General features: G+C 36.4%; 8 protein-coding genes across 10 annotated transcripts; 3 read left to right on the top strand and 5 right to left on the bottom strand.

The window, feature by feature from the left end:
- Nucleotides 1–28,796: 28,796 nt before the first annotated feature.
- Nucleotides 28,797–32,800, top strand: LOC112733712 (mitochondrial adenine nucleotide transporter ADNT1). Of its 2 annotated transcripts, none has more exons than XM_025782758.2 (8): nt 28,797–29,190; nt 29,942–29,990; nt 30,102–30,265; nt 30,556–30,593; nt 31,085–31,197; nt 31,390–31,503; nt 31,932–32,276; nt 32,367–32,800. In XM_025782758.2, exons 1-8 carry the CDS (start codon nt 29,018–29,020, stop codon nt 32,448–32,450), a joined length of 1,080 nt encoding a protein of 359 aa, XP_025638543.1. In that variant the 5' UTR covers nt 28,797–29,017; the 3' UTR covers nt 32,451–32,800. The 2 variants fall into 2 exon arrangements, with proteins under 2 accessions (XP_025638543.1, XP_072069581.1); XM_072213480.1 differs by having other exon boundaries at nt 28,863–29,194.
- A 26,594-nt stretch (nt 32,801–59,394) lies between these two features.
- LOC112733703 (putative disease resistance protein RGA1) lies at nt 59,395–63,045 on the bottom strand. Its single transcript, XM_025782748.3, has 2 exons — nt 60,047–63,045; nt 59,395–59,803 (listed from the first exon to the last, which is right to left on the bottom strand). The coding sequence occupies exon 1, from the start codon at nt 62,810–62,812 to the stop codon at nt 60,755–60,757; it is 2,058 nt and encodes a 685-aa protein (XP_025638533.1). The 5' UTR covers nt 62,813–63,045; the 3' UTR covers nt 59,395–59,803; nt 60,047–60,754.
- Nucleotides 60,048–60,524, bottom strand: LOC112720654 (probable disease resistance protein At1g59620). Its single transcript, XM_025771684.1, has one exon. The coding sequence runs from the start codon at nt 60,522–60,524 to the stop codon at nt 60,048–60,050; it is 477 nt and encodes a 158-aa protein (XP_025627469.1).
- A 13,329-nt stretch (nt 63,046–76,374) lies between the features above and the next one.
- On the top strand, nt 76,375–77,531 carry LOC112720648 (uncharacterized). Its single transcript, XM_072207866.1, has 2 exons — nt 76,375–77,308; nt 77,416–77,531. Exons 1-2 carry the CDS (start codon nt 76,375–76,377, stop codon nt 77,529–77,531), a joined length of 1,050 nt encoding a protein of 349 aa, XP_072063967.1.
- A 2,387-nt stretch (nt 77,532–79,918) lies between these two features.
- LOC112733695 (putative disease resistance RPP13-like protein 1) lies at nt 79,919–84,917 on the bottom strand. Of its 2 annotated transcripts, none has more exons than XM_072213410.1 (4): nt 81,095–84,917; nt 80,732–80,847; nt 80,533–80,648; nt 79,919–80,397 (listed from the first exon to the last, which is right to left on the bottom strand). In XM_072213410.1, the coding sequence occupies exon 1, from the start codon at nt 84,755–84,757 to the stop codon at nt 83,027–83,029; it is 1,731 nt and encodes a 576-aa protein (XP_072069511.1). In that variant the 5' UTR covers nt 84,758–84,917; the 3' UTR covers nt 79,919–80,397; nt 80,533–80,648; nt 80,732–80,847; nt 81,095–83,026. The 2 variants fall into 2 exon arrangements, with proteins under 2 accessions (XP_072069511.1, XP_025638526.1); XM_025782741.3 differs by having other exon boundaries at nt 81,095–83,276.
- Nucleotides 84,918–107,503: 22,586 nt separating this feature from the next.
- LOC112720633 (uncharacterized) lies at nt 107,504–109,804 on the bottom strand. Its single transcript, XM_025771649.1, has 3 exons — nt 109,675–109,804; nt 108,164–109,367; nt 107,504–107,759 (listed from the first exon to the last, which is right to left on the bottom strand). Exons 1-3 carry the CDS (start codon nt 109,802–109,804, stop codon nt 107,504–107,506), a joined length of 1,590 nt encoding a protein of 529 aa, XP_025627434.1.
- Nucleotides 109,805–131,810: 22,006 nt separating this feature from the next.
- On the bottom strand, nt 131,811–133,615 carry LOC112762596 (mitochondrial adenine nucleotide transporter ADNT1-like). The gene is made up of 4 exons (XM_072213479.1): nt 133,456–133,615; nt 133,184–133,296; nt 132,268–132,612; nt 131,811–132,175 (listed from the first exon to the last, which is right to left on the bottom strand). Exons 2-4 carry the CDS (start codon nt 133,232–133,234, stop codon nt 132,092–132,094), a joined length of 480 nt encoding a protein of 159 aa, XP_072069580.1. The 5' UTR covers nt 133,235–133,296; nt 133,456–133,615; the 3' UTR covers nt 131,811–132,091.
- A 1,322-nt stretch (nt 133,616–134,937) lies between these two features.
- On the top strand, nt 134,938–139,609 carry LOC112733685 (protein HEAT STRESS TOLERANT DWD 1). The gene is made up of 13 exons (XM_025782729.3): nt 134,938–135,278; nt 135,501–135,586; nt 135,714–135,874; nt 136,136–136,214; nt 136,452–136,622; nt 136,709–136,807; nt 137,541–137,706; nt 137,817–137,923; nt 138,060–138,199; nt 138,290–138,362; nt 138,708–138,823; nt 138,966–139,083; nt 139,200–139,609. The coding sequence occupies exons 2-13, from the start codon at nt 135,539–135,541 to the stop codon at nt 139,329–139,331; spliced, it is 1,410 nt and encodes a 469-aa protein (XP_025638514.1). The 5' UTR covers nt 134,938–135,278; nt 135,501–135,538; the 3' UTR covers nt 139,332–139,609.
- Nucleotides 139,610–144,179: the final 4,570 nt, after the last annotated feature.

Here is a 144,179-nt window from a genome sequence, read left to right as displayed (position 1 = left end):
TAAACGAGAAAACATATCTCATTTACATGGTAAATGAAATATACACATATCACGTCCACGTGTTTTATCTTATATACAGTGTAAACAGAGAAAAATATTTATTTTGGTAATTATTATAATTAATTTATTTATTAAAAATAAAAAGTCCCAAATTTCATACCAAGGCTTTAACAATTTAATTTTTTTTTTCTTTTTGGTCGGAGCAAATATTCTCTAAGTTGGAATCAATTTAAATTTTTATGATAATATGGGTCCATGGGCCATATATAAGTGTGAACACATAACCGCCGCAATTAAAAGTGAGTGTTTTTGGTTAGCCATGTCCCCCGCAGCCTGTGCCATACCATTAATCACAAAATAGTCAAATACCCTAATGAATTGAATCCATCATCATGTGATGAACATTGAAGATTGAACAACCATAACCTATTTTGTATTGATGTGATCGAATAATAAAGGATAATCTTCTATACAAAAAATGCTACCATTATTTATATTCAAAGTTCAAATTAAACGAAGATGCACTATCGTATATATCCCTACAATATAATCGACCACTTTTAATTGTTTAGTTTGAAGCATCTTTCATCATTCTTCAATCGATTGCTCACAATGCAATCACCGGCCAATAATGTGGCAAAAAGTTTAAATTAAAAGTTATATATGCATAATAATTTTGTGCCCTTAAGATTCAAGGGATATATCAAACAATAATATGCTTTAATCAACGAACCATTCATAACTCACCGTCCAAAACCACAAATCTAATAAGCTTCTTCATTTTGTATTCGATTCTCATAATCTATCTAAAAATTCCATAGACAATGAAATGAATAATACAACAAAGATTTAGTTTACATAAATGTAATATAAATGTATGTAATGTGGACGGAAAAGCTTTTTTTTATTCTATTCTTGTTTATTTTCTCTCTTAAAATAGGTACGCAGTTAAGATAGAAGAATAAAATTTTGAACCTTTTATATATATTTTTGTAGTTTTTATTGGGGGAGTATGTTTAAAGATCACTTGTGTACTTCGAATCCTGCTTTATGCATATAATTTTTCATTGACTAACGATAAATTTTTAAATGAAATTCCGATTTGCGACGAATTAATTCTTTATCTACTAAATTAGAAAATACCGTAGCCCAGTCCAACCTACTTGTTTATGGAAATTATTGCTTTGACATTTGGAGTCTCACAAGTTTTATTTGTGACAGAAGGACAAAAATCATTTAACTCATAAAACTGCATCCACGAAGAAAATAAAAATTTCTTATTTTAATGAAGCATGTTTCGTTCTCTTCTCTAACCGATATGAAAATTTATAATTTGACCGGTAAGATATTTTTTAATAAAGTTTTATTGTTTGTTTAGGTGTCATTAAATTAATAATTTTTTTAATAAAAAATATCTTTTTTATTTTTTAGTGTATTTAACAAATTTTTAATAGTAAAAATAAAAATACTAAAAAAATAAATTTTTTTTGAGAAGTTATAATTTATATTTTTTTAAAATATATTTAAAAAAAATATTTTTTACATAATAAATTAACAAAAAAATACTTTATCTTATTTTATCCAAACATAATTGATAAATAAAAATATCTTTTTACATAAAATATTAAAACATAAAATCACTTTTACTTTTAAAAAAAATCTTTAAAAAAAATATTAAATTTTTTTTTAAAATGGCGTCCAACAAACCCTTAATGTAATTACTAATTAGATATATATTTATAAGACTTAAACTCAAGACATTTGATTAAGTTGATACAATGTTACCAGTTGAGGTAATGCGATTCTTCGATTCGATTCCATTGCAAATATATGATAATAATTTCTTAACATTTTGAAAACAAATATTCAAAATTATTATTATTATTATTATTATTATTATTATTATTATTATTATTATTATTATTATTATTATTATTATTATTATTATTATTATTATTATTATTATGTAATGGAATTTTCTTTTTTATAAACAAACTTGTATATTAGAATATGCTTACAATACTAATAAACATTTCCCCTTCTCCCGTCCATCTTCAACTGAAAATCCCCTGAACTTTCTACAAGAATTCCAATCAAAATAATGATATGACGGAAAAGTTAGAGATAGAGAGAATAAATGCATCATTGAAGAAAGAATATTTTTTCCCTTTATATAATTACAAATAGCCGATATTTCTTTATGAAAATCAATTTAACTATATTTTAACATAATTATTGGGAGTATATATATGTAGGTTTGAGAACATGAAAAATCAATGCCAAATATCATTTTGTCTTCATAATTTTATTTTAAAGTTACCAATATGTTTTTTTATAAGTTACACATATTAGGTAATTATTAATATGTGTAACTTAGAAAAAAAATATTGTGGCAATAATAGTTAATTCAAAATGAGAATAGAAGAATGAAGAGAAAGAATAAGGGGATATACTAGAGTGCACCTATAATTAAAATACACTTATTCTTTATCAAAAGGAATATAGTAGAAAATGGTAGAAATGAATTCTCTCTAATTTTTTTAATACTTGAGAGAATAAAGTGTGATCTCTTACCTTTAATTTTATAAATGGGATAAAAAATAAATAAAAAATAGAGAATAATAAAAAATGAAATTAAACACTTGACACCATCCAATTTTTTTTTTCACTGAAAAAGATCTACTCTCAAAAATGACTAACATTAAACATGAAAAATCCTATATACTACTATATCTAAGTAGCTTATAATATATAACTTATTTGATAACATTATAGCATTTTTGAAAAAGAATATTATTAAAATTTTAGTCTCAAGTTCCAGAAATTTCAGTTCTATTTGTTTGTATTTTTTAGAAGTACTAAAATGAAAGAACTAAAATTTTATAGTTTATAATTGAAATTTTAGTTTCAATCAAACATAATATTAAATGTCAATTCCACTCTCTACAAATAAACTGTATGTTGGAGCTAGCTGGCTCTATAGCTTTATATAAAATTACTATAAGCGTTCTATTGTTCAATTTATGTTCTCCTTTAATTTAATATTAATTATTTATTTCAATAAATTAAAATTCTTGCATTGAACATATTCAAATGCTCATCACATCACATTTTGTCATGTTTTATGTGTGCGTGAAAAATGCATTTGAAATGGGATTATTATAACCAATTAATTATACATGCATTTTCTTAAAATTGTAATTTAATTTATTTGAACATACAGAAGCCTATATATCTAAGGGGCTAGGGCTTGGTTTTAGATAACAAAATATTACAATCAAAATTTAAGTAGTTGGTGGGCTTAATCATATAAAACGACTTTGAAATAAATTATTAATATGTTTATAAAAAACAAACTGAATTAGAAACAAAAATTAAATAAACATTTACCAATTAAGACGAATATTAATGTATTTCGAGAAAAGAAACTCGTACAGCGTTTTTTAGAAAATAATCTGCTATATTAGAGATAATAAATAAATTAATAATTTTAGACCTTGTTTTTTTTTCTCAAAAATAGTAGATTATATTTCATTAATTATTAAAAAATGAAATATAAAGATGTCCAAAAATAGAACAGTATAATAAAAGATGGGAATTTCTCAAAAACACTACATTGAAGGTATTCATTCAACGGTGTGTGGTAAAAAAACGAAGAATAATCTTAAAGAAAAAAGAATGATAAATCAAATTGAATGCAACTAAGAGCTTGCCTCATGGAGATGACGACCTAAACTAGGAGTTTTTTGGATTTCACGGAGCAACTTGACAGAACTTGCTAGAATGGCAGACGGCATAGAAGTAGAACCTTCAAAAATCAACTGGTTGCGAGCTTTCCAACAGTTCCAGCAAATGATGGCAAGCGATTGAGGATTACGGTCAGCATTCTTCAATGGGTTAAGTATCTCTGTTGATGCAGTCCACCATGTCCAAAAATCGTTAGAACTCTGAGGGGGAAGACAATCACGAAGATAACTCTGAGACCATACGTCTTTAATTCTAGAGCAATCGATCAAACAATAAGTGACTGTTTCCGTTGCTTCATGACAGCAGGGGCATATTGGTGATATAGATGGGATGTGGTGATGAATTTGAGCATGCACCGAAAGTCGGCCATGGAGAGCTTTCCAGATAAATAGCTTAATTTTGTGAGACAAGTTCAACTTCCATAGATCAATCCACGACTTTTTCTGCTGCATATAATTAGGGCAAAGCTCTAGAGGCGGATGATAAAATAAATAGCCAATTCTGTAACCTGAAGCTATATCATATTGCTTGAATTTGTTCAAATCCTATTGCAATTTGTCCTTACTCTGCTGAATTTTAACTGACAAAGTCTTGTCTGCAACGTCTTGGAGAAATAATTCTTGAATTAGATTCTGATTCCAATTCCTATCTTCAGTAATTAGATCTTTAACTCTTGGAACAAACTCAGAAATAGCCTGTCTATTTGGCATGTCAGAAATTATTAGATGATACAGAGGAGGCAGCCAAGGATCCTCAAAGGTTCGGATATTCTCACCAGTACCCACAGCCCAATTAAGACCTTTTTCAACAATCTTTCGGCCTTCCAGTATGCTCCTCCATTCCCAAGAAGGCAAGACTCCAATTTCTGCCGTTATAGCATTACCATTGCTAAAGTATTTACCTCTTAGGATTTTGGATAATAAGGAAGTAGGCTGTGTTACATGTCGCCAAAACTGTTTGCCTAAAAGCGCCAGATTTTGGATTCTGAGATCTTTAAATCCAAGGCCTCATTCTTTTCGTGGGCGAGTCATAGTGTCCCAGCTAATCTAAGCCATCCGCCTTTCAGAACCTTTTTGTCCCCACCAGAACTGAGAAAGTAAAGAGTGAATTTTCGAAATTACACTATCAGGCAACTTGAAGAAAGACAATGTATAAATAGGAATAGCTTCTCCCACTGCCTTAAGCAATACATGTCTACCACCTGACGAAAGAAGATTGCGCTTCCACCATTAGATTCTTTTCTGAACCTTTTCTTTGATCATACTAAAATAAGCCTTTTTCGATTTAGAGACTGTAGAAGGCAAAATAAGGTATTTATCCTGAGCCCCAATATGATTAATATTCATAGAGTTAGCCAGTAGTGTACGAGTAGTGGAGGAAGTGTTGTGGCTAAAGAATACATCAGATTTATTAAGATTTACCCTCTGGCCACTGATGCTTTCATAAGAATTCAATAAATGCAGGATATTTGAACATGCTTCAGGATTAGCCTTACAGAATAAGATGGAATCATCAGCAAACAGGAGGTGGTTGACCTTGGGACATCGCCTATGTATCTGAAGACCTTGAATTAGTCTGTTTTGTTCTGCCTTGTGTAGCAAGAAGGAGAGACCTTCTGCATAGAAAAGAAAAAGATAGGGGGATAGAGGATCTCCTTGTCGAATACCTCTATTTGGTTTGAAGAAACCATAAGGTTGTCTTTCCACAATAACAGAATAAGAAACAATTATCACTAATTCTCGAATCCACATGATCCACCGGGAGTCAAAACCAAACTTCTCCAATATAAACCAAAGAAAGTGTCATTCCACCCTATCATATGCCTTACTCATATCTAATTTTAGCGCCATTTCATTTTCGAGTCCCCTTTTTTTATTTTTCAAGTAATGCATACACTCATGAACAATTAGGATATTATCAGAGATTAATCTGCCTTTAATAAAAGCACTCTACGTATGGCTAATTAGTCTATTCATCATACCCTGAAGCCTATATATAAATACTTTAGAGATAATCTTGTAAAAGATTGAAGATAGGCTTATTGGTCTTACCTGAGTCATATCTTTAGCATCAGAAATCTTGAAAATAAGACAGATTTATGGTTAAAACCCTTCAAGATTCTGCCCCTTGAAAAGAAGCTCTTAACTGCTCGAAACACATCACCACCAAGTATGTTCCAGAAGCTTTGAAAAAATTTTACTGTCATACCATCATCTCCTAGAGCACTTTGAGGATGAATGCTAAAAGTTGCGCGTTTCACTTTCTCCATAGTCACTGGTCTTTGAAGCCTACGGTCCATGTGAGCTATAACCTTAGGTTCAAAATCAGTAAACAGAGGTTCATGGTTCTCATGACAAGTGGAGGAAAAGATGTCCTTGAAATAAGATTCAGCCACAGAAGCAATACCAGCATTTGAAGTAGCCACTTCACCATCACTGCCAGTTAGTTGCCAAATTCTATTCCTTCGGGTTTGATTTCTAAATTTCTGATGGAAGAAAGTTGTATTCTGATCACCAGATTTGAGCCATTTGACTCTAGACTTATCTTTCCAATAAGATTCCTCATTTTGTAATGTTTTTTCAAGTTTGTCCTCTATTTCTGAAATGATGTCGCCTTAATGAATTCCTGCTAAACGAAGTTCCTCTAATTCCGACTGTAGTAAATCAATCTCCACCTTCGAATTAGATCTGTATTCTTGCTGCCATCTGACAATCTTATGCCAACAACGCTTTATTTTTTGAGCTAGGATATACATGGCTGAACCATCAATTTGTTCATGCCAAACCTCTCTCACAATCTGTCTTATTTCATCATTGGAACACCATCTTTCTTGGAATTTGAATCAGTGTTTAGATCTCTCAGTTCTCGGATTAGAGTCTAAGAGAAGAGGGGCGTGATCTGAGCCTGATTCTGATAGTCTAAGAACCATTGTATTGGGATAGAGTTGCTGCCAATCAACTCCTACCAGGAATCGATCCAGTCTTTCCTGTATCAACTCATCACCCCTCCGTCTATTTGACCAAGTGAATGATCTTCCGACCATACCAATATCAATTAGGGAATTATCATCAATAAAACTGTTAAAGGTTTCAATAGAAGAAGGAGATTTAGCACACCCACCTTCTTTCTCCAATTGATTAGAAATGGCATTAAAATTCCCCATTAACACAACCTTACCATCGAACTGTTGGGTGACTGAAGTTAATTCAGCAAATTGAGCCATTCTATGTTGATCATTTGAACTGAGATAAACACCTAGAATACCATAGGGATCATTAGAACCAGCTATCAGAACTGATGCCGCAATGAAGAATCTACCATGCTGTAAAATCTGAACAGTACAACCATCCCTCCAGGTCATTGCCAAACCCCCTGATAATCCATCCGGATCTACAATAAACCATTTCTTGAAACCACAAGATCTTAGTTTTCCTTCAACTTGTCGAGATTGATTTTTTGTTTCACAGATAAAACCAACTTCGACGGAGTAGGATTTGCAAATCCCTTTAAGATTGTGGATTGTCAGGGGTCTCCCCAAACCCCGACAATTCCATGAGAGCAGTTTCATATTTCTTTGGAGCCACTTGAAGGCTGGTACCCTCCACCGTCATAGCAATTATATGAGGGTTTTGAGCCTTTGATTTGTTGCTCATGGTGTTGAGAAAATCAGAATTGGTATTTGATGGTTTCAGTGGCTAAGAGAAGGGGGGAGGTTGAATCTTAGCCCATTTTTCACTTCATAACACTTGCTGATTTTTGAAACAATTTTTGGAGATTTTTTTATTTTTGTCTCGTCCCTAGCCACGAGACTTTTTCTTTTTGTCTCGTCACTTAGGACGAGATATTTTGCGGTTTTATCTCCTGTGCAGCTGAAACAGAAAATGGAGTAGAAGAGAAAGAAAATTACAATCAAATTGGGCTTGCAACAATTTTTCTTTTCCATTCGGCCCAAACAGAAAAAAACCTGCACAGCAAAAATTATTTTAATTAACATATATGAATCAAAATTGAATTAATAATTTTGCTGTTAATAATGTTTGATCATCATCAATTTAAAATAGAGTTTTCCAAACTCATCAATCTCCCCCTTGATGACAAACATTATTAAAAATTAAAATAGAAAGAGATTAGAGTATTGAGTACTCCCTTTGAAGATTAGTATTTCTCCCTATTTCCAATTATCACAAGGCTCCCCTTAATGTATGCTATTTTACCAAAGGAGACTTTATACATGTAACAATTTTTATCAAGCCTAAGGCAACAATGTTATTCAACATATTCATTATGTGATGTTGAATGGCTTAATTTATGAGCAGAATTGGATGATAATCAAAATTCATTTGTTATCAATAATTTGATTTTCTCCTCAAACTCATACAAAACAATTTGATGCAAACAAAAATTGATGTTTCCTGAAGTTGCTTTTCAAGCTATTTTAAAATATTTTTTAATTAATAAATCAGAGCAAATTAATCATAGCAAGAAAAATATTTCTAACCAAGCATGATTATCTCAAACCATAGCAACTATCAAACTTCATATATCACAACTTAAAAGAACTGCCAAAAAAATATTCCTTAATCCAAAACAGCAACATTTTACCAAGAAAACACAAATAGATCAGATGCATCACAAACACAGCAAATATTTTTCCAAGGTAAATCAACTAAATCACAAACATCAATCAGCAGCAATCATGTTTACCAAGATAGAACAAATGCATAATCAATCATATCATCACAACAAGATAAAAAACAAGGGAGATCATGAATCCTTAAAAGGATTTCATCCTTGTTTTGTTAATTTCAATTTTCCAGCACCATTTCTCTCTCCCTTTTGGCATCAAGGGGCACCTGCAAAAAAATGACATAGAAAACAAAATATCCAATATACCCAAAGTGATAAAAGTGTATCACCAAGTCATAGGTCCAACAGTATCCAACAAATAAAATAGAGTATCAAATTGAGCCTAAACATGCCAATATCAAATAAAAAAAACTGATTAATCATCAGACAGGTGGAATTCAGATTCATCATCCTCCTCTGTACTATCAGCACCCATTTCTTCCTCAAGATTCTGCAGCATCAGGCTCACCCTCTCTTGACATTTCCCCCATGCCCTTTCATTTTCAAACGCTTATTTTTGGGCAGCCTTGTATGAATCCACCATTAATTTAGACATATTAGAAAACTCAGTAAGGATGTCTCTCATGGATTCGGCTGTCTTGGAGTGCTCAGGCCGACTCTCAAAGTCACTATCCGAAGCTGCATATTTTTTTCCCTTGGTTCCCTTCACAGCTCCACCTCATTTGATCATAGATACCTTATTTTCTACAGCCTTATTTAGGAGATCAATTTTAAAATATTTAAAAATACTTGTTAAAAATATGCCATAAGGCAGATTCACCTTTTTTGTGCTCTTAACTGATTCCCACATGTGTCTGATCATAAGGTAACCAAATGATATAGGAGTAGAGGTAACAAGAGCAAAAAGTATGAGAGAGTCAGAGAAGGTTACTCTGTTATAAGAATCACTTTGATGGGTCAGGATGTAAGTAATGATCCTGTGGAGCAGAGAGTTTGTAGGGCCGAGGGCTTTATGGGTCGGAGTTGTGCCATCCAAGCCGGATACATTTTCACAAATGTGTTGCAGAACAATCTTGAATGTGACTCTAACCTGGGAATCCCACTTCTCAGCCATATACGCTTTTGGCCCATCCTCTTTATAGCCTAGGGCCATCCCAATAGTCTCAGTGTTCAGAGTTATGTGAACCATCTTGACATAGGAGTGGATGGTGCCATCGATCAATCGCATGTTTGCATAGAATTCACGTACTAAACCGGGGTAGACCGGTTTCTGAATGTGGAGCAGTAGTGTCCATTGAAGAAGCTCAAACAGATAAGCAATGTTGATCCCTTTGTTGGTGAGTGAGTCGAGATTGACTAAATAGGTGGCATTTTTCCAAGACCTCCTTATGGAACTCATTGGATGCGCATGAGTTGAACCTGGCCGAATCAAAGTGGGAGTGTGATTTGTTGTACTTGTTTTTGAAATCCAATGACTCTAAGTTTGTTGGCTCCCTGGTGTTATTTAAGGCAAACCCTTTGGTCTTCTGAGTACTACGTCCGGGTGTGGCCTTCTTTGGTGGTGAAGGTGGCGGTGATGGTATAGGTGAATTGTGGGATTCTTCTTCCTCTTCGATTGGTTCCTTCCTTCTTTCAGATTTTCTTCTTCCAGAGGATTTATGAGCAATTACTTTTTGCCTCATGGATTCGGTTTGCTTGGTAGAAGGTGAGGGAGATGATGAAAAGGTGGAATGAATGTGTATGTGAGTGTGAGTTTGAGGTGTGGAAGGTTTTTGAGAGAAGAGTATTCTTTAACTTTTTCTAGGGGCGGTTCTCTTTTTCATGATAAAGAAAATGAAGAAGTGGAAGAGGGAGAGTTGAAGAGAACCGAATTGAGTGAGGGAGAGAAGAGGTTAGGGACGCATTAAATGTGGAGTGGAGAGAGAATTGGAGGGAGTTTAATGACCATTAATGGCTGGTTATTAACCAAGGGAGTTTCTCTTTTATTTGAAATAAACTGAAAAGTGGTTTCCTAGAATCAAGGAATTAGATGAAAGAGAAAGATTTGATTTGACAATAATCACTTCCAACAAGATTTGATGAGACAACAAAAAGAGATTGTGATTTACACAAAGAGAAACTAACAAAACGGTCAGGGTGGGGTCAGAGAAATTTGGTGGGGCCCATAATAATTTATTTCTACGTAGTTGCCCCCTTGATCACAGCCCTCTCAACACACTCTGATTTTTATCTCCTCCATTCCTATGAGATAAAACTGAGTAGAATCAGAAATTTCACAAGTTATCAATAGAACTTAAATCAATCATTCCCAAGCTTTTCTTAAAGAGCAGAATCTGTCTTCACAGAGGGGTTTTGTAAAAATGTCAGCAAGTTGGTCTTCAGATTTTACAAATTGAATATCAATAGTACCCTTTTGCACATGTTCTCCAATGAAATGATATTTAATTTCAATGTGCTTGGTTCTTGAGTGCAGAACAGAATTTTTTGAAATGTTTATAGCACTCATATTATCACAAAATAAGGGTATACTATTGATCTTTAATTTGTAATCTTCCAACTGCGTTTTTAACCAAATTAATTTAGAACAACATGCAGATGCAGAAATATATTCAGCTTCAGCTGTGGATAGGGCCACGTTTGCTTGTTTTTTGCTTGACCACATGTTGAGTGATCTCCCAAGGAAGCAACACATGCCAGATCTATCCCCCGCATAATCTGCATCACAAAACCCTACTGCACAAAAATCACCTGATTTTGGATACCACAAGCCATAATCACTAGTTCCCTTAATGTATCTAATGATGCGCTTAATGGCTGAAAGATGGGATTCTTTTGGGTGAGATTGAAACCTTGAGCATACAGCCACACTTTGAACAATATCCGGTCTAGAGGAGGTTAGATACATGAGTGAACCAATCATTCCTTTATACCTTGTTTCATCCACATCTTTTCCATTATCATCCTTTTCAAGTTTAGTGTTAGGATGCATTGGTGTTTCCATAGGTTTAGAATTTTCTAGGCCAAATTTCTTGATTAGTTCTAGTGCATACTTTTCTTGGTGAATAAATGTACCACTAGGAGTTTGTTTAATTTGGAGGCCAAAAAAGAAAGTTAGCTCTCCCATTAAACTCATCTCAAACTCACTAGTCATGAGTTTTCGAAACTCTTCACACAAGGACTCATTGGCCGATCCAAACACAATGTCATCCACATAAACTTGAACTAGGAGAATATCATCATTAAATTCTTTAATAAACAAAGTAGTGTCGGTGGTACCCCTTTGAAATTGATTTTCTAACAAGAAGGCACTAAGCCTTTCATACCAAGCTCTTGGAGCTTGTCTAAGCCCATAAAGAGCCTTTGAGAGTTTAAAAACATGGTTTGGAAATTCTTTATCTTCAAAGCTGGGGATTGTGCCACAAACACTTATCTATCAATAAAGCCTTTAAGAAAAGCTTATTTTACATCAATTTGAAACATTTTAAAACCCTTATGGGCAACATAGGCAAGAAGCAACCTAATTGCTTCCATTCTAGCTACCGGAGCAAAAGACTCATCGAAATCTATACCCTCTTCTTGATCGTAACCTTGGGCCACTAATCTAGTCTTGTTACGAGCAACTTGTCCATCCTCACCAAGTTTATTTTTAAAAACTCACTTAGTACCCGTTACCTTCTTACCATCTGGATGAAGTACTAGTGTCCGAACCTCATTCTTGTCGAATTGAGCAAGCTCTTCTTGCATGGCTTTGACCCATGACGGAACTTTAAGAGCTTGTTTCACATTGTTGGGCTCCATTTGTGACAAGAGTGCAAAATTGCTTGGTTCGGATTACCTTTTGGTTGAGGATCTTGTTGTCACACCTTGAGAGGGATCACCAATGATAAAGTCATGAGGATAACCTCTCATGGACTTCCATTCTCTAGGCTTCCGGAGTGGTGTTTAGCTTTAATGAGCTTTTGTGGGTCTCACTGTTTTAATTTCTCTTGCTGGCTCAGGAGACAAAACGAAAATATCTCCTCTAATTTGACGAGACAAAATTGGACTGGCAGATTCTTCACTTTGAGCAGACTTGGGATTTCTTCACTGGTTTTTTTATTGACAACATCCTCACAATCTACATCATCTTCAATCACAGCACTGGGAATTGAGATAGAGTCACAAAAAGAGACATGTATGGATTCCTCTGTGGTCCTATGTTCTTTGAGATAAATCCTATAAGCCTTGCTAGTGGTGGAATATCCAACAAACATTCCCTCATATGATTTTGGATCAAATTTACCAATATTTTCTTTATTGTTAAGCACAAAACATTTGCATCCAAAAACATGAATGTACTTAAGATTTGGAGGGGTTCCTTTCCATAGCTCATAAGGAGTTTTCTTTAACCCTTTTCTAATAATGGTCCTATTCAATGTGTAACATGCTGTATTTACAGCTTCAGCCCATAGGAATTTTGGAACCTCATTTTCACATAACATAGCCCTAGTCATCTCTTGAAGGCTTCTATTCCTTCTTTCAACAACCCCATTTTGTTGAGGTGATCTAGGGCATGAAAAATTATGAGCAATTCCAAAGTCATCACAGAATTTTTCAAAGTCTTGGTTTTTAAATTTTTTTTTCGTGATCACTTCTCAAATGGGCCACTTTTAAATCTTTCTCATTTTGAATTTTCTTGCAAAGGGTTGAGAAAGCATGAAAAGCATCATTTTTATGAGCAAGAAAAAGTACCCAACCAAATCTAGAGTAATCATCTACCACCACAAGACCATAGTATTTTTCTCCTAAACTTCGAGTTCTTGTTGGACCAAAAAGATCAATGTGTAACATCTCTAATGGCCTTTTGGTTGAGATTCCATCTTTTGGTTTAAAAGAGAATTTTACTTGTTTGCCCAATTGGCAAGCATCACAAGTAAGATCCTTGTCAAATTTGATATTTGGAATTCCTCTAACCAAATTTTTCTTGACTAGCTTAGAAATTTGGTACATGCTAGCATGACCCAATTTTCTATGCCATAGCCTTTTTTCAGATTCAAGAGAAGTAAAACATGTTACATTTTGTTCTTTCAAGTCCTCAAGAGTCAAACCATACACATTGTTGCATCTTTTAGCCTCAAATAAAATATCCCCAATTTTTTCACAAACAACCAAACATACAAACTTTCTAAAAACAAATTCAAATCCTAGATCACACAATTGCCTTACACTAAGTAAATTATGTTTCAAACCATTTACAAGAAGAACATCATTTATACAAGATGAAAAGCTTTTACCAACTTTTCCAACGGCCACTATCTTTCGTTTTCCATCATCACCGAAAGTGACAAATCCTCCATCATACTCATCAACCTTTATGAAGAAGGTTGTCTTTCCGGTCATGTGCCTAGAACATTCACTGTCCATGTATCACATATTCTCCTTCCGTTTGGATGCTACGCACACCTACAAAACAAGCTCAAGTGACATTAGGTATCCAAATCTTCTTGGATCCTTTCATGTTAAACCATCTCTTATGTCCTAGTCCATTATAATCAACAACAACTTTGTAAACTTTATCACCAATCATCCTTTCACCAAAAAAATATTGAATGGGAAAGTGTCCATTTCGGTTGCATAGTCTACAAAACCTTGGAGTTGCTGTTTTGTTAAAGTAGATTGGGTTTTGAAACCTTGTGTCATTAGAAGATGAAGCTACATTTTCAGAGAAAGGTTTCTCAACAGTTTTGAAATTTTTGTAAAATTCCAAGCCAGCTTTATCAAAAAGTGGTTTTTGACTAGCCAAAATTTGATTTAAGTTTTCAAAACTTTGTGTGAACTTGGCTAAGTCATTTTCAAGGTTTTTGACCCTTTTCAGCAACTCTTCATTCTCTTTAAAATAGTTTACATATGCAACAACAGAATGGTCACTTTCACAGCTTCTAAGTTGGGCTTTTAACTGCTTATTTTCTTCAATAAGTTCACAAGCAGTTTCGACCTCCCTTAGTTTTTCTTTGAGAAAACTGTTTTCAGCTTTAAGGATGGTGATTTGTTGTTCAAGATCTTGGTTATCAAGCAAAAAATATCTTATTTTTTCAGAAAGGTGGTCTATCATAAGATGAAGATCTTCAGTGTTTGGATTATGAAAAACTACCTGTTCAATGTTATCTGCCATGAGACATGGTTGTGACTTGGTCTCAGACTCTTCATCACTATCTGAGTCATTTTCCAAGTCCTCCCATGATGCCATTAGCCCCTTTTTCTTTCCTCTTTTTGGCTTCTCTTCTTTCTTCAACTTAGGACAATCTGACTTAAAATGTCCGGTTTCTTTACAGTTGTAGCATGTAACCTTGTTAAGATCTTTTCTTTGTTTCCTAAAGCTGCTTCCTTTGCCTCTCTCCTTGGACTTCATCATTTTTCTGAATTTCTTGGCAAATAACACAAACTCATTTTCAGAAGAATTATCACTGGATTAATTATCCAGGGGGTTAGTCATAGATATAAAAGCAATTTCTTTCTTTTTTGAATCTTTTTTCAAATAAGTATTTTCAAAAGCAAGTAAGTTTCCTCTCAAATCATCATATGTCATAGAATCTAAACTACTGCTCTCAGAAATGATTAAAACTTTTGTTTCTCATTCTTTTGTAAGACATCTTAGAACTCTCCTCACAAGCACAGAATCAGAATGCGTTATTTCCATAGCATCCAAGCCAACAATGATGATGTTGAAACGTTCGAACATTTCATTAATAGATTATCCTTCCTTCATTGCAAACATTTCATACTCTCTGTTCAATATATCTATCCGGGTCTTCTTCACTATTGTGGTTCCTTCATGGGTGATTTAAAGTTTGTCCCAGATTTTCTTTGCTGTTGTGCATCGTGATATCCGTCGGTATTCCTCGAAACTGATAGCACAGTTGAGTAAGTTGACAGCCTTGGCATTGAGTTTCACCTTCTTTCTATCTTCTTCGGTCCAGCTTGCTTCGAGTTTGAGAGAGACTACTCCTTCAGCACTTGTGGTGGTTGGGAATTGAGGACCTTCCAGGATAATCTTCTATAGTCTGTAATCTATTGCTTGCACAAAGATCTTCATTCTCTCCTTCTAATAGGTATAGTTTTTTCCATTGAAAAGAGAAGGTCTGTTACTTGACTGTCCTTCTGTAAGGTTGTAGGACACCAGATTTGAGCCACTACTTTCTACCATCTGGATCTTTTCTCCAAGCTTCAAAGCTTGATCTCTTTGAGATCAAGCTCTGATACCAATTGATGGTTTCAGTGGCTAAGAGAAGGGGAGTTGAATCTTAGCCCCCTTTTCACTTCAGAACACTTGCTGGTCTTTGAAATAATTTCTGAAGATTTTTTATTTTTGTCTCGTCCTTAGCCACGAGACTTTTTCTTTTTGTCTCGTCACTTGGCACGAGATATTTTGCGATTTTATCTTCTGTGCAATAGAAACAGAAAATTGAATAGAAGAGAAAGAAAATTACAATCAAATTGGGCTTGCAACAATTTTTCTTTTCCGTTCGGCCCAAACAGAAATAAAACCTGCACAGCAAAAATTATTTTAATTAACATATATGAATCAAAATTGAATTAATAATTTTGCTGTTAATAATGTTTGATCATCATCAATTTAAAATAGAGTTTTCCAAACTCATTAGTATTTAATGATTCCAAAGAGAAATAAGATATATAGAATGAGTGAATTAGAAAACGAAATGAATTAAAAGAGGAATGAATTGGGAGAGAAAACGAAAATTAGGGAGCTAAGTGGAAAAGAAATTAAGAAAAGAAAGTAGAAGAAGATGGAAAAGAGTTTGACGAAGAAAAGACAAAAAAAAAATATAACCATGGAGGCGGCGCAGTGAAACCTTAGCAGAGCGTCGGGCGCTAGATGAAGAGTACATACTCCCACTAAAAATTCTAAGCTTAACTGTTAATTTTAGATCTTATTTTTATAATTTTATAAAAAGAAAAAAGTGATTAATCTAACGAGTAGGTTATTTTTTTAATTCAAACCGTTGTTATAAAATATAACAAATAAAAAGTTAAATTTATTTAGTTAAATTTATTAGTAAAGAATGTTTAAAAATGAGTTGTAAATTAATTAGCAGTAACTAGTTAAAACTTAGAAGAAGAAATATTACCGCTTCTTATGGAGAAAAAATGTTGGACCAATTTTATGATGATTTATCGTCCTAAAATACCAAATCAATAATGAAAATATTTCACAAGGGAATGATGTGCCATTGGACCTTTTTTCACGTATAGTGCCAAAATTATATTCCAAATATTCGATGCATGAACCCTTGTTTTATTCTTTTTAGCAGTTAACATCATGACCAAGCATCAATTTTAATTATTAGTAATAATAGTATTGACATAGCCTTCCATACTATAATTATGTTTTCAACCGTACGGAAATAGAGGAAATAATTAAATTAATTCCTAAAATTATATTCACATTTTAATCTAATTTTTAAATTTTTTATTTATTTAATATAATTTTTTAATTTAGTATTTATTATGACTTTTAATTTTGTTTCGATACATAATTATTAACAGTGAACTGAGATGGATTTATGATTACCATGCTAAATTTTTTAATAAATATTTGATACGACAATTAAAATTTTTTTATTTTAATTTTTTTAACAAAATCTTTAAAATTTTAATTCTAATTTCACTTAAGGATTTTAAAGATTTTTTATTAATAAATTGAGATAAAAAATTTGAATTATTACATTAAATAGTCGATAAGATTTAAGTATAACAATTCTCAGTCTATATATCTCAATGTATCATTAATAATTCTGTGACAAAAACAATAATATAGACTAATATGAATCACGAATGCTATATTAAGAACCAAATTTAGTAAATAAAAATTTTGGAAACTAGATTAAGACGCGAAAATAATTTCAAGAACTAATTTGAGTACTAACTTTATAGATATATCTAAATAATTAAGCGCATGAATGTTGTGAAATTTAAGTTTTTTATTTTTCTTTGGTTAATGATAAGTGTTGTTAGAATAAAGAAATTTGATAAGAAGCCAAAAAAATTTCATGATTCTTTAGTAGAAAATGTATAAATAATTACAATATATGACATTCAACTAACATATATTTTAAGTGTCAACAAGATTTTAGGCATGGTTTGAATATTTTGGTTTTATTTATATGAATTTGGGTGTCATGCTTTTTTCCTTCGAGCTTCATAGTTTATTTATCAAAAATAAGAAACTAATATTAAAATTTAGAAAAAAAAATGATGGCATTTTGTATAGCTAGCGTTGGGCAGATAATGCAAATAAGAAAATGTTCTAAACATTGAACTATAGTTTCTTTTTGTTACAATATATCATGTTGTCCAACATAACACAGCTATGAATACAATAATACATGTACTTTACTTCACCAACACAATGATCGAAGTGTTGAATTTTTTTTTTTTTTTTTGGTTTAGCTAACTGCTCTAAATATACACGATAAATTTATTATTAATAAAAAATTTAATATTTAATAGATATAAAATAAATACAGTAAAAATTTAATTTTTTTATATTTTTAATAAAAACTGTTTTAAATTCTTAATAATTAATATATATTTTTAGGAGACAAAATAGATTTTTTTTATGTTGCCAAGCATTTATAGCTAATTACACTGTAATCGGACATTAATTTGGGTATGCCAGAATCCATCATAATTGATGAGGAATGGATACTGACATGAACACGAGACACGTTAATACGTGAATTTTAATATTTTATAAGTCACGGGAACATGTATACTATACGGTTAGTCGTGTACCGGACGGTTCGTGTAGTGGTTGGAGTTGGTGGGGTGTGTCTGGTTCTGTGACGATGCTGGAGGTGGTCCAACCGAGCAGCTGAGGTCTCGTTGTGGAGAGATGGGGGGTGTCACCTGCAAAGACACTCCGACGCTCTAGTCAGTCAGTGCGCAGGCGAAAAGTGGGTAGGTGGTATCTGTGACGTACCTTGGGGGAGGGGTAGGACCCTCCCCATTTATACCGTGTCAGGCGTGGGCCACCCAAGGGTAGAGCCCATTATGATGGAAGCTTCCTACCACAGCTGTCCAGGACGCGTGTCCGGGTTGACAGCTGGATGCTTTCTACCCGACCGTTCGGGTGGGGTGGTTACCGGGTTGGTTCGGCCCGTGATCCCTTTTGGGCCAGGCTGTAACAGTGCCCCCAACGCGCCGGCAATAACCGTGAGGGTTGGTGGTGTGCTATCTCTTCTTTCAGATGTTGTCGTCAGGTCGGCCGTCTGTGGAGAGAACGTGCCTCTCGCGCACGTGTCCGTTCGTTACTGAGGTGACTTTTCGTCGCCTCGTTCTTCGCGTAGAACATTAAATGATCATAATGGGCTAAAAAACCCTGCGTGCAAAAACTAATTTACCCCCAGTCTTTTCGCACTCCTTTGGGTGGTAGTTTTAAAACTGTTCTGCGTTTTGCTTTGGCATTCATCCTCACGCCTTCGTTCTAGTCATCTCCATTTTCTCCTTCTTCAGAAGATCCCAGGGTGTCATTCTCACCTTCCTTTTCAAATCTCCGTAATTAATCCAGGTAAAACATGCGTTTCTTTACTCTCTTTTTGGTGTTCTTTTTACTTTTGCCACTGTTTCTTCTTCATGCATGTTGTTTGCTTGATTTCGCGTAATGGCTGGTTTTTGGCGTCAAGTAGGTGCGTTAGGGGGGTTACCATTCCAGGGCAGGCCTTGTTTAGACTTTGCTTTTAGCCATGCTTAGTTTTAGTTGCAGAATAGGTTAAGTGTAGTCTCTAAGTTCGTTCCAAGCACCCGACCTCTTAGACTAACTGGGTGGTGCCCCCATGTAGGTATGGCTCGCATCGTCTCACGAGCTTCCCCTTCTCTCGCGGCATACGATCCCTACGCCTGGGTGGTTTCCGATCTGAGGGACTCCCCCAACCAAATGGGCGAGGAGGAGCTCACCGAGTTCTGGCAAAATGAGTACTTATGTGTAGGAACTGACGAGGAGTCTAATTATGATGTTTTCGTCCCGGCCCCCAACAAGCGATTATATGAGATCAACTTCAATTCTCCCCGAGTTCCCGACTGGATTTGGTTTTATAAGTCCATGTTTACTCAAGTGGGGGTTCACATTCCTTTTTTCGCCTTCCAAATGGCACTTCTCAGTCGAATTTTCGTAGCGCCGTCGCAGCTGCATCCGAACAGTTGGGCTTCGATCCGCTGTTTCGAGATGGTTTGTGAATATCTCGAGTTGCTAGTGTCCGTGGATGTTTTCCTTTTTTTAACCTTACAAACCCTTCGAAGGAAGGGAAAGCGAAAAAGGGGTTCATGTCCTTCCGATCTGCCCAAGGTCGAAGGATTTTTTGTTTGTTTGAGGACTCCTACCATGGGTTTAAAGATAAGTACTTCAAGGTACGCCCCGTTAAAGGTTGTTATCCTTCTGGTTGTCGCTAGAGGGGGTACGCCTCATCCCGACGTACTGGAGTTTCGGGGCAGGGTCTAATACCTTTATCAAGGTAACTTACAAGGGTATGTCCGCTGTGGACAAGAAGATTGCCGACGTGTTGTTGGCGGTCTTCGGGAAGAATCATGTGAACCCTCATCTCCTTATGGGTGATCGGGAGGTCGGTCGGAACTATATTTGTGAGTGGTTTTAACTTGAGCTTTCTTCTTTATTTCTTGCTTTACCTTATATTCCATTGCGACTAAACGATTTCTTTTTTCTGTTATAGTGGGGATGTCTGCTGAGGTAACAGGTCTCCCTGATTTGTTCTAGACCTTTCTGTATGCAAGTGATGACGAGGCGACCAACGAGAAGTCGACTACTACCCCAGAGGATAAAAGCAAGGCTTCTTCCGTGCAGGGGGCCGGGGGTCATAAGGTCGGTACGCCAGTTCAGGGTACCTCGGCTCATGAGACCGAAGGGGCACGTATTTCCCCTTTTCACGAAGTGGTTGGTACTGGGGGTTCGACTTCCTATCCAGTGACCGACGACAACGTGGAAGAGGTGCCCATTCTAAAGAAGAGGAAGACTTCTAGCAGTTCTGAAGGGGTTCTCACCGTGATGGAGAAAAACTTTGATGCCGGAAACTTCATAGATGCCCAGTTGATTCCTGGCACCGAAGAGCACTTCCATGAATCCTCTCTTGCCGGGCAGGCGAGGTGGATGTACCGTACCCTCCTGCGCGGCGCTGTGATAGCTCGAAAGGCCGAGTTTGAGCTGTCCGGGATGGAGTCTCTGCGCAGGAGGCTGGAATCTGCTAGGAAAGCCAATAATGATTTTAAGCGCGAAGTTGAAACTCTTTGGGAGCAACTTGCCCAGTCTACTGAGAAGCTCCAGACTGCCGAGGATAAGGCCTCCGTTGCTGAGCAAAAGCTACAGGACTCTGATGCCACTGTTTCGCGACTCGTCGAGCGAGAAATGACTTTAGAAAGTCAAGTCAGCGCTGCTCAAGGGCCGGTGGCCGCTCTAGAGAAAGAGCGCGATGAGGCCGTTTCATCGAAGGAGGCTGCTCAGGCTGAACTCGCAGAATGGAAGGCCAAGTATAAAGAAGTCGTGAAGCAGGGAAGAGGTGCGATACTGGTGACTGAGGAGGCTCTTAAGGCTCAGGTCAAAATCGTTGCTCCTGACTTCGACGCGTCGGCAGTTGGTGTCTTCAAGATGATTAAAGATGGCAACATTGTTGACATGCCTAGGAAATGACCTCTTTGTGTTTTTTGAATGTCGCGTGGCTTTGTAGAAATTTGTGAAACTGTTTTATGATTCGTTTTGTAGAAATTTGCAAAAATGACCTCTTGGGCCGTCTGCTCGGCTAGCGTAGTTAATATTTTTTGTTCATTAGGTTGTGTTCTTGACTTGATTTGACATCGTTTCACCGTTATTGGTTTGTCGCTTGCGTCTGTTTACCGTGTTGTTGGTATTTTTGTTAAGCCGAGTTGTGGCTTTTGATGTAGCCGTTTGCTATGGCATTAGCTTAGGGGGCCCCAGGGTGATCAATCCCGAGGCCGCGTATCGTTGTCTTGTTCGCGCGATGAGTTGACCAAGGAAAAGCAAGCAAGAGAAAACCATGACAAGTATAATTTAATCGGCAATTAAACAAAGGTCTAAAGTCATGATGAAGGTACAATCTCAAACTAAAATTAACTACTTAGCTCGGTTGGTCGCCGAGTCGGCCTGTGGGCTAGGAGTAAAACCTCCTCAAGTTGCTCGCGTTCCATGTTCTCGGTATCTCTGTATCGTCGAGCTTTTCCAACTTGTAGGCGCCTTTACCAATCGCCTCTTTGACTCTGTAGGGACCTTCCCAGTTCGCCGCCAGTTTGCCTTCTCCTGGGGTCGGTAGACCAATTTCGTTGTGCCTTAGGACGAGGTCATTTTGTTCAAATTTTCTTTTGAGCACTTTGGTGTTGTAGCGCAGGGCCATTCTTTGCTTCAGTGCTGTTTCTGATAAGTGGGCCATTTCTCTGGCCTCATCCACTAAGTCCTTTTCGACGGCTTCCTCAACTCCCTTTAGGAGCAGTCGTGGGCTCGGTTCGTCGATTTCCACAGGTATTACCGCGTCTAGCCCGTACGTTAGGTGGAAGGGGGTTTCCCCCGTGGAGGACTGCTCGGTTGTTCAGTAGGACCAGAGGACTGAGACGAGTTCGTCAGCCCAAGCACCTTTTTTATTATCAAGCCGCTTCTTGAGTCCTAGCAGGATGACCTTGTTTGCCGACTCGACCTGGCTGTTTGTCTGGGGATGCTCCATCGAAGAGAATTTTTGTTTTATGCCCAGGTCGGCGAGGAACTCTGTGAACTTCTTGTCAGTAAACTGCGTCCCGTTGTCCGAGATGACAGCTTCTGGGATGTCGAACCAGGTTATTACCTGTCTCCACATTAACTTCCTGCAATTGGATGAGGATATGTTGGCCAGTGGCTCGGCCTCTATCCATTTGGTGTAGTAGTCGATTGTGACTATGAGATACTTAACTTGCCCTGGACCAATCGGGAAGGGTCCTAAGAGGTCGATTCCCCATTGCGAGAAAGGTAAGGAGGACGTTAACAGGCTTAGTTCGGAAGCTGGCGCTTTGTGGAAGTTGGCGTTTTCTTGACACTTGACGCATTTTCTTACAAATTCTTTAGAATCTGCCATCATTGATGGCCAGTATATCCTGCTCGGATTAGTTTTCTAGCTAAGGCTTTGCCTCCTATATGGTGGCCGCAACATCCTTCGTGGACTTCTCTGAGTACGTAGTCCGTTTGGTCGGGATGTTGGCACTTCAACAGAGGTTGGCTAAGCCCCTTTTTGAACAGTTGTCCCTGAATGATCGCGTATTTGGCCGCCTCCCTTCTCAACTTTTTAGCATCCTTTTCGTCGTCGGGGGGTTTTCCGCTTTCCAGGAAGCTAGTGATGGGGTCCATCCATGAGGGGCTCAGCCTTGACAGGCACAGGGTAACCGTTGGCTCCTTCAACATGCCTTGAATGAGTGATCGGTTGCTTTCTCCCGGTTTCGTGCTGACCAACTTGGATAGGAGGTCTGCCCCATGTGTTCCTTTCCCTTGGAACGTGTTGGATCGTGACCTCCTCGAATGGCTTGCTCAATTCTCTGACCTTTTCAATGTAATTTTGTAGCAGCGAGTCCCTGGCTTGTTAGCTCCCGTTTACTTGCGAGGTGACGACTTGTGAATCGCTGCATATTTCCAACCTCGTTGCTCCGACTTCTTTTGCCAGGGCTAAGCCTCATAGGAGGGCTTTATATTCTGCATGGTTGTTCGAAACGGGGAACTCGAACTTGATCGACTGCTCGTATACGACCCCAGCTGGGCTTTCTAAGATGATTCCAGCACCCCCGGATGTTTGGTTGGAGGCTTCGTCAACGTGGAGCCTCCACCGCGTGCCCGTCTCTTCGGTTGGATCCCCGATTACTTCTACCAGGAAGTCTGCCATTGCTTGCGCCTTGATCGCATGCCGGGGTTCGTACCGTATGTCGTATTGGGAGAGCTCAATGGACCAAGTCATCATCCTTCCCGCTAAATCAGGTTTTTGAAGCACTTGTCGGACCTCTTGGTCCGTTCTAACGACAATTTGGTGGCCTTGAAAGTATTGTTTTAATCTCCAAGAAGAGATCAGGAGCGCCAGAGCTAGTTTCTCCAGTTTGCTGTATCTCGGTTCCGCCCCTTGTAGGGCTCTGCTTACGAAGTAGACTGGTTGTTGAGCCTTTCCCTCTTCTCGTACTAGAACTGTTGTGAGGGCTTCCCCCGTTATGGCTAGGTATAGGTATAGTGGCTCTCCGGTTTTGGGCTTCCCGAGCACAAGGGGTGTTGCTAGGATTTCCTTGAAGTGTCTAAACGCTTCCTCGCATGCAGGGGTCCATTCAAATGCTATTCCTTTTCTCATCAAATTAAATAAGGGTAGGGCCTTTGCTGCCGAAGCCCCGAGGAAGCGGGATAACGAGGTAAGGCGGTCTGCCAGCCTCTGGACGTCCTTGACACAGCCCGGGCTTTTCATTTGGAGTATTGCTTGGCATTTCTCGGGATTGGCTTCTACTCCCCTTTGGGTTATCATGAATCCTAGGAACTTTCCAGCTTCCATGGCAAAAGCACATTTGAGAGGGTTGAGCCTCATGCCATGTTGTCGGAGAGATGCGAATACACTTCCCAGGTCGCTCAAGGGGTCGTCAGGCTGTGTAGTCTTTGCGAGGATGTCATCTACGTAGACTTCCACTGTCTTGCCTATGAGGTTGCCAAATATTTTGTTCATCAGCCTTTGATATGTTGCCCCTGCATTTTTCAGGCCGAATGGCATAACCTTGTAGCAATAGGTTCTCCCAGGTGTTATAAATGCTGTTTTGTCTTCGTTGGGTCGGTGCATCGGTATTTGGTTGTAGCCAGAATAGACATCCATGAAGCTCAGATACCGGTACCCTGCCGCCGCGTCAACGAGTGCATCTATGTTGGGAAGCGAAAAACAGTCCTTGGGGCACGCCTTGTTGAGGTCAGAATAGTCTACGCACATTCTCCATTTCCATTGTGCTTTTTTACCAGAACTACATTTAACAGCCAAGTCGAGTTGTCTAGTTCTCGTATAAAACCTGCTTCTAGGAGGCTGGCCGTTTGCCTGGCCACCTCCTCAGCTCTCTCTTGCGACATCTTCCTTCTCCTTTGGGCCATTGGACGGGTGTCCGGCTTGACGGCCAGGTGATGGGACATGACCTGGGGGTCTATTCCCGGCATATCGGCTGGTGTCATTTCTAGTAGAGGTTCTTTCAGTTCATGTGGGAGGTTCTATTAATAAACTTGAACTTTTCCTCCGTGTCACCGACCCTGAACTTTTCCAGGTCTCCCTCTGGTTCTGGTCCGGGCTTGTCGTCAACTCTGACATCTAAGTCAGCAAGGAACACTCCGGATGCTTCTTTAGATTTCTTTCTCAAGGAGAGGCTGGCGTTGTCGCAAGCGACTGCCGTTTCCAGATCTCCTCTTATGGATCCTACAGATCCGTCATCTACAACGAACTTCATAACCAACAACTTCGTGTTGATTACCGCTTCAACATCATTAATCGTTTTCCTCCCCATGATGATGTTGTAGGCAGTGGAGTCCCGTAGAACCACGAATTCGGCCATTAATGATCTCCGTCCTTGTCCTTGTCCCACGGAAGTCGGGAGGGATATTATCCCGTCCGGCTTGATGAAGTGGTCACCCAAGCCTATGACACCGTGCTGGTGAGTCATGAGGTCGGCGTCCCGTAAGCCCATCGCATCGAACACGTTGCGAAACATAATGTTCGAGTCTGCCCCCGTGTCCATAAGGATTCGCTTGACGAGGCCGGTTCCCACCCTAGCCGTAATAACCATGGGTGGGTTCTCAGGGACCTCGTTGAAACAATGATCCTCTGGCCCAAAGGGTATAGTTGGAGACCTCTTGGAGCTTTGCGCCGGCGAGGAGGAAATTGCCAGGACTTTGGCGTCTTTCTTGTGTGCAGACCTCGACTTTGGCGTTGTGTTTTTGGCAGTCACCATGTTTATTATGGTGAGGCCGTGATCGTTGTTTTCTGGTTCTTGCCGCCGTTTCGTCGATCGGGTCTTACCATCTTCATCGTGGTCGCGATGTCGTCTCCTTGGTTCCCTGATAAGGTGGGAGAATTCGACCAGTTTACCGTCCCTGATGGCTTGTTCTAGCGTATCTTTCAGGTCAAAGCAGTCCTGTGTTTGGTGCCTATAGTCTTTATGGTAATCACAGTAGAGGTTCTTGTTCCCCCCTGTACGGTCTTTCAGAGGTCGGGGTTTCGTCAATATTCCCTTTTCGGCGATTTGCTGGTACACTTCCACGATAGGGAGAGTGAGCGGGGTGTAGTTGGTGAATTTTCCTACCTGGGGAAACAGTTTGGGTGCCTTGCTCGGACCCCCGTCTCTGGCCTTCTCCTTCTGCCTTTCTCCGTTACCATGTTGCCTGGGTTGATTGTAGGAGGGCTGCCGTTTGTTGGCAGCCACGACTCGGCTGACTTCTTCATCATTTATGTATTCTTTGGCTACGGTCTGGATCTCATGCATCGTCCAAACCGATTTGGTGGTGAGATGTTTTCGGAAATCCTCATTAAGAAGGCCATTCGTCAGACAAAGGCTGGCCACAGAGTCGGTTAGTCCTTTGATTTCCAGGTATTCGTCGTTGAACCGATCTAGATACTTCCTGGTCGTCTCTCCGGTGCGTTGGGTCACGCCGAGGAGATTGATTTGGTGCTTTGCCTTTGCGATTTTAGTAGTGAATTGCGCCAAGAAGGCGCGCCTGATGTCCGAGAAGCCGGCTACAGAACCCTGCGGGAGGCTATTGAACCACCGTATCGCCGGGCCTGCCAAGGTGACCGGGAAAGCGCGGCACCTTACCTCGTCTCCCACTCCTTCGAGGTTCATTCGGGCCTCGAAGGCCGTTAGGTGCTCTTGCGGGTCCTGTGTCCCGTCATACCTCATGTCCGTTGGTTTGTCGAAGTGTCTTGGCAACCAGACCTCGAGGATGGAACGGTGGAATGGGGTGGCGCCTCTGATGACGGGTTGTCGTGTTCTCTCGGGCCTTCCTGCTCCGTTTTCGCGATCCTGTCGCATGACGCACGCCCGTTTGCCCCGGGCGTAGATGATTGTGTCGTTTCGCCTCCTGGGGCGTTCCCGCTCCTCCCGACTACTTTCCGATTCTGATCTCGGTATAGAGGTGTGCCGGGAGCGACTGCTTCGGCTGGAGGTTCTTCCCCGACTCTTGGGGGACTGAGAGTAGTCAGGGTCGGAGGTCTGCTGACGATGCTCCTGATCTGCTAGTTGGCGCTCCAGGTTCTGCACCCTGTGGCGCAGCTCTTGCATTATTCGGGCACTGTCACTGCCCGTCCCCCCGAAGGGGCGCCTCTCTTGAGCTCTCGACTGTAACCCGGTTTGTCGGGGAGGGGATCTTAATCTCTCACGAGGCAAGGCGACGGAGGCCGCCCCCTCGGGGGCTGCTGCGCGCCCGTGGTCCCCTGGACCTGGCACGATTTCCATTTAGCTTCGGTCATTTCCCACAGATGGCGCCAATGTACGGTTAGTCGTGTACCAGATGGTTCGTGTAGTGGTTGGAGTTGGTGGGGTGTGCCTAGTTCTGTGACGATGCTGGAGGTGGTCCAACCGAGCAGTCAAGGTCTCGTTGTGGAGAGATGGAGGGTGTCACCTGCAAAGACACTCCGACGCTCTAGTCAGTCAGTGCGTAGGCGAAAAGTAGGTAGGTGGTATCTGTGACATACCTTGGGGGAGGGGTAGGACCCTCCCCATTTATACCGTGTCAGGCGTGGGCCCCCAAGGGTAGAGCCCATTATGATGGAAGCTTCCTACCACAGCTGTCCAGGACGCGTGTCCGGGTTGACAGCTGGATGCTTTCTACCCGACCATTCGGGTCAGGTGGTTACCGGGTCGGTTCGGCCCGTGACCCATTTTGGGCCGGGCTGTAACATATACATATAAAATAAAAGTATTTTTTAGATAAATCATAATGATATTTTAATATTTTATTGATATTAAAATATAAGTTAATTTTTTAATTATTTCAATATCTTATTTTAATTATATCAAGCATTTAAAATATTTTTTATTTTAATAAATAATAATATATACTGTATATAAATTTATTTTAAGAAAATACGTTAAAAATAAAATTAGACATACTAACACGTGATGATATGTAGATGTGTCTACACATATCTGATTTTTTTTATTTTTTATTAAAATACGATTAGACACAATAAACATACATATTAAATGAATATTAATAAATATCATATTTAAAATGTGTTTTGACACATCGACCAATAACTTAGCAAAATATCCGAAATTCATAGATGATAACCTTCCTTCCCAAAGTGCTAAGCCGTTTGGCAACAAAGAAATTATTCTTACCAATTACAAGTAGAGATAGCAAATGGGTTACAAGTAGAGATACCAAATGGGTTGTAGTATGCTGGATTGGTCTCTTAATTCGCCAAAAATATTGGATTACACTAAAGTTTTGAGATCATAAAAAAAAAAAGTTCCTTTAATCCGCATTGCTTGACCGCGAGCTTTGGACAATAAGGAGAGCAAATCTAGCGAGAGGCCAATTATTTTCTATTTGAGATAATACTCAATTTGGTCCCTGAATTTACACGCAAGTCTTAATTTAGTCCTTAAAGTTTCAATTGCCTCTATTTGGTCCCTAAACTTTGTGAACATAACTCATGTTAGTCCTTGAAACAATTTTCAACGTACAAACGTTAATGGAACACTGTCGTGACAGCCGGATACCACACTAAACTTTGTAAAATAATGTCGTTTTGGTTTTGGTACTCAAATAACCCAAAAATAACATCCTAAATGGTGTTTATTAAAATTTTACCTAACAAAATAAGTAATACGAAGTCGTTTTTGAGCTATTTAAATATCAAAACCAAAATTACATCATTTTACAAGTTTTAACGTGACATGTGATAGCCTATAACAGCGCTCTATTAACGTTTTTATACTAAAAATGGTCTCAGGGACTAATATGAGGCACGTTTATAAACTTCGGAGACTAAATAGAGGCAATTGAAACCTCAGGGACTAAATTGAGACTCGCATGTAAGTTCAGGGACCAAATTGAGTATTATCTCTTTCTATTTTCTTTCTTTATAGACAGCCTAATCGGTTAATCCAATGAAATAATTAAGTTTTTAAAAATATCACTATAAGATGATGAGTTAATTATTTTTTAAAATAACATAAAATCAATCTATTTAATATATAAATTTTTGAAGAATAAAAATTATAATAAATTTCGAAAACAAAATCATACTTTACCCATTAAAGTATAATAGACTTATTATTCTTTAACAATAATCAATCATTAGATTATATAATTACTAGTAAAATTTTTAAGTATATAGAATAAATATTTTATAAATAAAAAATTAACTATTAAATTAAATATTATTTATGTATGTATATTTGTTAAGACTCCACTTTCTTTCAACAAAATAATTAATCAAAGAAATAATAAAATTAAAATTAAAAAAAAAGAGGATGATGACGTGGCAGTGAAGAGTGTAAGAGTAGGAATTGTTGTGAGCTCACTCTTTCTTTCTCTGACTTTATCGTTCGGCTACCAACCTTCGACGCCGCCGATCCATCACAACCATCGGAGACTCAGAGAGACACAGAGAGAGAGAGAGAGAATCGATCCCTTCTGTGTATGGCTTCGGAAGATGTGAAGAGCGGTGAATCTGCAGTCACAAAGATCGTTACTCTGGCTGAGGAAGCTAAGCTCGCTAGTCGTGAAGGCGTCGTCACCGCCGCCGCCGCTCCTTCCTACGCCTTCACCACCATCTGCAAGTCCCTTATCGCCGGTGGAGTCGCCGGAGGAGTGTCAGTTCCGTTTCTCACCTCTTTATTTATTTTTTTATGCTAAAATTGATTGAATATAATTAATTAATGATAATAGTTTGATTGGATTTTGGAAGTATTGTTGTTTTTTTGTTTGAATTTTGATGCTTTGTTGTTTTTAGGTTTCTCAAAGGAACGATTTTGATGTTTCATTGTTTCATTTGTCTGGGAACAATGAAGCATCTGGCTTCTGTGATACCAAATTATTTATTTTTAAAATTTCATAGACCGATAATTAGGGGAAATTATTGTTTTTTTTTAAATTGTATTTAACGGGATCTTGTGAGTAATATGATGTGTTGAATTGATATGACCGATGCTGTTCATTTGGGAAGTAGTACTGACTGTGCTCTTGGTTATATATCACTGTCCCTTTTATTAGGTTTGGATTGGATCATGATTGAAGAACTACTACAAATTTTGTGAATTTGCAATAAAATATTCATTGTTTTTGGAGATTCTCATGGGAACTATATGTCTTGCTAATAATTCCTTAATTTTCAGTTGATATTCGGATCTTATTACTAAGAATTTTAGTTTAGGGAACCTTAGTTGCCTCTTCCTACATGGTGTTTTTGTTGTTGTTGCATCTTTAGATCTCATACGTGATCACTAGAAAGGGAATGAATTTGCTTAACCACTCAACCAACTTCGTGTTGGTTCCTGGATCCTATTTGATAATAGTTTTAATAACTTTTATATAAATTGAAGCTTCTTTCGATTATCAATGCAGATCACGAACAGCAGTTGCCCCACTAGAACGGTTGAAGATTTTGCTACAGGTTAGTTTAACCATTTTGCTACAGCAGTATCCGAAGTTCATTGGATACCAACTAATCTGGCCGGGGTGTATTCTAATTCGTTTGATTTTGCTGGGCCTTGCTGATATGCAGGTCCAGAATCCTCATAACATTAAATACAATGGAACAGTCCAAGGCCTGAAATATATATGGAGAACTGAAGGTTTTCGTGGACTGTTCAAAGGGAATGGTACTAATTGTGCTCGGATTGTCCCTAACTCTGCAGTGAAGTTCTTCAGTTATGAGCAAGCTTCTAAGTAAGTTTTATTTTAGAAGCAAAGGAATGGTTGGCTGATTGTTCTTTTATTCGGCATTATTTTTGTTGGCATACTATTCAAAGTGGAGCATTTTGCGAATCAACTTTAAATGATAGTAGAAAGGGCGCCTTGTGGTAATGGTTGAATTGTCTTCGTGTGACCTCAAGGGCACGGGTTCATTTAAATAGGTTCACTGCTGCCAGCAGCGGCTAACATTGTTGAATTATTTAAGTGCATTCACTTCAAATATTTTAACTCTGTTTTCTGATTGTTTCTTCCTGTTTTGACAGGGGTATACTCTATATGTATAGGCAGCAAACTGGAAATGGTACATTCATTTTTTACCATTTTTTCTTATGAATAACTTGTTAGCTTAAAATTTTTTAGTCTTATTTTTTGTAGTAGAAAGTTTGTGAAATGGTTTAGATTATGAATCTCTTTTTAAAATCTGGTCTTATTTTACGCCAGCTGAGACTAATGGCTTGTTTAATTACTCAATTCTGTACGGGAAGTGAATAATTTTAGCACAAGTGTTTTAATGGCTCTTTTGATGCAAAAGTAGTTTTTCTTTTCTGTAATACATTCTTCAGTAACCCTCTTCCTTTTCAAGATCCTCATTTATTCCATTCAGTAGCAATAGTTTCCTTTTATACTGCATTCAGCAATTGAGTGAACATCATTTTGAAAAATAATCTTGTACTTATGACAGCACTAGCGGAAATGAGCTTCATCATCTATTCATCTTTGGCAATTGTTTAAAAATTTGGTGGTTTTAAAAGCCATATAGTCACTCAGCAATTTTCATTATACTTTCTGCAGAGGATGCTCAGCTGACTCCTGTTTTACGACTTGGAGCTGGAGCATGTGCTGGAATAATTGCCATGTCTGCAACTTATCCAATGGATATGGTTCGAGGCAGGATAACTGTACAGGTAAACTTTTTCCATTCTTTTTTATTTTTTACCAAACACGTTTTACTTTTGAGCTAAATTGTTAGTCGAAAATCCATGAAGGTAATACCTCCTATAATTGCTGTATGATTAATTGGAGAGTCGAATTGTGTTAAGTTTACCCTTGCCCTTTGCGGTTTATTTGACATCATGTTGTTGGTATTCTGCTTGCAGACTGAGAAATCCCCTTATCAGTATAGAGGAATGTTCCATGCTCTGTCTACCGTACTTAGGGAAGAAGGTCCACGTGCTTTATACAAGGGTTGGCTACCTTCAGTAATTGGAGTTGTGAGTAATTTAAGAATATGTATTCTCTTTTTATAGTTGATGAGTGTGACCATGATCATATACATGGAAGAGAACTTCATCCCATGTTCTTTTTTCAAAGATGATATCATTATGAATTAATAAACTTATGTTACATAGATGTTTCTACCTCGACCTCTTTGTTTTTGACAATTTCATGCTTGGATCTGTTAGCTTTTCTTTTAAATTTAAATTAATTTAAGATCCTTAACTAAGCTCTTGATAAATTATATTAGTGGGGTGAGCCTTTTCTCAATTTATTTTAAAAGCTCTTTATGTAAACTTCTAAAAGTATTTGCTGATATTTTTTTGGCCTTGCTTATTTGTGGATGTTAGACTACTATGCCACAATTTCTCGAACACGTTTCTCACATGTAGTTGACTTGATATTCTTGCTCTTATTTTTCCAGATTCCTTATGTGGGTCTCAACTTTGCTGTCTACGAGTCTTTAAAAGATTGGTTAATCAAATCCAAACCGTTTGGTCTAGCTCAAGATTCTGAGTTGAGTGTGACAACACGTCTGGCTTGTGGTGCTGTTGCTGGAACTTTTGGACAAACTGTTGCTTATCCTCTCGACGTCATTCGTCGAAGAATGCAGATGGTGGGCTGGAACCATGCTGCTTCTGTTGTAGCTGGGGATGGAAGAGGCAAGGTCCCGCTCGAATACACTGGAATGATAGATGCATTTAGGAAAACTGTTCGGTACGAGGGATTTGGTGCATTATACAAGGGTCTGGTGCCGAATTCTGTAAAGGTCAGTCTCATCTAATATACTCGAGGTACAATCCTTTTAGTGGCCTTACTTTTGTTGCATTGTAACATTCTTCAACTTGCTGTTTTGCAGGTGGTGCCGTCCATAGCAATCGCATTTGTAACTTACGAGGTGGTGAAGGACATTCTAGGAGTCGAGTTCCGAATATCAGACTGAAGTTTGATATCAGTATGATATCCATTTAACCGTTTGGTTTTCGTTTTTGTAGGCAAGGGGATGCAGAGATGATAGATCATAGTTGTTATTTTTCTTTCTTTTTAGAAACTCTTAGATTTAGTGTCCATAAATTTATTCCCTTGTTTTTTTTCCTTGTGAACATTCTGTAGCTTTCACAGCTGCTTATTCATCTTCTATGTCAATAAGTTGTGGAAAAAACAATGCAACTACATAGCTACCTTGCTCTTTGCACGAGTCAAGAAAGCGTTTTTCCTCCTAGTGGAATTTGCAGTGAAAGATTATTGAGATTTTAGATCCCTATTCAAAGCAAATTGAAGGTTTGGAACTAATGTGTTATATCATTTTTTTATGTGCATGTTTCTAAGGAACCTGGTTAATGCAATGTTTGTTTTATCTACTACCATGCTTTTGAAAGTTTTATATATGTGAAAAATTGAGGCTATGCACATATTATAGGTTCAGTTCAATTGATTGGATAATGTTTCTATAGCGTTAGTATCCTCACAAAATATAACCTTAATTAGTGATGGTGAACCTGAAAATGACGTTTTTTTTTTTATCAAAGACAGGGAGACTCGAACCCACAACCTCTTAATTGAGTATGGGGAGATTATGCTATTTGAGTTATAATTTATTGGCTGAAAATGACATATGTTGATGTATTACAAAATTCAGGTAAGAATTAATTGATTGTATCTATTTAAGTAATTATATTATTAGGAAAAGTTTGAAAGAAATGCCCGGAAAAATGAGCAAATTAAAACACTGGGATTTTAAGATCCTTTGTCGTGGGCAAGCGCAAAGACAATGGAATCCAAGAAGTAGGAGGATATTGTTGATCTGAAAGAAGCAAAGAGCGCAAAGAATGGTGTTCAGTTGATGATATGGTTCCATACACAAACAGAAAGAGATATACAGTTTGCAACGGCACAATGGTCTGTCTGAAGGAGTTGAAAATCAAGGGATACAAGGGTACAATATTTTCAAATTGGGTTGGACATTGTTCCTACTTCCTACTGAAACATGACACGTGTATCTCTGAAGTATTGCAACAATTGCTGCATGCTACCTCAGTTGCCTCAACAAAGTTGCAAGCAGAAGCATGAACAAATTTGGCCTAAATTTTCCCACACCCCCACTAATAACGTCAAAGAGGACATATTTTTCTTAGTAGATATTTCTGAGCAGGTAATTCTCAGATCTTCATGTTTCCCATGTTACCGCAATTAAAAGTCACTGCTAAAAGTAGTTGTAGATAGACTTGTAGCTAAAAGTCACTGCTATGTGTGATACTTATCTTCCATATTTTTCAATAAATCGAATTTGAAGAGGAACATACGAATTACCATGAACTAAAAATTGAAATACAGGAATCAAATTTTCTGTTTTTACCATCTTCTGCAGGTAGCTTCAGGATTTCAAGAGAATATGGCAGGAGAAAAGCTGTCTTCCTCTCTATCACTACTTCAAATTCAAGAATGTCCTTTGCTCGGAGAACGCTGCAAGAAGAGTTGCTGCTGAACTCTCTGTAAAGGTAACTATAAACTTGATGACTCTATAGTTATTGATATTTGAAATTGCTCCATATGAATCTAGTACCAACTCAAATAGACTTTCTAGGGGCCTGAAGAGATAGATAACTACTATGGTCAAGATAAGGATCTGATTTCATTATGGATTCAACCATTAGAATGTGCATTAGGACAGCTTCTGTGGCAGTTGCAACTTGGTGAGCATGTAAGTACTTTTCTAAATCAAGCTGAGTTTATCCCTTTCAGTTCTGTTTTCAAAGCTAAAAAGGATGGCAACAATGTTGAAAACATCATTGTGTATTTTTTTTTTTTTTTGTTTCTCACAGAGTCACGTATCCCTCAACCCAGCAGGCCAGTCGTGGATCGGAGCTCAATTTAAGGGTTTGCCGCTAGTTAATGGGTTGCTGCATGCACAAGGCAGTATTGAACTCTCGACACTTGTTTAAGTGGACAAGTGAGCTAATCACTATACCACCCTAACTTTATTCATAATTGTGTATTTATCAGAGCAGGTTCTGGTCATTTCCCTATGTGTGAGGCCCAAGCAAACACTTTTTTTGAGTCTCTCTCTATATTTCCATTATTAGTGTATCAGCCTGATCAAGTGAATGAGCTGATAATCAAATCTATTCTTGTTTAAGTGGAGATTCAATATTATCAGTCAATTCATTAAGAAGCCATTATTATTAAATGCATCGAATGAGTGCACGCTTGATCACAAGTACAAGAAATCATTATGAATTTTTGCTACAAATGTTTTACTGCTCAACAACATCACACATTAAAATGTTCATCATATCATAATTTTATATAAAATTAACGTTTATTAGGAACAGCTTCTAAGAAAAAAGTTTAAACTTTGCAACAAAATTTCCACAAAGACAATAATTCCATTGGTCACACAAAAGGCTTGAATGATACTCCTCTCATGCGCCTAGTATAAGATGATGCTTGCAAGCTTAATTTGGATATTCCTTTTGAAATTTTGGTAACATAAATGCTAATTATATTACTGGATTGTAACATCTAGCTTTCAACTAAACTCTCTGCGAGGATTAAGCTTGATGATCAATGGGTATTCATATTTCATATCTCTCTATCTCATGGCATTTCTTGTGGATTCCAACTCAAAACAGATTTTCAAGAGGGCCTGAAGATGAAATTCTGAAGTCAAATTTTTTGTTAGTCTACTTTGGGCTGGGCTTTTTTTTTTCAAATTGATACATACATCATTCTACAAAAACATTGATGGAACATTGCTTATGGGATGAATCCTGCTTCCTAGCATGAGTGCTCATTTTATGTTTGATATGGGTAATTATTTATGCAGTAAAAAAAAGTTATGTTTACCATCGTGACATTACGTAATTGAATGCACGTGTAAAACTATTTTATATTGAGAATGCATCGAATTACATTTAATAAGAAATGACATAAAAAGCAAAAAAGATCTAAACAGAGAACATAATTCCAATTGCATGTACTCATGATATTCTAATATTACATTGAACTTGTTAAATATCTTTTTCTTGACAAGCGTATGTTTGTTTTCACTATTACCAACCCGAGTAAATGTTAGGTTCCAAAAAATAATAATAACATCAACTTGAGCTGCTCCTCACTAATATTAGCATCAAGAGTATCCAGATGCTCATTTTAAAAATTGTAGAAGACCGAATTTGCTTCACTTGACAAACAAATTATGGACCATCTTGTTATTAGATAAATAAATGTGATTAAAATGTGCAAGGCCAAAGAAAATGTTGAAGGTTGGTTTATATGTGAAAATATTTATATTCTTTACAAAGTGAAAGGCTTCAGTTAGCCATATTTCAAAGTCTTAAACTAAATTCAAAGGGGCAATTAGTGTAGAACCGGCACAAACATATACACTATATTATAAATTGACCTTTGCAATGTGAAATATCAAATGTCACGATCTTGTTTTTATGGTTTAATAAACTAAAGTTGATTCATCTGACCAATCCCCTAATTTAACTTGGATATGACTTGCATATTCATGCCACAGTTGAAGCCTTCTTCAACTTGCAGTTTTGTTACATCTTAGAGACTTAAAAAGACACAATAAAAGTTCCAAACAAACTATTAAACTAAGACTAAGGCATTAAATTATTAAGTAAGACAATTACCATGCATTCTTGTTATTAATAACTTCATAATAATATAATATGTTACCGGCCATGATATACATACAAAAATCTGGTGCCAAAATGCTCTTAGTTTTATATAGTTTCTACAAAGACTAGTAGTGTCAATTGGTGACACGGAAACAACACCACTTGCAAGAAAGAATTAAAAAATGAGTTATACCAAAAACGTGGCGAAAAAGTAAGCGTAGCAATTGATACCAAAAAACGTGGCTATAGAAAATTGTCCACAGTTGAACAGGCGACCATTTGAAAAGCGTAACCAGTTATAGCCACATTTTTCAGCTTTTCAGTACACTTTAAAACATGGTAAAAGACAAATTTTCTTGTAGTAAAATAACCGGAAAAAAAAAAAAACACTGAAGATGGATTATGTTTTACAAATGTAACCTTAATTATTTTTTGTATTAGAGCATCAATTACAAAAGTAATCTGCAGAATCTAGCAAGTTCTCTAATCTGACTGCTCAAAGAATTGCATTTATTATTGGTTGCATATTTCACTGTCAGTGATTTTTGATATCAATATTAGTGTGGAATATATTTTTCATTTAGATTTTTTGTCATGCAAGTATGTTTGCTACTAACTATCTTATTTTCTTTTACAAAATTTACATATTTGCTTCTTCACACGATAAACATAGCAGTGGATCGTGTCCAATAGTATTTTTTTTTTTAAAATTTAATGTATCTAACAGTAATAAGTGTGTAATAGTTAAAATATAAGTGGTTTACTCCTTGTTTAAGGAGAGTTGGGTTTTAGCTTTATGATTTTTTTATTTTTTGTTATGTATATATAAAAAGGAATTTCAAAAAAAAAAGAAAATTTATATATATACACACAGTTGATCATTGGTATCACCCGCTTAAAATACTAGTATTAGTAAAACAAAAAATTTTGTTTTAATTTGTATAATGGACTAATATTTTAACAACTTTCTTTTATGAAGTTGTATTGTATGATAAATCGTATTTTTTTTTATTAAATTCTCTTTTTCACTTTTTTCCCTCAAGGTATTATATCCACAATTCCATAGTGTTGTTTTCAAACAACAGAAATGTTTAGCAATTAATTGAGAAACTAGCAATACTAAGAGAACATAAAAGAAGGTTTAGATATTTATAAATCTGTGATTCCATCATTTCACTCTTGCCATCGTCATCAAATATTTTGCCATAATAATTAAGTTGCCAAGTTATTATGTCATCAATAAATACGTACATACATATTTTTGCTCTAAAAGATACGCATAGTTTTGTATGAGAAATGTTTTGTGACAATTAGAATTTATTATTTTTTGTCATTATTTAGTCATTAATATAATTTTTTTAATTTAATTTTTTTATTCTAATAATCTAACAACATTCTTTATCCCATACTTTTAAATATTAATGACTAATTGATGACAAAAAATAATAAATTCTAATAGTTTTTTAACATTTTTTATTTTATATTCTGTATGTACACTTTTTAACCCACATTCACAAAAATACACATGATTAGGAGATATAATAACATTGTGAGTTTCAATATTATTTTTCTTATTATGTGTAAATTGGAAGTGCATTACTCGTTTATTGTTGTGTTCATTTAGTAGAAATGACAGCAAAATGCCTCAGAGAAGCAATGGTGTTTGAAGAAGAAGAGCTCGGAACTAAGACAAGTGAATGATGCTGCTAAAGTTGTTTCAGTTGAATCTTCACCATGATTTCATGGCTACATTTGTCAAGTTTCTTAACATTACACTTAAATGTTTCAACTATTATTATCCAATAAAAATCGTAAAAAATGTCGGGGGTATTTACGGGTACGAGTAACTCGATTACCGTACCCCTCCAAAACCGATTTGATTACATTGGGTTCATAATTAGATACAATTGGGTTAGATCTGATCAAATTCGACCTTAATTAGTTCGGGTATTAATTCTGAAATTGTAGAATTCGATTACCTAATTAATTTAATATTAATTAAAAAAAATCTAATAATATATATACAAATAATTCTAAAATCTTTTAAATTAAGATAATTATTTAAATTTTAATATATTTATAGTAGTAGATAATTTTTTTTAAATTTTATTTTTAATTGAGTACCCAATTACTTAAACCGATCAAATCCGAATTTAGTCAGTTCGGATTCACTTATTAAAATTATCAAGCATAAGAAATTAAAAAACGGTACTAGCTATTACCTTGGTTGTGGTAAAAGTTTGAAACCCTCCTCAAATTGCAATCTTAATTTGTCGCATCTCTCCCGGAATCAAAAACACAAAAAATTATCAGTTCCAAAGAAATTACATTGAAGCAATGTTCTGAAAATCGGTTCGAACCGGCCGGTCGGACCGGTCGAACCGTGAACCGGTGGCTGTAGCGGTTCAGACAATAGTAAAAACCGCAGTATTTGAAAACCGAGCTTGAACCGACGAACCGGTCGGTTATCGGTCGGTCGAACCGAACCGGGACCCGGCCGGTTTTTTAACATTGCAGCAAAACGCCGCCGTTTTGTGCTGCTGAGGGAACCCTAATTGAGTTTTCTTTCTCCTTCGCAAGTTCGCAGCCTCCAGCCCTCCACTTCCTCGTTCCTCCAGCCTTCCAAGGAAAGGAACAGAACACCACCCAGTCACCGCACTCACCGCACTCACCGCACTCACCGCCCAGTTGTCAACTCCAGACTCCAGGAGGCCCTCAACGCACTCACCGCCGTCGCACTCACGCCCTCAACTCCAGCCTTCAGCACGGTCACGCCTTCACCGCCGTTGCACTCACGCCCTCACCGCCGTCGCACTCACGCCCTCTGCCACTTCGCATGTCACCTCCGTCGAGCTCTGCCTCTGAGAAAGCAGTAGAGAAGCGTTGAAGTGTTGAAGCGTTGTCCTTCAAGCTCTGAGAGAAAGCAACAGATTTCCTCATTTTCAGGTAATTTTTAATTAGGTTATCAACATGATTTTGTGATGCAATCCGATTATGAAAACTGAAACTGTTATGAGTTCATTGATTCTGAAAACTAAAACTGTTATGAGTTCATTGATTCTGAGTCTCCACTCTATGAAAACTGAAACTGTTATGAGTTCATTTTGTGATTTCATTGATTCTGATGAACTGAACTGATGAACTGAACTCTGGGTCTCTACTATCTGAAACTGTTTTGAATTTATTTTTTGATTTCATTGATTCTGATGAACTGTGCTCTAATGAACTGAACTCTGAGTAAACTGTTATGAATTTATTTTTTGATTTCGTTGATTCTGATGAACTGTGCTTTGATGAACTGAACTCTGAGTAAACTGTTATGAATTTATTTTTTGATTTCATTGATTCTGATGAACTGTGCTCTGATGAACTGAACTCTGATTAAACTGTTATGAATTTATTTTTTGATTTCATTATTTCTGATGAACTGTGCTATGATGAACTGAACTCTGAGTCTCTACTCTCTGAAACTGTTATGAAATAATTTTGGGATTTCATTGATTCTGATGAACTGAACTCTGATGAACTGAATTCTGATTTTGTGAACAAAGAATTTTATTGAACCTGAGATGTTGTACTTGTTTGTATACTCTGATTTTGGATTTTGGATGTTGTTTGTTCATTTATTGTGAAATTGAGAGTTGAGATTATTGGGTTGGATTGCTGGTAATATTTAGGTATGGAAGAAAGTATCAACCAAGACCTATGTTGAGTTTGATTGGTTGTTTGAGGACTTTTGAACTTTGAATTTGTATTTGAATGAGATTATAATATTTGGTTTATGTAGTACTTTTAATTTGAATGATATTTTAAAGTTTAGATTAGACTATAATTATATTTTCATGTGCTTATTTACATTTTAATTATTTTTATTATAAAACGGTTTTTACGGTTCAACCACGGTCAAACCGGTTGAACCTATGAACCAGTGAACCAGTGCCTAGAGCGGTTCGATGACCGGTTCGGTTTTCAGAACCTTGCATTGAAGACAGCTACCACACTCAACACCATTCTTGTTATTAGTTAATAACCTGATGATATGCATTGATATTATAGTTAACTAATTTCAACAAAGACTAGTTACCGTTGTTCACCCTTGTGCTATTTGAATATTGTGTTTCAACCTTCAAAGAAGAATATAAAAATGAAGTAAATAGCAAAGCCAACTATGCACTCTGTTAGTACTAGACAAATGACACAGCAAAATATAAAGATAAAAAATTAGAAATTTGTATAAAATATGAAAACAATTGAATAATTTTTTTTGAGAATTACAACTTCTCTCGTCACAAGGAAACTACAATAACACTCTTTCTTGACAAAAAGAAAACACACTTCTCTCTATATATAGAAGAAAACCACTCAAAGAAATATTATGTTATTCTATTTGGATGACTTGATTGAAATGAAATAAAGAAAAACTCAATTTATAGGTGAGTCTCTTCAATATGAATCATTCATCAATTAGAGGTATATAATTCTTCTCTTTTTCAACCATTAAAATTCTAAGGTTATAAACTAGGATTGTTTATTACCTTTCATTTTATTTAGTTATTATTTATTTATTTTCTAAAATTAGCTTTACTAATTTTCACAATCTCTCATTTAAAGCTAATTTTGATAAATTTTCAAAATTCATGTTGCTCTTATATTCCATAGGCCGTATGAGGATCTACACCATTCAAACTTTTCTGTGTTGATTGGTTTTGTCATGGCATCTGCTAGGTTATCTTTAGTGTGAATCTTCTGCATATTAACACTTCCTTCTTCTACTACTTCCCGAACAAAGTAATATTATACTCCAATGTGTTTTGTTCTTGAATGAAAGGCAGGATTCCTTGCAATGTGCAAAGTACTCTGACTGTCACAATACACAGAAATCTTTGTTGTTTGTGCCTGAGTTCTTCTATCAACCTTTGGATCCAAATAGCTTCCTTCATGCTTGCGTAGCTACCATATATTCAGCTTCTGTAGTAGATAAAGCTACAACAGTCTGTAATTTAGATAGCCAGCTCACAACTCTTCCTGCAAGTGTAAACACATAGCCTGTAGTAGATTTTCGTTTATCAAGATCACCTACAAAGTCTGAGTCGACATATCCATTGACAATGAATTCCAATCCTCCAAAACATAATGCAACATTCGAGGTCCCTTTGATGTATCTCAAGATCCTCTTAACAACATTCCAATGCTCTTTACCTGGATTTGCCATAAATCAACTTACCACCGCAACTGCTTGAGTAATATCTGGCCTTGTACAGATCATGGCATACATAAGGCTTCCTACTACTGATGCATACGACACTCGAGACATTTCCATCCTCTCTGCTTCACTAATCACTACTAGGGCAGATACTTGAGGATAATTTAAAATTCATAGGAAGTGGGATTGAAATTGGCTTACATTCTTGCATGTTGAAGCGTTGCAAGATCTTCTTTAAATGATTCTTTTGCGATAGCCAAATCTTCCTATCTTTTTTGTCTCGGTGAATTTGCATCCCTAAAATCTTGTTTGCTGGTCCCAAATCTTTCATATCAAACTCCCTAGCCAACTGTGCCTTCAATTCTTGGATTTGATCTTTGTTGGGACCTACCACCAACATGTCATTCACATATAACAGCAGAATGATGAAATCATTATCACCAGATCTCTTGTAATAGGTACAATGATCTGAACTAAGTTTGTTATATCCAAGGATAATAATGAAAGAATCAAATCTCTTGTACCAACACCTTGGCGCCTGCTTTAGACCGTACAGAGATTTAGTTAACCTGCAAATCAAGTTTTCTTTTCCTTGTTCTTCAAAACCTTCTGGTTGGAGCATATATATCTCTTCTTCAAGTTTCCCATGAAAAAAAGCAATCTTTACATCTAATTGCTCTAGATGTAAATCAAATGCAGCAGACATAGCCAAAACTACTCTAATAGTAGTTAGTCTCACCACTGGAGAAAATATTTCATTGAAGTCAACACTTTCTTTCTGAGTATATCCCTTGACAATCAATCTTGCACGATATCGTTCCACCTGATCATTATTATCTCGTTTGATCTTGTAAACCCATTTGTTACCAATGGCTTTCCGACCTGTTGGAAGTTGAACAAGTTTCCAGATATGAGATATGGTTCCTATGTAATGCTTCAATTTCTTCTTGCATTGCTGTCATCCACATAGAAGCGTCTGGATTGCGCATTGCCTCCATAAAAAGATGTTAGCTCTCCATCTTCTGTCAAAAGACAATATGCATCATGGTTTGTCAAAACATAATTTGAGTGCCATGATGGTATTCTTTGTCGAGTGGATCGACGAACTTCTATGTCATTGGCCTCTGCTTCTTGTTCTCTGTGTTGTGGTTCTGCTTCAGAAAGATCATTTTCTCTGCATTTTTCATCTATTTGAACAGTGGTTATCTCTTTAACAGTGCTGTCATTTTCTTGTTCTTTTTGCAATTCATCTTCTGCAAATATCACATCTCTACTGACAACGACCTTGCGGGCAGTGGGATCCCACAGACGATACCCCTTAACTCCGTCAGCATAACCCAATAATATACATTTTCTAGACTTTGGGTTCAACTTTGTTCTTTCCTGGGAATTGTACATCATGTACACAGGACAACTAAATATATGCAAAGAAGAATACTTAGGTGGCTTACCTTGCCACATCTCCATTGGTGTCTTCAACCCAATTGCAGTTGATGGTGACTGATTTATCACATAACAGGCAGTTTTAACAGCTTCTACCCAAAAAGACTTGGCTAAACCTGCAGTTTGCAACATAGCTCGTGCTCATTCTAGGAGAGTCCTATTTATTCGCTCTGTTACACTATTTTGCTGAGGCGTATATGCAACAGTGAATTGTCGTTGAATACCTGCTTGCTTGCAAAATGTTAGAAAATCACCATCGACATATTCTCCTCCATTATTTATCCTTAAACACTTGATCTTCCTTCCAGATTCAAGTTCTAACCTTGCTTTGAACTCTTTGAACATCGCAAACACGTCTGACTTCTTCTTGATTGGGTACACCCATGACCTCCTAGAGTTATCATCAATAAACGATACAAGATATTTTGCTCCTCCTAGGGACATCTCTGGTGACTCCCATACATCAGAATGAATCAACTCCAATATGTGTTTGCTCCGAGCAGTTGATCTGCCAAACTTTAATTTATGTTGCTTGCTTGTAACGCGGTGCTTACAAAACGGTAAGTTTACCAATTTGAGCCAGGGAATGAGATTACGTTCTACAAGAATCTTCAAGCCTCGTTCTGACATGTGGCCCAGTTTGCAATGCCATATCGTCGTCATTTCTTCTTGACTTGCTAAAGCAACTGATGCCTCTGCCTCTTGTAAAGTATCTCCCATAAGCATGTATAGATTTGTTGTAACCTTTTCTGCTTTTATTACCACAAGAGTTCCTTTAACAACTTTCAAGATCCCACTTTCAATATAGATCTTGTAACCAAGTTCATCCAATTGCCCAATCGACAACAAATTCTTCTTCAAGCCTTTCACGTGTCTTACCCCTTGAAGTGAACGAATAGAACCATCAAATATTTTTATTTTGACAGTACCCATTTCAACAATTTCTAAGACATGATCGTTTCCTATAAACACCGATCCTTCCAAGACAGGTTCATATGTACAAAACCAATCACGATGAGGATTCATGTGCCAGGTTGCTCCTGAATCAACAATCCAAACATCAGTGAGCTGTTTGCTGCCTTTAGAACCAATTGTTGCTTCGCCATACAGGATTTCTCCATCATCAAAGGTGCTTGCAATACATTCTTGAGAACTTGATCCTTTTAGAACCTTCTCTATACTCTTCTTATTCCAACAATCTTTCTTGAAGTGCCCTCTCTTACCATTATTGTAGCATTTGACCTGCTTCTTACTTTGTGACTTTAGTCTACTTTGACTCCCACTGGAACCACGCTCCATTGATCTCCCTCTTGTCATCAACAAAGCCTCTGCTTGTTTTGAGTTCTCTAATCTATCTTCCTTATTCTTGCGCCTAGATTCTTCTTCAAGAACCCGCAGCAGCCATGTTATCAAAAGAAAGATAATCAGTCAAAACATTATTAGTTAAGTTAATGATAAGCTAATCATATGAATCTGGTAGACTTTGAAGTAAGAGCTCTGCACGTTCATTTTTTGCTATGGTATATTCCAACTATGAGAGTTAGGAAAATAGCGTATTTAGTTTGTTGATGTGATCCGTTGCCGATGTGGACTCACTCATTGGAAGAGTATAAAGTCTTCTCTTCAAGAATATCTTGTTGTGAAGTGACTTGACTTCATATAATTTAGTGAGAGCATCCCAAATTTTCTTTGCTATCTTTTTCTCTGCTACACTTGATAAAATTGAGTCAGCTAGTGCCAAGTATAAGTTTGCAATAGATTTGTTGTCCATCTCTTTCCATTTTTCATCTGTAATTCCAGTAGGTCTACCTTCAATTGCTATCACGCAATTGTCTTTTCTCATAATGGCTTTTATCTTCAATTTCATACAGAAAAATACTCGCACTAAATTTTGGAATTTCATACTTTGCTATCATTTTTTTAGACGGTAACTCGCAGCGAAAAAAAAAAATACATTAATCAGTAACATTTGGCTCTAATACCACTGATAAGTACCATATAAATGACACAGCAAAATATAGAGATGAAAAATTAGAAATTTGTATAAAATATGAAAATAATTGAATAACTTTTTTCGAGAATTACAACTTCTCTCTATCACAAGGAGACTACAATAACACTCTCTCTTAATAAAAAGAGAACACACTTCTCTCTCTATATAGGAGAAAATCACTCAAAAGAAATATTATGTTATTCTATCTGGATTACTTGAATGAAATGAATTAAAGAAAAACTCAAATTATAGGTGAGTCTCTTTAATATGAACCATCCGTCAATTAGAAGTATATAATTCTTCTCTTTTTCAACAATTAAAATTCTAAAATTATAAATTAGGATTGTTTATTACCTTTCATTTTATTTAGTTATTATTTATTTAATTTTTAAAATTAACTTTACTAATTTTCACGCACTCCACGCGATGTCAACGTCTATTTTGCTGAGGAACCTTCGTCATACCTTGCAAGCATTAATTTCTACCACATTTTCACCTTACACCACCATTATTTTTACTTAATTTGACAAACAAATTATGGACCATCTTGTTATTAGATAAGTAAATATTTGTTTCTATGGTTTAATAAACTAAAGTTGATTCATCTGACCAATCACCTAATTAAAGATTGATAACTATTACCTTTGTCGTGATTCATGCCAGAGTTGAAGCCTTCCTCAACTTGCAATTTTGTTGCATCTTAGAGACTTAAAAAAAGACACAATAAAAGTTCCAAACAAACTATTAAACTAAGACTAAGGCATTGAATTATTAAGCAAGCCAGCTACCATGCATTCTTGTTATTAATAACTTCATAATAACATAAACCAAGGAGAAAAATTGTGCATACAAGGAGAATAATCATCGTTTCTACCAACAGCCACATACATTTTTCCAACCAAAAACGTGGTGAAAAAGTAAGCGTAGCAATTGATACCAAAAAACGTGGCTATAGAAAATTGTCCAGAGTTGAACAGATGACTATTTGAAAAGCGTGACCAGTTATAGCCACATTTTTCAGCTTTTCAGTACACTTTTAATTAAAACATGGTAAAAGACAAATTTTCTTGTAGTAATATAACCGAAAAAAAAACTGAATTCAATTTGGTTGTACTCAACTTAAGAATATTGATTAACAATTTGGTTGTCTCTACTAGCTAGGGATCTATCTATTCTTAATATATAAAAGTAGGTACATAGGTTTACCCACATTACTTTTAAGTTATTTTTCTTCTTCTACTTACACCATGTCAGCACTATCGCTTACTTGTCAAAATTTTAAAATCCACCACTCAAATCTTGCCAAATCAACTTTTATTTCAAATAAAAAAAACACAAAAAACAAAACCAACAACTTAACTTTTTCCAAAAAGCTCTGAAAACCAAAGAGCTTATTACTTTTCTCATACTTCTCAAAATCCTCTTCCTCTTGGCACATCTTCCGTACCAAAATCTTATTTTCTCCATCCACTTCCGGTCCCATGAGCCATTGTTTTTTCCTCGAAACAAATTGTCCATCGCAATGTCCATCCCCCGACGGAGCCGCATTGCATAAATTGCAGAAACCAGGGCAAACTCCATTCCTCCTGTTGCAGTTTTTCTGCTGGAGCTCGATTATGGACCAACGTCACCATTCGGCGCGCCAACGTAGGAAATTTGTCCCAGGTATCTTCCTAGAGATTTTCAACTTTTCCGTTTACTCTTCTCATTCTGTTGTTCAATATCATTTTCAATAGTCTTATTTATTTGTTATAAATAATAACATTTTAATTGTGAACTCATTATAAGTAGCACAGGTTTATGTATTCCTCTTTTTTAAACAGTCCTCTCTAACAGTCACAACCAAAATTAATGTGCTTCCACAATTTACATTTATGTGTTCCTCTTTTTCAAATTGTTATTCCACATGTGCAGTTACTTGGAATGGATTATCATTTTTTGACCATGTCTTATTCTCTTTGTTGTAGAAGGATTTGCAGTGGTAATGACAGACGAAAAGAGTTAATACCCAAAATTGCTGGATTAAAGAGGCGGAGAGCAATCCTCTCAAAGAAAGGAAGACAAGAAGATGTGCCTCCAACATATGATTATATCTTCAGTCAAAGAGGAGTGTCAATTTACCTTCCACTTTAGGTTAGTACAAAAGATGAAAATCAACCAATCACTATTTAGTAAAATGTTTTAAAAAAATTAAAACAAAAACCTCTTATTTATTATTATTCAATTGAAACATCAAGTACTAATTAAATACAATAAACATACATTAAAAGTGTCATAATAATAATTATAAAAAATTTCAGTCACAACTATTCAAATTCTACAACTTATACATATTAAGACTCTTATTACTTTTCATTTCTTAATTTCTCATACTAATTGTCAAAAATTTCTTAAATTTAATGTAACATTTTTATATGTTTTTCATTCTCATTCTATTCTTTTAATTATTTACAAACAAAAAAATCGCAGAAAAGACAAAGACTAGCCATTAATGCAAATCGAAAAATGAAAAAAAAAGAAAATACAGTTGTGTATAACTCTAATATAAATAACTTATGTCTTTTTTAAAAATAAATAAATTCAAAACATATTTATAATATGTTCTCTAAAATATTTTTAATATAACATTTATTAAAATATACTATATAATATAAATAATCTACTTCTCCGCGCATTGCGCGGGTCTCACTCTAGTTATTGAAAAAGTAAGCATATAATGGATTATTTTTACAAATAAATGTAACCCTTTTTTATGTGTTAGAGCATCAATTCCATAAGTAATCTGCAGGATTTCTAGCATCATGATCTTAACAAGTTCTCTAATCTGACTGCTCAAAGAATTGCATTTATTATTGGTTTGCATATTTCATTGTCATTGATTTTTGGTATCAATATTAGTGTGAAATATACTTTTCTGGCAACATTTAATTGACTGTGTAACACTTTCAATTGATTGAATTTTGAATTACTAACAAACACGATTTTGACAGAAAAGGAAGGGACAGGAAGAGATACCTGTTGGTGTACCAATCCAATAGACGGCGACGACACGCTGTGTTGTGGCGGCGGAGGAACACGCTTTATGGAATGGAGTTATGAGGCTGAGCTCAATAGATGGGCGAGAGAAGTTGAATGAGTAAGCTTGAAGCTTGAGTAGTGTCCAGTCACCGGAGGAGAGTGGCCACCGTGAAGGTTGGGTGGAGGGGAGCTGGGGAATGAGTGGTACAACTACTGTGTCAAACTGGCAGTGAGTGCGGTGCCCTAATTCCCTAAAACCCCTAACTTGCTTGCTTACGTTCTCTCAACCGGGCTCGGCCCGGCCCATCCGGATAAAACCTGACCTTAGGGCCTATTTGGATAGGTTTATAAGTTTTAACTTTTAACTAATAAAAAGGTATAGTATTAATGTCTGGTACAATTTTCAAAACAAATTATAACTTTTTAAGAAGCTCTCACTGTCCAAAATGAGCCATGACTGGCGCTTAGGAAAATAGTTCCCTAACAAACCTAACAGATTCAAATATAAGATAAATAAGAAGGTTACAAATATTTTTTTGATAAATTAACACTATTTAGAATGAATAATTACCTATTTTAAATAAAAATAAAATAAATAAATATGGATAGATCTTGCCTGTGATATATGAAGCAGATGACGTCTAAGAATTCAATAAAGAATAGATACCCATTGCAGATCATTACTCTTGAATAGAAAGGCTCACATAATCAAATATTTATTCTTGAAAAATATTTTTAGAAAAATGGGATGAGTTTTGCAACTCAGTGACTAGACAATACATCTGTAATCGATATGAGAACATATAAACATTATTATCAAAGTAATTTTAATTAGAAAATAGTAGTTAATAATAACAAGTGAATCAATAAGGGAGTTCTCATACAGAAATCAAATCAAAAGTCCACACTTGAGCGACTCTACCTCTATGGGTAGCCCTTTTCTCTCGTGTGTCCGTGAGGAATAATAGATCCAACGTGTGGCCTACACGTTAGGCTAGCAACGCCATTGCTAGCTGAGGTCTGAGTCAGATGTATCTAAGTTAATGTCATAACGGCCGTTAACTACGATTTTCTAATAGGAGCCTCCTAAAGTAATTCAAAAAATATAATTTCAAATACAAAAAATCTCTGATCTTTCAAATATATAAGGTATCGAATCAAATCGAATCAGATAATACTTTCTCATCAGAAATCTTTTTCAATCATAAGAACATATTTCACAATTTTAAAGTAAGTGAATGCCAACAAATACTTCAATACTTCAAAAGTATATATTCGAGTAAAATCAAATATTCTAAAATAATATAAAACTTTATCAAACATATATATAGTCTCATGTAAAGTTTTTAAGGTACGAGCTTCATAAAAATAATTATTCAACTATAATAAATCAATTATTCTAATCAAATCAAAGTTCTTCAACAATAATTTTATAAATATAATTAAAAACTCAGAATGGCATAAACCAAAAGGTTAACGGTTATAAATGTAAAGCCTACTCACAGCGTAGTCCTAATGGACCAAAGAGACCAAACCCAGAGTGGCAAATTAAAAGGTGAGAAATGTTGGAATAGAACAGAACGAAAGAACGCAGAATTTGGACTGAGCTAGTGGCAGCAACTTCAATTCAAACAACAGCAGCATCGCTACCACTTCTAACCCGTAACAAACAATAGCAAAAGCAAATTAATAAAAAAAGACAGCACGAAAATAGAGCGAGACAGTAAGGTAGATAAAAGCGGAACAGGAATAGAAAGAGATGTCAAGTACAAGCAGAATGGAGTTTGTTTTACCAAGGTAAAGGTATAGTAGTGGTGGTTTTTGGCGGCAACAATTCTGACGACTCCGGTGGCAACATTCATGGCCCTAGAGACTCTAGCAACCAATGAAAAACTAAAAGTAGAAGCAGAACAGAACAATCCCTTCTCTGATGACCTCCTCCACCTGCAAACGAGGCAACCGCAATGACAGTGGACGAGCTCCAGCAAAGCTCCCCTTTCTCTTTCCCATTCGCGCCCTCTTTCTCTGCCTTGTTTGGCGACGATGATGGCCTCAACCGGGATGGCAATGGTCTCAATCAACGGCAGTGGCGGCGACGGGCACAGCGACGACGACAGGACTCCCTCCTTCCTCTTCTCCGTTGCTCGCTTTCCTCTTTCTCCAAGGAAGGTCTGCCATCTCACTCTCATCTCTCTCGTGCGTCTCTTCTTTTCTCTGTGACGGCAACAACGGCACCCATCCCCACCGGTGTCGTCTCTTCCCTCTTCTCCCTTTCTTCTTCCTTTCTTCTTCAATCGCTCCCCCTCTGATTTCTGTTCTCCTCCCTTTTTCTCTTTCTTTCTCCTGTTTGTGGGTGTATGTATTGTAATGAAATTAGGGTAAAATTAGGGATTTTTGGATTAGGGTTAAGGTTGCAAAAAGAGGGGGTAAGGATAGTTTAAAAATTGTAATAAAATTAGAGGGTAGGGTAGTAATAAAAAAAAAGCTTGGGACGTTACATTCTACTCTCGTCAAAAAAACTTTTTCCCTCAAAAATTGATACAGGATGCAAAATGTTACATGATTTTAGCCTTTTACCAAACATGAGAAAGAAGTATAATTGGGTACAAAAGGTTACAAGATAGGTTTGTGTTAAAAAGACGTGGTTAACATTCACACACTCTTGTTCTCTTGATAAGTCAAATACATATGGCGCTTCTTACTATGTTCATCACTTCCAAAGTAGATTCGAAAGTCAAACATCGGGACTAACTTTTTAATTTGTACCAAAATCTTCTTAACTTCCTCCTCAGAATACTCCTACTTCATAATCTTCTTAACGTCGTAAACTTACAAGTTTCACCTCCCGGATCTACAAGCCATGTCCTAAAAACTAATATATCGCTTGCTATATCTAGGGATTACACGTTAACAAATAGAATCTCGAGTTTACTCAAAGGAATATAAAACTTAGGAAGAGAAGAACAAGCATCTCAGATGATGCTCACAAAAATTTGGAAGGATGAGTAAGATTGCAATTAAACAAGGATGTTCAGAAATAACGAAGTGTGCTAGAAAGAGAGTCAAATCACATCTTAATAAAAAATATGAATCAAGGAATTTGAATAGAAACAATAAAAGAAAGATAGAGTATTAGGTTGAAACAAATTCAAGCTGAATAGAAGGAGTACATAGCTCACAAGAGATAGTCACTAAAGTCGATGGCAGTATTCACAAAGGTTTAAGAGAATGATTAAGAACACAATCAGGTAAGATATCCATCAACAATGGATACAACTAAGATAGAATCATTTCACAATCTCAAAGAAAAGATGAGACGAACATTTCAAAAGAAATGATAAAAGCATAAATACTATTACGTCAAACAAATTCAAGTTGAAACAAAAAGATAAAAGGTTTATGAATTGAAGATTAATAGGAGTCACAGGCAAGTATTTTTCCTCAAAAACCCTAGAGGATACTTAAGTGTACAATCAAGTAAAGATATGCATAAACAAAAAGATAAAATCAATAATAGAAAAAACAAAGTAAAGCATAAATTAAAAATACGACAACACATTATAGAATAGGCAACTTAACAATCATAAAAGAAAATCGAAAATAATAACTATCACAAATATCAGTATGCTTCTTTTCCCTTTCTATAGAAACCTTTAACTAAGTACCTTTAAGATTATTATCATGACTTTAGACATTAAATAATTATGTCAATATAAAATTTGATATCTCCTAACTCAAAATAGTAGATAGATTATGTAAAACATGACAAGAAATGTAATTGATCTCTTTGTTGTCTCTTAAGCCAAGATTTACATATACATTTAGGTAGTTAACTCATTATGGTCACTGTTTGTAAAATACAATCATATTATTTTCTATAATCATACAACTAGACTTGGTATAAAGTAACAAATAAATTCACATATAAAATAATGATAATAATAAAACTAAAATTTGAAGTATTGACAATTAACACACTAAGATCGGTTATAATAACTACTTTTTTTTTGCTTTTGACAGAATCCAAGCACATAGCAAAAGAATTTAAAAAAATTGGTATGAGATCATAATTCTTGTAAAGATAAAACACCAAAAAGAGAATCCACCTTCATAAATAGTAAATTGAACTTAAAGCTCATGAACTAAGTACATCGCTACCACTTCTAGCTAGTAACAAACAACAGCAAAAGCAAACTAATCAAGAAGGACAACACGAAAATGGAGCGAGATAGTAAGATAGAAAAAAGTGGAATAGAAATAGAAAGAGATGTCAAGTACTACAAGCAGAATGGGGTTTGTTTTACCAAGGTAAAGGTATAGCAGTGGTGGCTCTTGGCGGCAATAATTCTGACGACTCCGACGGCAACATTTATGGCTCTAGAGACTCCGACAACCAATGGAAAACTAAAAACAGAAACAGAACAGAACAATCCTTTCTCCGGTGACCTCCTTCACTTGCAACGGAGGCAACTGCAATGACAGTGGAAGAACAGAAGGCTGGCTCTGTCTCGCGGTGGTGGAAGGCAGCAGCATCTCGACAACAAGCTCCAGCAGAGCTCCCCTTTCTCTCTCTTCTGTTCGCGCCCTCCTTCTCTGCCTTGTTTGGCAACGACGATGGCATCAACTGGGACGGCGACGGTCTCGATCAAAGGCAGTAGCGGCGACGGGCACAACATCGACGACAGGGCTCCCTCCTTCTTCTTCTCTGTCGCGCGCTTTCCTCTTTCTCCATGGAAGGTCTGCGATCTCACTCTCATCTCTCTCGTGCTTCTCTTCTTTTCTCTGCGACGGCAACAGCGGCGCCCAGCCCCGCTGGCATTGTCTCTTCCCTCTTCTCCCTTTCTTCTTCTTCTTTTCTTCTTCAATCGCTCCCTCTCTGATTTTTGTTCTCTTCCCTTTCTCTCTTTCTTTTTCCTATTTGTGGGTGTATGTGTTGTAATGAAATTAGGGCATAATTAAGGATTTTTGGATTAGGGTTAATGTTAGAAAAACAGGGGTAAGGATAGTTTAGAGATTTTGATAAAATTAAAGGGTAGGGTAGTAATAAAAAAAAAGATTGGGACGTTACAGAATCTATTTAAATACTTATAGAGAAGTTAAAAAAAATTACTTCACTCATTATAAAAAGTTTTTTTATCATATTTTTTTAAAATAAGTACTTTTAGAACTAAAAATAAAAAATAAAATAATTTATTTATAAGTTATTTTAAATATAAGCATTTATTATTTAAACTATTTTTTCAAAAAAAAAATTAATTAAGCTGTTTACATAAACTAAACCTTAATTAGATTGATTAATAGACCACTAGAATTCAAAATTTAGTGTATTACCAAACTAGTAATTCAATTTGCTAATAATATATAAACAATATTTGATATTATGAAGGTGAATTATATGGTAAAGATGTAAGTTTACAGATCTTTCTTTTTATGGGATGAAAGAGAAATTGAAAAAGGTAGGTGGTGCACGAAATTGCAATCACACTTTTGCAATCCCGCACAACTAACCAGCAAGTGCACTGGGTCGTCCAAGTAATACCTTACGTGAGTAAGGGTCGATCCCACGGAGATTGTCGGCTTGAAGCAAGCTATGGTTATCTTGTAAATCTTAGTCAGGATATCAAAGATTATCAGGGTTGATTGTGAAAAGTAAAAGAACATGAAATAAGTACTTGTTTTGCAGTAATGGGGAACAGGCTGAGGTTTTGGAGATGCTCCATCTTCTGAATCTCTGCTTTCCTACTGTCTTCTTCATCAAACACGTAAGGCTCCTTCCATGGCAAGCTGTATGTAGGGTTTCACCGTTGTCAATGGCTACCTCCCATCCTCTCAGTGGAAATGTTCAACGCACCCTGTCATGGCACGGCTATCCATCTGTCGGTTCTCAATCAGGCCGGAATAGAATCCAATGATTCTTTTGCGTCTGTCACTAACGCCCCACCCTCAGGAGTTTGAAGCTTGTCACAATCATTCAATCATTGAATCCTACTCAGAATACCACAGACAAGGTTTAGACCTTCCGGATTCTCTTGAATGCCGCCATCAATTCTAGCTTATACCACGAAGATTCTGATTAAAGAATCCAAGAGATATCTACTCAATCTAAAGTAGAACGGAGGTGGTTGTCAGGCACGCGTTCATAGTTGAGAATATGATGAGTGTCACGGGTCATCACATTCATCCGGGTTAAGAACAAGTGATATCTTAGAACGGAAGCAAGCATGATTGAATAAGAAACAGTAGTAATTGCATTAATCCATCAAGACACAGCAGAGCTCCTCACCCCCAACCATGGGGTTTAGAGACTCATGCTGTAAGAAGTACACAAAGAAACGTGTAAAGTGTCATGAGGTACAGATACAATGTCAAAAGATCCTATTAATAGTGAACTAGTAACCTAGGGTATACAGAAATGAGTAAATGACGTAAAAATCCACTTCTGGGTCCACTTAGTGTGTGCTTGGGCTGAGCATTGAAGCTTTCATGTGTAGAGACCTCTTCTGGAGTTAAACGCCAGCTTTCATGCCAGTTTGGGCGTTTAACTCCAACTAGAATGTGACCCGCGCGATGCGCGGGACGGTAAATTAATAATAGTATATAATAAATATTAAAAATTATTATGTTTTGTAGAATTAAATGAAATATGTATAAACTAAAAATAAATTTAAATGATATTTTATTTAAAAGAAATGGTAGTACAAAGTATTTGGATGTTGGAATTGATTTTTGCATTTGGTTTAATTGATGCAATTGATCTTCTTATGTGACACTCGTCTTCTTTTTTTTATTGGTTGCTGTTAGAGTTGTTGCTTTCTTCTTTCTGTCATAGGTTATTGTGAAGGCATGTTCCTTATGAATTGGTGAGTTGTGTGCACTTTCTTTTGTGTTGTTTGCTCTCTCTTTGCATGTATGGTCTTCTTCCGAAAATGTGTCTTGAATTTGTATCTTTTTTTTCTCCTCAACCTCTTGATAGGTATGTGATCTTCGTATGATGATATTAGTGTTGGCGAAGTTGGTTCCTATAATCAATGAATAATATAAATTAGAAATAAAAATGATGTTTTAAATAAGTGATTTTTTTAGTATTACTTGTTTTATTTGTTGTAATGGGTGTTGCTGTTCAGTGTTTTTAGTTGGAACAAATGTCTTGGTAACGGTGTATTGTTGAGAACCTTCTTTGAGATTAAACTCATTTAGTTTGACTTCAAAAATAAGTGTGAGGTTGCACAAGTTTTTCAATTGGGGTGGTGCTTCAAGATCATTACTTTTCTGGAGTGTGATTAGATTTGAAGCAGTTGTGTCCAACAATTTTTTTGCTTCGCCATCAAATAATACAAAAGTTGCTGTAGCACTTTGATCTGAAACCTTTAATTGAATTCTGAACCTAAAATAAGTATTAGGTTTATAATTGCTAAAATTGTAAAGATCTTTTCCTATTCCAATATTCCATTTATGTTATCATTAGGTATATTGTATTTGAGTAAGAATGAATGTATGATGCATGTTGTGAGATTTTTTTGTCATACCTGATAATCAGATTCCCATTGCATAGCCATTAGATCTTGAATAGTTATTCGATTTCTAATCATTCTACTCTGAAGATTTGTGTTGGCATTGTCTTGGCTTGGTATCTCCATTACTTCTTCATGTTGATCAGTCCTGTTTAGGAATTTTTTTATATTTATTAAATTGAATAATTAAATAAATGAATTAATTTTTGAGAGATTTATTTGTTATGAAATACCCATAAGTCAGCTGTGTGAATTCTTCAATTTCTGGATTGATATAGATTTTTGTACTTGAAGTTGTGCTAACCTAATAATCACCTAATATTATAATATAATAGGTTATATAAAATAAGATTGTGTTGTATTGTGTCAATTAATGTATTATATAAAATATAATTCTTTGAACTAAAAAAAATAATAATAAATTAAATTTTTTTGAAAAAGATCATACCTTTATATTCACTAACCAATGTTGATGTGAGTGCAACAATTTTTTGGCCCTTAATTTGTGTTGTAATTTCTTTATTTATCTGATTTGAGAGATTTCTCCACAACTTGACTTTTAACACGATGTTCCTAAAATTAATAGTATTTTGTTAATAACTATATATCTAAATGAAAAATGAATTGGTTGTATATTTTTTTACTCTTTGAGTATCAATTCCATTTTTCATATTTTTGTGGGTTTTCCTTTAACATCTACTTGTTCTTCTTCTCCTATTGCATGCAGTTTTTCAATGACATCTACAATAAAAAGAACAAAAATGTGTTGATTTTTTTAATAAATTATTTTTAATAAGAATAATTGAAATAATATAAAATAAAATTACCTGTTAAAATTTGTCTTTGACCCACTCTGAGCATGGAGGAAATAGGACCTTGGTACGGAGAGGTGCCAAGAAGAAGAGGGTTTCGAGAAGCATGAGAAGAGTAAGGAGTTTTCAGGCGAGAAGCATGAGAAAAGTAATGAACTCTTTGGTTTTCAGAGGTTTTTTTGGGGTAAATGTTAATTTGTGTTTTTGTTGTTTTTTATTCTGTTTTTTAGTTTTTTTTTGTTAATAACTATATATCTAAATGAAAAATGAATTGGTTGTATATTTTTTTACTCTTTGAGTATCAATTCCATTTTTCGTATTTTTGTGGGTTTTCCTTTAACATCTACTTGTTCTTCTTCTCCTATTGCATGCAGTTTTTCAATGACATCTACAATAAAAAGAACAAAAATGTGTTGATTTTTTTTAATAAATTATTTTTAATAAGAATAATTGAAATAATATAAAATAAAATTACCTGTTAAAATTTGTCTTTGACCCACTCTGTCAGATAATGTTTCAAGTGATGCAAATTTAAAATAGTGTTGGAGAATGTTCAAAACTGGATCTTTGATTTCTTTCACAATAGTTGTTATTAAAAAATTTGTTTTCATAGTACCTTTAATTACTCTATATAAATCATTTGCATCTTCTATTTTCAATTTTTTATAGTATAAACTTTTTCTTCTTCTAACAAATTTTTGAATTTGTTTATCATATTTTTCTTCACAATTACATGATTATATGTGCAATGTCTAAAAAGAAGTATAGAGATTTAATTTTCGGACCAGTTGGAGCATTGTAGAGGTCGACCTTATTCCGAAGCGTGTTATACCTGTAGATACAACCATTTTCACAAAAAATATGTATGAGAAATTTTAGAAGAAAGAAATATAAACATTACTCTAGACGTAAGAAATTGATTACTTATGAAGAAATATATTATCGCAAGTTTTTTCAAAAGAGTTTGATATAAAATTACTCATCGACTCACAATGTGTAAGAGATGACTTACTTTATAGAAGATATATTCTCATGAGTTTGTTGAAATGCCATTGATATGGAATCAAGTACTGCAAGCATAAACGACTGGTAAAGAATAAGTTTATGAATAAAAAAGATAAAAGATAAGTTAAGTATATCTACTTTTAATTTCTTATATAAAATTACCTCAATGTTGTAATCCTTAGAAAAATACTTGGCACGAATTTTCTTCGTTGGACGAATTTTCTTAGTTGGCCTGGTTTCTGCAATTGATGCAATGCGGAGAGGTGCCAAGAAGAAGAGGGTTTCGAGAAGCATGAGAATAGTAAAATTTGATTCGAGGAAAACACAATGGCTCATACCGGAAGAGCATGGAGGAAATAGGACCTTGGTACGGAGAGGTGCCAAGAAGAAGAGGGTTTCGAGAAGCATGAGAAGAGTAAGGAGTTTTCAGGCGAGAAGCATGAGAAAAGTAATGAACTCTTTGGTTTTCAGAGGTTTTTTTGGGGTAAATGTTAATTTGTGTTTTTGTTGTTTTTTATTCTGTTTTTTAGTTTTTTTTTTTAATTTGAAAATAGAAGTTGATTTGGCAAGATTTGAGTGGTTGAAATTTGGCAAGATTTGATTGGTTGTTTCTAAAATTTTGCCATGTAAGCAATATTGCTGACATGGTGTTAGTAGAATAAGAGGAATAACTTAGAAGTAATGTGGTGCATGCTTATGTATCTACTTTTATATATTAAGAATAGATTTTTATGCCAGTTCCAGCGTTAAACGCTGGAAATTCTGAGGCTGATTTGCAACGCCGGTTTGGGCCATCAAATCTCGGGCAAAGTATGGACTATTATACATTGCTGGAAAGCCCAGGATGTCTACTTTCCAACGCCGTTGAGAGCGCGCCAATTGGGCTTTTGTAGCTCCAGAAAATCCACTTCGAGTGCAGGGAGGTCAGAATCCAACAGCATCTGCAGTCCTTTTCAGCCTCTAAATCAGATTTTTGCTCAGGACCCTCAATTTCAGCCAGAAAATACCTGAAATCACAGAAAAACACACAAACTCATAGTAAAGTCCAGAAAAGTGAATTTTAACTAAAAACTAATAAAAATATACTAAAAACTAACTAAATCATACTAAAAACATACTAAAAACAATGCCAAAAAGCGTATAAATTATCCGCTCATCAGTAGGACTCGCACTTTGAATAATAATAAAATAATAAAAAATAACTATAAAAAGAATTTATTTTCTCTCTCTGTACCACTTCAATCTGTACAATAGAGTGTCCCTATTATGAAATGTAATAACATATTCGAATAACCGATCGAAACGAACAGGATCAGAATGAAAAAATTAGCAAAGAATAGGATTCATTTTAAAATTTTGCAAAATTTAAACTCACGGATAGAATTAGAATAAAACTTATAGGAGATTCGAACCTACAATTCCTTAATTTAATATGGAGAGACTATGCCATTTGAACTATTACTCGTTGACATTCTATTTTACACATTATTATCTTTAAATATTCGGATAGTATCAGAAATTGTATAATACTAATATTAATCTTTGGTCGGCTTAATGAATTAGTACAACTAAAATTTTCAAGAAATATTAAATAGATTAGGAAAAGAAAAAGTCAATTTGTATAAGAAAAAATCTTCATAATATTTCTTTGTAAGTTGTAATATTTTGTCATTCCAATATTTTCTTACGTATTATTTGTACATTAAAAAAATAATTTTTAAATTAATTATTATGTATTTATAATTTTATATATAAATATATATATAATTTAATTTATTTTTAATATATATTTTATATTAATAACTAATTTTAATATATACCTAATTAATTTTCTTTATGTGATATTTTGTTATTCCAACGTTTTTTTATGTAATATTTTGGTCCAACATTGATCATCAATATGATTTCAAGACACGGTTATTGTTCAGAACCTAAAAGATATATAAATCAATAAAGGAAAAACATAGGTAGACAATAAAAATACTAAACAATTTGAACAATAGATATATAGGATGTTCATTTCAGTAGATGTGCGGATGGTTACAATGACCATCTTGAACAACATGAACAACCACCAATCAAATAAAAATACACTACACTCTAATTTAATATTATTAATTAAATTTAAGATTAATTTACTCTTTTAACCTTATTAATTCACATTGTTTACACATTATTCAAAAATATTGTTGGTTACCTATACTTTTCCTAAAAATATTTAATAATGTTAACCCTAAAGTTAAAGGATAAAATAGAAATACACAGATATTCATTAAAAGGCTACTAATTATATTCAGAATGATGGTGTTACAAGTTCTCTGAGGTAACACATGGAAAGAGGAAAATTAGAGTGAAATCTCACAGAATATAGAAAGCAAACTCAATAGTCATGCAAGTACATAGCCATAACTTATTACATCATGATCATAGCAGCAAAGCCTAGATGTTTGCCAAACTGAGTTGAAATCACACAACTGTGCTATAATATCTAGATACAATTTATTGAGAAATTGGCCTTTAATTTCGGCACCAGACACCACAGACCTTCAATCTCCAACTTCTTAAGAGCTTTTTTAATATAGAGCGCAGAAAAGTTGAAAACACACATCTGTGCAACATTTTTTGGAGACTCCTCAGTGGTTGCAGATTTTGAACACACTAAACTGGACTTGATTAACTGGGAGGAGAAATAATATCGTTAATAGGTACTGACAAGCATAGTTTTGCAAACAAGTAAGAAGTAACTTTTAATAATTTTAAGAAATTATTGCCGAGTCTATTTAAAGTGTTAACTTAAAATCAGTGTACTTAAATTGCAAAACAAGCAAACTGAAACTATGAAATCACAGTTGTATGCTATGCAGAGTCCACATATTTGACAAAGAAATATTACTATAGGATAGTTTGAAGAATAGCTTACCTTAATCTGCTTTGTTTATTGAATCCATGCTCTTCATCTCTTTTTGCTCCTTTTCTTTTTCTAGTAGCAAAGAACATCCTTCAATAACTGGTTTCAGATTTTCCTTGCTCTTGATGTAGTCAGGAAGTGATTCTAACTTTTCACAGTTTACAACTGACAAAGAAGACAGTAGAGGCATAATATTCTTATCTCCACCATTGACATTGAGTCCAGTCCACTCTTCCCACTTATCCAACTTCATGAAGTGAAGCTTTCTCAATCTGGGAAATGCAATTATTGCATCAGACGAGGAGCCTTTGTTGCCAGCATCCTCATGGTTTAATCCTATTCCTAGAAATTGGAAATCTACCTTCTCCACATTAGGCATATTCTTGATCTCAAGTGATTCAAGGAGTGGGAGTTTCCCTAAAGGCGGCAAAACATTGCATTCACTGCAGTTAACAAGCATTAGATGTTTTAGCACATTCAGTTCAATCATCCAGTTGGGGAATGAACTTCCTCGGTAGTAAAATATTCCAAGGAATTGCAATTGAGGAGGTGCTTCTAAACTATCAAGTAGGACTTGATTGTCGCCCTTCAATCCTACGATAGAAAACCACAGTTCCAAGCCACGCAGATTTTTCTTGTTCTTTAGACCAGCTCTTTTAGCTTCAGAAATTTCAGTTTCACCACCCAATCCATCTATGGTAAGACACCCTTCGATATTCTTTAGATTTTCCAAATCTCCAAGACTGCATGCTTTGCTTCTCTAGCACCACCACTGCTCCCGAAGAATCGATTTAAGGTTCTCAACAAGGTTAAGCTTGCAATCCCTTTTGGTAAGTAGCTAAGGCTTGCTGTCCAGAGAATCTCAAGATGTCGCAACTTGATCAATTTTCCTATACTTTTTGGCAGTTTCTGAAGACTATCACATCCGTTGAGATTTAAAGTTTGCAAATTAAGCAAATTACTTATTGCAGAAGGCAACTTTTTTAGCTCATGATTGAAAGACAAGTTAAGGTACCTTAGATGTAGCAATTCAGCTGCCTTCAACGGAAGCTCCTTTATTGCACAAGATCTCAAATCCAACGCCCTGATCCTCTTCAGAGAATGCAGAAGGCTGGCAAGATTTGTTGGATCTATGTCGGAAGACTCGGACAAAACCATTAGAGTGTGTAGTTTACCTGCATTGTCAATTGAATCTGGGAAAGAGGTTTGAGCTTCAAGACACAGGGTACAGTGACGAAAGCGAGGAGGCTTTGTTAAGGTGTCATTGTCTCCGGACTCTTCCACGGTTGCCCCTTCATCAAGAAACTTTATGCAGTATTCGTTTCGCGCAAGATCTTGGATAAATTCATGCATTCCTTCCTCCAATTTGCAAACGAAGGCGCCCTCGCCATCCGGTTCAAATTCTTGGAAGGCAGAGCAATCTCGCAATTGCTTGACGTATTTCCAGCCTTGTATTTCCATCTTGTCCTCTTCATGGGAGGCAATAAAGCCCTGTGCCATCCACAGTTTGACGAGTTTGTCAACTTGAATGGAGTGATTCTTAGGGAAGATGGAACAATACAGCAAGCATTGTCTCAAAGCAGGAGGCATTCTAGAATACAAGTATTCACTCAACATGGATGCAGATGTCAAGTCGTACCACCACAGCTTTTCACTCATCATTACATGATGCCATTCTTCGTAAGATCTGCCACGCAACATAACACCAAAAGATTTAGCAACAACTGGCTTCCCCTCGCACTTTTCTGCTATTTGTCTTCCAACTTGGCCGAATATCCTTTCCACGGTTGACTCATTCTTCAGATCATCACCAAATGCGTGATGTTTGATAATTGACCAGCAAGCTTCGGGGGAGAGACTTGTCATTAACACGGTGTGTGTGGATTCTTCTACTTCTTTTGCTACTTTTGCCACTTCCTTCTTCCTCGTGGTTATCAAAATTCTACACGAGGAACTACGGAAGACGTTCATTAGATCTGACAAGTGGTTCGAATCGAGCTTGACGACGTCGTCCAGAACAAGAAGGAGTTCCCTGTCCACTATGAACTTATGAAGCTCAAGTTCCAATAATTCAAATTCATCACCAACGTACTCTGGTTTTTCAGGAGCAAATTCCAGCATAGTCTTAACAATTCGCTTCACATTGAATTGTCGAGAGACAGTTACCCATACCATGAAATGAAACTTACTTTTCACTTGAGTACTGTTGTAGACACTTCGGGCTAGTGCAGTCTTTCCTGTTCCAACCTCGTCACCAACAATGCATATGCATCTATGATATCCCTTAGTCAACCTTCTAATTAAGCCTTGAATTTCAGCATCTCGACCAACCAGGAGCTCTTTGCCAATAATATTCGAATGCAGATTTACTGGCTCGAGCTCAGCCTCGGGTACTGGTAGTTCCGAACTCGAACTAAGTTTCAACTCGCGGACCTCTTTAATTAAGGTCTCAAACTCGCGAATGATTCTTGTCACCTTACGTTGTTGTTGAAGGAGTGGAAGGCCTACAAAGCGTAACCTCTTCGCCTGTTGCACTAATTCGAATTCTTCTGAAACATCAATTAACTCATAGCATAGATCTTTAACGCCCTGAAACCATGACTTCACTTCTTGATGCTTCACTTGTTTCTTCTCTGCGTCTTCGATGAAATTCTGGACATTATGGGATATCTCTGATGCCCTCGGCCACAGTCTCCTGTTAACCACCTCATGATGAGATTCCGCGTTCTCCAAAACCTTTGCTCCCGCTATGATCACTGTATCGCGATTATTGCCCATGGTACATCACTTTGTTTTCTGATTGTTTGAGTGTTTGAGAACCCAGGAAGGTACGTAGCGGAACTCCAATATTAATAAATAGAACGCCACTCGCGAATGTATGTATCTGTTTTCTGTTAGTTTGTTTGGTTTGACTTGAGCTCAGGACAAGTCTATTTTAGGGGGCCAGGTCGGAACCATTGGCACGCTCCTTATGCATCATTAGGGCCAACGGGCAAAATTATAGTTACAGGGTATGCAATGGAACGGTGATGCTACCCGACAAGTCTTAACAAAAAATTTTAGTTGAAGCAGAATGAATGAGTAAAAGCATAAAAAAAAAATTAGTTGGACTTTGATAAACCACTATTTTATGATTTATATTGTGTTTAATTGTGTGGTTTTATCATGATCCTTACCCACTTATTCATTAATTTAGCATGCATTTATATTTCCTTCCTAGAATTATTACATGGTTGAAAACTGCTTCCTAGAGACTTTTTATTATGCATTTTAGTTCTCCGTTATCCCATTCGATGCCGTGATCTGTGTGTTAAGTGTTTCAGGCTTTATAGGGCATGGATGAGTTGGAGATTGGGAGGGAAGCTAGTAAAAATGGAAGGAACACAAGAAATTGAAGAGACAACCAGCGAGAAGCGGCGCGGCCGCATGGCTCACGCGTTCGCGTGGCAGAGGAGAAATCGCGGTGACGCGGCCGCATGGCTCACGCGACCGCGCGGAAAGGAACAGCACAAGTGATGCGGAGGCGTGGACGACGCGAACGCGTGGCACGAAAAGAACGCGAATGACGCGTCTGCTTGGACGACGCGATCGCGTGACATGCGCGATCTGCACAATCTGCAGAATTCGCTGGGGGAGATTTCGGGCCCGATTTTGACCCAGTTCTCGGCCCAGAACAGCAGACTAGAGCCAAGGAACATGCAGAAACGAAAAAAACAACATTCATTTCACACAGTTTTGAGTTTTTAGATCTAGTTTTACTCCTCCTTTAGGTTTTCCTTCTCTCTAGACAATTGATACTTTTAGGATTTTATTTTTCTACTACTTTTACATTGGGATATTGAGAAGAGTCATCACCTCATCAAGACTTCGTCATTCTAGTTCGTTTTCTTTACTTGGCTTTACTCTTCTATGACCTTTGTTTTGTTAATTTTGCCATTGGAATATTATTAGGATTTACTCAATATAAGGATTATTCTTATTTTCATTGGATTATTTTTTATTTCTATTTGTAATGTCTTCTTTTAATTTCTTCGCATATGTTATGATTTTTGCATTCACAATGAGTGAGTAGTTCCCTAACTTGATGGGGAGTTGATTAAAAGGAACCAATTGAGTTGGAAGACTTGAAAGAAAGATTGTAATTGGGTTTGCTGTTTGATTGCTTTCTAGTCACTAATATCAATCACTTTTAATTAAGTGGATTGTAATTTGTGAACAGACGTAGCATTCCAACCTGTTTGACTTTCCTTTACCTAGTAAAGGATAACAAAACAGAATAACTTTTAATTATCAATTAATCTTGAGAGTATTCCAACTACAATAGGAATTCCAACTAATCAACTCCCAGTCAAGGCATTTATTTATATTATTAAATTTCATCAATTTAATTTCCTGTTATTCAACTCAACCCTTTTTGAAAACATCTGATTAATAAAATAGCACACCTTTCTGCAACTCGTTGGGAGACGATCTGGGATTCATACTCCCAGTATTTTAAATTTGAACTTCTGTGACATATTTCTAAATTGATAAGTGGATTTTCGGTGAGTTAAGAACTATACTTGCAACGTACACATTTTAATAATTTTTAATTCACCAATTTCCGCTCCCATCAATTTTTGGCGCCGTTGCCGGGGAGTTGCAACAGTGTGTTAATTTATTGATTAGTATTTATTTTTATTGCAATTTTTTTTCTTTTCATTTATTCACTATGAACTGCACGTTTCTTTCGTTAAATGACGCGTTCGCTTCCTGATCCAAGCTTACCAGCATTTGACCCCGAAATTGAAAGAACTCTTTCACATATAAGGCGAGCTAGGCGTAGGCGACTCCTCGTTGAGGACGAACCGGAACCGTCATTTAAGGAAGAAACAAACCCCCTTTCTACTGATGCAGTTCATTTACGTGCAGGTGACATGGCAGCACCCAGAAGAGTCACCATCCAGGAGGAAGGAGCCCCTGATTTTACGCTCCAACCATTCCAGGGGCACTACCCAGCAATAGCTGTAGATTTTGAAATAAAATCTTCACTACTCAACTTGATGCCCAAATCTCATGGCTTACCTGCTTAAGAGCCTATCAAGCATCTTAGGGATTTTTCACACCGCTTGCTCTACTGTTAAGCGTGATGGAGCTGATGAAATCTCTATTCTATTAAAAGCCTTCCCGTTTTCTCTAGAGGGAAAGGCAAGAGAGTGGTACTACACTCAGCCCAGATAAACTATTTCCAACTGGGATACACTTAGGAGAGAATTTCTGGATAAATTCTTTTCAGCTAAAGTTGCTGACAAACTAAGGATGGACATGTCTATGATCGTCCAGGATGAATCTGAGACCCTCTATGAATACTTAGAACGCTTCAATACACTTCGAAATGCATGTCCCCATCATATGATTGACAAGGTAGTCTTACTCGGTTACTTTACACAGGGTCTGAAACCTCAGGATAGAACCACACTGGAAGGTGCTTGCAATGGTTCTATGAAAAAGCACAAGACTACAAACGAAGCATGGGAATTGATCAGAGACTTAGCTGACTCTATTAGGAATCATAGGCAGAGACAAAGTCGGTCAAGGGCTGTTGCGGAGGTATCCACTAATACAGAGACTACCGCTATAACCCAGAGTCTATGTGAAATTACTAACTTGCTGAAGCAGATGCAACTGAATCAACAACAATCTCAGCAAGTTCAGCCTTCTCTACCACAGCACAGCCAGCAGTTAGTCCCACAGAGAGTGTGCGGCGTCTGTGCAGATTATAGTCACTATACCGATGAGTGTCCGCAGCTCCAACAAGAAGACAATACTGTAGCAGCCACTCACAACTTTTATGACCGCCCCAATCAAGGGTACAATCAAGGTGGAAACTATAATCAAGGATGGCAGGATAATTCCAACCAAGGCTGGAGAGACAATTCTAACCAAGGCTGAAGAGACAATTCTAATAGAGGAGGCAGAGATAACAATGGAAACCAGAGGTGGAACAACAATAACAACAGGCAGCAGAATCAATCTTACAGAGCACCTCATTTAAGACAACCTCAAGCCCCTCAGCAAACCTCTCAGACCACCGGCATCTCTTCATCTCCTAATGCTGACTTACTACAAGCCATTGATCAGAGACATCAGGCTATGGAGGATCATCTTAAAACAACCCTGGATACTTTCACTTCTACTTTCACTTCTACTTTACAAACTCTTGTCTCACAGATGGGATCAATGAAAAATTCCAATAACCAGTCCTCAAACTCTGGTGGACTCCCCTCTCAACCATTCCCCAACCCGAAGGGTGGTATTAATGCCGTCACCCTAAGGTCTGGAACCACATTGCAGGAGAGAAGTCAGGAGGAGCCAATCCCACCAGAACACGCCTCAGCTGAAAAGGTTGTGGAATTAGAAGATGTTGAAGAGGAAGAGGACATACAGGTCATAGCTGAGAGAGAAGAAGCTCAATCACAGGAGAAAGCACCAAAAGGCGCAGACACTACAGAAAACACCACTCCCATTCCATTTCCATAACTTGCAAGGAAGCTCAGGAAGCAGTTGGAACCTGACCCCAAAATGGTAGAAATCTTCAAAAAGGTTGAGGTAACTGTCCCCCTTTTTGATGTCATTCAACAGGTACTTAAATATGCAAAGTTTCTAAAATATTTATGTATACATAAGGACAAAATTAATGAATTAGAAACTATTCCTTTAGGAAGCTCCATATCTGCTTTAATGGGAAGTTTACCTGAAAAATGCAGTGACCCAGGTCCTTGTATAGTTAGTTGTACTATTGGTGGTGTAGTAATTTATGATTGCATGTGTGATTAGGGAGCATGTGTTAGTATTATGCCTTTATCTGTATATGATGTTTTAAGGCTCCCTCCCTTGAAAAGGTCGGCAGCTCGTTTTGTGTTGGCAGATAAAAGTATTATTACAGTAGCTGGAGTTGCTGAAGATGTTTTAGTGAACATTAAAGGACTCACATTTCCCACTGATTTCTATATCTTGGAGATGCCCAATAATGACTCAGATAAGCCATCATCAATCTTACTTGGCAGACCATTCCTGAAGACATCAAGATTCAGATTAGATGCTTTTTCAGGAACATATTCTTTTGAAATAGATGGCCGAATAGCAATCTTCAATTTGAATGGAGTCACAAGCAACCCTCCAGAAGATCATTCCATCTTCCAGTGCGATGTCATAGATGAAACTGTAGCTGAAATTCACCAAGAAGAACTGGAAGAAAAGTACACAGAACAAAGTCCAAGTGTGGGGACTCTATTAGCTAACAATAAGGACACTTCTGGATTTTCACAAGCTCCAGACAATCCAGAGCCTACCCATGACCAGAAGAATGAGTTGAAACCTCTCCCTCCACATCTCAAATATGCTTATCTTGAAGAAGGGCAGAAGTTTCCAGTTATTATTGCACAGGATCTCACTCCTGAACAGGAAGAGCAGCTACTTAATGTGCTGAGAAAGCACAAGAAAGCAATTGGATGGAGTTTGGCAGACATCGTAAGCATCAACCCTCAAGTATGTGAGCACAGAATATTTTTAGAGGAAGGAGCAAGACCTGTTCGCCAACCCCAGAGAAGACTGAATTCCACTATTTTGGAAGTTGTCAAAAAGGAAGTAACCAGACTATTGGAAGCAGGTATCATTTATCCCATTTCAGACAGTGAATGGGTCAGCCCAGTACAAGTGGTGCCCAAGAAGTCTGGAGTCACTACAGTGAAGAACGAGCATGGAGAGCTCATAGCAACCAGAGTACAGAACGCTTGGAGAGTCTGCATTGATTACAGGCGTCTCAACCAAGCTACTCGCAAGGATCACTACCCTCTTCCATTCATTGATCAAATGCTGGATCGCCTGTCAGGTAAATCACATTATTGCTTTTTAGATGGTTACACAGGTTATTTTCAGATTCATATAGCTCCTGAGGATCAGGAAAAGACTACTTTTACATGTCCTTTTGGGACTTTTGCTTACAAGAGAATGCCCTTTGGCTTGTGCAATGCACCAGCTACTTTTCAGAGGTGCATGATGAGTCTTTTTTCTGATCTCATTGAGGACTGTATGGAAGTTTTTATGGACGACTTTAGCATTTATGGTGATTCCTTTAGCCTTTGCTTAGATGGATTATCTAGAGTATTAGATAGATGTGTCAATACAAACCTTGTATTAAATTTTGAGAAATGTCATTTTATGGTTAGACAAGGGATTGTATTAGGACATGTTGTATCTAATACTGGTATTTCTGTAGACCCAGCAAAGGTGGATGTTATTTCCAGTTTACCTTACCCCTCCTCTGTGAGGGAAGTCCGTTCGTTCCTTGGCCATACAGGTTTTTACAGGAGATTTATTAAGGACTTCAGTAAGGTAGCACTTCCCTTATCCAGATTGCTGCAGAAGGATATTGAGTTCGAGTTCAGTGAGAATTGTAAGCAAGTGTTCGATAAGCTGAAGACCAACCTGACTCAAGCTCCCATTGTGAGAGGACCAAACTGGAGCCAGCCATTTGAAATCATGTGCGATGCTTCCAACCATGCAGTAGGAGCAGCGCTGGCTCAGCGTGAAGGTAAGGATCCTTTTGTTATTGCTTATGCGTCTAAAACTTTAGACGCTGCCCAGTCCAATTATACTACTACTGAGAAAGAGCTTCTTGCTATTGTTTTTGCCCTGGATAAATTCCGAGCTTATCTACTTGGTACTAGAGTAGTAGTGTATTCGGACCATGCAGCTTTGAAGTATCTATTAGCTAAAAAGGAGTCCAAACCAAGGCTCATACGTTGGATACTGCTTTTACAAGAATTTGATTTAGAAATAAAGGATAGGAGTGGTAATCAGAATCTAGTGGCAGACCACTTGAGTCGCCTTGAGCACATTAAGGATGATTCTACTCCTATAGATGATAATTTTCCATTTGATAACCTGCAAGCAGTATCTGAGGTAGCACCTTGGTACGCACCTGTAGCTAATTATCTAGTTAGCCGCACATTTCCTCCACATTTTTCTAAGCATCAAAGGGACAAGCTGAAAAGCGAGTCTAAATATTATATATGGGATGACCCATATTTGTGGAGATGTGGTGCTGATCAGGTAATTAGACGTTGTGTACCTCAATCAGAATTCCAGTCCATTTTGGAGGCCTGTCACTCATCTGAGAGTGGAGGACATTTTGGCCCCCAAAGAACAGCTAGAAAGATCTTAGACTGTGGATTCTGGTGGCCTACTCTTTTTAGAGACGCTGCTGAGTTTTGTAAATCTTGTCTTCCATGCCAAAAATTTGGTAATATATCCAGGAGGGATGAGATGTCTCAACAATTTATGCTTTTTTGTGAAATTTTTGATGTCTGGGGCATTTACTTCATGGGTCCGTTCCCAAATTCTAATGGTCAATTTTATATACTGTTAGCTGTGGATTATGTTTCCAAGTGGGTGGAAGCAATTCCCACCCACACTGATGATGCTAACACTGTTATTTCCTTTGTGAGAAACCATATTATTTGCCGCTTTGGATCACCACGAGCGATCGTGAGCGATCAAGGCACCCATTTCTATAACAGGAAACTAGCAGGATTGATGAAGAAGCATGGGATAATTCATAAGGTTGCAACAGCATACCATCCTCAGACCAATGGGCAAGCCGAGGTGTCAAACAGAGAGATAAAGCGTATCTTGTAGAAGATAGTTAAACCTCATAGAAAAGATTGGAGCACCAGGCTACAGGATGCACTATGGGCATACAGGATAGCGTACAAAACACCCTTTGGAATGAGCCCTTTCCGCTTAGTTTATGGAAAAGCTTGTCATCTCCCTGTTGAAATAGAGCACAGAGCCTTTTGGGCAGTCAAGGAATGCAACATGGGAATTGAGCAAGCTGGAGCTGAAAGGAAGTTGCAACTGCAAGAACTGGAGAGCCTTTGCCTAGAAGCTTATGAGAACTCAAGAATATACAAGGAAAAGATGAAGGTTGTACATGATCAGCACATTAGAAGGAAAGAGTTCCAACCTGAGGATTTAGTCCTCCTTTACAAATCTCGACTACGACTCATGCCAGGCAAGTTGAGATCGAGATGGAAGGTCCATACAGAATAGAGAAGGCCGAACCATACGGAGTTTATCACCTGAGCCACCCTTCACACTCTGAACTTATTAAAGTTAATGGACAACGTCTGAAGCTGTACCATGGAGAGAAGCTGCAGAAAAATAAGGAGTTTGAGATCTTCCTCTTGGAAGATCCCCACAGGCCAGAAGATTGAGCTACTGGAGCGTCCAACTTACGGACGTTAAAGCAAAGTGCTAGGTGGGAGATAACCCACCATGGTATGATCGTTCTTTTCTTTTTGTCTTTAATTTTTCCTAGTCAATTACTCTTCTCTTTCTTAGCACCTTCATGCATCTGCATTCGAAAAAAAAAATTTGCTACGTGACGCGATCGCATCAGCGACGCGTCTGCGTCGCTTGGAGAGTGAAGCAAAATAAAAGTAAACAGAGAGTCACGCTGGAGCGTGGCTGGAGGCGTGCCACTGGCACAAATCAACCCACACGATCGCGTCCCTGACGCGTTCGCGTCGCATGGGTATCATGGCCTCCCATGCGACCGCGTGCCCTGAGTTTTCGACGTAAAAGGGTGCACACCCGAATGTTTTGCGAGAGTGGTGCTGGATTGGGGCTGAACGCACAATCCTACCCACGCGGCCGCGTGACCTACGCGACCGCGTCACATTCCCCTAAAGGCCCACTCACGCGATCGCATTCCCCACGCGATCGCGTCACCCTATTTTGGCAAATTAATTAAATTGAACAAAGAGTTGTGCGGCCGCGAGGCTGTACTCGCGCCAGAAGCACAATATGGGTCACGCGACCGCGCGATTGACGCGACCGCGTCACCTACCCTAAAGCGCATCCACGCGAACGCGTGCCCCACGCGGCCGCGTCGCTTGTGCCGCACAGCCCCACCAAAACTGCCAAATTATCTTATCTTTCTCTCCCCCAAATCCTAATTTTTCTTTTTCCCCCTATTTCTCCCTTCCCCCTTCTATCCCACCCTTCACACTCTCTTTCTCTCACCTCCATTAACAAGGTTTTCTTTTCTTCTTCCCTTTTTATCATTCTTCTTATTTTAGATGTTATTTTCTTTTCTTTTTCTTTTCTTTATCATTATTTTCTTTCTTCTTCTTCCCTTTTTGCATGGTGCTAGCATATTCTTTAAATCATTATTCCTCATTATTTGCTTGTGGATTATTGTAAATTGTTTGGCACTTATCTCTTATTCTCACTAAAGGATTGCTTGCATGCTTATTTTAATATTTTCTATGCCTTATTTACCATGCATGCTATGTGTTTGTGAAAAGGCCCATATGGCATCATGTACTTTTCTATATTATCCTACTCTACTATTCCATGCATGTTTTTCACAAAATTTCTTTACTGTTTTATTAATCGAATTTAATTGCCAATACAAATTATTACTTTGTTACGAAGTGATGCTTGATCTATGCTACTCATGCCCTTGCCAGCATGCCAATATTCATCTTGCATCTACTTCCCTTTTTGTGCACCTATCCTATTTCCTTTCTTGATCTTTTCACATGTTGTCTAGACCATGTGTTTAGTTCATACATTTTTACCGCGCACTGTTTATTACCCACTCCATCTTCTTCCTTGCTATATATCTCTATTTGAACTTAATTTACTTTCTCCTCCCTTTTTCAGGATGGCTACCAAAAAAGGAAAGGAAAAAGCAACTCCTAAACCCACAGCAAAGAAAGGAACGAAGAGAGCATTAGTGGCAGAGCCCTCTTCAACCACAGTCAAGCTTCCAACAAAGCGAGTTAAGAGGATAATAAAGGTTGATGAAAAGGAGAAAGCCTTTCCAGTGAAGGACACTGCGCGATTTCCCAATCGCTACTGTAAGCAGATGTTCCCTATCCTGGCGGAAAGGAACTATAACAATGAATACCTTCTTATCCTCCCGCCCAATATTGCTACCTTTGTTGAACCGCAAATTGAATGAAGACAATGGGGTTTCCTACGGAGACAGCCGAGACAGGTCAATCTTTCTTGGGTGGTTGAGTTCTACTCTAACTTCTACATGCCAACCCTGCAATCTGTTTATGTCCGGCAGAAGCAAGTCCCCATTACAAAAGAGGCTATTCAGCAAGCTCTGAGTCTTCCCCCTATTCCAGAAATAATGGACGCCTTCCAAGAAGCCGCACTTAAGCGCCAGAGGTACCAATTTGACTGGGACTCCGTTCTCGGAGTTATCGCATTACCTGGCAGCCGTTGGATCTACGGATACCACCGTACCCGCCCTAAGGGAATCTTGGCTTCAGCACTTACTTTGGAGGCTCGCGTATGGGCATAGATCATGTCCCATTACGTCTTTCCGAGCACTCACAAGTCCTCCTTCACTGCGGACATGGCCGTTCTGCTATGGTGCATCCTTACAGACCAACCTCTGAATCTCTCACGCCATATACGGAATGCTATGGGACACATACAAATTACGGGCAATTTACCTTTTCTCGCCTTGGTCTCCGATCTTGTCTCAGCAGCCGGAGTCTCCTACAGAGCTGGGGACACCAAGGCCATGCTTCCACGGGATGATCAGTATGTCCCTAACGGGAAATACCTCAGACTTTCAGCAGCCACTTCAAGTCTTCCTACTGCTCCAGTTGAAGATAATCCTTCTTCGACCCCACAAGCACCTACAACTGATGAATTGCTCCAGCAGATAATCAACAGGTTGGATCGGCAAGAACGCAAAGCTAAGTTGAGAGAGCGCCGCAACAACCGAAGATTCAAACACCTCAGGGAGCTACTTAGAGGAGATTGCAAAGACTCAGACACCCCGGACTCCACATCCTTCACCAGCACAGGGAGCCATGACGGCCCCGACTGTGGAGACACTGCCACCAGCCCACCATTGTTCCTGACAGATGGCACCGAGGACGGTGCAAAGCCTTAAGTGTGGGGAGGTTGGTCAGTACCTGACTTCCGGAGGTAATTTCTCTTCCCTAGCACCAATAATTAGGATATTTTAGTTAGATTTTCTTTCTTTTATAGATTAGTATAATTTGCATAAGTTAGGATAGTTACATGCATGTTCTACTTGATTGAAAAGCCAATAAGTTTCTTCTAAGACTCTATCTTTAGAACAAAATTTCACTAATTTTTCAAAATTTTTATGATAGAATTGCTTGAGTTGTATTTGGAACATGATGTTTGAGCCAAAGAACACACAACCTGTGAAAGAATTGAGCCTTTATGCATGGTTACATTATTTAACCATAATTATTTTATTCTTGTGTGTTTACTTCTCTATGATTGTAATCTATATTTTGTCTCATCCTATATATCCAACAGTTATTATGTTTATATGCTTGCATGTGATTGAGGCCATTATTTGTTTAAACTCACTTATCCAAATTAAGCCTACCCTTTTTAATTACCTTTGTTAACCACCTTGAGCCTTAAAATCTCATTTGTTCTATATTTTACCACATTACTAGCCTTAAGCGAAAAAACAATTGTATATCCCAATTGAATCTTTGGTTGGCTTAAGATAGAATTGTGTATGCTAGTTAAGTATGGGAATTTGTGGGAACAAAAATTATTAAGGAAATGTGTCATGATAATATAATGGAAATTTGGGTACCTACTCATGTGAAGCTATAAGAATTACAAATCTATGTGCATTGATAAGCTATGTTTATTTTTTTTAAAAAAAAATAAAAAAAATAAAAAAATAAAAAATAAATAAATAAAATAAATAAAAAAATAAATAAATGAATAAATAAATAAGGGGACAAAATTACCCCGAGGTTAAATTCAGAATTCAAGGATCAATGCGCATATGATAGAATCAAAATACAAAGTGATACATGAGTATGGATTGAAAAAAAAAAAAAAGAGGAAATTCTGGGTAACTAGGTATGAACTTTAAGATTAAATAAAAAATATACAGGTTAGGTTGAAGCTTGGGTTAATTAAAGATTCAATTTATCAGCTCACTTAACCATATGTATACCCCTACCTATACCTTAGCCCCATTACAACCTTGAAAAGACCTCATGATGTCTGCATTGGTATATTAACTATTGTTGATTGGTTAGGAGAAAAACAAAAGTTAGAAAGCATGATTAGAGAAGGATAGAGTGATTACCCTATACACTAGAGAGATTAGAGTGATATACACTACCAGTGAGGGTTCAAAGCTTGAATTTTCATGTTCCCTGCCTTCATAGGCCATTCTCTTGCATTTTTATCCGTTTTACTGTATAAAGGTAGAATTAGTGTAATTTGATTTGTAATTGTTTCGAAGAACTTATTTACTTTTGATCAAGTGGGCAAGAATCATATAGTTGCATTTATTTACATATATAGGATTGCATTGCATTTCATGAATTTCTACATGTTCATACTTGTCTACTTTATCTCCTTCAATTAAGCATGAGGACATGCTAATGTTTAAGTGTGGGGAGGTTGATAAACCACTATTTTATGGTTTATATTGTGTTTAATTGTGTGGTTTTATCATGATCCTTACCCACTTATTCATTAATTTAGCATGCATTTATATTTCCTTCCTAGAATTATTACATGGTTGAAAACTGCTTCCTAGAGACTTTTTATTATGCATTTTAGTTCTCCGTTATCACATTCGATGCCGTGATCTGTGTGTTAAGTGTTTCAGGCTTTATAGGGCATGGATGAGTTGGAGATTGGAAGGAAAGCTAGCAAAAATGGAAGGAACACAAGAAATTTAAGAGACAACCAGCGAGAAGCGACGCGGCCGCATGGCTCACGCGTTCGCGTGGCAGAGGAGAAATCGCGGTGACGCGGCCGCATGGCTCATGCGACCGCGTGGAAAGGAACAGCACAAGTGACGCGGAGGCGTGGACGACGTGAACGCGTGGCACGAAAAGAACGCGAATGACGCGTCCACGTGGACGACGCGATCGCGTGACATGCGCGATCTGCACAATCTGCAGAATTCGTTGGGGGCGATTTCGGGCCCGGTTTTGACCCAGTTCTCGGCCCAGAACAGCAGACTAGAGCCAAGGAACATGCAGAAACGAAAAAAACAACATTCATTCCACACAGTTTTGAGTTTTTAGATCTAGTTTTACTCCTCCTTTAGGTTTTCCTTCTCTCTAGACAATTGATACTTTTAGGATTTTATTTTTCTACTACTTTTACATTGGGATATTGAGAAGAGTCATCACCTCATCAAGACTTCGTCATTCTAGTTCGTTTTCTTTACTTGGCTTTACTCTTCCATGACCTTTGTTTTGTTAATTTTGCCATTGGAATATTATTAGGATTTACTCAATATAAGGATTATTCTTATTTTCATTGGATTATTTTTTATTTCTATTTGCAATGTCTTCTTTTAATTTCTTCGCATATGTTATGATTTTTGCATTCACAATGAGTGAGTAGTTTCGTAACTTGATGGGGAGTTGATTGAAAGCAACCAATTGAGTTGGAAAACTTGAAAGAAAGATTGTAATTGGGTTTGCTGTTGGATTGCTTTCTAGTCACTAACATCAATCCCTTTTAATTAAGTGGATTGTAATTTGTGAACAGACGTAGCATTCCAACCTGTTTGACTTTCCTTTACCTAGTAAAGGATAACAAAACAGAATAACTTTTAATTATCAATTAATCTTGAGAGTATTCCAACTACAATAGGAATTCCAACTAATCAACTCACAGTCAAGGCATTTTTATTTATATTATTCAATTTCATCAATTTAATTTCCTGTTATTCAACTCAACCCTTTTTGAAAACATCTGATTAATAAAATAGCACACCTTTCTGCAACTTGTTGGGAGACGACCTGGAATTCATACTCCCAGTATTTTAAATTTGAACTTCCGTGACATATTTCTAAATTGATAAGTGGATTTCCGGTGAGTTAAGAACTATACTTGCAACGTACACATTTTAATAATTTTTAATTCACCAATTTCCGCTCCCATCAGACTTAATTAGGAAATAAATTGTTCAGCTAACCTACTGGGGCAAGGTAGCATGACTTGTGTCCAATTCGACTTGCCAAGCAAAGACTATGTCATCTACTACCTTAGGTATTATTTACAGTGTAATCACCACTGTAATATGGGATAATTTTTTATACATTGGACAAGAAACCATTTATTACTATAAGCGAAGGGGTTCAGAAGTCACTTCTTTTGTAAATACCTCATCAAATTTAGATAGATTCAATTTTAGTTTATTAAAAACTTATTAAAATTTTTATTGACTTAAACATCAAATCACTCTCACTTCCAAGTATATTTTTAATTAAGAAGAGCGCACAGTGCACAAGAACATGGAGATCTTCCGAGAAGACGTGCAACGTCTGTGGAACGAATGGGAGCTGAGGACGCTGGTTTCGCTAAGCCTAACATGGCAGGTTATCCTCATCATATGTGGCTCATGGAGGAAGCGTGCCCGTGGTAGCTTCATCAGCAACGTGGTTTGGGTAATATATCTGTCAGCAGATTGGTTAGCCACAGTTTCGCTGGGCACACTTGCCAGAAACCAAGGAGATGTAGGCAAACAAGATAGGAACTACACCCTGCAGGCCATTTGGGCTCCCTTCCTTCTCCTCCATCTCGGAGGCCCTGACACAATCACTGCTTACGCCTTAGAAGACAACACTTTATGGCTACGCCATTTGCTCGGTCTACTTGTCCAAGTTTCCGTGGCCTTCTACATCTACTTAAGATCTTGGAGCACCACTGCCTTGACTTTTATAGCCATTCCAGTGTTTGTTTCCGGGATCATTAAGTATGCAGAGCGCACTTGGGTTCTGAGATCCGCTAGCCCCGAACAACTTGAAGAATCTTTGCTCTCCGCTCCGGCCATACAACCTCCAAATCTCAAGCTTTCTTATGCCAATGCCGAGCTGGAGTATGTTCACAGAGGATACTACTTGTTTCCTGTTCTCAAGCGTCTCTATGCCAATCTGAGCCTAAGGTTCGCTGAGGGTCAGCGAACCTACCAATTGATGGTGAAAAAGGAACATGTGGAGGACAAAGATGACAAGAAACACAGTAATTATGCTTTTAAATTGGTTGAGGTCCAGTTGGGTTTTTTGTATGACTTGCTTTACACCAAGTCAACTATAATTTACTCTCCACTAGGTCTCATTTTTCGTTTCATTAGTGTTTTATCCATAGTGTCTGCTTTAGCTTCATATGTTGTCTTCCTTAATGTTCATGAGCATGAGTACTCAAGGGTTGACGTTCCTATAACATATTGTTTATTTATTGGGGCTATTTTGCTCGAGCTTTATGCATTTGTGTCCCTTGTTTTCTCGGATTGGACTTTGAATTGGCTAGTTGTCAACAAGCATAGTTCACTGCAGATTTTCATATGCTGGGTTTTGTCTCGTTGTCGGAAAAGGTGGTCAGGGCAGTTAGCTCAACACAACTTGTTGAATTTTTGCATGAAGAAGAGGGTAACAAGATGCATTCGAAATGATTTTCTTTTCAGAAGCTACTTTGTGATGGAATTATACAGGCAAAGGACATGGGAAGATGCTGATGCTGATCTCAAACAGTTTATCTTTAAACATCTCACACAAAAACAAGAGCTGTACAAAGAACAAGGATTTGATTACAATTTTCTCAAGAAATTGCTCTCTTATAAAGGTGACAATGCTTCCATTTCAATAAAAAATATTGGCTGGAGTGTTGAGGTCGAATTCGGTCATAGCTTACTCATTTGGCATATTGCAACTGATATATGCTATCACTCTAGAACACAAGAATCCGAAAAGGACTACAGGGAAGTGAGCAAAAGAATATCAAATTATATGTTGTATCTTTTACTCCTGCGTCCACTCATGCTGCCTAAATGGATAAACAGGATTACTCACGTTCGGAACACTTTCAGGGAAGCCGTAAGGATATTGCAGCGCGAGCAGCTGCTGGTGAAAGATGCTGCAAGCGCTTCAACATTGCTGATTCAAATGTACACGCAGTGTCACCAGCCACTCGAACAACTTCGAGTGGAAAAGACTGGCAAGTCTTTGCTCCATGAAGGTTGCCGCCTTGCTTCACAGATTGAAGATCAGAGAGTTTCATGGGAAGTGATTTGTAATGTGTGGATAGAGATGCTTACTTATGCTGCAAGTCAGTGTGATTGGGCGGCACATGCTCAGCAACTCCGAAGAGGAGGAGAATTTCTCACTCATGTTTGTCTTCTCATGGCAGAACTTGGTTTGAGCGAACAATTTGATATTGGGAGGAAGGGACTCAGTGTAGAAACCCAAAATGATGGATGGGGATGTGTAAGGAGTAAATTACTCAGTTCTTACTTATAAGTGATGCAGCAAATTCAACTTTGTATGGTGTTATGGTCTTCTGTTTTTCAATTGTGATAAGAGTTGATCATTTACTGAACTAAAAGAACAATGCTGAATAATGTGTTGTTGATTTTCCTTCTTCTCTTTCTTTTTTTTTAATTGTTTTAGAATTTCATATTTTTAAAAGAAAATTTTTGCGGTCATTCTTGGATCTTGATCAGCCAAGCCAACTCTTGTTTACAGCATTTTAACCGCTGACAATGCCATGGAAATACTTAATGAACTGAATTCCCTTTTGGAAGAGGATGATTCTTCACTTTCATTTTTGTATTCCAGTAAAGTGTATATACTAAGTGTGTGTTTGGATTACAGTTTGTAAACGGGAGTTTGAATAAAATTGATTTTGCAAACTTGATTTTGATGAAAAATAAAGTTTGTGTTAAGTGATTTATGTTTGGCAATATTTATATCAAAATGGATTATAGTAAAATAAATGTTGTTTGGATTACACTATTCAAAATCACTTTTAGATACAAAATTACTAAAATAGACATCAACTTAAATAATTTTTGTATATTATTTTAATTTAGATATTTGAATAGATCTTATTAATTAATTCTATAATAAAATTAATATTTATACACTAAAATAAAAATAATATATAAAAATTGGCAAAATATACTTTTAATTAAAACTAAAAAAATATAAATTTTAGAGAGTATTAAAAATAATAAAAAAAATTAAATATTTATTTTGGTAATAATTGAAATAAATCAAAAAAAATTTTATGATATTTTTTATATAGTATATTTTTAGTACTCTTAGTATTCTTTCTTAGTATGTTATAATTTTTTATTATTATTATTTACAATTAATTTTTTGTTTAATTTACTTTCTTAATAGGATCAATATATTATATTAAAAAAAATAAAAATAATACAAAAAAATTATAATTATAAAAGTGTATAATATCAAATAAATAATTAATAAAAAAATAGTAAATAATAAAAAAAATAGTTCATATAAACAAAAATAATATAAATAATACAATAGTATGCATAAAGGATAAAATTGGTAAAAGATAAATAAAGATTGAGTATTGATGGCTAAAAGCTCGTTGGTGAAACGCAAAAGCTTAAAATTGTTGCTTCTTGAAAACGTTGTTTTGAATGCAAAATCACTTTTGCGTTCATGAATCAAAAATTTGCCAAACCAAAAATTACAACTTTCAAGATATCTAAACGTACTTCTTCTCTTTGAACGTGGTTGCCAAACACACCAGATTAGTTCTTGTATACACCTATGAAAACATTTTAGGCTAATTAATAGTTGATGCATTATTTTCAGTTTTAAATATTAGCAGCATTGGTTAATCAATATTCTTGAGTTGATACAACCAAATTGTATATGGCATATTCCACCAAGCTAGAAACCAAGATTTTCTCCTTTTATGTGCATTTGGAAACATTAAGCACCTTAATCTTGTGAGAATCCTATATATTTATGGTTCATAGGCAACATAATTATATTTGACTTCACTCTAAGAATAGTGGGAAGGGAATGGACCTGACAAAGGCAAACATAATATAGTCACACTATGATAATAGTTAATAGCAGTAAAATATTGAAGAAAATGCAGAAAAACAGAACACCAAAGTTTAACGTGGGAAAAAACCTCTCAATGTGAGAGATCAAAATAACCCACAGGAAGGTATAAAGGTATACTATTATCCAAATCAAAGCTACAAAGATGTCTCAAAACTTAGAAGTACTAATAAGCATACATATACAACTCTTGTACAAGGACACATACACATCAACAAAATGAAATCAATGATGCTTGTTTACAGACTTTCTGGCAGTTCAACTTGAGAGCTCAGATCACAACCACACCTCAAAATTGAAGTACTATGAGTGAAGAATCTCCACTTAGACAAGAAAAGATTTGACCATTCGATCGTTCACTTGATGAGGTTAATACACTAATGGGAATTTAGAGAGGAACCCCAAAAAGTGTTTGCACACATAAAGGAAAATGATCTGCATAATAAATACAAAAGGATGAGATCAAGTTTGTTGCCTTCCTTTTTAGCTTCAAAAACAGAAGTGAAAGGGAAAAATTCAGCTTGAGAAAAATGACAATACTGCAATGGAATATTTTACAAACGTACTTACATGCTCACCAAGTTGAAATTGCTGCCTAATGCACACTTTAATGGTGGAATCCATAAAGAAAGCAGATCCTTAGGTTGACCCTAGTAGTTACCCATCTCTTCATGCCCCTGGAAAATCTGAGTAGGTATCCATAAGAAATGCTACTAAATAGAGCAATCTCAAGTATCACTACCTATAGATCCATTAAGTTTATAGTTACCTTCATACAGAGTTTAGCAGCAACTCTTCTTCTTGCAGTGTTCTCCAAGCAACAGACAGTCTTGAATTGAAGTAGTAACAGAGAGGGCAGTTTCTCTCCCAGCATATTTCTCCAACCTGAAGTAAAATGTAGCGAGGAATAAAGTACCAACTTGAAGCTAAAATAGAAATCAAGTCTTCCGATTCCTAATATATTAGTCCAGTTAACCACCCAGAATGAACTCATAATTCATGGTAATTACTAATTAATATCTTCTGTTCTGCTCTAAATGCAATTTTATAGAAAAATATGTGTTAAGAAGTATCACTTATGCATGTATGAATTTAACTGTGGTATGACAAACATGAAAGATTAGAGTATTACCTGGTCAGAAATCTCTACTCAGAAATTTGTTGCCCATTGACTTCGATGGTGGGGATGTGGGATATTTTAGGCCAAATTGGTTCATGTTTGTTCTTGCAGTGTTCTCCCAGCAAATCACAGTCTTGAATTTTGAGTAGTGAGAGAGAGGAAGGCAGCTTTTCTCCTTCCATCTTCTCCAGCTTTGGACAATATGAAATGTGTAATTGTTGGAGTGAAGTGAGGCCGAGAAGCTGGTTGCACTCCAAAGTCTCCAGATTTTGAAAGTAACAGAGGTGCAAAGTGGTAAGAGAGGGAAGACAAGGCAGCAAACCAACCTGTGTGAATGACCTCACGCAAGAAAAATCCATAGTAAGCTTAGTGAGGGCGCCTAGGTTGGCCATCCATGATAGCTCCTTGATTTGCTCGTCGCTACCTTCCAAAAGAAGCTCTTTCAAATTAGGCGGCAAACCACCCTCTGGCACCTTACAGATTTTCTGGCAAGTTCCTATGCAGAGAGAGTGTAAACTTGGAAGAAGAGTATTCATGTGACTCGGAAGTGCCTCCAACTTGTCACAATATGTGATGCTGAGATGAGTCAAGTTGGGTGCAGCCAGTCCTTCTCCTGCAAATGACACTAATTTGTGGCATCCATTGATGGTGAGACGTTGAAGAGCCGCCTTTGGTGCCTCTGATATTGAAATTGATTCCAGATTTCGACACAACGATATCTCGAGATTCTGGAGACTAGGAAAGGAATCCAATGATAATGAGGTGAGTGAATGGCAGCTGTCTTCAATTTGTAGCTCTACCAAATCATACTTGTGCTGCGGCTGTTGCTGGGGGAATTTCAGTTTTCTGCAATCCATGATCTTCAACTTTTGCAAAGATCTGGGTAAAGAATTGGCCGGAATGGATAAAGCAGAGCCACATCCTGAGATGTTTAGTTCTTGGAGGTGACTTAGATGGTTGTTGCTCATTGCCTTAAACGCAGAATCCACCACCGACACACATCCCTTAATTGATAAAGTATAGCCGTTAAGTATCATCTCTCGATTCCATCCTTCTGGAACTTCAGATATATGTAGCTCGCGAACTTTCAAAGAATCCGGCAAAGAAGAAACCATCCTCGAGAATACGGCATTAAGCATATCGCCCTTCAACATTGGACAATTTCTTAATTGAAGCTTCTGGAGTCGAGGAAAAGTTTCAAAGTCAGGTAAGTGCCACTCCTCCCAACATGGCATATCATGAAATTCCAATGTCTCCAGTGTGGGAAATGGTGGAATATGCGAAGAATGATGATCCCCTTCGTTCTTGTAAAACTCCATGCCAATTTCCCTGAGCTGATCAAAGCTTTCAATGCGCAGGGACTTAAGAGATGACAGTTGTCCAAGTGAAGGCAGCATGCAGCAATTCCTGCAAGACAGCAGAGATACACTTGTCATGTTGTTGTAGGCAGAGTTCCCCAACCAATCTGAAAATATTGCACCCTTGTATCCCTTGATTTTCAACACTTTCAAGTCATTGTGCGGTTGCAAGCTATCCAGTATCTCTCTTTCTGTTTCTGTGTTTTGAACCACATCATCAGCTAAAGACCATTCCAAGCATAATTCATCGATGCGCTTCTCCATCATCCTTGCACTCCTTGCTTGTCTGACATCAACAACATTCTCCAACTTCTTAATCTCAAATGATCCATGAAGATTTACAAGCCCTCCTACTTCTTCAATTCCGTTATCTTCATGCTTGCCCACAACGAAGCTACTTAAAAATTGCAAGTCTTTCAATTTGCTTATTCCTCTGGGCATTTCTTTCAAAGCAGTTTTTCTAACATCAAGATGCAATAAATTCACAAGCTTGTGCATGCCACTAGGCAACATGGTCAACTTAGTACATTCATACAATATTAATGTTTGTAGACTGTACAAGTTGCACAACGACTCTGGCAGTGTCTTAATATTGGTCCACGAGATTCAAATAGCGCAGATGAAACGATTTACTTATATCAGGCAATTCATCAAGTTTACAAATGGATAAAGCTCTTAACCATTTAAAATTTGATGATATGCTTTCCATGCTAAACAGACCGTCGACATACAAGGATGTTGTTAAATTTTCCAATTTAGCAATGGAATTAGGACTATTCAATCTTCCAAAGGTCAAATACCGAGTCTGAATCCCTATCTCCTCTTCTTCACCAAGTTCTTCCAAGTTGCAATAGAATTCTCCGGCAAGAAATATTGCTAAGTCACGCAAGAGATTGTGCATCACAAAATAATTGTGATGAAACTGAATCTTCCTGAAAAATAATCTTGAAACTAGTTCATCAAAACACTCAGAAAGAGCTTCTGAAATCTCTCCCATGCTTGATGGTGGTAAAAAGTCCTCGGCCATCCACAAGAAGATTAGTTTGTCTTTGTCAAAATAATAATCTTTTGGAAATAATGAACAATAAACGAAACAACGTTTTAAATATGAAGGAAGACGATAATAACTCATTAATAATGATAAAACAATTTTACTATCCTGCGGATTAAATTCCCAAATATGACTCATTAATATCTTGTTCCATTGAGTAACGTCATGCTTTGTACACAACCTTCCAAATGTTTCTGCAGCTAGTGGTAGCCCATCACACTTCTTGACAATCTTTCTACCTATTTCTTCAAGTGCCGTACTCTCATTTGATTGTGGAAAAGATGCATTGTCTGCAAACACTAACCAACAATAGTTTTCAGACAACCCATTGAGAAAATAAGAGCGACAATCCTGAACTGCTGAAGTAACGTTATTGTCACGAGTAGTCAGAAGAACAATACTTCCCTTCTCCCCATATTGAAAAGGGACCATAAAATTACTCCATTTGTCGGCATCATCACTCCAAACATCGTCCAGAACAATAAAGAACTTCTTATTGGATAATTTTTCTATCAAATCATGTTGAAGTGAATTGAAATCCTCAAGACTACAATTAGCTAGAGAGATCTCCCTTATAACTTTCTTTGTAGTCTCAATGACATCAAAGTTATCTGAAACACAAACCCATGCTTTCAGATCGAATCCCTTCGTCAGATCCTTATTGTTGTACAGGCACTGTGCTAAAGTAGTTTTACCCATCCCACCCATACCAACAATAGAGATGACGGACAACTGATGATCATTGTTGTCACGTAGCATCTTGATTAATGCCTGTTGGTCATCATCCCTGCCATACACATTGCCCTTTACAAGAGAAGTGGATGGAGTTCTCCATGAAGAGCTGTACATTGGAATCTTTTCCAGACCAAGGATATCTTTCTGTCTCGCAAGATCTTCTATTCTTTTGACCACCACTTCTATCTTATCTACCATCTGCCTCTCTTCACGGTTGAGCCAGAAAGAACGTACCGTCTTTTGAGTGGCGGCTTTGTACAAGACAAGCTCCAGCAAGTCATCAGCAGTGTAGACAGCATCCTTGAGACTATCAAGCCATTTCCTCACAAGTTCGTTTCCAATCTGCTTCTGCTCGGCGTCCGCGATCAGAGCTTCGGCAGCCACGAGAGCAGTCTTCAGCCTCTCAACCAACTTCCGGCCAAGCAACTTCCAGCTCACCACCAAGTTGCCAGACTCAGATGAAATGAGTCTGTCAGAAACAACGCTGATGAAGCCAGAAAGAAAAGCTGCACCAACAACTGCTCCAGCCATGATATGATGATCAGAACAACAGAAAATGAATCAAAGAGTGATTGGTTTTTGAGAATGTAAGGAAGAGAGAGCAATATTGCAATAATGCTGCAAGGTAAAGGTATTCAGCAATAATTTTATCTTCCTCTTTAAAGGGTGAAACAAAGTATTCAAAAAATCTAAAGTGTAAACACCGGCGTTCGTCACATATTATTAAATTTTTCAAAAAAATTTTTTTCCAAATACAATAAAAAGCATTTAATTTGAACTAAAACAAAAAAATAATAAATTAACTATTAGATTTTTTTTAAAAGATTATTTATATAAAAAAATATATTACATTCATAAAATATATATATATTCATAAAATATATATATATATATAATAAGCTCTTAAAATTTTTATAAATAAAAAATAATTAATTTTTATTCGTATAATATATAAAATAATTACTATATTATTATTATATTATAAATTAAAATTTACTAATTTAAATTTTATTTTTATTTTTAATATAAGTATTAGAAATAAATAAATTTTTTATAACAAGATGTAATGTAACAAAATATATATAATATTAATTAGTTTTTAAAAAATTCTAAAAAGATGGTTTTTTCTAATAAAGTGTTATTAAAAAATTAACATTATAAAAACTAATTTCAGCTAATATAATATAATAGGTTATTAAATATATTTAATACAAAACACATTGAATATAAATTTTTATTGAGTTTAAATTTTAAATAATTTTTAATTGAATTTTAAATATTTTTATTTTAAAGAGTTAGAATATGTTAACATCACTTTTTTCGTATCTTTTTAATTGAGTCTTTGATTTTTTAAATTATAAACCTTATTTAAAATTAAGAGTAATGTTTTAACACCACCAATTAGTCATACATATAAAAATACAAGAACAATTCTATTGTCATAATTATAATATAACTTTATAAGCAATACAATACAATGAAACTATATATAAATAATATAACTAAATTTTATCTACATCTATAGTCACATTTCATAAATAATATAATTAAATTATATTTTATAATTAAAACATGAATAAAAATACAAAAAATTATCAGGATGGTTTTCGTTCATAATTTTTTTTATTATTTTTGTTGTGAAAAGTTTAATTATTTTAATAATTAATTATTTTTTAAAAAAGATAATTGAATAACACAAAAAAGTCTTATTAAAAGTAATTTATTTATATATGATTAAAAAATAATTGAATAATTATATACGGTAAAAAATTAATATTATTAAAAAATAAAATTAAAAATCATGGTTTTTTTCTTTTTTCCAAAATTTATCTACGAGTAATTCTATAAATATTTTATGATAAATAAAAATATTAAACTCGTACTAAAATTTATTCTAATAAAATTTATTTTTATTCTACTAAACGTTAAATAAACTATTGAAAAGAATTTTGTTTCCTCCATTAGAGAAGAATGATAAACTTCCATACTTCTATTATGTTATGTCAATAATTTGGCCTGTTATTTTTTAATGTAAATAATAATAATAATAATAATAATAATAATAATAATAATAATAATAATAAAGTATATCACAGTAAAAAAGGAAGCACGTCACCAAATAATTTATCATCCGAATTATATATGAATCAAATTGATAATATGAGGGCTAACACTACAAAAATCGATAACAAGGTTAGGGACTTACAAAACCTTTCTTAAGATCACAGAAAAAAAAAACGTTTATATTTGTGTGATATATAAAACAATTATCATATTATTATTATTATTACATTATATATATATATATATATATGAGCAAAAAAAGTCCAACTGTTTTAAAGTAAAATTCTCTTTTAATATTTGATTAAATGTTCTTGTATTTAGTACTTTTTTTTGCACTTCCTCTTAGTTAAAAATATAATCATTATAATTTTTTAGTTATTATTGCTAGGGGTGTTTACAGATGGGATATAGCTGAAATTTCGATCCAATCCGCACTAAACTCATTAGATCAAATTCGATATTCGCACTTTTTATGTTTGGATCAGATATCAAATATATCCATAAAATAAAAAATATTAAAAAATTTTATTTTTATAAAAAAAGTCAATAATTTTTTTGTCTACTTTTTTAAACATATTTACTTCTATCTGATTAGAGTGTGGATCCGATTCGATCCAATCCGATCATCTTACAGATCAGATCATATCCTCAAATTACAGATCAGATACGGATAAATACTGTGGATTTATATGGATATGATCTAATCTATGAATACCCCTAACTACTATTATAGGTTCATTGTTGCAAAAGAATGCTTCTTTTATTATAAACCATTATTAGATCTTAATTACCATTAAAACAACTTAATTGTCAATAAAGAGATAATACTTATTGGTCTCTGAAATTATGTTCGTATTTCAATCCAAAGTTGTAAAAACCGAACTGGATCAACTAATTCGATCGGAAAACTAGTGAACCGAACTAGAACCGGACCCTAGTCCAGTTCGGTTTGGTATGAACCGATAAGAACCGGTGTAAATCGGTCTAACCGAATTGGTCTACTTGATAAATTTTTTCAAATGTCTCCACAAGGTCTCGAACCAAGAACCTTGGAGCAAAAGCAACCTCTACTTGCCACTTAGCCATTGCACTTCTAAATATTATATTTGACAAATACTAATTATATAGTATACATAAATATCTAATTTAATTTAATTTTTGTTTTTTCTATTTTTAAAATTAATTATATTTTAATTATATACCATTATTAATATAAATATAAATTTCACTAAAAATTTATTAATTTATTTGATCTATTTTATTGCTAGTATTGTGATTAAGGTTATTTATTTTGATGTTAGTATTAAAATCTACTGATATTATAGTTAGATGATAGGCTTTGTGAATTAATTATTTTTTTATTGTGTCAAAATAAGATACTATTGTTGTATTAAAATTTTATGGTTTTTTTTATATTAGTTATTGACTTGATTCTTCATAAAATGTTAGTGAAGATATGTATTTCAAATTTTAATTTTAAGTTTTTAACTATTTTATATTTTATATTTACGTGAGATCGGTTTTATCGGTTCAACCAGTGATTTATCGGTTGAACTAATAAACCAATGAACCAGTTGTTTGATTGGTTCGATCATTGGTTCGGTTCTAACAACTATGTTTCAATCTAATTTCAAAAATTTCGATTTACTCAATTTAGTCTCCCAACTTAATAGTTATGACTCACATTGGTTCCTAATCTTATTTTTGTCACTGTCTTACAAAATCGTTAATGACATGCTGAGATAGACTAACGACTGCTACATTATACATTCTAGCGACTATTTGATGTGACAATTGAAATTTTTTTTACCTTATTTTTTTTTCAACGAAACCCTTAAAACCCTAATATGAGTCACGGATACCTACGTTAAAAAATCAAACTAAGTAAATTGAAAATTTAAAAATCAGATTAAAGCTCGAATATAACTTCAAAACAGAACTTTAACTTATGTAGTGATTAATTTAAATGAGAATCAAATAAATCAAAATTTAACATAATTTTTATCAATGTTTTCAAATTCGAAATTTTTATACCAAAATTAACTAAGATTTTTCTTTAAATTAAAAGTTTAATGAAATAGTGACTTTAATTATCTTAACCAATGTCCTAATTAATTACTTTTATGTCTTAAAAAACTATATATGAGAAGAAAATAATTAATTTGTCTACTTTAATAAATAGTTATTTTACTAAAATGAAAGAAACTATTTTTTTAAAATTTTTTAAAAACTAATTAATATTATATATATTTTGTTACACTACATTTAGTTATAAAAATTTTATTTATTTCTAATATTTATATTAAAAATAAAAAGAAAATTTAAATTAGTGAATCTTAATCTATAATATAATAATAATATAGTAATTATTTTATATATTGTACTAATATAAATTAATTATTTTTTATTTATAAAAATTTTAAGAGGTTTGAGCTTGTTATATATATATATATATATATATATATATATATATATATATATATATATATATTTTGATGAATGTGATATATTTTCTTATGTAAATAATCTTTTAAAAAAAATTTAATAGTTAATCTATTACTTTTTTTTTGTTTTAGTCCAAATTAAATATTTTTTATTAATTTTGGAAAGAAAATCTTTGAGAAATTTAATAATATGTGATGAGGAACACCGAATAAATTATACAGAAACCAATTAAAACACAACATAGAAATATCTTTAAAAAAAGATGTTTTAGGCGTCTTTATCTGAGTGGCCGACGAATAGAAACTAGTCTTTGTGGAAATTAATAGTGTTTAGACATTGGCTTCACGCGGTACCTGTCTTTATGGATTTTTTTTAGTCTTGTTTGGTAAATCTTTTTGAAGAGGCGTTTGTACTTTTTAAAAGCTCAAACTCCTCATTTGTGTTTGGTAAATAAAAAAGATTATGTACTTGTGCTTGCAACTTTTAAAAAGCACCTAAAATAGAATTTTTTAAAGTTGATTTATGCTTTTCAAAATTTAAAAGTGGGCAAAACACTATAATAAGCCAAGGAGAACGAAATTTTACACAAATCAACCAAATAGAAAATTGGTTCATGAATTCACCAACGCACATTATTATATAGTTCGAATTAATATGTTTCGAACTAGAATTACATGTAATTCGAATCAATGTGATTCGAATTACTCACATATGCAGACACACTATAATTCAATTCGAATCAGGTTGATTCAAATTATACTCACACACGTAATTCGAATTGTCCATATTCGAATTACTCATGATTTAATTTTGCCCATTCTTTTATTAAAAAATTAATAATTGATTAAAAAATTAATAATTAAAAATTAAAAAATATATATTTTATTTCATGCATTAAAAAAAGCTAACAAAATATTTAATTACGAGACTTCTTTAAAATATTAATGAGCTATCAATTCGAATTTCATACAATACTTTTTTGTCCATTTTTAATAGCTCATGAAATTTTTTTAATAAATTTATTTAAATTATACCACAAAAAATATTTTATTCTATACAAAATAATTTAAAAAAATTGCTTAAAAGATGTTAAGAGTACTATAAAAATTTGTAATGTCCTAATGACTTGGGACATTAAAAAAATACTTTACATAGTCAATAATAATTTAAAAATAAAAAAATATAGTTATAACCAATATTTACCTAAATTACTAGAATATTACAAACTTTTATAGTACTCCTAATATTTTTTAAGCCATTTTTTTAAATTATTTTGCATAGAATAATGGCTTCAAATGACTTAAAATGGCTTAAAATGCCCTTTATTCTATGCAAAACACTTTAAAAAATGACTTAAAAAATGTTAGGAGTATTATAAAAGTTTGTAATATTCTAGTAATTTAGGTATATACTGGTTATAACTATATTTTTTTAATTTTTAAATTATTATTGACTACGTAGAGTATTTCTTTAATGTCCCAATTCATTAGGACATTACAAATTTTTATAGTACTCCTAACATCTTTTAAGCCATTTTTTTAAAATTATTTTGTATAGAATAAAATATTTTTTTGTGGTATAATTTAAATAAATTTATTAAAAAAATTTCATGAGCTATTAAAAATGGGCAAAAGAGTATTGTATGAAATTCGAATTGATAGCTCATTAATATTTTAAAGAAGTCTCGTAATTAAATATTTTGTTAGCTTTTTTTTAATGCATGAAATAAAATATATATTTTTTTAATTTTTTAGTTATTAATCTTTTAATCAATTATTAATTATTTAATAAAAGAATGGACAAAATTAAATCATGAGTAATTCGAATCTAGCCAATTCGAATTACTATGTGCAGCGTGTGTGAGTGTAATTCGAATAAACCTGATTCGAATTACTGTGGGTGTAATTCAAATCACCTTGATTCGAATTATAGTGTGTCTGTATGTGTGAGTAATTCGAATCAAATTGATTCGAATTACATGTAATTCTAGTTCGAAACATATTGATTCGAACTATATAATAATGACATTGGTGGATTCATGAACCAATTTTTTATTTGGTTGATTTGTGTAAAATTTCGTTCTCCTTGGCTTTATTATAGTGTTTTGCCCTTTAAAAGTCTAACATAACCTCATGTGTTAACTAATTTTCAAATTTAATACATGCATTTAGGTTTATTATAGTATTTTTAAATTTTAAAAACTATTTTACCAATCATAATTGTTGTTGTTTGTATTTATTGAAAGCTACTTTTAATTTGATTTATCAAACATAAATGCAACAATTTTTAAAAAGTATAAGCTTTACCAAACTAGTGCATGTTTGGGCGCCATTATTTTGTTAAAAAAGATCTTTTTTCAATGAAAAAAGATCTTTTTTTTATTTTTTAACGTGTTTGGCAAATTTCTAGTAGTAAAAGTAAAAGCACTAGTGAAATCAAAAAAAATCTTTTTTGAGAAGCTGTAATTTATATCTTTTTTTAAAAGATCTTTTTTCCTTAAAAAAAAGATGTTTTTCATGTAATAAATAAACAAAAAAGTACTTTTATATTGTTATACCCAAACATAATTGATAAATAAAAAGATCTTTTTACATGAGATATCCAAACATAAAATTACTTTTACTTCTCTATAAGATCTTTTAAAAAAAGATAACTCAAAAAAAAATATTTTCTTAGAAGCTCACCCAAACAAGCCCTTAATGTCTTATCAAACAAATATACTTGCAACAAATTAAAATTGCCTCCTTAGTTTCATCATTTGTGGTGTTTTTATTTCCGAGAGAGATGACAAAGGATTCGATGTTAAACGTTTTAGACATTAAATAGTCTTAATGACAAATATGTTTTATAAGTTTTTTAATAATCGATAAATAGTCTTTATTTAATTTTAACTATAAATTAAATTTTTATATATTATTTAATTATAAAATTTATTTTTTATTTTATTAATTATTATTTTATTATTCATCTATTATATTTATTAACAATTAGAAACAAAAACAACAACGAAATAAAATTTTCATTAATCATGATGTCTATAAATATTTTGGCAATGTGAATCAATAATTTTTTTTAAAAATACGATCGATTGAATTCGCACGACAATATGAATTTTTTCTTATTAATTGATTGATAATGTAACACAATCAATTAAATTTCGCACGATAATATAAATTTTCTTTAATTAGAAGTGTTGTACAATCGATTAAATTGCGTTGTAAAATATAAATTTTGAAAAATCGATCGAATACATTTTGCCCTGATTATCACGAGTTATTTAGTTTAGCCAAAGGCAAGGCTGTACCCTTTGGTGAATCTTGGTCCTTGGATGGTGATAATGTGATATTATTAAATTTTTCAAGCATTGTCGTTGAAAAAAAGAAGAGATGGCAATATTATCAACCAAGTTATTCACCGGCTTTGCAATCAGGTGTTATTCCGACAAAGATTTTATGATTATTATTGTATGAAAATATTTTATTTTGACTATTGAATGATAAGTTGTAAGGTTTAATTTTTATGTTGTAAAAGTATTAGTTTTATTTGAAGTGTTGCTAAACAAATAAATCGCACTTTTTAAACAAAGATCATCATGAGAAGATATTTTTGGTATCTTCATTATAGTAGTTGCCTTGCAATAAACTATATGCGCAATTTAATCCGGTGGATTTTAAAAAAAATTCATATTATCTTGCGAAATTCAATCGATTGAATTACCAACAAACATGATTTCTCTAATTTTTACGGATATAACGGATTAAGGGATAAAAAGCTCATTGATTCGCATTATCAAAATATTTATAGAAGTTACGAATTAATGAAAAATTTATTTTGTTATTGTTTTTATTTTTAATTATTAATAAACGTGATAGATGAATAATAAAATAATAATTTATAAAATAAAAAAATATTTTATAATTAAATAATATATAAAAAATTAATTTATAAATAAATAAGATCTATTTAATAATTATTAAAAAATTTAAAAGATATAATTTATTACTAAAATTATTTAATAGTCCAATCGCCATAAAACCATAGAATTCTTTGCCTAAATTTTTTTGTGATGCAAGTATATTTGCTACTAATTATTTTATTTTCTTTTACAAATTTACATATTTTCTTTTATAAACCGTACTAGCTATTATCTTGCTTGTGCGAAAGTTTGAAACCTTGCTCAAGTTGCAATTATAAATTGTTGCATCTCTTGGAAAAGAATTCGATGGTCCTATAATATTTAGACTATTAGATGATTTTATTAACAAAACATATTTTTTAAATTTTTTAATAATAGTCAAATTGTCTTTATTTAATTTTAATTATAAATTAATTTTTTATTATTTAATTATAAAATCAACTCTCTATTTTATAAATTATTATTTTAATATTCATCTATTTTATTTATTAACAATTAGAAACAAAAATAACAACGAAATAGATCTTCTATTAATCATAATCTTCATAAATATTTTGACAATGCAAATTAACGAATTTTTTTATCTCGGTTTTCTCAAAATTCAATCCATTGAAAATGTTACATAATCAATTCAATTTCGCACGGTAATATGAATTTTTTTAAAATTCAATCGATTGGAAGCTTTTTTTAGCAATATGATCAAAATTTTTAGAGCCTCTCTTCGTCTTGTTCATATTATACAACATCAATAGAGTTGTTTTCATGTTATTCATGTTTAATTCCTTTTTTTATGCTATATTTCATGCTCTTCATGTTTGATGGTTTCAATGGCTAAGAGAAGGGGGGTTGAATCTTAGCCCTATTTTTGCTTGATTACGCTTTCTAGTCCTTGAGGAGACTTTTCTGTTTTTGTCTCGTCCCAAGTCACGAGACTTTTTATTTTTGTCTCGTCACTTGGCACGAGATATTTTTGGTTTTAGCTCATGTGCAGTAGAAACAGAAATGGAGTAGTAGAGAAAGAAAATTACACCCAGATATATCCTGGTTCAGCTGCTAAGTGCAATGCAGCCTACATCCAGTCTCCATCACAATAATGATGGAATTTCACTATAATCAACCTTATTACAACTGTAAAGTGCTAACCCAACTTACAAGGGGATTCCCACAGAATCATGAAACACAACATAGATGAACAAAGGAACTTTAAGACATCTATGGCTTTTTCTTTTAATTTTGCACTCTCTGCCTTTTTCCGCTCTATGGCTTTTTCATACAAACCTCACTGTTTGCCTTTTTTCCATGAGACTCAAGACATGACAAAATTAAACAGAAAAATACTAAACAGAATACATTGAAGGAGAAGAAAATCAGTAAGCTTAGGTAGCTATGAGACTTCTGTGCCTTGCACTCTCAAACTTTCTCCTTGCTTCAAACCGTGACTGTTCACCCCTTTTATAGAGAGGAGAAGCCTTCACAGTTGAAACCAAAATTAAGCTTAACTTCTTTTCCTTCAAAACAGAACCGGTTCGGCCACAGAGAGAGAAGAGGTAACTCATGCAAAACCCAACATGCAAATACCTCTAGTTCTTCCTTGGTCATCACTCTTCATCAATCCGAGCACTCTATCCTTGGCTTGCTCTCCAAGATGGATTTCTGGCCCTTGATGCTTCATGTTGATGATGGCTTCATCTGCTCCAATCTCTGCCTCTTCCATCACTTCGCCACTCTAGCTACTTCCTGTGGTGGTTGAGCAGAATCAGAGACAAGCCATGCCTCCAAGAATCTCTTCCTTGCTTGGCCGAATTTCCTTCTTTCTTTTTGGGTATGAAGAGCTCGAGATTACCTCACCAAATCTTACCACTTTTGGTGAAAATCTCAGCCACAACATACTTTTATTTTGTTATGTTTTCTTGCCATCAGCTTGATGGTCTTGTAGCTTGCTTTCCCTTCCTTTCGGTAGCTCCATGTAGCTTCCATAACATCCATTGTTTCCTGTATAATAACCGAAGAAGAAAAGCAAATAGAGAGAGAAGAGAGAAATTTGAAAAGCATTGAATTAGGAAAGAGAATGAGATTAAATGAAATGATTCTTTCCTTGCTGAGTAGCGTGTAGCCATAAGTGCTACAATCAAATCAAGTGTCTTGTTTTCTCTCTCATAGTTCCCATGCAATAAATGATAATGTAATGAATTTTGGAATCCATCACATGGTGAAATGCTTGGATCCGTTGGAAGCAATTTTGCTTTCTTTTTCCATTGGTTTCGGATCATGCATGAGGAACAATTTTTGGGCTTGTATCAATGATGGATAAAGCTGGCCCAATGAATAAAAATGATTTCAGCCATGAGCAAATGATAACATTTGCTTTCCTGATGAATTTTGGATCATGCATTGGGTCATTCATCATGGATCATAGTTGGGCTTTGGAGCAATGAGATTCATTCTGGCCCAACATCTATTATAACCATTCAGCCATAATGTAGGGAATATTAAACAAGGCTGATTGCAGGTTTTGATTTTGGGCTTGTTGCAATTCTTTTATTTTCGGCCCAATAATAAACTTGCATCACAAAATTATTAATTAACATATATTTCACAATTAAATTAATAATTTTGCTATTAATTATGTTAATAATGTTTAGTCATCACAAATATTATTTTGGAATTTTCCAAACTCATCAATCTCCCCCTTGATGACAAACATTATTAAAAATTAAAATGGAAATAAATTTTAAGATTGAGTAAAGAATACTCCCTTTGAATATTTTGAATTTCTCCCCCTTTCAAATTGTCACATAGCTCCCCCTTAATATATGCCATTTTTACCAAGGGAAGCTTTATACCTGTAACAATTCAATCAAGCTTCAAGTAACAATGTTATTTAGCATATTCATTCCATGATGCTAAATGCTTGATTTATGACCAGATTTGAATGATATACAAAACTTATTTGCTATCACAAATTTAATTTACTGCTCAACATACCATAATCAATCAAAATCTATTTTTGGTAGAAGGCTTGCTGTTCAAAAGTATTTTTCAATAAATCAGAGTAATCTTGGTAGGAAAAATATTTTTCAATCATGATTTAATCTTTCCAAACACAGCAACTTTCATCATTAAGAACTGCCATAAATAAATCCAATCAAAAATCATTTTATCAAGGTAAGTTAAATGTATTATAAACACAGTAAACACATATTTTACCAAGATAAGCATAAAATAATGGCAGCAATCAAGATAAACCAAATGCATTCTCAATCAACATAAGCCAAATGCATTGTTTAATCATCAACAGAGGTGATCATGAATTTTCACAAGATGAAAATTTCATCCCCTGTTCTCAATTCCCCTGTTCCAGTTTCAATTTTTTTTTAACCTTATTCTCCCCCTTTTGTCATCAAAGGGGCACCTGCAATCAAAATTTTGTCATAGAAAACAAGATATGCAAGATATAACCAAACAACAACAGAGTATCACAGAGTATCTCAGAGTTATAGCACAAAACACAAAACAGAGAAACAGATTGAGCCTAATTAGGCCAATATCCTAAACTTAAATAGAAATTTAATCATCAGATAAATGCAGATCATATTCTCCTTCATCTTCTTCATCATCAAATCCCAAATCCTTCTCCAAGTTTTCCAGCATTAGACCCACTCTATCTTTGCATCTCATCCATGCTCTTTCAGATTCATATGCTAGGTTACGTGTAGCCTTATGAGATTGTATCATGACTTCTGACATATTTGAAAATTCTGTGAGAATTTCTTTGATAGACTTGGTAGTCTTAGAGGACTCAAGTCTGTCCTCAAACTCACTTTCTGAAGCCATGAATTTCTTGCTTTTGGGTCCTTTAACTACTCCTCCTCCTTTAACCATTGATACTTTGTTCTCTACAGCCTCATTCAAAAGGTCAACTTTAAAGAATTCAAAAATACTCGTTAAGAATATACCATAGGGCAGATTTGCCTTTTTGGTGCTCCTGACCAAGTCCCACATATGGCGGATCATAATATAACCAAAAGAAATGGGAGTAGATGTAACAAGTGCAAATAAGATGAGGGAGTCAGAATATGTTACTATATTGTGAGACCCGCTTTGAGGAGTCAAGATGTGGGTGATGATCCTGTGAAGCAATGAGTTGGTGGAACCTAGGGTCTTGTGAGTAGGAAAATTTCCATCCAAGCCTGAGAGATGCTCACATATGTGTTGAAGAACAACCTTATGGGTGACGCCGACTTGTGTGTCCCACCTTTCGGCCATGTATGCTCTCGGCCCTTCATCTTTGTATCCCAAGGCAGTTCCAATGGTGGCAGTGTCAAGAGTGATGTGAACTCTTTTCACATATGAATGGAGGGTGCCATCAATAAATCTCATGTTGGCGTAGAACTCACAGACCAGACCTGGATAAACTGGCTTCTGGATGTGAAGCAGAGGAATCCATTGAAGCAATTTGAAGAGAGGAGAGAGATTTATTCTCTTTTTGGCAAGAGTCTCAAGATTGACAAGGTAAGTCAGACAGAGATGACGCTTTTGCAAAACTTCTTTGTGGAATTCATAAGAAGTGCAAGAGTTGAATCTGGCAGGGTCATAATGGGAATGAGTTTTGGCAAATTTATTCTTGAACTCCAAAGATTCCAGATTTGCCGGTTCCATTGTGTTGTGTAGAACGAATCCTTTTAATTTCTGAGCACTCTTCCCAGGTGTGACTTTCTTCGGTGAAGGTGGTGGTGATGCAATGGGTGATGTGTGAGATGATTCTTCCTCAACACTTGGCTCCTTATTTTTGCCTCGGCCTGAGCTTTTGTGGGCAATTACTTTCTTTCTCATGGTGGCCATATGTTTGGATGGTGGTGAGGGAGAAGATGAAGATGTAGAATGAATATGGATATGAGTGTGAGTTTGTGGAGAGGGAGTCTTTTGAGAGAGATGAATGCGTTTACTCTTCCTAGAAGCCGTTTTCTTTCTCATGATGAAGAGAAGATATGGAGTTGGAAGAAGAAGAGATGGCCGAAGAGTGTGGAGAGTGGAGAGAAGTTAGAGGTGCATTAAATGTTGATTGAAAGGGAAGTTAATGATCATCATGGCGCGGTTATTAACCAAGGGATTTTAAGGAATTTGAAAAGGTGGTTTCCTAGAATCAAGGGATTAGATGGAGAGAGGGATTTGATTTGACAATAACCACTTCCAATAAGATTTGATAAGACCACAAAAAGATTTTGATCATCATAAAGTGAGATACCAATCAAAAGGTCAAGGTGGGGTCAAAGAGATTTTGTGGGGCCCATGAGAGATAAATTCTGCGTAGCCTACCACTTAATTACAGCTTCTCCAACACGCTTGCATTTTTATCTCGTCTATTCCTACGAGACAAAACTAAGCAGAGTTAGAATTTCACAGATTTTCAACAGAACTTAAATCAAACATTCCCAAGCTTTTTCTTAGAGAACAGAATCTGTCTTCACAGAGGGGTTTTGTAAAAATGTCTGCAAGTTGATCTTCAGATTTTACAAATTGAATATCAATAGTATCCTTTTGCACATGTTCTCTAATAAAATGATATTTGATTTCAATGTGCTTTGTTCTTGAGTGCAAAACAGGATTTTTTGAAATATTTATAGCACTCATGTTATCACAAAATAATGGTATACTATTGATCTTTAATTTGTAATCTTCCAACTACGTTTTTAACCAAATTAATTGTGAGCAACATGCGGAGGCGGATATGTATTCAGCTTCAGCTGTGGATAGAGCTAGTGTGGCTTGTTTTTTGCTTGACCACATATTGAGTGAGCTCCCAAGAAAGCAACACATGCCGGAGGTGCTCCTTCTATCCACTCTATCTCCCGCATAATCTGCATCACAAAACCCTACTGCACAAAAATTATCAGATTTTGGATACCACAAGCCATAATCACATGTTCCCTTAATGTATCTAATGATGCGCTTAACAGCCGAAAGATGGGATTCTTTTGGGTGAGATTGGAATCTTGAACATACACCCACACTTTGAACAATATCCGGTCTAGAGGATGTAAGATACATTAGTGAACCAATCATTCCTCTATACCGTGTTTCATCCACATCTTTTCCATCATCATCTTTTTCAAGTTTAGTGTTTGGATGCATTGGTGTTCCCATTGGTTTAGAGTTTTCTAGGCCAAATTTTTTGATAAGTTCTTTTGCATACTTTCCTTGGTGAATAAAAGTACCACTAGGAGTTTGTTTAATTTGGAGGCCAAGAAAGAAAGTAAGCTCTCCCATTAAACTCATCTCAAACTCACTAGTCATGAGTTTTCCAAACTCTTCACACAAGGACTCATTGGCCGATCCAAACACAATATCATCAACATAAACTTGAACTAGAAGAATATCATCATTAGATGCTTTAATGAATAAAGTTGTGTCCGTGGTACCCCTTTGAAATTTATTTTTCAATAAGAAGGCACTAAGCCTCTCATACCAAGCTCTTGGAGCTTGCCTAAGACCATAAAGAGCCTTAGTTAGTTTGAAAACATGATTTGGAAAGTCTTTATGTTCAAAACCAGGGGGTTGTGCCACATACACTTCTTTATCAATAAAGCCATTAAGGAAAGCACATTTAACATCCATTTGAAACATTTTGAAACCCTTATGGGCAGCATAGGCAAGAAGCAATCTAATTGCTTCCATTCTAGCTACCGGAGCAAAAGACTCATCAAAATCTATTCCCTCTTCTTGATCGTAACCTTGGGCCACTAATCTAGCCTTGTTACGAACAACTTGTCCATCCTCACCAAGTTTATTTTTAAACACCCACTTAGTACCCGTAACTTTTTTACCATCCGGATGAGGTACTAATGTCCAAACCTCATTCTTGTCGAATTGAGCAAGCTCCTCTTGCATGGCCTTGACCTATGATGGGTCTTCAAGAGCTTCTTTCACATTATTGAGCTCCATTTGTGACAAGAGTGCAAAGTTGCTTGGTTCGGATTGTCTTTTGGTTGAGGATCTTGTTGTCACTCCTTGGGAGGGATCACCAATGATGAAGTCATGACGATAACCCCTCATAGACTTCCATTCTCTAGGCTTCCTTTGTGGTGTTGAGCTTTGATGAGTTTTTGTTGGTCTCACTTTTTCAGTTTTTCGTGCTGGCTCAGGAGACAAAATGGAAATGTCTCCTCCAATCTGACGAGACAATTTTGGACTGACAGATTCTTCAATTTGGGCAGACTTGGGATTTTCTTTGCTTGTTCTAGCTCCTTCACAATCTGAATCATTATCTATCACAGTACTGGGAATTAAGTTAGAGTCACAAAAAGTAACATATATGGATTCCTCTATGGTTCTATGTTCTTTAAGGTAAATTCTATAGGCTTTGCTAGTGGTGGAGTATCCAACAAACATTCCTTCATAAGATTTTAGATCAAACTTACCAAGATTTTCTTTGTTGTTAAGTACAAAACAATTGCATCCAAAAACATGAAAGTACTTAAGATTTGGAGGGGTTCCTTTCCATAGCTCATAAGGGGTTCTTTTCAACCCTTTTCTAATTATTGTCCTATTCAAAATATAACATGTTGTATTTACAGCTTCAGCCCATAGAAATTTAGGAACCTCATTCTCACATAACATAGCCCTAGTCATTTCTTGAAGGCTTCTATTCCTTCTTTCAATAACCCCATTTTGTTGAGGTGTTCTTGGGCATGAAAAATTATGAGAAATTCCAAAGTCATCACAGAATTCCCAAGCATCCCACATCTCATGCCAATCATCAAGCAGATGCGAGAACCACTCGCCGCGACCGAATCTCCCATCCAGCCTATGCATGTCGTCAATGTTCAATGGCCTAGTGGGAATTTGCTGCAGGCCACCGAACTGATGTACTACCTGGTCCACCTGATGCCACTCGACGATAGCGAAGCCGAAGCACAGCAGTGGACAGACAACTGCCGCCGAGGCATTCGCCTCTGCTATCGCCGTGGAACAAGCCCAACCAGCTATGGGTCCGCATATGGAGTCCACTCAACCTGTTCACAGAACACAGATGCATGACGAAATTCAGATAATCATATGCAATAGCTACAACAGTTAACTAAACATTAATTTCTTAAAATTAAACATTAATAACTTACATTCAGCATCCCAATCTCCTTCAGCGTACGCCTGTAGTGCCTCAGCCTGCTCTCGCCTGTGGCATTGTCTGGCTAGTACTGAACCCACCTACACAACCAACAACCATAATATTTTAGCCTTTATTATTAATAAACAACTTAATAATGAGTTAAATAACTTTGGTAAGTGTTTATAATACCTCTCGACCAGGGGAAAGCGATGAGCATCAAACCTATCGGACCGTACTAACAGAATACGGTGGTAGGCCCAAGAAAGCATCAAGCTGACGCATCCTTCCAAATTGCGCTGACCATGCTCCGCGGCCCGACACATCTGCTAGTACATCCATGCCAGCACAGCCGAACCCCACGACAACCGGCCACATGCATCAAGGTCCTCCAGCAGGGGAAGCCACCTGATATGCACCCAAGAGTCAGATGCATCGGGAAAGAGGATGCCACCTATCAACTGCATGATGTATCCTCTTGCATACTTCCTCAGCCGCTCCTCTGTGGCATCCTGCTCTAGCTCTCTACAAACCGTGTTGTGGAACCAAGTGAGCTTGACAGTCCACTTCGTCTGTGACTGTCTGTCCTCTGGGCCAGGAACGACACCCAGTATCTGCTCACATAACTCCTCAATGGTCCGTCCCTGGTGGTGCTGCTCCCACCCACCTATGCATCCACTCACAGGATCACCATCAATCCTGAGTTCCAACTGATATGCCACGTCCTGTAGGGTGATAGTCATCTCCCCACACGGTAAATGAAATGTATGAAACTCAGGCTGCCACCTCTCTATCAATGCCGAGGCAAGCGACCAATCATGCTCGAACTCAACCATGTATGCAACGTACTCAAACCTGGCTCGTCTTAGATATGGCCTAATCTGCTCTGGCGGCCGTGTCATCAAGTTCCGTCTGGTGCGCAAGTTCCGAGGCGCCTACCAAACGGAAATTTTTTTTTAATAAAAAACGTTACCGTGAATAAATACAATAGCAAGTTCACTTATTCTTCAATACAATAAAATAAAAAAAGAGGTTAAAAATCATACCACTTGATCAAGCCTCCCAGCAATGTGCTCAGCTTGATCCAATCTATACATCTCATACTCATAACCTAATAAATGCTGCTCCATCGAAACACAATCTAGTAAAATAAAATCACATACTACATTATTAAAAAATAAACTAAATAAAAAATGGCTTATAAACCTACTAATTTTAAGCTTACCCTATTTAACTGACGTCATCATGTAAGTAATTAATTTATAACTAACTCAACCCTAAAGTTTATTACTCACGTAATTACCTTCTAATTCACAATGCAATGTTATACCTCTAACTAAATTATCTAATAATATACTTTCTTATATTCTTTAATATGTTGATAGACAGCCACTATACTAAAAAATGGTGATATAAAATAATATACCTAACATAACAACACTAAAAAGTACGTCTAACTAACTAACATGTAGACAATAAATCTGTTATTCTAACTAACAAACGATCTATACCTAACAATTTTCTCCAACATGTAAACAGTAAACCAAGTTAACATAAAAAAATAGATTATTATTTTCTAACCTGGAACAGCGACAATCGTCCACACTAAACTTTACGGATGTCGAAAAGGCAGAAAAAAGTAACAGAGAAAATTTGGAGGAGAGAATAGAAGAAGAAAGCAACAAGCCAAAATGGTCTCACCAGTATATATAGTGTGGCGAATTTATCATAGAGTTCGCCGGGGGGGGGGGGGGGCGGCGAACTCTATATAAATTATAGAGCTCGCTAGGGGTGCGGCGAACTTCATAATTTATATAGAGTTTGCCCGGGAGAGACGGTGAACTTGCTGTTAATCCCAAAAAAATCGTATTTTTGAAAATAAAGCTGGAAACTCGTTTTGAAGAAAATAATTATTTATTTTATTTTATAAATGAAAAGAATCCGATAATTTTTTGTGTTTTTGATTCCGTGAGAGATGCGACAAATTAAAATTGCAACTTGAGGAGGGTTTCAAACTTTTACCACGACCAAGGTAATAGCTAGTACCGTTTTTTAATTTCTTATGCTTGTGATTTTTAATAAGTGGATCCGAACCGATTAAATTCGGATTGGATCGGTTTAAGTAATTGGGTACTTGATTAAGAATAAAATTAAAAAAATCATACAATACTATAAGTATCTTAAAATTTAAATAATTATCATAATTTAAAAAATTTTAAAATTATTTGTATATATATTATACAAATTTGAACAAAATTTTTTTTTACTAATACTAGTATTTTAAGTGGGTGATACCAATAGGGGTAAGCATGGGTAGCGAGTACCCGATTACCCGTCCGAATTCGAACCGAACCAATTAAATCGGTTTTGAAATCAATGGGTAATCGGGTTCAATCTGAACCAAATCAATGCCTCTTTTTAGAAATTGGTTCGGGTAACGTTTTTGGGAGTGCGGAACCCGAATCAATCCGTAGACCCAAACTATATATTAACTAAACAAAAAAAATAAAATTTAAAAAATTTAGATATACTTTTTAATGATTTTTAATTTCTCACTCAGTAACCGTAACACTAGTAGCAGTTTTCCCACCCTATGGAGTAAATCCTAACGGAACTTTCTCAAACCTCACCTTACCTGTAAGTGATACTGTTGTTGAAAGCACTTATTCTCCAAGTGCAGCCACTCTCACTGTATTTAATGTGTTTAGATTTTAATATATTTGGTGTTTAACATGTTTGGATTATTTTTATTGATTTTACATGTTTATTGTACTTAAAAATTTTTAAGATAAAAAATTTGTTTTTTATGAATTTCTATTCCATCGGGTATCCAACTATCCAAACTGAACCAATCCATTTTTAATCTATTTGGTTTGGTTCGAATACATACACAAAAAAAACATAAATTCAAATCAAACCGAACCAATAATTATAATTCAATTAGTTCGGTTCTAATTTGAATTTCACCCTAAATTCGAACCAATCTGACCCATGTTCACCCCTATATATATATATATATATATATATATATATATATATATATGTAGATATATATAAATTTTCTTTTTTTGGAAATACTTTTTTATATATAGATAACAAAAAATAAAAAAATCATAAAGCTAAAACCCAACTCTCCTTAAACAAGGAGTAAACCACTTATATTTTAACTATTACACAGTTATTACTGTTAGATACATTAAATTTAAAAAAAAATACTATTGGACACGATCCACTGCTATGTTTATCGTGTGAAGAAGCAAATATGTAAATTTTGTAAAAGAAAATATGATAGTTAGTAGCAAACATACTTGCATGACAAAAAATCTAAATGAAAAATATATTCCACACTAATATTGATACTGTTCGGGACTGCGGTTACCGGACGGTTCGGGTTGAGGTGTGAAAGGGCAGGATTGCTTCGCTTGGAACGAACGTGTCGAGACCGGGTCTGCCGAGTAGCCGAGCTCTCTTTGTGGAATGATGGAGAGTGGGGGGGGTCACCTGCAAAGACACTCCGACGCTCTAGTCAGTCAGTGTGCAGGCGAGAAAGGAGTTAGGTAGGATATGTGACGTACCTCGAGGAAAGGGCAAGTCATTCCCTATTTATACCGTGTCAGAGGTGGGCCCTGAGGGGACAGGCCCATTTTCCTCGAAGCTTCCTCAACTGTGTTGAGAGAATGGCGAGGACGCGTGTCCAGGCACTGTGGCGAGTGTTGAGGACTCGACCGCTCGGTTCGGGTTCTCGATGGGTCGGGCCGACCCGTTCGTGGTTTGGGCCGGACTGTAACAGTGCCCCCACGCGCCAGCAATCAGCCGCGTGGGCTGTTGGTGGCGAGTTGCTTCTGTCTTCGTAGTCGCTAGGTCGGTCGTTCGTGTGGGAGACGCGCCACTCGCATGCGTGTCCGTTCTTAATTCGGGGCGTTCATTCATCGCCTCGTTTCTCGCGCGGGGCATTGAATGCTCATAAAGAGTTGAAAAACCCCGTACGTAAAGACTATTTTGCCCCCAGGCCTTTCGCGCTTTCCCTACGGTAGTTTTAAACAGTTTCGCATTTTTCTCTTCCCCACTTATTTCTTCTGATCATTTTTGTTCTTCCTTCTTCTTGCATTCCCCATCGTCCAGAAGTTCTTTCCATCGTTCTAGCGCGTTTCGTTCCTGCTCGAATTTTCCTAATAATCCAGGTAATCACCATTTTCCTTCTGCCTCAATGGTTTTTTGCATGTTTATTATAGGCATCTTTTGTGCTTGTTTTTACCTCTGTGAATAGACATACTCTCTTTCCATCGAATATGGTGTGCCATGGGGGGTTACCATTCTGGCCTTGGTCTTATTTGGTCTCCCTTTTAGCTATACTTAGTTTGGGTTGTGGGGTAGATGACGTATGGCTTTTTGGATTTTTCCTGGCTTCCGACCTCATGGACTAACCGAGCGGTGCCCCCACTGTAGGTATGCCTCGTGTCGTTAGCCAGGCTTCTAGTTCCGCCGTGGGTTATGACCCATATGCCTGGGTTGTTTCTGACCTTAGGGACTCCCCCAACCAGATGGGTGAGGAGGAGCTCATGGAATTCCGTCAGGCCGAGTACCTGTGTGGGGGTACCGATGAGGAGGCTAATTACGACGTTTATGTCCCTGCTCCTCACGAGTGGCTGTATGAGATTAACTTCAACACTCCCCGGGTTGCCGATTGGATCTGGTTTTATAAGGCCATGTTCACCCAAGTTGGGGTTCGCATCCCTTTTTCTCCCTTCCAGATGGGCCTTCTTAATCGGATCTCGGTGGCGCCATCTCAGCTGCATCCGAACAGTTGGGCTTCCATCCGCTGCTTCGAGATGGTGTGCGAATACTTGGAGCTACCGATCTCCGTCGATGTCTTCCTCTATTTTTTTAATCTAACGAACCCTTCGAAGGAGGGGAAACATAAGAAAGGGTTCATGTCCTTCCGGTCTGCCCAAGGCCGGACGATTTTCGGCTTGTTCGAGGACTCCTATCATGGGTTCAAGGACAAGTATTTTAAAGTCCATCCAGTTAAGGGTCGTCACCTTTTTTGGTTGTCCTTAGAAAAGGAGCGCCTTATCCCGACATACTGGAGCTTCGGGGCGGGGTCTAATCCTTTTATCAAGGTTACTTACAAAGGGATGTCGGCTGTGGATCGGAGGATAACCGACATATTGTGGGCAGTTCTTGGGAGAAATAATGTGAATCCTCATCTCCTAATGGGTAACCGAGAGGCCGCCCGAGATTATATTCGTGAGTTGCTCTTGTCGTGTAGTCGTTTGCATGATTGTTTACTCTTGCTTTCACTAACTTGTTCATTTCTTGTTTGTAGTAGGACTTTCTGCCGAAGTGACTGGCATGGAGAACTTGTTCCATACCTTCCTTCAAGAGGACGAAGGCGAAGAGACCGGGGGACAATCGGCGGCGGTTCCTACTGGCGGGGCAGCCCAGATGGCACCCCCTCCTCCCGACGTCGCCATGACCACGAATGTTGCCACTCCGACGTCCGTGTCCCCAATCCCTCAGGAAGTACCTATTCCTGGGCACTCGTCTTCTTCACGTCGGGAGGAGGAGGAAGAGCTGTCTGTCATTCCTACCCCCAAGAGACAGAGGTCGCAGTCTAGTCCCGAGGGGGTCTTGACTGTCATGGAAAGGAACTTTGATGCCGGAGCGTTCATAGATGCTCAGTTGCTTCCCGGCACGGAGGAACATTTCCATGGCACTGACCTCTCGGGGCAGGCACGATGGATGTACCGCACCCTCCTTCGCGGTGCGGCCATAGCCCGGAAGGCTGAGTTTGAACTTTCGGGTATGGCCTCGCTTCGTCGGAAGCTTGAGTCCGCAGTCGCTGCCAACAACAAGTACAAAACTCAAGTTGAAACGCTTCAAGGGCAACTGGTCGAGGTGGGGAATAAGCTCGAGGCCGCCGAGAAAAAGACTGCGTCGGCCGAGGAGAAGTTAAAAACTGCCGACGCGTTTGTATCTCGTCTGACGGAGCAAGAGATGACCCTGAAGAGCTAGCTGAGCGCCACGCAGGGTCGGGTGGCCGCTTTGGAGAAGGAACGGGATGACGCGGTTGCGACTGCTAAGTCCGCTCGGGACGAGGCCGAGGTGTTCAAGCAGAGGCACAAGAGGTTAAGGAGCAGGGTAAGAATGCGATTTTCATGACTGAAGAAGCCCTTAAAGCTCAAGTGAAGATCATTGCCCCTGATTTCGATGTGTCGGCAATTGGCGTCTTTAAGACCATCAAGGATGGGAAGGTCGTCAACATGCCGAAGAAGTGATATTTGTAATGCCGAACTCTTCTTTTCTGTTGAACCGTTGTTCGAATCGAAACTTTTGTGCCCGTTAGTGGGTTTGTTGGTTTGTTTGCGCGCATGTTTATTTTTCAATCTGTTGGTTTACTCGCCTTTGCCGTTACGGCGTTTTTTCGTGTTGTGGCCGTTTATTATGTTCTTGGCCTAGGGGGCTCCCGGGGTGATCAGTCCCGAGGCCGCGTATCCTCGTTTGCATGGTGGTCGCTCAAAAAGGTTAAACACATAATAGTAAAACATAGGCAAGCATAGCAATTGGTAATTAAGCAAATTTTATCACTGTAACAAAGGCATTGAGGTGCTATTACAAAGTAAGTGACTTAGGAGTAAAACCTTCTTAAGTTATCTGCGTTCCATGTCCTCGGGATCTCTTTGCCGTTGAGCTTTTCCAGCTTGTATGCGCCCTTACCGATCACCTCTTTGACTCTGTAGGGTCCTTCTCAGTTTGCTGCCAGTTTGCCTTCTCCCGGGGTCGTCGGGCCGACGTCATTGCGCCTTAGGACGAGGTCGTTTGCTTCAAATTTTCTTTTGAGTGCTTTGGCGTTGTAGCGCAGGGCCATTCTTTGCTTTAGCGCTGCTTCGGCCAAGTGGGCCATCTCCCTGGCTTCATCTATCAGGTCCTTCTCTACAACTTCCTCTACTCCCTTCAGAAGTAGTGTGGGCTCGGCTCCCCGATTTCCACGGGTATTACCGCATCTAGCCCATACGTTAGTCGAAAGGGGGTCTCTTTAGTGGAAGATTGCTCGGTTGTACGGTGGGACCAGAGGACCGAGGTGAGCTCGTCGGCCCAAGCACCCTTCTTATTGTCCAGCCGCTTCTTGAGTCCTAGCAGGATGATCTTGTTTGCGGACTCGACCTGCCCGTTTGTTTGGGGATGTTCCATCGAGGAGAACCTCTGTTTTATGCCCAGGACGGTGAGGAATTCTGTGAATTTCTTGTCGGTGAACTGTGTTCCGTTGTCCGAGATGACGGTTTTCGGGATACCGAACCGTATTATCACCTGCCTCCACATGAATTTCCTGCAATTGGACGAGGATATGCTGGCCAGCGGCTCGGCCTCTACCCATTTGGTGTAGTAGTCAATAGCGACTATAAGGTACTTGACTTGCCCGGGGCCAACCGGGAAGGGTCCTAAGAGGTCAACTCCCCATTGTGAGAATGGCCGGGAGGACGTTAGCAAGCTAAGCTCGGAGGCCGGTGCTCTGTGGAAGTTGGCGTTTTCTTGGCATTTGACACACTTCCTAACGAATTCTTTGGAGTCAGCCATCATTGACGGCCAATAGTATCTGGCTCGAATTAATTTTCTTGCTAGGGCTTTGCCTCCTATGTGATGGCCGCAGCACCCTTCATGGACTTCCCTGAGGACGTAATCCGTCTGGTCGAGGTGCAAGCATTTCAGCAGGGGCTGGTTGAATCCTTTCCTGAACAATTGACCCTGGATGATCGCGTATCTGGCTGCTTCCCTTCTCAGTTTCTTAGCATCATTTTCGCTGTCGGGAAGTCTGCCATTTTCTAATAAATCGGTGATGGGGTCCAACCACGAGGGGCTTAGCTTCGAGAGGTGCAGGGTGACTGCCGGTTCCTTCATCATTCCTTGGATTAGAGATCGGTTGCCTTCTCCCGGTTTTGTGCTAGCCAATTTCGATAGGAGGTCTGCTCGTGTATTCCTTTCTCTCGGAACGTGGTGGATCGTGACTTCCTCAAACTTTCGGCTCAAATCCTTGACTTTGTCCAAGTACTTTTGTAATAGCGAGTCCCTGGCTTGGTAGCTCCCGTTTACTTGGGAGGTGACGACCTGTGAATTGCTGCATATCTCCAACCTTGTTGCCCCGACCTCCGCCGCTAGGGTTAAGCCTCCTATAAGGGCTTCATATTCCGCTTCGTTGTTTGAAACGGGGAATTCAAACTTGATCGACTGTTCGTACACGACCCCGACCGGGCTCTCTAGGATGATCCCGGCGCCCCCAGACGTCTGGTTGGAGGCCCCGTCCACATGGAGCCTCCACCGTGTGCCCGTTTCTTCGGTTGGTTCTCCCGTCACTTCTACCAGGAAATCCGCCATCGCTTGCTCCTTGATTGCTTGTCGAGGCTCGTACCGTTTGTCGTATTGGGAGAGTTCGATGGACCATGTCATCATCCTTCCAGCCAAATCCGGTTTCTGGAGTACTTGCCAGATTCCTTGGTCCGTCCTTACGACAATCTGGTGACCTTGGAAGTACTGTTTTAGCCTCCTCGAACTGGTCAAGAGTGCCAGAGCTAGCTTTTCCAGTTTGTTGTACCTTAGTTCTGCCCCCTTGTAGGGCTCTGCTCACAAAATAGATCGGCTGTTGAGCCCTTCCTTCCTCTCGTACTAGAACCGCAGCCAGGGCTTCCCCTGTTATGGCGAGGTATAAGTATAGCGGCTCTCCGTCTTTTGGCTTTCCGAGTACAGGGGGTGCCGCTAGGATTTCCTTGAAATGTCTAAAGGCTTCTTCGCACGCGGGCGTCCATTCGAATGCTATTCCTTTCTTCATGAGGTTAAAGAAAGGTAAGGCCTTTGTTGCTGAAGCTCCGAGAAAACGGGATAGCGAGGTCAGCCGCCCTGCCAACCTCTAGACATCTTTGATACAACCCGGGCTCTTCATCTGGAGCACCGCTTGGCATTTCTCCGGGTTAGCTTCTACCCCTCTTTGGGTTATCATGAACCCTAGGAACTTTCCAGCTTCCATGGCGAAGGCGCATTTGAGGGGATTAAGTCTCATACCGTGTTATCGGAGAGACGCGAACACACTTCTCAGGTCATTCAGGAGGTCGTCAGGTCGCGCAATCTTTGCGAGGATGTCATCCACATAAACCTCCACCGTCTTGCCAATGAGGTTACCAAATATTTTGTTCATCAGTCTTTGGTATGTCGCTCCCGCGTTCTTTAGGCCGAACAGCATTACCTTGAAGCAGAAGATTCCTCCAGGTGTTATAAATGTTGTTTTAGCCTCGTCGGGTCGGTGCATCGGTATCTGATTGTAGCCGGAGTAGGCATCCATAAAGCTCAAATATCGGTATCCCGCCGCCGCGTCGACGAGGGCATCTATGTTGGGGAGGGGGAAATTGTCTTTGGGGCACGCCTTGTTGAGGTCGGAGTAGTCTACGCACATTCTCCATTTACCATTGTGCTTCTTTACTAGTACTACGTTCGAGAGCCAGGTCGAGTAGTCTAGTTCCCGAATGAAGTCCGCTTCAAGGAGGCTGGCCGTCTGCCTGGCCACCTCCTCTGCCCTTTCGCGCGACATCTTTCTCCTCCTCTGGGCCACCGGGCGGGCTTCCGCTTTAACGGCTAGATGATGTGACATGACTTTGGGTTCTATGCCCGGCATGTCGGCTGGTGTCCATGCGAACAAGTCCCCATTGGTCCTGATCATTTCTACCAAGGGTTCCTTTAGTTCTTGCGGGAGATTTCTGTTGACAAACGTGAACTTGTCCTCTGTGTCACCGACCCTGAACTTCTCCAAGTCCCCCTCCGGTTCCGGCCTGGGCTTGTCGTCTACCCTGACGTCCAAGTCAGCCAGGAACACCCCTGACGCCTCTTTAGATTTCTTCCTTAGGGAGAGGCTGGCGTTGTCGCAGGCGACCGCCGTTTCTAGGTCTCCCCTTATGGACCCTATAGATCCGTCGTCGGCAACAAATTTCATAAGTAGTAGCTTTGTGTTGATTATTGCCTTGATATCGTTAATCGTCTTCCTCCCCAAGATGAAGTTGTAGGCCGTAGAATCTCGGAGAACCACGAATTCCGCCATTGCCGATCTTCGGCCTCGGACTTGTCCCACAGAAATCGGAAGGGATATTATTCCATCTGGCTTGATGAAGTGGTCGCCTAATCCGATAACCCTGTGCTGATGAGTCGATAGGTCGGTGTCCTTTAATCCCAGTGCGTCGAACACATTGCGGAACATAATGTTCGAGTCCGCCCCCGTGTCAACAAGGATTCGCTTTACAAGTCCTGTTCCCACCCTGGCCGTGATGACCATGGGTGGATTTTCAGTGGCCTCGTCGAACCACTAATCTTCCGGGCCGAAGGAGATAGATGGGGGCTTCTTCGAGCTTCGCATCGGCACGGAGGAGACCGCCAAGATCTTGGCGTCTTTCTTGTGTGCCGATCTCGACCTTGGTGCCGCGTTTTTGGCGGTCACTACGTTTATCACAGTAAGACCCTGGTCTCTGTCTTCTGGCTCTTGTCGTCGCTTTGTCGACCGGGTCTTTTCTTCCTCGTCTTGGTCTCGATGTCGCCTCCTCGGTTCCCTTATAAGATGGGAGAATTCCGAGAGTTTACCGTCCCTTATGGCTTGCTCTAGTGCATCCCTCAGATCGAAGCAGTCTTGTGTTTGGTGTCCATAGCCTTTGTAGTAGTCACAGTAGAGGCTCTTGTTTCCCCCCGTACGGTCTTTGAGTGGTTGGGGCTTTGACAAGATCCCTTTCTCGGCTATTTGCTGGTAAACTTCCATGATGGGGAGAGTGAGTGGAGTGTAGTTTGTGAACTTCCTGATTCGGGGAAACGGTCTGGGTGCCTTGCTCGGCCCTCCTTCTTTGGCTTGTTCTTTCTGCCTCTCTCCGTTACCCTGTTGCCTCGGTTGATTGTAGCCGTAGTGCCGTTTATTGGCGGCCACGACCTGGCTGACTTCCTCGTCATTTATGTATTCCTTGGCCATCGTTTGGATTTCGTGCATCGTCCAAACCGGTTTCGTGGTGAGGTGTTTTTGAAAATCCTCGTTCAGGAGGCCGTTTGTCAGACAGAGGCTGGCGACTGAGTCGGTTAGGCCGTCAATTTCTAAACATTCATCGTTGAAGCGGTCCAGGTATTTCCTGGTCGGCTCCCCGTGCCTTTGGGTTATCCCGAGCAGGTTGATCGGGTGTTTTGCCTTCGCTATCCGCGTTGTGAATTGGGCCAAGAAGGCACGACTGATGTCCGAAAACTCGTAGATGGATCCTTGCGGGAGGCCGTTAAACCATCGGATCGCAGTTCCGGCTAGAGTGACTGGGAAGGCCCGGCACCTCACCTCGTCCCCTACTCCCTCCAGATTCATTCTAGCCTCGAAAGCCGTGAGGTGTTCCAAAGGGTCTTGGGTTCCATCGTACCTCATGTCCGTTGGTTTGTCGAAGTGCTTCGGCAATCGGACCTCAAGGATAGACCGATGGAACGGAGTGGCGCCCATTATCACGGGTTGCCGCATTCTCGCAGGCCTTCCTTCCCCGTCTTCACGATCTCGTCCCGTGTGGCGCGTTTCCTTGCCTCGGGAGTAGATGATTGTGTCGTTTCGTCTTCTCGGTATGGGAGAATCCTCTCGGGTGCTTTCCGCTTCCGTTCTAGAAGCGGAGGCGCGCCAGGGATGACTCCGGTGGGAGTCCCTGTCCCGGCTCTCTGGAGACGGGGAGTAAGTGGGATCGATGGTCCGTCGGTCGTGCTCCTGGTCGGCTAGTTGTCGCTCCAGATTCTGAACTCTGTGGCGTAGCTCTTGCATTATACGTGCGCTGTCACCGCCAGTTCCTCCGAAAGGTCGCACCTCACGCGTTCTTGTGCGCGGTTCGATGCGTTGCCGAGGGGACCTTCGTCGTCCTCCCGGTGAAGCGACAGAGGCCGTTCCTTCTGCGCCTGCTGCTCGGCCTGGATCACCAAGGCCCGGCACAACTTCCATTGCAGCGAATAAGTCGCTACAGACGGCGCCAATGTTCGGGACTGCGGTTACCGGACGGTTCGGGTTGAGGTGTGAAAGGGCAGGATTGCTTCGTCTAGAACGAACGTGCCGAGACCGGGTCTGACGAGTAGCCGAGCTCTCTTTGTGGAATGATGGAGAGTGGGGGGGTCACCTGCAAAGACACTCCGACGCTCTAGTCAGTCAGTGTGCAGGCGAGAAAGGGGTTAGGTAGGATATGTGACGTACCTCGAGGGAAGGGCAAGTCCTTCCCTATTTATACCGTGTCAGAGGTGGGCCCTGAGGGGACAGGCCCATTTTCCTCGAAGCTTCCTCAACTGTGTTGAGAGAATGGCGAGGACGTGTGTCCAGACACCGTGGCGAGTGTTGAGGACTCGACCGCTCGGGTCGGGTTCTCGATGGGTCGGGCTGACCCGTTCGTGGTTTGGGCCGGACCGTAACAGATACCAAAAATCACTGACAGTGAAATATGCAATCAATAATAAATACAATTCTTTGAGCAGTCAGATTAGAAAACTTGTTAAGATCATGATGCTAAATTCTGCAGATTACTTATGGAATTGATACTCTGATACATGAAGTAATTAAGGTTACATTTGTAAAACATAATCCATCTTCAGTTTTTTTTTCTTTTTCGGTTATATTACTGCAAGAAAATTTGTCTTTTACCATGTTTTGAAGTGTACTGAAAAGCTGAAAAATGTGACTATAACTGGTCACGCTTTTCAAATGGTCACCTGTTCAACTGTGGACAATTTTCTATAGCCACGTTTTTTGGTATCAATTGCTACGCTTACTTTTTCGCCACGTTTTTGGTATAACTCATTTTTTAATTCTTTCTTGCAAGTGGTGTTGTTTCCGTGTCACCAATTGAACTACTAGACTTTGTGGAAACTATATAAAACTTAAGAGCATTTTGGCACCAGATTTTTGTATGTATATCATGGCCGGTAACATATTATATTATTATGAAGTTATTAATAACAAGAATGCATGGTAGTTGTCTTACTTAATAATTTAATGCCTTAGTCTTAGTTTAAGAGTTTGTTTGGAACTTTTATTGTGTCTTTTTAAGTCTCTAAGATGCAAACAAACTGCAAGTTGAGGAAGGCTTCAACTGTGGCATAAATATGCAAGTCATATCCAAGTTAAATTAGGGGATTGGTCAGATGAATCAACTTTAGTTTATTAAACCATAGAAACAAGATCGTGACATTTGATATTACACATTGCAAAGGTCAAATTATAATAGTATATATGTTTGTGCCGGTTCTACACTAATTGCCCCTTTGAATTTACTTTAAGACTTTGAAATATGGCTAACTGAACCCTTTCACTTTGTAAAGAATATAAATACTTTTCCTTTTACATATAAACCAACCTTCAACATTTTCTTTGGCCTTGTCCATTTTAAACAAATATTTATTTATCTAATAATAAGATGGTCCATAATTTGTTTGTCAGATGAAGTAAATCTTTATTCGGTCTTCTACAATTTTTATCGCTCACTGAGGTTGCTTCTATTTAAAATGCGCATCTGGATACTCTTGATGCTAATATTAGTGAGGAGCAGCTCATGTTGATGTTATTATTATTTTTTGGAACCTAACATTTACTTGGGTTGGTAATAGTGAAAACAAACATACGTTTGTCAAGAAAAAGATATTTAACAAGTTCAATGTAATATTAGAACATCATCAGTACAAGCAATTGGAATTCTGTTTTCTCTGTTTAGATCTTTCTTGCTTTTTATGTTATTTCTTATTGAACTTAATTTAATGCATTTCCAGTATAAACTAATTTTACACGTGCATTGAATTACGTAATGTCACGACGGTAAAAATAACTCTCTTTTACATTAATTTGGGTAAATAATCTTCCAAAAACAAAAGGATGTGACTCAACGTTTTATAGAGTCTACCTATATCAATCATAAAATGATCACTCATGCTAGGAATTCATCCCATAAGCAATGTTCCATCCATTTTTTTATACAATGATGTATGTGTCAATTTGAAAAAAAAAACCCAGCCCGAAGTAGATTAACAAAAAAATATTGACCTCAGAATTTCATCTCCAGGCTCTCTTGAAAATCTGTTTTGACCACCGGATAATAGTCTTTGTGGAAATTAAAGTAGGGTCATCATATTATATTATATCAAATGAATATCATTATTAGTAAAAATAATGGTGGTGTAAGGTGAAAATGTGATAGAAATTAATGCTTGCAAGGTATGACGAAGGTTCGTTCCTCAGCAAAAAAGACGTTGACATCGCGTGGAGTTCATAGCTGGCTTTGCTATTTACTTCATTTTTATATTCTTATTTGAAGGTTGAAACACAATATTCAAATAGCACAAGGGTGACCAACGGTAACTAGTCTTTGTGGAAATTAGTTAACTATAATATCAATGCATATCATCAGGTTATTAACTAATAGCAAGAATGGTGTGGAGTGTGCTAGTTGTCTTCAATGTTACTTTTCTTATTGTCTTATGCTTAATTCTTTGGAACTGATAATTTTTTATTTTTTTTCATTTATAAAATAAAATAAATAATTATTTTCTCCAAAACGAATTTTCAGCTTTATTTTCAAAAATACAATTTTTTTTTTGGATTAACAACAAGTTCGCCGCACCCCCGGCAAACTCTATGATGAAATCGGAGATAAAAGCAGGTCTATTGGAGATCAAGCAGCCACAACTTCTATAATTACTTTCTTCCTCACTAACACGTTATCGCTACGATGTCAGGAAATCTATTGTTATCCATTCATTACGATGGTGAAATAGTGTATGATGAAGAATGTTCAATTGTCTTTAGATTGGGCCAGCCGATAATTATGTATATGACACCGGAGGTCAACAGTTTAACAGCTTTGAAGAATTTGATATTGTATGCCATCGGACAGCAGGAATCTAAAAGGGTGAAAAAAATTTACTACAGATATCCGACCGAGTTAGATGGCAATTTGTTTTATAAAATATATATTATAGTTGTGTTGTCTTTGTCTCTGTTACTGGTATATTTATCAGACCATCGTTGTGAGCGATATTTCTATTGTTTTGAATTAGGTACCGGTTGCGCGACGACGAGGACGTACGGCTTATAAGGTCGTGGCACAACCGATGGACCAATATTCATCTGTTGGAACTATACGTGTTTCTTGTTGACTTTGGTGGCTGAGGATCATCTGCAGATACTGTCGATGATAGTCCGACGAGTGGCGTTGTTAGACGAACTATCAGAAAGACGATGGTAGATCTAAATATGCCATCTGTGGGTAGTCAGGAAAGGTCTAATGTTGAAGTTCGTAACGTTGACGTAATGGATAACGGTCTTGAAAGTCATGACAGTTATGCTATTAGAGATCCGATGATGGAGCAGTATGAAGTCAACCCCGATGATGGAGACGATGCTGATGAAGAACCACCCAAAATCTCTGATGATGGGGACGAGGAAGAGGAGATGAACTACTATGGTGACACACAGATTGCTCTAACACAGCCTGCCATTTCTCAACCATATGACCGGCCGAATCATTTCACTAGGTTGAATCTCGATGTAATGACTTCGGATTAGTCGTTTACCCAAGGAGGTCCTGAAGAAGACCCAAGCAACGAGTTTGAGGTTGGACAACAATTTGGGAACAAGGAAGAAGTCATGTTGGCAGTTAAGCAGTACAGCATCAGGAAGGTTGTGGAGTATAAAATAGTAGAGAGTGACCATTGGAGGTACAATGCAAGATGTATCCAGTTCGGACCCGGTTGTAATTAGAGCATACTTATATCATATCGCCGAAAGCAAGAAAGGTGGGAGGTTAGGAGATACACTGGTCCTCATACTTGCATGCAAACTTCGATGGGACAAGATCATCGTAGGTTGGATTCAAAAGTGATTGCACAACACATTTTCAAAAGTGATTGCACAACACATTTCCTGAAATTTGACTCCCAACTCAATTTAGTCTTTTAGGTTTCAATTTATCCTAATTGTATCCTGAAATTTTGACCCGAGCCTCAAATTGGCCCTTCCGGCGTTTTCCGTCACCGAAAAGCTGAGCTGCCAATTTTCGTTGACACCTGGCACCTTTGCAGTTAGATGACATGGCAAAATTTTTGAAGGCATCAATTTAACCCCCAAAAATTTTAAATAAAATCTAGAAGCTCCAATTTCCCCAAATCACAAGAGTGTCTCGAAGAGTTGAGAAGAATATTGGGAAGCAGCAGCCAAGGCTCAGGTAGAAAAATAACAATGGTTAAAAACAACAAGAACTTCAATAAATTGAAAATAGTAAAAAAAGATTACAGACAATTCAGTTGGGGCTTAGTTCTAATATATTAAACAACTTAGTCAATTAAAAGTGTTTCACCTACCATTAAAAAACATGAATATTTTGTTAAAGGTATTTGATTTAATTTCAATTTGTCTCATGCAATCTTTAATCATGAAACATGAAACAATAAAGCAAGTAAAGTCAACAATATTTGAATACAATTACAATTTTTCTAATCAAAGTAAACTCAACTCTGAATCAAGTATCAAACTATTATGCCATACAACACTACGCAATATTGCCAATACTTCACAGAATCTAATGAAACAAGTACAATTCCTTTTACTTTATCAATGGCCAGAATGAATAGGGACTAGTTCACCAGGGATCTTTAACCATAATAATAATGTTGAGTTAAGAAATTAACTAAATTAATTAATGATGACAAACATTATTTTTGAGCAAAATAAATAATTAGTGTTGATTAATTATATCTACTTATTAACTAATTGTTTATTGTTGCAGGCCAAATGTTAATAGCCCAAATGGAATAAAAGGCATTCAGCAAAGAATATTGGGCTGAAAGCAAAATAAAGAGCCCAAGCAAAAGCAAAGGAAGAAACCAAAGAAATTAAATCGGGCCATGCATACTAATACCCGACCCAAGCCCGAACTGGTTTCAGAATTGAAATTCCCTCTCTCTTGCTTAACTAAAAGCAATGCTCTTCTTCCTTCTAATCAAGTCACATCAAGATTTCAGAAAAAGCGAGAAAGAGAAAGAGAAGAAAAGCTTCTTCCATAAGCCATTAACCAAAGAAGCAAGAGAGAGAGAGAGTTGAAGCTTGAAGCACAGAAGCTAAAACAGAAATCCCAAGCTAAATCAAGCTTAAGAAAGGTAAACAATATCATCTTGCATGCATCAGATCTTCATCCTTTCTTCCCTACTCTCTGCTCTATCCGAAAATGGCTTTAAAGGGAAAGTTGTTCTCTGCCCTATTCTGCTGTGTATCTACGGTCTTAATCAAAACTTGGGGACCAAGTTGGTGTTCAAGGGTTCAGATTTGGTTGACCATTGGAAAACAATTTCGGTTACTCCTTTGTGGCTTTCGGTCAAGTTGAAAAGTCAGAAGGAACGGTTCTACTTTGATGATTAAGGAGAAAAAGTGAATCTGTGGTTGGTGAAGCTCAAGGCTCAAGATGTTGACCTTGGAGGAAGAACCAAGGAACATGCAAGGAGATAAAAAGAAGCTTGTTGTTCATTCTGAAGCAAGGAGAGATAACCAGTAAACTTGAGGTGTTTGTTCTGAAAAAGCTCTTTGAAGAAGTTCAACTAACTGGACAGTGTTACCTATTCAAAGGTGCATTCCGCCAGTATGAAGAACTAAATCAGAGGCTTGCAAATCTGGTTTTTCGCATAGCACAGAGGCTGTTGATGAAGTCAATCTCCTTCATGTTTTTCTGATTGTAATGTACTTTTCTAAGCTTATCTTTCTGTAATTTTTTGAGAGAAAAGGCATTGTGAGAAAGCTTGAGAAAAAGCCATGAGTGAAAAGGACTGAGAGACACACTTGAGAGAAAAGCCTAGAGTTATTTTCAGATTTCTTTAGGTTGGTTAAGTGTATTGTATTTTGAACCTGTTTGGTATCCCTTTCTTAGTTGGGTTAGCACTAAGAGTAAATAGTTAGGTGTTAGCATAGCCAATGTCAAGTTAGGTTAGAACTTGAGTGTGAAATTGGTGTATGTAATACAGTTAACTATAGTGAAATTCTTCCACATTTGTGGAGGAGACTGGATGTAGGTTGCATAGCACAAAGCAACCGAACCAGGATATATGCTGGTGTTAGCTTTTTCTTCTCTGTTATGTTCTGTTTTCTGATAATCATGAGACAAAAATAAATTGTCTCATAAATTTCCGCTGCTGAGTTCAAACAGAATCAGATTTGTAACTTTGATTAAAAAGGGTCAAAACAGCAAGGCATAGATTCAACCCCCCCTTCTCTAAGCCTACCACAACCTTCAATTGGTATCAGGAGCTAAGGTCTCAAGAATCAAGCTTAACCGCTTGGAGCAAAGATCCAATGGCGAACAACTTGGGCACAACCACAGTTGCCTACACCCTCACTGAAGGTCAGTCAAACAACCGACCACCTTTCTTCAACGGGAAGAACTATTCCTACTGGAAAGAAAGGATAAGGATCTTCATCCAATCCATTGACTACAACCTATGGAAGATCGTTGTGAGCGGTCCAAAGATCCCAACAAAAACAAGTGCTGATGGAGTGGTAACTCCAAAAGAAGAAGCTGAATGGAATGAAGACGATAAGAAGAAGATAGAGATGAATGCTAAAGCAATCAACCTTCTTCACTGTGCTATCATCTTTGAAGAATACCGGAAGGTGTCTAGATGCAAGACAGCCAAAGAAATCTGGGAAAAACTCCAGGTTACACACGAAGGCACTAAACAAGTCAAAGAAATGAGGATTGATATGCTGCGAAAAGAGTACGAGATGTTTAGCATGAAGGATGGAGAAAGCATTGATGAAGCGTTTGAGAGATTCTCAATCATAATCAACAACTTTGATGCTATGGGTACAAACTATGCAGAACAAACCTTAGTGAGAAAACTCCTTAGAAGCCTCACAAAAGAGTGGGAAAACACTGCCACTGTCCTAACCGAGAGTAACAACATAAGTCCCATAACCTATGATGAGCTGAGAGAAAAACTCCTTGCCTATGAAGCCACACACACAAACACAGACTCAAAGAAAAAGGGAATAGCCCTCAAGTCACAAATAGAACCGAAAGAGAGTGAGTCTAGTGATGGTATTTCAGATGACGAACTTTTGTTTTTTGCTAGGAGATTTAGAAGGATGATGAAGAACAAGGGCAAATACAAGGGTTCAAGTTCAAAGGAGCACAAGATGGACTTGAGCAAAGTGACGTGCCATCATTGCAAGGAGGCTGGACACTTCAAATCAAACTGTCCAAAGCTCAAAAAGGAAGACAAAGGGAAGAAGGAAAGGAAAAGAGTACTCATGGCAGCTTGGGAAGATCTTGAGAATGACTCAAATGAAGAAGAAGAATCCGAAGGAGATGACAAAGACTGTTTCATGGCTGGAAACAACAATCTTGATGAGGTAAATTATTATGATTTGACCATTGAGGACTTGCATGTTATTATTGATGATCTCACTTTAAATACCTCAAAACTGCTTGATAAATACAATGGTTGCAGATCTGAAAGAGATGTGTTAAGAGCTGAAAATGAATTTTTAAAAGAAAAAGTAAAGGAAACTGAATGTGCTTTGGACATCATTGAAGAAAACAGATTTTTAAAATCTGAACTTGAAAAATTAAAAGGAAAGCACATTGTGGATCCTTCTCATGAGTTAATTGCTGAAAATAAAAGATTAAATGATATGATTAAAAGACTGAATGGTGACTTGGCAAAATTTGCACAAGGTTCTAGTAACTTGGACAAATTACTTGCAAGTCAAAGACCATTGTTTGAAAAATCTGGTTTAGGCTACATAGCCAAGGAAGATGCTGTTTCCAACACTTCCTCTATAAAATTTGTGGCCTCTTCATCAAATACTAAATCCATACCAAATAAATCAGGTATCGGATATATTTCCACTTGTGAAGAAAAATCTGATGAAGAATACACAAATGAAACTGAAATTTCACCAAGAACTGGTCCGAGTTCAAACCGACCAGGTTTGGGCTATGTTTCGAAAAATGAGGTTGTTTTCAAGAAACCACCATTTTACAACAATACCTCATATTCGAAAGGCAATAATGTTCAAAAAAATTCTGGTGAAAATACTTTTGCAAAGAGGAATAACTTTAATAAAAATCAGTTTGTTAAAAGAAATGCATCTCCTCCAAAAACCAGAAAATCTCAAAGCTTTAATCTTTTCAAGCAACATAACTCACCTCAATTTCAGCGGCACACATCAGAAAATCATTGTGTTAATTGCAAGAAATTTGGTCACTCATATGCACAATGCTTCATTGAAAAGAGAGTTGTAGGAAACAAAGTTTACAATGTTGTTTGTGATTTCAATGCTCTTGGGCAACCAAGATAGATTAACTTCAAAGGATCCAAATTAGTTTGGATACCTAAAGCTACTTGAAACTCTTCATGCAGATTTGCCTAGCATCCAAGAACAAAAAGGACATGTGGTACATGGATAGTGGATGTTCAAGGCACATGACTGGAAGGTCAACTTACTTTATCAAACTGAATAAGTATGATGGAGGTTTTGTGACCTTTGGAGATGATGGTAAAGGTAAAATCATTGCTGTTGGAAAAGTAGGTAATGAGCAATCTACTTTCATTGATGATGTGCTTTTGGTATGTGGTTTAAAACACAATCTTTTGAGTATAAGTCAGCTGTGTGATTTAGGATATTTAGTTGTTTTCAAAAGGCTTGAATGCTGTGTTGTAAATGAAAAGACAAATGAAGTGATGTTTGTTGCCAAGCGTTTCAATAATATGTATGGACTTACTCTTGATGAACTAAAAGATCAAAATGTAGCTTGTCTCCACTCTAAAGATTCTGAAAAGTGGTTATGGCACAAGAGATTGGGCCATGCAAGTATGTTTCAAATAAACAAACTTGTAAAGAAAGAATTAGTAAGAGGTCTTCCCTTGATAAAGTTTGACAAAGACATCACTTGTGATGCTTGCCAAATGGGAAAACAAACAAAAAGTTCTTTTAAACCAAAGGAAGACATCTCTACTAAAAGACCACTTGAGTTGCTACACATTGATTTATTTGGTCCAACAAGAACTCAAAGCCTAGGTGGTAAACATTATGGTTTAGTAATTGTGGATGACTATACTAGGTTTGGTTGGGTTTTATTTCTTGCACACAAAAATGAAGCCTTTTCGGCCTTTGAACCTTTTTGCAAGAAAATTCAAAATGAAAAGGATTTGAAAATCTCTTCTATAAGAAGCGATCATGGAACTGAATTTGAAAATAATTTGTTTGAATCCTTTTGTGAGGAATATGGAATATCTCACAACTTCTCTTGTCCAAGGACACCACAACAAAATGGTGTTGTTGAAAGAAGAAATAGAAGCATACAAGAGATGACAAGAGCTATGCTTTGTGAGAGTAATGTTCCAAAATTCCTTTGGGCTGAAGCGGTTAACACGGCTTGCCACATTTTGAATAGAACAATCATAAGGAAATTTTTGAAGAAAACCCCTTATGAACTTTGGAAAGGCTACCCACCAAACTTAGATTATTTGCACATCTTTGGATGCAAATGTTTTGTTTTGAATAACAAAGAAAATTTGGGAAAATTTGATCCAAAGGCTTATGAGTGCTTGTTTGTAGGATATTCCACAACTAGTAAAGCATATAGAGTTTATCATCAAGATGCTAGAATTATTGGAGAATCCATACATGTTACATTTTGTGATACTAACTTGGTGCAAAGCATTTTGGAAGATGGTGATGCAGGAAATCAAGCTCAAAAGGATGATGAAGCTGCTCAGAATCATGGAAAAGAAAATTCTGGACAAGCTGAACCAGAAACAGCAAATGCTAAAAATTCAAGAGACAATTTCATTTTGTCTCATGAATCTGAAGGAAATTTTGCAGATAGCAGCATACAGATTCCATTGGTGACCGAATCTGCCTCCAAGTCCACTAGACCTCGTGAATGGAGGTTCTTAAAGAATTATCCTGAGGAATTTGTCATTGGGGACGTCTCTCATGGAGTGCAAACTAGGTCTTCCACTAGAAAGGCAAATGAAGGTTCAAACATTGCCCTTCTTTCACAAATGGAGCCTCAAAACGTCAAGGAAGCCCTTAGTGACCCATCTTGGATTAAGGCTATGGAGGATGAGCTTCTTGAGTTTGAAAAGAACCAAGTGTGGACGTTGGTTCCAAGGCCAAGTGGAAAGAAAGTGACCGGCACCAAGTGGATATTCCGGAACAAGTTGGGAGAAGATGGTAGCATTGCAAGAAACAAGGCAAGGCTAGTGGCACAAGGATATGACCAAGAAGAAGGAATAGACTTTGATGAATCCTTTGCCCCTATTGCACGAATGGAAGCCATTAGACTTCTCCTAGCCTATGATGTATTTTGTGGTTTTAAATTATATCAAATAGATGTGAAATGTGCATTTTTAAATGGTGTGATAGATAGAGAAGTATATGTGGAGCAGCCTCCTGGTTTTGAAAATAAAGAGCATTCTGATCATGTTTTTAAATTGTCTAAAGCTCTCTATGGTCTAAGACAAGCTCCTAGAGCTTGGTATGAGAGACTTAGCTCTTTTCTTTTGAAAAATGGTTTTCAAAGAGGCACCACTGATACAACTCTATTTATCAAGAATTCTAATGATTCTTTTATCCTAGTCCAAATATATGTTGATGACATTATTTTTGGATCAGCAAATGAATCCCTTTGTACTGAATTTGGAAAGCTCATGACAAGTGAATTTGACATGAGTATGATGGGTGAACTTAATTTTTTCCTTGGGCTACAGATTAAACAAACTGAAAATGGTATTTTCATTCATCAAGAAAAGTATGCCAAGGAATTAGTTAAGAAATTTGGTCTTGAAAATGCCAAAACCATGGGAACTCCCATGCACCCGAATTCTAAATTGGATAAGGGAGACAATGAGAAAGACGTTGATGAGACTAGGTATAGAGGGATGATTGGTTCTCTTATGTACTTAACCTCCTCTAGACCCGATATTGTGCAAAGTGTTGGATTGTGTTCTAGGTTCCAATCCAAACCTAAGGAGTCACATCTTGCTGCAGTTAAAAGGATCATTAGATATGTTCATGGCACATCCAACTTTGGTCTTTGGTACCCTAAGACTGATGATTTTTCTGCAGTTGGTTATTGTGATGCAGACTTTGCTGGTGACAGAGTTGATAGAAGGAGCACTTCTGGTTTATGTTGCTTCCTTGGAAAGTCCTTAAATGTTTGGTCAAGTAAGAAGCAACCAACAGTGGCCTTATCCACTGCGGAGGCTGAGTATATAGCTGCTTCTTCTTGTTGTTCTCAGCTTTTATGGTTAAAAACACAGCTTGCTGATTACAAATTAAATGCTGAAAATATTCCCTTAATGTGTGATAATATGAGTGCCATCAATATTTCTAAAAATCCAGTTTTGCACTCTAGGACTAAGCATATTGAAGTGAAATTTCATTCAATAAGAGAACATGTCCAAAAGGGGGATATTTGCATTCAATTTGTTAAATCAGAAGAGCAATTAGCAGATATTTTTACTAAACCATTAGCTGAGGATAGATTCTGCATGCTTAGGACTTGTCTAGGAATTTTGAGTTATAATTCTTTATTTGAAAAGTGCTGATGTGTTTGCTGGAGAATTTTGTCTCATAAACAGGTATGAGACAATTCTGGGCAGATGATGAATGTTTCCTTCAAAACAGCGTGTTCTGGGCCTATTGCAAGTGAAAAATCAATCTGGGCCAACATCAATTCAGATCTGGGTAGTCCTATATGTTTCATTAACTCAAACCACATCTGGGCCCAATGTGAATGTTACATTCTTACTTGTGTGTTTAAGTTTTCATTAAAAAAAAAAATTTTTTTGGCCGGAAAGTTTTTTTTGGCAACCTTTATGTTTGACTTTGGTCCAAAAGGAGTTTCAATTTAATGCTGATTGTCTTTCAATTTTTAAATAAATTTTTGAAAATCAAATAAAATCTTTTCTTTTATGAGGTCATGTCTTGTCAAGTCTTTTCAAATGGTGATGCAGTTGCATGGTTTTGGAAATTTGCTTTTGGGTACGGTTACCAACACTCCCTCTCTTCCCTCCATAACTTCTCCTAAACCCTTCGGTTTCTTCCCTCTCACACCACTATCTCTCTTTCATCAAAGGCATCATTTTAACCAAAATGAGGAAGAAAGTCATTGCAAAAAGGGCTCCTCGTGAGAAGATTTACAAACTGCCCACAAAGCCTTCCACTCGCTCTCAAGACCGAACCTTTACCCCTTCTCCTTCTCCTCCTACCTCTCCTCCTTGGTGTGACCCCATGGCTCGAACCAAGAACACTCCAAGGTTCCCTGCCTCTGCCAAACCAACTCCACCACCAAAGGCAACTCCTTCCAAACCTGCCTCTTCAAAATCTGGCTCTTCAAAGCCACCCTCATCCAAAGGGAAGCGTCCGGCGACGGAGGAACCTGTTCCTGAGCCACAACAACCCAGGGCAAGGTCAGTTCCTGTGCGTTCACAGAGAGGTAACACTCGAGTCTCTCTCAAAAATGTTAAAGAACCAGAAATTGGACCATTTGATCACAAAGCCCATTTTATGACCTCTCACTCAAACTATAACCCCTATAGATTCAAATCTGCCATGAATAATGATTTTTATGAGGGAGTCATCCAGTATCGTACCCTATGCTCTTCATTTCTCGCTGATCTGCCATCTTTGAAAAGAAAAGGTTTTCCTTTTGTTGACAACTTAATTTTTCTGGACTGGAATCACCTTTTTGACATCAAAAAACCTGTTTATCCATTGTTAGTCAAAGAGTTTTATGCAAACATGACTTATCATGAAGGCACTGCACATTCGTATGTCAAGGGCCGAGATATCATTTTAAACAATGAGACCATTAGTGAAGCTTTGAAATATACTGATGTTGGGCCTTGTGCATACACGTCAGTTAAGTGGGATGAAGGAGTTGGTGTGTCTTATAATGATGCCCTGGCTAGTATTTGTGAACATGTTTCCTTAATAGATGGCATTACACCCACACACAAAGCCCTAGGATATGAACGTGCTCAGTTGCACCGAATGGTCAACCACATTATACTTCCTCAAAGTGGTTCATATCAAAGGGTTTCATACACTGACACTCTTGTTTTATATGCCATTCTCACCAAAACTGAAATTTCATTTGCATACTTGATGGTTAGATACATGTTTGATTCTGTTAGAAGTGAAAAGGACAAAGCTCTACCTTATGGCATGTTTCTAACTTGTATCTTTGAGTATTTTGGTGTTGACTTGACCAATGAAAAATATGAGAACAGACATTCATACCTAAAAGGGGGTGGTTCAGTGAAACAGAACAAAGGACCCACTCGATCTGAACGAGTTGTCCTAGATGATGAAGATGAGGATTTTGTCCCTGAGGATTCTACTGCTCCTTCCACTGAGGGTACTTCCATTTCCACTGGGAAGAAATCCACTCTGCTGAATGTGGTCAGGGATGTTGCTCAAGAGTTTGTCTCCCAATCGAACCACTTGATTGAATTGAGCAAAGAGAAAAGGAAGCTGGCTAGCAAGCATGAGAACTTCCTGAAGAAATCAAGGGATATGGTGGCTGTACTGATGACCTTCATTGATAACCTTCAAAATGATGAAGATGTTGCCACTGATGTTGAAGAGGATGCTGTTTCGGAGGGGAATGGTTCTGATGCCTAGGATTTGTCTCATAAAAACTGCTGCTGCTCTCTTTTTGTCTCATGATTTCTGCTTCTTTTGCTACTTTTGAACTATTTCATTTTGGATGACTGTAATAACTCTTAATATTGGTGCACTTTAGACAGCTTAATTAGTACTTTGGTCTGTGCTCTAACTCTTTTCTGCAGGATACAAGACTTTGTTTTTGTTGCTCTTATCCGCCCTTGATGACAAAAGGGGGAGTAAAATTAGCAATAGGATAGGATAGGATAGTAGATCCTAGTACCTCTTACTTATTCTTGCTACATTAATACTTGTTTTCACATGCTGAATTTGTTTGCTGATAATAGCTTGATGTTGCTTATTTGATATCCCTTGTACAAGATATATTGTACATAACCCTTTATCGTGCTGTCTTTAAGAACAATGTGAAACAGGGATTAAGAGGAAAGCATAGATTCAGGGGGAGCAACATAAAATCAAAGGGAGTTTTCTAAACCTAACTCAAACTTATTTCCTTTTGATTATTGCTTAAATCATGTTTGTCATCAAGGGGGAGATTGTTGAGTTAAGAAATTAACTAAATTAATTAATGATGACATTATTTTTGAGCAAAATAAATAATTAGTGTTGATTAATTATATCTACTTATTAACTAATTGTTTATTGTTGCAGGCCAAATGTTAATAGCCCAAATGGAATAAAAGGCATTCAGCAAAGAATATTGGGCTGAAAGCAAAATAAAGAGCCCAAGCAAAAGCAAAGGAAGAAACCAAAGAAATTAAATCGGGCCATGCATACTAATACCCGACCCAAGCCCGAACTGGTTTCAGAATTGAAATTCCCTCTCTCTTGCTTAACTAAAAGCAATGCTCTTCTTCCTTCTAATCAAGTCACATCAAGATTTCAGAAAAAGCAAGAAAGAGAAAGAGAAGAAAAGCTTCTTCCATAAGCCATTAACCAAAGAAGCAAGAGAGAGAGAGTTGAAGCTTGAAGCACAGAAGCTAAAACAGAAATCCCAAGCTAAATCAAGCTTAAGAAAGGTAAACAATATCATCTTGCATGCATCAGATCTTCATCCTTTCTTCCCTACTCTCTGCTCTATCCGAAAATGGCTTTAAAGGGAAAGTTGTTCTCTGCCCTATTCTGCTGTGTATCTACGGTCTTAATCAAAACTTGGGGACCAAGTTGGTGTTCAAGGGTTCAGATTTGGTTGACCATTGGAAAACAATTTCGGTTACTCCTTTGTGGCTTTCGGTCAAGTTGAAAAGTCAGAAGGAACGGTTCTACTTTGATGATTAAGGAGAAAAAGTGAATCTGTGGTTGGTGAAGCTCAAGGCTCAAGATGTTGACCTTGGAGGAAGAACCAAGGAACATGCAAGGAGATAAAAAGAAGCTTGTTGTTCATTCTGAAGCAAGGAGAGATAACCAGTAAACTTGAGGTGTTTGTTCTGAAAAAGCTCTTTGAAGAAGTTCAACTAACTGGACAGTGTTACCTATTCAAAGGTGCATTCCGCCAGTATGAAGAACTAAATCAGAGGCTTGCAAATCTGGTTTTTTGCATAGCACAGAGGCTGTTGATGAAGTCAATCTCCTTCATGTTTTTCTGATTGTAATGTACTTTTCTAAGCTTATCTTTCTGTAATTTTTTGAGAGAAAAGGCATTGTGAGAAAGCTTGAGAAAAAGCCATGAGTGAAAAGGACTGAGAGACACACTTGAGAGAAAAGCCTAGAGTTATTTTCAGATTTCTTTAGGTTGGTTAAGTGTATTGTATTTTGAACCTGTTTGGTATCCCTTTCTTAGTTGGGTTAGCACTAAGAGTAAATAGTTAGGTGTTAGCATAGCCAATGTCAAGTTAGGTTAGAACTTGAGTGTGAAATTGGTGTATGTAATACAGTTAACTATAGTGAAATTCTTCCACATTTGTGGAGGAGACTGGATGTAGGTTGCATAGCACAAAGCAACCGAACCAGGATATATGCTGGTGTTAGCTTTTTCTTCTCTGTTATGTTCTGTTTTCTGATAATCATGAGACAAAAATAAATTGTCTCATAAATTTCCGCTGCTGAGTTCAAATAGAATCAGATTTGTAACTTTGATTAAAAAGGGTCAAAACAGCAAGGCATAGATTCAACCCCCCTTCTCTAAGCCTACCACAACCTTCAAATAATAATAATAAACAGGAAAACCTTCAACAAAACATACCAGCTTCATCTGCGTTTTAATTATTGTTAAAACTAATGAGCATTATTGTCAATCTTCAAGTGGAAAAGTAAATAACAGAAACTCATTGTCCTATCTAAAAAAAGAAAATAGAATAACAGCTTGTATGCTGTACCACTCACTGTAAAAATCTGCACAATAATTATGCATGGAACAACAATATAATATTCACATCTTAATAAGAACAAGTAATTTGTAATGAATCTCGTAAAAACTTATTAACAAAGTACGAAAAAATAAACTATCACATGCATTATCGAAAACATTAAGCATTTAAAAAGATGCCTTTTTGCAGTTTAACAAGTGCCGTGTAAAAATACTCATGCAGCAAATTTAAGGGAAGGGTTCTTGAGAAATAAAATAGACTCCACTTTAATCACTAAGTCATTCCTTCTTTAAAGATTTCAACTAGTAATCACACCCTTAAAGTTCATGTAGTAGGATTTTTTTTATCAAAATTATATTATTGTTATGATCATTACATAATGCAGTACTCCCTTTCCACTATATCGGTACTATTGTAAATAATAGTACAAGCAGGGACAAAAAAACACATGAAAGCAAAAAAATCACTTAATTTCAGATGTATAATAAAACACTCATGGTGGTCATTGATGCAGACAATGCACAAAAAATCCTTTATTTTTATAAGAAATTACCCAATCAACAATTAAATTAAAATAGGATATGAATGAGTAAAATTATTATTTAAAATGGAATATGAAGAACTGAACAACTCAGTTGATCACAGTCACACACATGCAAAAAAATAAACCCTAACAAACAAAAACTCTATCATCATCAACAACCATAATCAACCACATTCTCCCAAAGTTTCACTGACGAAGTAGACTGAAAAAAATGAAAAACAACTCACAACCAACATTTTGAGAAAACAGAGCATGGTACTTGAGAGCAGCGTTTTTGTTACTAACCTGTTTTCCAAAAGAGGACTCCTAGTTAATTAATCTTCACAATGGGGAGTGAAAAACAACTAAGAAAAGCTTCAACCTTCCTTTACTGCGACACCTATTAAAGCTTCTCTGATGGGAACGTATACGATGGGAAGAGAAGGAAGAGAAATGGTCAATTGTGTTTCACTTTTGAAGTGGTTAGTGTTTGGATTTCATTTAACCCCTTTTCTCATGTAAACGACGTCGTTTTTAAGGATTTCGGCGCCAACAGTAAAACGGCGTCGTTTTAAGACTGCCAGGTGTCATTTAAAATTGCCAGGTCAGCTTTCCGGTGACGGAAAACGACATAAGGGCCAATTTGAGTCGCGGATCAAAATTTCAGGGTACAATTAGAGTCAATTGAAACCTTGAGGACTAAATTGAATCAGGGCTCAAATTTCAGGGGCCAATTTGAGTATTAACTCGCTAAAGTATACTAAGCGCATGAGAGGAGTATCATTCAAGCCTTTTGTGTGACCAATGGAATTATTTTCTTTGTGGAAATTTTGTTGCAAAGTTTAGAACTTTTTTCTTAGAAGCTGTTCCTAATAAACGTTAATTTTATATAAAATTATGATATGATGAACATTTTAATGTGTCACTAATAATGGGAATATAGAGAGACACTGACATAAGAAAATGATCAAAACCTGCTTTGATAAATACACAATGATGTGTTCAACATTGTTGCCATCCCTTTTAGCTTTGAAAACAGAACTGAAAGGGATAAACTCAGCTTGAGAAAAGTTTGATATCAAAATAACAATACCACAATGAAAAATTTTTAGAAAAGTACTTACATGCTAATGCACATTCTAATGGTTGAATCCATAATGAAATCAGATCCTTATCTTGACCATAGTAGTTATCTATCTCTTGAGTCCCCTAGAAAGTCTATTTGAGTTGGTGTTAGATTCATATAGAGCAATTTCAAATATCAATAACTATAGATCCATCAAGTTTATAGTTACCTTTACAGAGAGTTTAGCTGCAACTCTTCTTGCAGCGTTCTCCGAGCAAAGGACAGTCTTGAATTTGAAGTAGTAATAGAGAGGAAGACAGCTTTTCTCCTGCCATATTCTCCTGAAATCCTGAAGCTACCTGCAGAAGATGGTAAAAAGTAAAAACAGTAAATTTGATTCCTGTATTTCAATTTTTAGTTCATGGTAATTTGGATGTTCCTCTTCAAATTCGATTTTATTGAAAACTATGGAAGATAAGTATCACACATAGCAGTGACTTTTAGCTACAAGTCTATCTACAACTACAAAGTGAAAGAAAAGGAAATTTATTACGTAATTCAGGTAAGAATTAATTGATTGTATCCATTTAAGTAATTATATTATTAGGAAAAATTTGAAAGAAATGCCCGGAAAAATGAGCAAATTAAAACACTTTGGGATTTAAGATCCTTTGTCGTGGGCAAGCGCAAAGACAATGGAATCCAAGAAGTAGGAGGATATTGTTGATCTGAAAGAAGCAAAGAGCGCAAAGAATGGTGTTCAGTTGATGATATGGTTCCATACACAAACAGAAAGAGATATACAGTTTGCAACGGCACAATGGTCTGTCTGAAGGAGTTGAAAATCAAGGGATACAAGGGTACAATATTTTCAAATTGGGTTGGACATTGTTCCTACTTCCTACTGAAACATGACACGTGTATCTCTGAAGTATTGCAACAATTGCTGCATTCTGCCTCAGCTGCCTCAACAACGTTTGATGGCAACAACGTTGCAAGCAGAAGCATGAACAAATTTGGCCCAAATTTTCCCGCACCCCCACTTTTCACATCAAAGAGGACATATTTTTCTTAGTAGATATTTCTGAGCATGTAATTATCTGATCTTCATGTTTCCCATGTTACCACAATTAAACACATAGATGCATAAATTTCCGTACATCAACTGATCAACGTATGTCATTTTCAGGTTCACCATCACTAATTAAGGTTATATTTTGTGAGGATACTAACGCTGTAGAAACATTATCCAATCAATTGAACTGAACTTATAATATGTGCATAGCCTCAATTTTTCACATATATAAAACTTCCAAAAGCATGGTAGTAGATAAAACAAACATTGCATTAACCAGGTTCCATAGAAACATGCACATAAAAAAATGATATAACACCATTAGTTCCAAACCTACAATTTGCTTTGAATAGGGATCCAAAATCTCAATAATCTTCCACTGCAAATTCCACTAGGAGGAAAAACGCTTTCTTGACTCGTGCAAAGAGCAAGGTAGCTATGTAGTTGCATTGTTTTTTCCACAACTTATTGACATAGAAGATGAATAAGCAGCTGTGAAAGCTACAAAATGTTCACAAGGAAAAAAAACAAGGGAATAAATTTATGGACACTAAATCTAAGAGTTTCTAAAAAGAAAAAAAAAATAACAACTATGATCTATCATCTCTGCATCCCCTTGCCTACAAAAACGAAAAACCAAACGGTTAAATGGATATTATACTCTTATCAAACTTCAGTCTGATATTTGGAACTCGACTCCTAGAATGTCCTTCACCACCTCGTACGTTACAAATGCGATTGCTATGGACGGCACCACCTGCAAAACAGCAAGTTGAAGAATGTTACAATGCAACAAAAGTAAGGCCACTAAAAGGATTGTACCTCTTGAGTATATTAGATGAGACTGACCTTTACAGAATTTGGCACCAGCCCCTTGTATAATGCACCAAATCCCTCGTACCGAACGGTTTTCCTAAATGCATCTATCATTCCAGTGTATTCGAGCGGGACCTTGCCTCTTCCGTCCCCAGCTACAACAGAAGCAGCATGGTTCCAGCCCACCATCTGCATTCTTCGACGAATGACGTCGAGAGGATAAGCAGCAGTTTGTCCAAAAGTTCCAACAACAGCACCACAAGCCAGACGTGTTGTCACACTCAACTCAGAATCTTGAGCTAGACCAAACGGTTTGGATTTGATTAACCAATCTTTTAAAGACTCGTAGACAGCAAAGTTGAGACCCACATAAGGAATCTGGAAAAATAAGAGCGAGAATATCAAGTCAACTACATGTGAGAAACGTGTTCGAGAAATTGTGACATAGTAGTCTAACATCCACAAATAAGCAAGGCCAAAAAAATATCAGCAAATACTTTTAGAAGTTTACATAAAGAGCTTTTAAAATAAATTGAGAAAAGGCTCACCCCACTAATATAATTTATTAAGAGCTTAGTTAAGGATCTTAAATTAATTTAAATTTAAAAGAAAAGCTAACAGATCCAAGCATGAAATTGTCAAAAACAAAGAGGTCGAGGTAGAAACATCTGATGTAACATAAGTTTATTAATTCATAATGATATAATCTTTGAAAAAAGAACATGGGATGAAGTTCTCTTCCATGTATATAATCATGGTCACACTCATCAACTATAAAAAGAGAATACATATTCTTAAATTACTCACAACTCCAATAAAACATAACTTCTACCTGAACCAGACTCCATAATTTGCATAACCTATTATTTCTATTTCGTCCATGACTAACAATTTAGCTCAAAAGTAAAACGTGTTTGGTAAAAAATAAAAAAGAATGGAGAAAGTTTACCTGTACAGTTATCCTGCCTCGAACCATATCCATTGGATAAGTTGCAGACATGGCAATTATTCCAGCACATGCTCCAGCTCCAAGTCGTAAAACAGGAGTCGGCTGAGCATCCTCTGCAGAAAGTACAATGAAAAATGCTGAGTGACTATATGGCTTTTAAAACCACCAAATTTTTCCAGAGATTATAGCACAGTTGTGTGATTTCAACTCAGTTTGGCAAACATCTAAGGTTTGCTACTATGATCATGATGTTATAAGTTATGGCTATGTACTTGCATGACTATTGAGTTTGCTTTCTATATTCTGTGAGATTTCACTGTAATTTTCCTCTTTCCATGTGTTTCCTCAGAGAACTTGTAACACCATCATTCTGAATATAATTAGTAGCCTTCTCAGTTTGAAGTACAATTGGTATAAACTATCAACTAGATTGACTATTAATCATGAATATCTGTGTATTTCTATTTTATCCTTTATTTTTAGGGTTAACATTATTAAGCATTTTGTTTCTTGTCAAAGCAATATTTGTTTAAGTGAATGCTATGATATCTATCACATTGTACCTAAGTTATTAAAAAGAATAAACAAATAATATTTAATAAATTTTATATGATTTATTTTTTATTTTAAATATTTTATTTTTTACATCTCTTTTAGGTTCTGAACAATAACCGTGTCTTAAAATCATATTGATGATCAATGTTGGACCAAAATATTACATAAAAAACGATGGAATAACAAAATATCACATGAAGAAAATTAATCAGTTATATACTTAAATCAATTATTAATATAAAATATATATTAAAAATAAATTTAATTACATATATATATTTATACATAAATTATAAATACATAATGATTAATTTAAAAATTAATTTTTAATGTATAAATAACATGTAAGAAAAACATCAAAATGACAAAATATTACATAAAAAGGAAATATTATAAAGATTTTTTCTTATACAAATTGATTTTTCTTTTTCTAATCTATTTAATATTTCTTGAAAATTTTAGTTGTACTAATTCTTTAGGTTGACCAATAATCAATATTAGCATTGTACAATTTTTTATACTATCCGAATATTTAAGGATAATAATATGTAAAATAGAATAGGATTTAAGTTTTAATGTTTTATTCTAATTCTACGTGTGAGTTTAAATTCCGTAGAATTTTAAAATGAACCATATTCTTTACTAAAATTTTCATTCTGATCCTGCTCGTTGATTAGAAAAAAAAATTATTCGAATATATTACTACATTTCATAATATCAAATATTGTTTATATATTATTAGCAAATTGAATTACTAGTTTGATAATATTAAATATAAAATTGGTAATGGGTAAAATCGGGTAGGATTTAGATTTTATTTTAATTCTATATGTAAGTTAAAAATTTTATTAAAATTTTATTTTAATTCTTACCTTATTCGCGAGTTGAGAATTTCTCAATTCTAACTCTATTTGCACCTTAAAATTTTAAATTTTATCCTATTCTATTTTATCCGTAAAAATATCAAATTTTTTTAAAATAAATAAAAATTTTAAACTAAATTTCATACATATTAATAAAATAAAAAATAAAAATTAATACTCTAAATTATTAAATTAATTAATTAGTTTAGTAGTTGTGCAGATTAAGAACCCTAAGATATGTATTGTCAGCCTTAACTAAATAGTAAATATTGTAAAAAAAAAAAAAAATTACTAGCTTGGTAACTTTAAACAATTCTAGTGGTCTAATAATCAATCTGATTAAGGTCAGGTTTTATCCGGATGGGCCGGGCTGAGCCCGGTTGAGAGAAAGTAAGCAAGCAAGTTAGGGGTTTTAGACTTTTAGGGAATTGGGGCACCGCACTCACTGCCAGTCTGCTCAGTAGTTGTACCACTTATTCCCTAGCTCCCTTCCACCCAACCTTCACGGCGGCCACTCTCCTCCGGTGACTGGACACTACTCAAGCTTCAAGCTTATTCATTCAACTTCTCTCGCCCATCTATTGAGCTCAGCATCATAACTCCATTCCATAAAGCGTGTTCCTCCGCCGCCACAACACAGCGTGTCGCCGCCGTCTATTGGATTGGTACACCAACAGGTATCTCTGCCTATCCCTTCCTTTTCTGTCACAGTTGAAAATGGCTACCAAATTGCGAATTGGTATATGTATGTGTTTGTGCTAGGTGTGTTTTGTTGTTTGAGCTTGAGCTATTATAATATAATATAGTTTGAGTTGTTTCGAAAATTAGTCTGAATACGATTCAAGTTATTATATATGGTTTTCCTTTTGTAATTCATTGGCTTATCGATTTTGCATCAGTTTCTCAACTCTGAAGAAGAATCTGAACTAATTTGAAGATGACTCGCGGGATAAAACACCGTATGAAAGCCAAGAGAAAGAACAAGGTTCAATCTTGTGGCCTAGTTAACCCTCTTCCACAACCTCGATTTACTCTCTGCTTCTTTTGTAGCTGTATCTATCTCATTTTTTCTTTTTTTTTTCTGGATTTGTGTGCAACTAAAATAAATTCAGGGTTCGAAGAAAGGGGAAGGGTCTTCTTCGGTGCCGCCGCAACATCCGGTGAAGGTGTGGCAACCTGGTGTGGACAAGTTGGAGGAAGGTGAGGAACTCCAGTGTGATCCTTCTGCTTACAACTCTCTTCATGCGTTTCACATCGGATGGCCCTGTTTAAGGTAAAATTTGAATGAGCATTGATCTTTTTCCCTCTCATACTTTTGGTTTTGTAATCTGTTTGCAATTTATATGAATAAACAAAACCCATTTGTTGTTGATGGACTTAGTGTTACACTATGATCAAAGACGTGTTGAATAGAGTTGCTTTGCTTTGGCGTCAGCATTGTAATTCAGAGGGAAATTCGATGCGGCCTTTTTGGAAACTTGTTCTAATTTCTGCTTAGTTTCAATAATCTAAAGCTATGAATATGTTTAAACAGCTTTGATATTGTACGAGACACTCTGGGTTTAGTTCGAACAGAATTTCCCCACACGGTATATTTCATGGCAGGGACTCAGGTGAGTGTTTTTTTTTTTAAGTAAATAATTTTCATTAATCAACTTGATGTTTTTATTATGAGTTAGCATTTTCAATTTTGAAACAGGGATTAGAGAAGTTGATATCAAGCTTTGTAATTACTAACATTTAGGAGGATATTTCTCTTTATTATTATTATTTTGTATCTTCTATCTATTTTCATTTTTGCTTCTGTTGTTTGACAATGTCATATTGTTGTTATGTTGGATGCACTCAAGGCGGAGAAAGCTTCCTGGAATTCTATTGGAATATTTAAAGTTTCAAATATTACTGGGAAGAGGCGTGAGCTGGTGCCTAAACATGAAGGTGATGAGGATGGTGAGGATAGTGATAGTGAAGATGATACTGACGATGAAGATGAAAATGGAGCTCAGGGTCCCACCTTGCAGGCAATAGCCCTGATTTTTGTTTGTATTTGTTCCTTTTATTAGGTGTTCTAAAGATTGATCTTAAAATTTTGATTCTTCTCTTACAGTTGCGGAAGGTAACACACGAAGGATGTGTCAACCGTATACGCTCCATGTCACAAAACCCACATATATGTGCAGCTTGGGCAGATACTGGTTATGTACAGGTCAGACTTTTGACCATATGTTTTAGTTTTCATGGATGTTTAAGTCATTTAAGCTGGTCAAATTAATATGTTTGAGTCGGGGTCTTTGGTTCAGGTGGTTACAAACTTATGATTGTCAAGATAAAGAGGCACAAATTATCTTTCAATTGAATCTAACAGAGTTAAGCTTGGTACTATCAGAGTATAAGAGAAAACAAAAAATTGTTCATAGGGAAAAAATTAACAATTAATTACATCATTGTGAGTAGGACTTTACTGGTTTAGTTACTATCACGTGCTTCTGTACCTTGCAGGCTTAGTTTTGGAAAACATGGAATCATAAAACTTTGGCTCAACCTCATATAAATCTTTCTATTATGGCACTCCGTTAGGTACTTGTTAGAGAAACCAAATACTACCCCAGGCCATAAGTCTGTTTTTTGTTTTATTATAGGAACTAAATAGGACTACACACCTTTATAATTGGTTTTACAACAGTTCGGGATACAACATTTCTAACAAATTTCAAAGCTAGTAATAGCATGATTAGATATGATAAATTGTAGCTCCAGGAAAATGTGGTTGATTGGTCCTAATTACTCAATTATTTGCCGCAACTAACATGAAACATGCATCTATACTATTCTAGATTATCTTATACAATCATAAACGTTAACTTCCACTTTGTTCTTACTATGCCTCGTACCTTCTTTGGTCTAGTATACAATCTGATAGTTAACTAGTTGATTTGTAGGTTTGGGACTTAAGCTCTCATCTGAATGCTCTAGCAGAGTCAGAAACAGAGGGTATCCAAGGAGCTGCTGCAGTTTTTACTCAGGACCCCCTATCTAAATATAAACACAAAGATGAAGGCTATGCTATTGACTGGAATCCTCTTGTTCCTGGAAGGCTTGTATCTGGTAATCTTTGGTTATATCTTTTTCTCAGTTTAGCTACATTTTTTGCTAGTGTGTCATTTTACAAAATAATGAAAATATGAGGCTTGACAATGGTGTGTTCATGTTTTAAGGGGATTGCAAGAATTGTATTTATCTGTGGGAACCAACATCTGCTGCAACATGGAATGTTGACAATACTCCATTTGTTGGACATACTGCTAGTGTTGAAGATCTGCAAGTATGTACTAATGCAAAAAGCATTAGTTGCTCTTCTTGTTGTTTGAATATTTGTGCAGTTCTATCTGCAATGTAGAAGTAGTTTTTCTTCATCTATCAATCTAAAATGAGATGTATTGTTCAATTAATACCTGCAGTGGAGCCCTGCGGAGCCTGATGTTTTTGCTTCTTGTTCTGTGGATGGAAGCATTGCTATATGGGATACTCGACGGGGGAAATCTCCAGCTGCATCTTTTAAAGCACATAACGCTGATGTGAATGTTATATCATGGAACAGGTATTAATGCATTCACTTTTATGATGCTTCTATTTCACTGCCATTCATTCTACATGTCTTTCTTATATTGTACTTGATTAAACTGAGTAGGTTGGCTAGTATTATGTTGGCCTCGGGGAGTGATGATGGGACAATTTCCATTCGTGATCTCAGATTGCTCAAGGTATGAGCTCTATGATTGTAGCGGTCAAGATCACCCTATACCCTTAAAGAAAAACAACAAAATAATAAAACATGCTTTCATTCATAATACAGATCTTACTGCATTTGTTGTGTGTTGTGTTCTCATTGACTTGTATTAAGGACGCTTTCTTGCTTAGTCACTTTTCTTAGAAAAAGATTTGGATCACATGGTACTTAACATAATATTTTTTACCCATGATTCCTTATCTTATCCTTTGAGATGCATTATGGTGAAGACTTAGCTTACATATGTCTGATCTTTCGGCTGATATTTTTTAGTGCTGTTTTCACAAATCTCATGCGAAAAGTGCATTATTGTGGTTAGGAAGGAGATTCTGTGGTAGCACATTTTGAATACCATAAACACCCAATCACATCCATTGAGTGGAGTCCACATGAAGCCTCATCATTGGCCGTTTCGTCATCCGATAATCAGCTTACGTGAGTAAAATATTTATACCTCTATCTGCCAAATGCCATTAATAAACTTCCAAATAGATATTAGTATCCATCAATCATCTATTTTGTCTTATAATTGTTTGCGATTAGAAAACTGAGTAATCTGTGTTGACTTGTGTTACAGGATATGGGACCTTTCTTTAGAAAAGGACGAGGAAGAGGAGGCTGAATTCAAGGCTCAAACCAAAGAACTAGTGAATGCCCCTGAAGATCTTCCTCCCCAACTACTATTTATTCATCAGGTAGGTCAAACTCTAAATGTTGAAATCATAAGCACTCTCTTTTAATGCAAATCCTATTTGAAATTTTATCCTCATGGTCAGTTCTATTCATTTATTTTCTTTTCATCTCAAATCAGGGACAAAAAGTCCTCAAAGAACTACATTGGCATGCTCAGATTCCTGGGATGATTGTATCTACAGCAGCAGATGGATTCAACATCCTTATGCCTTCAAATATTCAGAGCACTTTGCCATCAGATGGTGCTTGATAGATAGACATATAGTAGATACATGGCCTCAGTGTTCAGCATCTACTTATTGATCTGATTAGATGCTTCTGGGTACAAAAGTTTTGCATCTTCCTTTTAATTTGTTTGCTTTTGTATTTTCTTTCTTCTATGTTCATGTTGGGGAAGTTAAGGTACAAAGTGTTATTATTCTTATGCAAGTTACCTCTATTTTGTGTCAAAATTAAAATGATATTCACCGAGGACTTTTTGGCTATATCAGTAACCTTATATATTGATTATTTTAGTATTTTAAATTAGTTAAGAGTATGACATTCCTTATATAGAACATTCATATTTTTATATTTTTTTTTATAGATAGTTTACATTTATAAGATCAATTTATTCTTTTAGTTGACTAATTTATTGTACTACATAGTTTATAATTTGAAATAACTATTACAACTTTCTGTTTGAAGAAAATTAGAGCGTGTTCGGTTTGTGTTCTTTTTTTTTTATTGATTTTTGTTTTCAAAATTTTATGGAAGAAAAGAAAATTATGATTTTTATTTCTTTTTTACAAGATCTTAAAACAGAAAATATTAAAAATAAAAATAGAAAAAAAATATAAATACAAACTAAATGTACTATATATTAACCCTTGAGTATTAATTTTTGGTTAGCTTTCGTTAACTAGGACAAGTTACATTCAAGTTGATTCTACTTGAAGGGTAGTAGTGTGGAACTTTTTTATACTGTTGAAATGATTAATTATGACTGCAATATTGTTCAACCGACTAACTAAAAAGTTTAGTGCCTAAACTAGAAAAGACAAGGTTTAGAAAGTGGGTATTATGGTTGGGTGGTAGAAACAATCAAACAAATTTGACAAGATAGAATCAAAAGTGAAAGAATACCCTTGTAAGAAATAAATGTACGATATTAAAACTTTAGATACTATTATTAAGGTTTATCCTTAAATAACAAACTTTGTTAATTAAATAAATTTTAATCTTTTAGTTATGATAGTTTATATTAATAATATACAATAATAACTTATTAAGTTAATTGCTGCACTCTTTATTCTTTTGAAAATGCATTAACATTTTGTCCAGTATTAGCCCTATATAGAGCTACACAAGAAGTCTATTCATATTTTTCAAAATTATTTTCACGAATAAAAAATTTTTAAATAATAGCAATAATTTTTTTGCTTTTCATTTATTTATTTATTGTTTGTGCTTACACAATAAGGTGACGTGGTAAACGGTGGAGGGTGTGGCCAAAAGAAGGTCCACGCCACAAAAATCAACAAATATCATTGGCACTACCAAATTGGGACCCACCAAACCAATGTAAACCTCTCCTTTTCTCTTCTTCAAAATGCCACTGTTTTATGAATTAATTACAATTATGCCACTGAATCAGCCGCCAAATCCCACGGCCTAATCCTTGACCATTGAATCTGTACTCTCACTCTCGTGTCCACCTTCACAACCTTCTCTTTTTTGAAAACTTCGACTTTTTAATTGGATTAATGCAGTATTGCAGTTAATGTACTTTTTTAGCTTTATGTAGATTTTCATAAGTTAAAGTTATTTTTGTGAGTAATAAATATAAGTTAATTTAATTTTTAAAGGTCTTTTAAATGGATTAATTTAGGTATATTAAAAAAATTAATTTGACTCATACTTAATATTTATAGAGGATAAAGTATTATTTGATCCTAAACGTTTGAATCGAACTTTAATTTAATTTCTAACACTGTAAACATCTTATTTTAATCCTAAAAATTTTTAAAGATTCTAGTTCAATTCTAAAAAAAAATTAAAACAGATTTAATGTTATTTTACTATTAATTTTAACACAAACAATTTGTATATTAATTAAAGAGTCAATAATATTCAATTTTAGTATGTAAATAAAATCGATCTATCAATGATCATTAATATAAAAAAAAATTATTTTAAAATATTGATGATTGATTATTAGGATTTAGAGTTTTATACCAAAAGAAAATTGAGGAGAAGAAGTGTTAAAAAAAATTGGTTATATTTTTCTAACACATAAAAAAAGATATAACTTAATTAGTAAAGTTATTAGTGTCTACGTCGTTTATTCTATTAACTATTAGTATCAAATTTAATGATAGGATAACATTAAACCTGTTAAAATCTTTTGGAACAAAATAAAATTTTAAAATATTAGGAACTAAATTAAAATTTAACTCAAATATTAAAAACTAAAATAGTAATTTATTTAATTTATAAAAATATTTTGGTTTATTAAAATTTAGAAGAATCATACTCATGCATAATTCTATAAGAAGCAAAGTAAGTATTAATCCAAATATTAATATATTCAAATACATTTATATTAATGTACTACTGTAAAATTATTTTATATTTTTATTCAAACTAGAGTGATACCCGCACAATGCGCGAAGAAGTAGATTATTTATATTATATAGTATATTTTAATAAATGTTATATTAAAAATATTTTAGAGAACATATTATAAATATGTTTTGAATTTATTTATTTTTAAAAAAGACATAAGTTATTTATATTAGAGTTATACAAAACTGTATTTTCTTTTTTTTTTTCATTTTTCGATTTGCATTAATGGCTAGTCTTTATCTTTCCTGCGGTTTTTTTGTTTGTAAATAATTAAAAGAATAAATGAATGAGAATGAAAAAATATAAAAATGTTACATTAAATTTAAGAAATTTTTGACAATTAGTATGAGAAATTAAGAAATGAAAAGTAATAAGAGTCTTAATATGTATAAGTTGTAGAATTTGAATAGTTGTAACTGACATTTTTTATAATTATTATTATTATGACACTTTTAATGTATGTTTATTGTATTTAATTAGTACTTGATGTTTCAATTGAATAATAATAAATAAGAGGTTTTTGTTTTAATTTTTTAAAAATATTTTACTAAATAGTGATTGGTTAATTTTCATCTTTTGTACTAACTTGAAGTGGAAGGTAAATTGGCACTCCTCTTTGACTGAAGATATTGCTTTCTCCTCATCCTTGCTTGTCTAAATTGGATAGATTTAAATGTTTCAAATAATTGTGTTTCTACATTTTCAAAATAGGCATCAAAATCACCTTATGAATCAATTTACAATAAAATAAGAAAGGTGCAATAAAAATTATGTTAAACAAACCAAGCTGCATAATCATATGCTGGAGGCACATATCGTCTTGACAGGATTGCTCAACAGAACAAAACATGTTATAAGACTCTTTTTGTACTAACCTGAAGTAGAAGCTAAATTGGCACTCCTCTTTGATCGAAGATATTGCTTTCTCCTCATCCTTACTTGTCTAAATTGGATAGATCTAAATGTTTCAAATAATTGTGTCTCTACATTTTTAAAATAGGCATCAAAATCACCTTATGAATCAATTTACAATAAAATAAGAAATGTGCAATAAAAATTATGTTAAACAAACCAAGCTGCATAATCATATGTTGGAGGCACATCTTCTTGTCTTCCTTTCTTTGAGAGGATTGCTCTCCGCCTCTTCAATCCAGCAATTTTGGGTATTAACTCTTTTCGTCTGTCATTACCACTGCAAATCCTTCTACAACAAAGAGAATAAGACATGGTCAAAAATGATAATCCATTCCAAGTAACTGCACATGTGGAATAACAATTTGAAAAAGAGAAACACATAAATGTAAATTGTGGAAGCACATTAATTTTGGTTGTGACTGTTAGAGAGGACTGTTTAAAAAAGAGGAATACATAAACCTGTGCTACTTACAATGAGTTCACAATTAAAATGTTATTATTTATAACAAATAAATAGGACTATTGAAAATGATATTGAACAACAGAATGAGAAGAGTAAACGGAAAAGTTGAAAATCTCTAGGAAGATACCTGGGACAAATTTCCTACGTTGGCGCGCCGAATGGTGACGTTGGTCCAGAATCGAGCTCCAGCAGAAAAACCGCAACAGGAGGAATGGAGTTTGCCCTAGTTTCTGCAATTTATGCAATGCGGCTCCATCGGGGATGGACATTGCGATGGACAATTTGTTTCGAGGAAAAAACAATGGCTCATGGGACCGGAAGTGGATGGAGGAAATAAGATTTTGGTACGGAAGATGTGCCAAGAGGAAGAGGATTTCCAGAAGTATGAGAAAGGTAATATGCTCTTTGGTTTTCAGAACTTTTTGGAAAAAGTTAAGTTGTTGGTTTTGTTTTTTGTGTTTTTTTTATTTGAAATAAAAGTTGATTTGGCAAGATTTGAGTGGTGGATTTTAAAATTTTGCCAAGTAAGCGATAATACTGACATAGCATAAGTAGAAGAAGAGAAATAACTTAGAAGTAATGTGGGTAAACATATGTACCTACTTTTATATATTAAGAATAGATAGATACATTTAAGAATTTAAATGTTCATCTAAGTACTAAGTAAAACATTTGATGATAATAGTAATTTACATAGTATTGTATAAAATGGAATAACAACATAAATAAAGATAAGCTATTAATATATTCAAATTAAAATCTGAGTTTAAATGGTATACCTGGTCTTGAAAGATATGTTTCATTAATCAAAGCTAAACTATTTGTGATTGCAAGAGATAAATTAGTATTTCCAAAGAGTTATAGTCTAAATGGCATAATCTCTCCATACTCATTTAAGAGATCGCGAGTTTGAATTTCTCTATCTTTGGTAAATAAAAAAAAAGGAGATAAATTAATGTTTCCGGAGAGATAATTTATGTCACTATTAATGTTAATCCTCTTTTCGAAAAAATTATACTTTATCTTCTAAAGTAAAAATTCAAAAATTAGAAGATCAAAATTCAAATATTAGGGTTTTTTTTAATATATAATATAAACTAAAAAAATTTTAAA

The sequence above is a fragment of the Arachis hypogaea genome, chromosome 2, assembly GCF_003086295.3.
Source record: "Arachis hypogaea cultivar Tifrunner chromosome 2, arahy.Tifrunner.gnm2.J5K5, whole genome shotgun sequence".
NCBI classification, from domain to species: Eukaryota; Viridiplantae; Streptophyta; class Magnoliopsida; order Fabales; family Fabaceae; genus Arachis; species Arachis hypogaea.
This window is presented reverse-complemented; position numbering and strand designations above follow the sequence as displayed.

What these genes read in the sequence shown, in the direction of transcription:
- LOC112720633 (XM_025771649.1), bottom strand. Translation starts at nt 109,804, where the DNA reads ATGAGACTTAATCCCCTCAAATGCGCCTTCGCCATGGAAGCTGGAAAG. An exon ending in GCTCCAGATGAAGAGCCCGG is followed by an intron (nt 109,368 to 109,674) that starts GTTGTATCAAAG and finishes TTTTGTGAGCAG; the next exon opens with AGCCCTACAAGGGGGCAGAA. An exon ending in GTTGGCCCCGGGCAAGTCAA is followed by an intron (nt 107,760 to 108,163) that starts GTACCTTATAGT and finishes CGTATGGGCTAG; the next exon opens with ATGCGGTAATACCCGTGGAA.
- LOC112733685 (XM_025782729.3), top strand. Translation starts at nt 135,539, where the DNA reads ATGACTCGCGGGATAAAACACCGTATGAAAGCCAAGAGAAAGAACAAG. An exon ending in AAGCCAAGAGAAAGAACAAG is followed by an intron (nt 135,587 to 135,713) that starts GTTCAATCTTGT and finishes AAATAAATTCAG; the next exon opens with GGTTCGAAGAAAGGGGAAGG. An exon ending in CTCAGGGTCCCACCTTGCAG is followed by an intron (nt 136,623 to 136,708) that starts GCAATAGCCCTG and finishes CTTCTCTTACAG; the next exon opens with TTGCGGAAGGTAACACACGA.
- LOC112720648 (XM_072207866.1), top strand. Translation starts at nt 76,375, where the DNA reads ATGGAGATCTTCCGAGAAGACGTGCAACGTCTGTGGAACGAATGGGAG. An exon ending in TGACGTTCCTATAACATATT is followed by an intron (nt 77,309 to 77,415) that starts GTTTATTTATTG and finishes AGTTCACTGCAG; the next exon opens with ATTTTCATATGCTGGGTTTT.
- LOC112762596 (XM_072213479.1), bottom strand. Translation starts at nt 133,234, where the DNA reads ATGTCTGCAACTTATCCAATGGATATGGTTCGAGGCAGGATAACTGTA. An exon ending in GAGGCAGGATAACTGTACAG is followed by an intron (nt 132,613 to 133,183) that starts GTAAACTTTCTC and finishes TTATTTTTCCAG; the next exon opens with ATTCCTTATGTGGGTCTCAA. An exon ending in TGGTGCCAAATTCTGTAAAG is followed by an intron (nt 132,176 to 132,267) that starts GTCAGTCTCATC and finishes GCTGTTTTGCAG; the next exon opens with GTGGTGCCGTCCATAGCAAT.
- LOC112720654 (XM_025771684.1), bottom strand. Translation starts at nt 60,524, where the DNA reads ATGATTGAACTGAATGTGCTAAAACATCTAATGCTTGTTAACTGCAGT.
- LOC112733712 (XM_025782758.2), top strand. Translation starts at nt 29,018, where the DNA reads ATGGCTTCGGAAGATGTGAAGAGCGGTGAATCTGCAGTCACAAAGATC. An exon ending in GGTGGAGTCGCCGGAGGAGT is followed by an intron (nt 29,191 to 29,941) that starts GTCAGTTCCGTT and finishes TTATCAATGCAG; the next exon opens with ATCACGAACAGCAGTTGCCC. An exon ending in GAGGCAGGATAACTGTACAG is followed by an intron (nt 31,198 to 31,389) that starts GTAAACTTTTTC and finishes TTCTGCTTGCAG; the next exon opens with ACTGAGAAATCCCCTTATCA.
- LOC112733703 (XM_025782748.3), bottom strand. Translation starts at nt 62,812, where the DNA reads ATGGGCAATAATCGCGATACAGTGATCATAGCGGGAGCAAAGGTTTTG.
- LOC112733695 (XM_025782741.3), bottom strand. Translation starts at nt 82,953, where the DNA reads ATGTTGCCTAGTGGCATGCACAAGCTTGTGAATTTATTGCATCTTGAT.